The sequence below is a fragment of the Canis lupus genome, chromosome 32 (assembly GCF_048164855.1).
Source record: "Canis lupus baileyi chromosome 32, mCanLup2.hap1, whole genome shotgun sequence".
Lineage (NCBI taxonomy): Eukaryota > Metazoa > Chordata > Mammalia > Carnivora > Canidae > Canis > Canis lupus.
In genome coordinates, this window is record NC_132869.1 from 16,611,977 (window position 1) to 16,756,155 (window position 144,179).

At 35.6% G+C, this 144,179-nt stretch overlaps 1 long non-coding RNA gene and 1 pseudogene across 1 annotated transcript; one reads left to right on the plus strand and one right to left on the minus strand.

Annotated features, from left to right (window-relative positions):
* The first annotated feature begins 44,657 nt into the window (after nucleotides 1-44,657).
* On the plus strand, nucleotides 44,658-92,580 carry LOC140622641 (uncharacterized). Its single transcript, XR_012022337.1, has 3 exons — nucleotides 44,658-44,744; nucleotides 87,970-88,090; nucleotides 92,486-92,580. It is a non-coding gene; the product is annotated as an uncharacterized lncRNA (long non-coding RNA).
* Nucleotides 78,209-78,893, minus strand: LOC140622551 (sperm-associated antigen 7 pseudogene; annotated as a pseudogene).
* Nucleotides 92,581-144,179: the final 51,599 nt, after the last annotated feature.

Genomic DNA, 144,179 nt, shown 5'->3' on the forward strand with positions numbered 1-144,179 from the left:
CTACTTTAACATTTAAAAATTCCTTTAGAAATTTCCTTTATCTCTAAACTCCTCAAGATACATGTTGGCAATCATCCCCTAGGCATATAACCCAATATACATCTGAAAGGGTCTCATGACTCAGGTTTTATTAGTCAGTAATAAATGATCTTTTCCCAACAATAACAAGCCCCCTCAAGGTCCTAGAAACCTTGCTTCCACAGTCCTTAGAGACTTATGCTCTCCCTAACCCCCTGCCAACTGGGAAGTATGTGATGGGCCACTCCTCGTGACCCCAGTGCAGCTCTTCCTGCCCATAGGTCCTGTCCCCATGCTTTAATAAAATCATCTTTTACACCATAACGTCTCAAGAATTCTTTCTTGGCCTTTGGCTTTGAACTGTAACATCTTTTCCTCCATCACTTATTCTTAAGAGGTGGCTTTTCTACAGTCTCATCTGAAAGCCAAGGATGTTTATGAAGGCTTCTCTACCATTGAATTGCTTCAATTCCAACCCCTGTCTCCTTAGCATAACACAGATGCTAAAACCTTTATTCAGCTTTTCAACCTTCTGGATGTCATGTTTTATTGGATTTTTTGGTGATTTTCTGGGAACTACACAGTCTAAGCAACTGGCCAAAAACTCATGGGATTATATAGGCAGATTCTGAAGCTCCTTCATTGGATTGTCCTGCTCAAGATTTAGCCTCTAAAGTACCAGGAGACTGTATTCACAGCCAGTTAGTTCTACCAAATTCCTTTCCTCAAACACAGTTTGAAAGCACCCTCAGAAGAAAGAACTGGGATAAATATAAAGATCACCTACTAACACTTCTCTCAAGTGTCCTAAGACCTTGAAGCCCTGCTTGCATCGGTTGCTCTCCACTGCCTTTCCAATAGTTTTGTTTGTTTGTTTTTTTAACCTATTATTTTTAGCTTTTGTACTTCCTACTACTATCCTATACCCACTACTATCCCTCCTGTTCCCTCAGTGGGAAAGTTAATTTGATACAAACCATTCTGTTACAGCTAGAATTTGAAGTCCATTTATTTTCTTTACATATGAAGCATAAGAACCTTAGAGGTGAGGAAATATATTGCATACTTCTAAAATTCTTAGATTACCTAATTTATTTTTTTCTCATGTCACAGTTTCTGCTCTAAACATTTTTTGATAGCTTCATTTGGATTTGAATTAAGGGGAAGAAAAACTGCACACAGCAGTTGAGGGCAAAGCACTGTATGATAGAGAACCCCAGTTAAATCCAATGTTAAGGTAGTGACTAATCCAGGATCCCCTTCAGGTAGTTGGATCTGTGGAAATCATCCTGCAATGAATTAAGATTTCCTTATGCTTTACTATACACTTTTCATTGGGTAATATGGGGCAGAAATGACAATTCCTTTTTCTTAAATATTTTATTTATTTATTTGTAGAGAGAGAGCACAAGCAGGGAGAACAGCAGAGGAAGAGGGAGAAGCAGGCTCTCTGCTGAGCAGCGTGCCCAATGCGGGGCTTTATCCCAGGACCCTGGGATCCTGATTTGAACTGAAGGCAAACACTGACTGAGCCACCCAAGCACCCCAGGAATGACAATTTCTTTTGACACTGCATTTTTGACTCAAATAGAAATATGATTTACTTTCCTGAGGGGCTTCCGAAAACTTTATTTATAAGAGATGAGGAAACTAAGAATCATAAAAGATAGAAAAGTGGAGTAGGGAGCTGTCATTTAGTCAATACTGAGAATCATTGTGCACATTTCTTACACACAATGTATGTTTTAATTCTCACAGTAATTTTCAGAGAGAGTTTATTTTTTTCTATTTCTGTTTCTTAGGTAATAATGAAATTGTGCTGGGACTTGAATGTATCTTTTAGTTTATGCTCCAGTGCAGGTTCAGATACAGTACTAATTATTACATATTAACCATAGAACTAGACACTCAAAAGCCTCCTGCATATTAAGTTTGAAAGAACTAGAAAGAAAATATACAGGAATCACAAAACTGCTGATTGAAAACAAATTTAAGAAGCTCTTTGTGATACAAAAGAATTGAATACCAATGTGTGTTTTGGAACAACTTTCTTTTTTTCCTACAGGTATAAATAAGCCTTTTCAAATGATTCTATACTGCATATAGAGCTTGAAGATTTCTTGGAAAATGATACCATAAATCTAGAAAATATAAATCTGATACCACATGCTATCCAATATTTTTCTCTTATGTTTTATGCTATTTAAAGGTAAATTATTCCCATTTGACCTACATCAGCACAGTGAACGGCAGCAGATACTTTAATTAAAACAACAGAAATAAAAAATGTATTTTAAAAATATAGGCAATCTAAAACCATGTTCACTGAAGTCACATGGTCAAAAGATTTATTGCATCACATCCCTAAGAATTTGGCCTTTCAAAAAAACCATAACCAATATGAAAATGGGAAAATTTTTTAGAGTGCATAAAAATAGTTCTACTAATTCAAGAAATGAAATCAGTACAGATTGTATCTTTGATTATGAAGCAATATAAGGACCTTTGAATTTCCCATGTTTGCTTCAACTGCGCAATTAGATCCTGATTAGGTGTGCATGTGACAGAACCTGGGGAGAGCTAGAGAGAAGGATGGAAAAGTTTGTCACATTCTGGCCCTCAAGGCTGATCTGCTCCTCCATGTACTAAGGAAACATTATGATGGGAGAATTGTCTTTTCCAGGGAAACTTTAACACAATTAAGTCTGTAATTTCACCAGGTCAGGCAAGGAACCTTAACTTTTAGTAGAGAAGGCTTGACCTTGCAGCCATTTTTTTCTCCTAAGGTTTCAAGCCTTCCTGCTAAGGTATAGCACTCCAAAATCATAAAGTTGTTGACTGTGAACTCCTTCCTGGAGTTGACTATACTTGTAAAGGACTAAGGTGATCACAGCTGTTCCAAATGAATGCCACATAGGCCTAATTTAGCAAACAAAACCTAAGATTTTTTTTAATTAAAGATTTTATTTATTTATTCATTAGAGAGAGAGAGAGAGGTGGAGACACAGGCAGAGGGAGAAGCAGGCTCCATGTAGGGAGCCTGACGTGGGACTCAATCCCGGGATTCCAGGATCACACCCTGGACAAAGGTAGGCGCTAAACCGCTAAGCCACCCAAAACCTAAAATTTAAATAGGGAAGTCCAACTAAACTAACGTATTACTTCATTTATCAAAACACACAAAAAAAGTTTTCTAAGAAAGAAAACAAATGGGGTGCCTGAGTGGTACAGTCAGTTAAGCATCTGCTTCTGTTCAGGTCATAATCCCAGGGTCCTGGGATCCACCCTAACATTGTGTCTCTGCTCAGCAGGGAGTCTGCTTCTCTCTCACCCCGCACTCCTCCACTTGCATTTTCTTTCTCATAAATAAATAAATCTTTTTTAAAAAGAAAGAAAGCAGGGTGCCTGGTGGCTCAGTCAGCTAAGCATCTGCCTTGGGCTCAGATGATGATCTCAGGGCCTTGGAATGGAGCCCCAGATCAGGCTCCCTGCTCAGCAGGGTAGGGGGGCTGCTTCTCCCTCTCCCTCTGCCTGCTGCTCCACCTACCCGTGCTCTCTCACTCTCTCTCTCTTTGTCTCTGTCAAATAAACAAAATCTTTTAAAAAAACAAATACAAAAACATTCCATTCTTGCCAACACACTAAGCATTTATGTAAGTTCTAACCTACACATTTTCTCTAATTTCTCTCTTAAGTATCAATAATCATTAGTGAAATATAAAGAAATAACTGGTTATATCATTCTAGTATTATCTTACTATTTTCAGATAACTGGCTTTTTGGCTATTGTATTTCATATTTTATGGTAAAATTTAAGGAACTAATTTCATTTTAAAATTTTCATGAGGTGTAAACATATCAAATATTTAGCCTTTCTCACTGGTACTTGTTTTAGAAAAATTAACTCTTTGAAATTTCAACCTTTGTGTCTCTGGAACACACAAATTTTCTTCACAATGATCCTCCAAACCCTTGATTTTTGAATCATCCACGTGTTGGTGTCTTAGTATATTTTCTTTATTCTATATGGACCTCTCTTCTCTAAAACACTATGCCACCTACGTCATGAAATCTCTATTTCTTCTTTTTTTTCTCCTTTCTTGCCAAACTTATTGAAAGTGTGGTTTATGTTCTTTTTTTTCAATTTTAGTAAGGATAATTTTGTTTATATTTGCTTTGTTTTTGTTGAGATCAGCAATCACCTCTTCATTGTCAAAAACTACCCTGTTATTAGTCCTATCATATTGACCATCTTCTTATCACTCTGCTCCCTTAGCTTTTGCCACACTCCCCTCTCCTGGCTCTTCTCTTCACTTTTATAACCATTCCTTCTTCATGTTGTTAGTGTATTCCTTATACTGCTACCTTTTAAGGTTTATGTTCTAGAAGGCACTATATTTGGAAGTCTCTTTGCAACAAGTGCCTTTTTCAAACTCTTTTTTTTGGTAGATATCTTGCAAAAACATATTTACCAAACAAACTTCTCTTTTGTGCTCCAATTGTCTACTGAATATCTCCACCAAAGCATTCTCTAGACACCTGTAGACATTGTGATTTCCCCCAAAGGCATGTGATTCCATAGTCTTTATATTTCCCCTGTACTTCTCAAACATCTCATATGTTACACAAATCAAGACATTCCATTTCACTAGTACACCATTCCACTTCACTGGTGGAAGTTCTGACAATTACACACTATCTCAATTCCAGGAACTATCCATGCTTTATCTACCACCAGTGATGTGACATTCAGCTACACTGCTAGACATTCAGCTCAAAATCCCATTTCAGAGTCTGCTTTTTCAGACTATGCCAACTGTTACATACCCAGTTGCCTGAGAACAGATTCTGAGACAAAATTTATATAAAAGAACTTTAATGAAAAGACTCTCTGAAACAGCTTTTGTCAAGAGAGTTAAGCAAGCAGGAATGGGCACAGAAAGAAGCTGAACTGATACATTCCCATCGTAGGCTCTAGCCCATTCTATATGGTTCTCGAGAACTTCCCAGCTCTCGAAAACCATATAGAATGGACTAGAGCCTTCGATGGGAATGTATCACTTCCTTCAAAATGTTCTTGATATGGAATAAAGGGTATGAAGCCTCTTGCACTGACCATATCACTAGAAATGGGCTGCCCCCAAGAATATGGTGTGACTTTGTGTAAGCCCCAGAGAGGGATTCAGCTGAGGTTTGTCAGATGACAATGTTCCCAGAAGCTAAGGAATAAGTACTTTTGTCCTGGACAAAATTCTCCTACCAGTTTTCCACTTCTCTCAAATTACATCCACCATCCTTGTCTCAAGATCTACTTCTGAGGGAGCTCTAAGATAGTTTTATTGTAAAATAGGAAACACTCTCAGAATGTCTACCATTAATCTAACAAACATTACAAAAATACAGAGTTATGCAGTGAAGTGTGCAGATGCCTGGAGTCAAAAGAGCTGGGTTAAAGTTGTCTCCATGGCTTAATAAAGTACTTGATCTTGAGTAGGGCTCCTAATCTATTGGAGTATCAATTTTCTTTCCTATCAAACTAAAAAGAATAATAATTCTTTTCAGTGTATCTCATAGGGGTATTAAGCTATTAAATGAGATAAAATTTTGGAGTGCTTCTTACATTACAGTGCTTACACATATTATCTAAACATAAAAAGCCATTACAGAAAATTCTATGACAAAAACTAAGTAGTTTTAAAAATAGTTTTGTTAGATTACTACCTGCAGATTTTTATTGCCAGCCTGCAAAATATGAACATATAAGGAAAGGCCTGACATCTCTGTAGAAAATTCTGTGGGAACTAAAATAAGAGAAGTTATGTTTCAATCTTAGTTTCACCATTTTAAGTACACTTTTTGATAAATCATTTAATCCCTCAATATCTCAGTTTCCTCACTGGTAAAATAATGAAAATAATATTAAATTGCTCATATAAGATCTGCTTCCTCTGGCATGTATGAAATATCCAATTATTAGTCATTCACTCAATAAATATTTATTGAGTACCCACTATGTTCTGGGTGTTAATAGCTATTTTTGGTTTTGTTATATTTTTATTATTAGTCATTATTTTGCCATAAGAATCTAGGAAAGAAAAAGGAAAATGTCACATATACTTATTTATTCCTGGTCTGCCTTAAACTTTTGGGTTCTTAGCAGAATAATTTTTCAGGAAGTTCTCAAATTTTATTCCACCTGAAGCATGATATTCCATGAAATTGGGCCAAGTTTCCTGCTTGTACAGTGAATAACTAACTAGTTATTAAAATTGGAAAATGCTACATTTATTTTGTTTATTGCTTGTTTGGCTTCCTTAAGTATCTGGCAATAGAGAACAGAGATATAATGAGCAGGCCTGGAGCCTTGAGCATAGTCATTTGGTTTTAAATCCTCTGCTGGGTGACCTTGGAAAGTTTATTTTATCTCTTCTGCTTCAGTTTATTTATCTACAAAATGAAAAGAATGCTAGTAACCACTTTTTAAAGTCGTCGTGGGAATGAATTAGTATATACAATGTGCTTAGAATGGAGCATGGCCCATAATCAGCACTCACCAAATGATTCCTGTTCTTATCATGGTACTAAATGTAATAGATGATGATTATATTTAATACATACCCATGTGAATATTCTTATTTTGTTTATTCAATGAGACAGTATTCCATTGAGTCCCATGAAGATTACCTATGATCACCAGATATTCCATCATGAATTCTTTAGTTATCAATTAGATGAGAGTTCAGACTTCCTTTCTTCACTAGCAATGCCAACAACATAAAATTATGTGTCTTCACATCTTAGAGTGTGAAGGCTACATGGACGATAACCAACAAAAACATTTATTCAATATTCTTCACTGTTTTTCTTTTTACTTTTTAAGATTTTATTTATTTATTCATGAGAGACACAGAGAGAGAGGCAGAGACATAGACAGAGGGAGAAGCAGGCTCCCCACAAGGAGCCTGATGTGGGACTTGATCCAGCATCCTTAGATCACACTCTGGGCCAAAGGCAGATGCTCAACTGCTGAGCCACCCAAGTGTCCCTGTTTTTCCTTTTAATCAGAACAATATTTCTATAAGACATGGACTGAAAAAGCACATAATTTTGGTTGTAGATCTCCTTCCAGAGGGATGTTTGCTGTAATGACAGTAAAGGTGTAAAAAAGAGGAGCTGAAAACCATCTGATAAAACATCCCAGTTGAACATGATATATATTTCAGTAGTATTAGATCTCACTATCTCTGTTTTGTTTTCGTTTCTTTTCCTTGCTAACACTATTTCTACCTTAATAGGTTAATAAAATATTTTATACTTGGTTATTCTATTGCTTTGTCTTTACCTAACCATTCTGCATATGCTTTTATTGACCTCAGAACTAATTGCTGCTATGCTTTTCTCAGTATACGCTACTGTAGTAAATGTTGAAAGCTACAATTAATACAGTATCTCAATCTTTTTTATTATTATTTGCATACTTCTTTAGTCTCATTATATCAATCAGTTGTTAAAGTTAATGATTGCTAACTTTTGTTGAATTCAAATTATGTGCTGAGCATTGTACAATGCACCTTACACGTTATTTATTATTCACAAAATCCTTTGAGGTCAGTACTACATCTCTCATTTGCAGTTAATGAAACTTATGCTCAGAGAATTTAAATAACTTCTCTCGTGTTCCTATAGCTGTTAAGTATCAACAGGACTATTCAAATCAAATTATGTTTTTCACCAAAGCTGAGCATTTGATGGTCTTTTGAGATTTCAATATTTTATGGGAAAACAAAACAAAACAACACCCCTCAGATTAGATCATCTCCTCTTGCTATAGTCTTTCTTCTTATTTCCCCATAATAATAATAAAACACATTGGATGAAAGGATTCAGTCTGTTTTACTCATCCTTTTTTTTTCTAGCACACAGCACAGTATCTGGCATGTAGGAGACACTCAATAAATATGTACTGAATAAATAAATAGATACTGATAAATTTTTGAAAGATTCATTTTTGCCTGATAATTGAGATCTGAAGGAAGAATGCTTTGCTTCTTTCATTTGTCTAAAGGAATGGTCATAGTCTACTGTAACAACACATGGGGAATAAATAACAGCTGAGAATAAGTATAAAGTAAATAAATACAATATTTACTTTAAAATAAGACAAAATTTTCTATTCTGAAATAATTATACACTCTCAGGAAACTGCAAAAATAGTACACAAAGTCCCATGAAATTATTTTTAATAACATATAATATGTAGTCATTGTAGAGAATTTAAGAAAAAAAAAAGGTACAAGACCAAAATAATGATTTTCTCCATGACAGCAGGCAGTAAGCACTGCTGATATTTTTGTGCATTGCCTTCCATAACTGTCTATGTGTAAGCATTTCTACAAACTTGGAATCAAATTGTATATAATTAGTATCCTGATATTTTCAATCCATATGACGACATGAGCTTTTTCTTATTACATAACGTAGCTCTGAGAAATAACACTATAATGCCTAACCAGGATCACCTCAAATGAATTTATCACAAATAATTTAGTCATTCTACCATTTAGGATATTTAATTTGTTCTTACTTTTATTACTATAAATAATAATACAATAAACAGTTTGAAAAATCACCTATGACAGAGTTAGTTTCTCTAGGATAGATTCCTTGATAGGGAAATATTTGATAAATAATATGATTATCTTAAATATTCTTTATTTATACTGATAAATTTATTTCCATAAAACTTTAGTCAGTTTATTTTTATATAAGAAGTTTATGAGGATAGTTATGTCAAATTATTCTTATAAAAATATTAAAACTTTATAAAAGTTTGACTAATTTAGTAATCAAAAAGTCATATTTTAATCATTGTTAACTGAAAACCACAGTATCAATGATGAGGCTTGCTTTGTTTTGGAGCCAGAAAAACAATTTTCCTGGGGCTAGAAAGCCAAGCTGACCCTGAAACTACAATGTGGGCAGCTAGAGGTCTCAGGATCCCCTTCAGGGACTACTTCATCACATTTCTCTACACATTCAGATCTTTGAAGGACAGCACTAAAGAACATCCTGGAAATTTCAGACACCAGAGAGTCATGTTATGGCATTGACAGGGTCAGGTCACTGAGCAGAACAAAGATAGAAAAGCAATCTTGTATAACCAGGTCTTTGTGAAGAACAGTTCTTAGCAAAGACAGGCACAGCTGCATCTTAGGAACAGAGACTCCAGGAAAAGGTGCCCTAAGTCAACCAGCTTTCCAAGAGAATCCATAAATCTCTAGCTGCTCTAGGCTCTTCGGTTGGGGATCTTCCACTGCATGGGGAACCCATTCTGACTCCTTAGACTTTCATGTGGGGCTATTTTGGAGGCTATCTCTCGATGATACCTCTACTGCAGCTCCCTTTAATCTCATGTGGAGACCCTTTCATCATTGTGCTAGGGCAACATACCAGTATCCTGCCAAATGGACGTCTAGGGCTTCAACTAGGAATTATGTCAGAGTAGATTTACACATGGAGGAACAATGTTTCTCTATCAAAATTGGCCTTCCAGTTCAGTATTTGCATACCCAAACTTTCCTCCAATACTAAACTGTGCCCATCACCAAAACTGGCCACCTACCTCTAGCCCATCATCAATTCCCCAATTACACCCAACCACAGTAAAGTTTGCTGCCACAGTTTTGGGCACTGATTAGTTCTCCTCGGAAACCACTCCTTACAGTCTAGCCAGTGTTTACCATGAGTTCTGCCTGTATACATCTATGTTTTAAATTTGACTTTGCTTATGTAACTCAGATATAATTTATAAACTTCAGTAATATACACTTTCTAGTTCATGGATTCTTACGATTAATTCAGAGAAGGCCTCTCCTTTACTTTTTAACTCATTAACCCCCAAAATAATGGTACCAGTCATCTACCAAATTACATTTTATAAAGATACATAACAATATACATATATAGGAGAACTTATGTTTTTGCTGTGAGAAATAACTGCCTTCTTGGACTTCATACCATAAACAACTATAAAAAGACATAAATGCATGCTAAATAACTCTTTTTAGATTTTTGACTAATACAGAATTGGGACTGCTGAAAAAAGAAAATAAAGTGAGCTCTACAGTCGTCCTTGTTTCCTACACCATTCCAGTCTGTGGAAAAAAGGGAACCCAAGCAGAAAATGTCATTCACACTGAGTTGAGATCAGGGATGGGGAGAAATACTAAGGTGGCTGGAATTTATGGGGAAAATATAAGAGAAAAGGCAGATCAACAGAGGTAACTCCAGAAATTGGTAAAATTATCCCCTTGAGTCTGTCCCAGACAGTGAATTGCAATGCATATGATGAGATTCCAAGCAGCTAGGCAGAAACAAGGAATTATAAACTGAACAATTCCTAGAGGTCACACTACCCTAAGACATAGTCAAATTTTGAAAAACCAGAGTGAAGAGACCTATGGAATACCCAGGAAATTCATGTCAGAGCCCCACAAGAGTCATGCCTTAAGAGCAAAGCTAAATTAGTCTTACAGTAAATGCTAATCTAGACTTGCCATAACTGTTCTTTAAATAAAGACCTAAAACAATCAATTGATCCACAAGTTACACACCTGCAAACTGCAACAAAATTTAATTATTTTTTTAAAAGACAGTGAAATACAGACACACAAAAAGTAATATTTACAAAGATAAGAATCCAATAAAATATTTTTCACATGTGAAATAGCAGGAGGAAAATCCATAACATGGAGAAAAATTAGTCAATAGAAACAAATAAAAAATGACAGCATGATTGGATTACCTGAGAAGAAATTTTAAATAGTTCTTATAAATATATTCAGGAACTTATGAACATAATGAGTGAAGAAACAAAAGCTATGACATAGAACTAAATGAAATTTTGGGGGTAAAAAATTAGCATACATGAAAAAGTCATTGAAAACACTGATTGGGCTAAACAGAAGATAGGACAGCACAAAGGAAATTATCACCAAAACCAAAACCAAAAATAAAAGCTATTCATAGTGAACCACACAAACAAAATACTGAAAAAATGAATAGAGCCACAGTAACTTCGATGATAATATTAACAAATCTAACATTTGTGTAATGAGAATGACAGATGAGAAAGAGGGGAGAAAAATACATTAAAATAGCCAAAATGTTTAAAAATTTGATGAGAATTGTAACCCCCACAGATTGAAGAAGGTAAATGAAATCAAAGCAAGAAAACCACAAAGAAAAACACACTATGGCACACTGTGATCACAAATAATGCAGTCTAGAAGACAAAGCAATGAGAGCACTAAAATGCTGAAAGGAAAAAAAGAAAAAACCCAAAATTTGTCAACCTAGAATTCAATATATAGTAAAAATATATTTCAAATACAAGTGGCAGAAAAATAAAGACTAAGAGAATTTCGTGCCTGCAACACATACCTGCAGTACTAAAAGATTTAAATAAGCATCTTCAGAATAAAGGAAAATGATATCAAATGAAAGCTTATGCAAAGAAATGTAGATTACTAGAAATGATAAATACCTGGATAATTTAAAAATGGTTTTTACTGATTTTTATATTTCTTTAAAAGGAAATTGATTAAAGTCAAAATAACATGCATATAATAAACAAAATATATAAGTTTATATGCTGTGGGTTTGGGTTTCAAAATATATACAGAAGCAAAATATATCACAATTAATGGAAATACATTGTTACAAGGATACTGAATGTAATGTTATTACAAAAAAAGATTGTGGTATGTTAAGTATGTATGTTATATACTCTAAAGTAACCACTAAAAAAAAAAAAAACAAAAAAACAAAAAAACAAAAAAAAAACAAAAAAAACAAAACAACCAAATAGGTTATATAAACTATAGGAGGTGGATTATGCCTATAAATAGTCATTGGCTCATCTTGCTTTTAGTGTTAGATCTGTCTTCGTTGAGTTCTTGATCTTAGGAATTTGTGTTCTCTGTAAAATGTAAGCTGGTATTCTTTAACTTTTCATAGCTTTACTCTTGTATGTCTGATACCTGTTTGGATTGTTCTTGTCTAACAATGACTTGATTGTTTTCATACTACTTTTGAACAAGAGAGCTAAGCTCATTTTTTGTTTGTTCAATTTAAAGTTTAGGTAGTTAGCATACAGTGCAATATTGGTTTCTGGAGAATTCGCTGACTCATCACTTATATACAGCACCCAGTGCTCATCATAACAAGTGCCATCTTGAATACCCATCACCCATCTAGCCCATCCTTTACCCTCTCCTTCCATCGACTCTCAGTTTGTTCTCTATCATTAAGAGTCTCTTATGGCTTGTTTCCCTCTCTCCTTTCCCCCCACCTCCTCATATGCTCATCTGTATTCTTTTTTAAATTCCACATATGAGTGATGGACTTTTTATTTCTGACTAACTTACTTCACATAGCATAATACATTTAGCTCTATGCGTGTGATTGCAAATGGCAAGATTTTATTAATTTTGATGGCTGAGTAATACTCCATAGCCTATTTGATACCAAGGGCTTTTAAAATGTCATTAAAAAAAAAAAAAAAGACCTAAAACTCCCAACTAAACCAGATTTTTCACTTAGGATTTATTGCAATTCTAGTATTGTTCTTCCCTCCTCCCCCAAACTTCATTACCCTAAAGCCTAGAACATTATTCTGCTTTATTTATATGGCTTTCATTTTTATTTTGTAGCATGAGTTTGCAGTGACTTTTTTACTAGAGAATTTTACTAGATCTTTGTCACTCAAGTTTTCACCTGTTTTATAATTGATACATCCCGAGGATCACTTTTCTAATACTTTTACTATAATGTAGTATCACCTCAGCCCTATTTAAAAATATTTGTACCTACTGTCAAAAGCCTTTTTCCAACTAACTAAAAGTAAAACTTATGTACAAAAGGATTGCTTGTAAATATGCATGTAAATAGTTTTGTTAATAACCCACTGTTTTACATTTGGTACATCTGTGTCTGCTAATACAGTTAGCTTTCTCACTTTTCTGCTTGTTTGTTCAGTCTGGATTAAAATTAGACTTTGAAAATAAATAAATAAATAAATATATATATGGATGGATATATATATATATATCTCCATACCAAATCTTCTTTATCCATTCATCAGTTGATGGACATTTGGGCCCTCTCCATAGTTTAGCTATTATTGATAATACATAATATTATAAACATCTATAAACATCAGGGTGCATGTATCCCTTCAAATCAGTATTTTTGTATCCTCTGGGTAAGTACTGAGTAGCACAATTGCTGGATCATAGGGCAGTTCTATTTTTAACGTTTTAAGGAACCTCCAAACTGTTCTCCAGAGTGGCTGCGCCAGTTTGCATTCCCACCAACAGTACAAGAGGGTTTCACTTTCTCAGAGTTTATTGTGTTGTTTTAGCCATCCTGACAGGTGTGAGATGATCTCTCAACATGGTTTTGATTTGTATTTCCCTGATGATGAGTAATGTTGAGCATCTTTTCATGTGTCTGTTAGTTATCTGGTGTCTTTTTTGGAAAGGTGTCTATTCATGTCTCCTGCTCATTTCTTTACTGGCTTGTTTTTGGGCATTCAGTTTGATAAGTTCTTTGTAGATTTTGGATATCATACCTTTATCAGATATGTTGTTTGCAAATAGCTTCTCCCATTCCATAGGCTGCCTTTTAGTTTTGTTGATTGTTTCTTTACTATGTGGGAGCTTTTTATCTTGATGAAGTCCTAATAGTTCATTTTTGCTGTTGTTTCCCTTGCTTGTGGTGACACATCTAATAAGAAGTTGCAACAGCTAAGGTCAGAGTTTCTGCCTGGGTTCTCCTGTAGGATTTTGATGATTTCCTGTATCACATTTAGGTCTTCCATGCATATTGCATTTATTTTTCTGTATGGTGTAAGAAAGTGATCCAGTTACATTCTTCTGCATGTTGCTGTCCAGGTTTCCCAATACCATTTGTTGAAGAAACGGTTTTCTGCTGGATATTCTTTCCTGTTTTGTCAAAGATTAGTTGATCATGTAGTTGTGGGTCCATTTCTGGGTTCTCTATTTTGTTCCATTGATCTATGTGTTTGCTTTTGTGTTAGTACCATACTGTCTTGATCACTACAGCTTTGTAATATAGCTTGAAATCGGGATGCCTCCTGCTTTGTTTTTCTTTTTCAGAACTGCTTTGCCTATCCAGGGTCTTTTGTCGTTCCATACAAATTTTCTGATTATTTACTCCAGCTCTGTGAAAAATACTAGTAGTATTTTGATAGAGATGGCATTAAATGTGTAGATTGCTTTGGCTAGTGTAGACTTTTAACAATGTTTGTCTTCCAATCCATAAGCATGAAATGCTTTTCCATTTCTTTGTGTCTCCTTCAATTTCTCTCCATAGTTTTCAGCTTATAGATTTTATTTCTTTAGTTAGATTTATTGCTAGGTATCTTATTATTTTTGGTGCAATTGCAAATGGGATTGATTCTTTTTTTTCTGTTGCTTTGTTATTAGTGTATAGAAATGCAACAGATTTTTGCACGTTAATTTCATTTCCTGCCACTGCTAAATTCATGTATGAGTTCTAGCAATTTTGTGGTGGAGTCTTTCAGGTTTTCTACAAAGAGTATCATTTCAACTGCAAATACTGAACATTTTAATTCTTCCTTGTATACTTGGATGCATTTTATTTCTTTTAGTTTTCTGGCTACTGAGGCTAAGGCTTCCAGTATATGCTAAGGTGCGAGTGGACATCCTTGACTTTTTCCTGACCATAGGGGAAACGTTCTCAATTATATTTACAACCTAACCTTACACCTAAAGGACATAGAAAAGGAACAACAAACAAAGCCCAAACCCAGTAGAAAAAAGGAAATAATAAAGATTAGAGCAGAGATAAATAATATAGAAATAAATTTTAAAAAACAGTAGTGCAGATCAACAAAACTAAGATTCTTATAAATTGTTCAAATTAATAAAATTACTAAACCCCTAGCCAGACTTATCCAAAAGAAGTGAGAAAGGACCCAAATAGATAAAATAATGAATGACAGGGAAGATGTCACCGCCAACACTACAGAAATACAAACAATTATAAGAACATATTATGGGCAACCATATGCTAACAAACTGAGCAACCTGCAAGAAATGGACAAATTCCTAAACACTTATAAACTACCAAAACTGAAACAGGAAGGATAGAAAATTTGAAAAGACCCATAAACAGCAAAGAAATTGAGTCAGTCATCAAAAATCTCCCAACAAACAAAGTCCTGGGCTGGATGGCTTCCCAGGGAAATTCTACCAGACATTTAAAGAAATGTTAATATCTATTCTTTTCAAACTGTTCCAAAAAATAGAAATAGATGGAAAACTTCCAAACTCATTCCAAAGCCAGAAAAAGACCCTACTAAAGAGGAGACATACTGGCCAATATCCCTGATAAACCTGGATGCAAAAATTCTCAATAAAATATTGTTAAATCAAATTCAATGTTATATTATTTTTTAATAATAAATATATTTTTATTGGTGTTCAATTTGCCAACATACAAAATAACACCCAGTGCTCATCCGGTCAAGTGCCTCCCTCACTGCCCGCCACCCAGTCACCCCCACCCCCCGCCCTCCTCCCCTTCCACCACCCCTAGTTCATTTCCCAGAGTTAGGAGTCTTCATGTTCTGTCTCCCTTTCTGATATTTCCTACCCATTTCTTCTCCCTTCCCTTCTATTCCCTTTCACTATTATTTATATTCCCCAAATGAATGAGAACATATAATGTTTGTCCTTCTCCGACTGACTTACTTCACTCAGCATAATACCCTCCAGTTCCATCCACGGTAAAGCAAATAGTGGGTATTCGTCGTTTCTAATGGCTGAGGAATATTCCATTGTATACATAGACCACAGCTTCTTTATCCATTCATCTTTCGATGGACACCGAGGCTCCTTCCACAGCTTGGCTATTGTGGACATTGCTGCTATAAACATCGGGGTGCAGGTGTCCTGGCATTTCATTGCATCTGCATCTTTGGGGTAAATCCCCAGCAGTGCAATTGCTGGGTCGTACAGCAGATCTATTTTTAACTCTTTGAGGAACCTCCACACAGTTTTCCAGAGTGGCTGCACCAGTTCACATTCCCACCAGCAGTGTAAGAGGGTTCCCTTTTCTCCGCATTCTCTCCAACATTTGTGGTTTCCTGCCTTGTTAATTTGCCCCATTCTCACTGGTGTGAGGTGGTATCTCATTGTGGTTCTGATTTGTATTTCCCCGATGGCAAGTGATGCGGAGCATTTTCTCATGTGCATGTTGGCCATGTCTATGTCTTCCTCTGTGAGATTTCTCTTCATGTCTTTTGCCCATTTCATGATTGGATTGTTTGTTTCTTTGGTGTTGAGATTAATAAGTTCTTTATAGATCTTGGAAACTAGCCCTTTATCTGATACGTCATTTGCAAATATCTTCTCCCATTCTGTAGGTTGTCTTTTAATTTTGTTGACTGTATCCTTTGCTGTGCAAAAGCTTCTTATCTTGATGAAGTCCCAATAGTTCATTTTTGCTTTTGTTTCATTTACCTTCGTGGATGTATCTTGCAAGAAGTTACTGTGGCCGAGTTCAAAAAGGGTGTTGCCTGTGTTCTTCTCTAGGATTTTGATGGAATCTTGTCTCACATTTAGATCTTTCATCCATTTTGAGTTTATCTTTGTGTATGGTGAAAGAGAGCGGTCTAGTTTCATTCTTCTGCATGTGGATGTCCAATTTTCCCAGCACCATTTACTGAATAGACTGTCTTTCTTCCAATGGATAGTCGTTCCTCCTTTATCGAATATTAGTTGACCATAAAGTTGAGGGTCCACTCCTAGATTCTCTATTCTGTTCCATTGATCTATGTGTCTGTTTTTGTGCCAGTACCACACTGTTTTGATGACCACAGCTTTGTAGTACAACCTGAAATCCGGCATTGTGATGCCCCCAGCTATGCTTTTCTTTTTTAAAATTCCCCTGGCTATTCGGGGTCTTTTCTGATTCCACACAAATCTTAAAATAATTTGTTCCAACTCTCTGAAGAAAGTCCATGATATCTTGATAGGGATTGCATTAAACGTGTAAATTGCCCTGGGTAACATTGATATTTTCACCATATTAATTCTGCCAACCCATGAGCATGGAATATTTTTCCATCTCTTTGTGTCTTCCTCAATTTCTATCAGAAGTGTTCTAGGGATCCCTGGGTGGTGCAGCGGTTTGGTGCCTGCCTTTGGCCCGGGGCGCGATCCTGGAGCCCCGGGATCGAATCCCACATTGGGCTCCCAGTGCATGGAGCCTGCTTCTCCCTCTGCCTGTGTCTCTGCCTCTCTCTCTCTCTCTCTGTGACTATCATAAATAAATAAAAATTAAAAAAAAAGTGTTCTATAGTTTTTAGGGTAGAGATCCTTTACCTCTTTGGTTAGGTTTATTCCTAGGTATCTTATGCTTTTGGGGGCAATTGTAAATGGGATTGACTCCTTAATTTCTCTTTCTTCAGTCTCATTGTTAGTGTATAGAAATGCCACTGATTTTGGGCATTGATTTTGTATCCTGCCACACTGCCAAATTGCTGTATGAGTTCTAGCAATCTTGGGGTGGAGTCTTTTGGGTTTTCTATGTAGAGTATCATGTCATTGGCGAAGAGAGAGAGAGTTTGACTTCTTCTTTGCCAATTTGAATGCCTTTAATGTCTTTTTGTTGTCTGATTGCTGAGGCTAGGACTTCCAGTACTATGTTGAATAGCAGTGGTGAGAGTGGACATTCCTGTCTTGTTCCTGATCTTAGGGGAAAGGCTCCCAGTGCTTCCCCATTGAGAATGATATTTGCTGTGGGTTTTAAGAAGATGGCTTTTAAGATGTTGAGGAATGTTCCCTCTATCCCTACACTCTGAAGAGTTTTGATCAGAAATGGATGCTGTATTTTGTAAAATGCTTTCTCTGCATCTAATGAGAAGATCATATCGTTCTTGGTTTTTCTCTTGCTGATATGATGAATCACATTGATTGTTTTACGGGTGTTGAACCAGCCTTGTGTCCTGGGAATAAATCCTACTTGGTCATGGTGAATAATTTTCTTAATGTGCTGTTGGATCCTATTGGCTAGTATCTTGTTGAGAATTTTTCATCCATGTTCTTCAGGGATATTGGTCTATAATTCTCCTTTTTCGTGGGATCTTTGTCTGGTTTTGGAATTAAGGTGATGCTGGCCTCATAGAACGAATTTGGAAGTACTCCATCTCTTTCTATCTTTCCAAACAGCTTTAGGAGAATAGGTATGGTTTCTTCTTTGAAAGTTTGATAGAATTCCCCTGGGAAGCCATCTGGCCCTGGACTTTTGTGTCTTGGGAGGTTTTTGATGACTGCTTCAATTTCCTTCCTGGTTATTGGCCTGTTCAGGTTTTCTATTTCTTCCTGTTCCAGTTTTGGTAATTTGTGGCTTTCCAGGAATGCATCCATTTCTCCTAGATTGCCTAATTTATTGGCGTAGAGCTGTTCATAATATGTTTTTAAAATCGTTTCCATTTCCTTGGTGTTGGTAGTGATCTCTCCTTTCTCATTCATGATTTTATTAATTTGAGTCTTCTCTCTCTTCTTTTTAATAAGGCTGGCTAATGGTTTATCTATCTTATTAATTCTTCCAAAGAACCAACTCCTGGTTCTGTTGATCTGTTCCACAGTTCTTCTGGTCTCGATTTTGTTGAGTTCTGCTCGAATCTTATTAACTCTCTTCTTTTGTTGGGTGTAGGATCTATTTGCTGTTTTTTCTCTAGTTCCTTTTGGTGTAAGGTTAGCTTTTGTATTTGAGTTCTTTCCAGTTTTTGGATGGATGCTTGTATTGTGATGTATTTCCCCCTTAGGACTGCTTTTGCTGCATCCCAAAGATTTTGAACGATTGTATCTACATTCTCATTAGTTTCCATGAATCTTTTTAATTCTTCCTTAATTTCCTGGTTGACCCTTTCATCTTTTAGCAAGATGGTCCTTAACCTCCTCGTGTTTGAGGTCCTTCCAAACTTCTTGTTGTGATTTAGTTCTAATTTCAAGGCATTATGGTCTGAAAATATGCAGGGAACAATCCCAATTTTTGGTATCGGTTCAGACCCGATTTGTGACCCAGTATGTGGTCTATTCTGGAGAAAGTTCCATGTGCACTTGAGAAGAATGTGTATTCAGTTGAGTTGGGATGTAAGTTCTGTAGATATCTGTGAAATCCATCTGGTCCAGTGTATCATTTAAAGCTCTCGTTTCTTTGGAGATGTTGTGTTTAGAAAACCTATCAAGTGTAGAAAGTGCTAGATTGAAGTCACCAAGTATAAGTGTATTTTATCTAAATATGTCTTCACTTTGGTTATTAATTGATTTAAATATTTGGGAGCTCCCACATTCGGGGCATATATATTGAGGACTGTTAAGTCCTCTTGTTGGATAGATCCTTTAAGTATGAGATAGTGTCCCTCTTCATTTCTCACTACAGTCTTCGGGGTAAATTTTAGTTTATCTGATATAAGGATGGCTACCCCTGCTTTTTTTTGAGGACCATTTGAATGGTAAATGGTTCTCCAACCTTTTATTTTCAGGCTGTAGGTGTCCTTCTGTCTAAAATGAGTCTCTTGTAGACAGCAAATAGATGGGTCCTGCTTTTTTATCCATGACACCCTGCGCCTTTTGATGGAGTCATTAAGCCCATTCACGTTCAGAATTACTATTGAGAGATATGAGTTTAGTGTCATCATGATATCTATTCAGTCCCTGTTTTTGTGGATTGTTCCATTGGACTTCTTCTTAAAGGGGAATTTTGAGAGTCCCCCTTAAAATTTCTTGCAGAGCTCGTTTGGAGGTCACATATTCTTTCAGTTCCTGCCTGTCTTGGAAGCTCTTTATCTCTCCTTCTATTCTGAATGAGAGCCTTGCTGGATAAAGTATTCTTGGTTGCATGTTTTTCTCATTTAGGACCCTGAATATATCCTGCCAGCCCTTTCTGGCCTGCCAGGTCTCTGTGGAGAGGTGTGCTGTTACCCTAATACTTCTCCCCATAAAAGTCAGGGATTTCTTGTCTCTTTCTGCTTTAGGGATCTCTTCTTTGTCTTTGGAATTTGCAAGCTTAACTATTAAATGTGGAGGTGTTGAATGGTTTTGATTGTTTTTATGGGGGGATCTCTCTATTTCCTGGGTCTGAATTCCTGTTTCCCTTCCCAGATTAGTAAAGTTTTCAGCTATGATTTGTTCAAGTACATATTCTGGACCTCTGTCCCTTTCGGCGCCCTCAGGAACCCCAATTAAACATAGTTTTTTCTTCCTCAGGCTGTCGTTTATTTCCCTTAATCTATCCTCATGGTCTTTTAATTGTTTGTCTCTTTTTTCCTCAGTTTCCCTCTTTGCCATCAACTTGTCTTCTATGTCACTCACTCGTTCTTCCACCTCGTTAACCCTCGTCGTTAGGACTTCTAGTTTGGATTGCATCTCATTCAATTGATTTTTAATTTCTGCCTGATTAGCTCTAAATTCTGCAGTCATGAAGTCTCTTGAGTCCTTTATGCTTTTCTAGAGCCACCAGTAGCTGTATAATAGTGCTTCTGAATTGGCTTTCTGACATTGAGTTGTAATCCAGATTTTGTAACTCTGTGGGAGAGAGGACTGTTTCTGATTCTTTCTTTTGAGGTGAGGTTTTCCTTCTAGTCATTTTGCTCAGTGCAGAGTGGCCAAAAGCAAGTTGTATTGGGAAAAGGAGAAAAAGGAGAGAAAGAAAGGAGAAAAAGAAGAAAGAAAAAAGGAAGAAAAAAAAGAGAGAAGAAAAAGAGAAAAAGAACGGGAAAAAAGGGGTGGGGGAAGCAAACAGAAATCAAAAAGAAGAAAAAAAGAACGCACACAGGGGGGAGTATCCTCTGATTCTGTACACTGTAAGTCCCTCGACTTCCCCTGGAACTTTCCAGTGCTGGTTGGTCAATAATTTGTTTTTCCCCTGTCCGTCTAGCTGTCTTCTGGGGGAGGGGCCTGTTGTGCTGATTTTCAGGTGTTAGCAGTTGGGGGAGCTGCTCTGCCCCCTCCTGGTGCTGGGTTCAGTGGGGGTTGTTTACCCCGTGAGGCCCCTGGAGGAACAACCACGGTGGCGGGGCCAGCTCTGGAGCCCTGGAGTCAGCCCCCGCAGTAGCTCCGGAGCTCTCAGTCTGCAGGGCCTGGAGGCTCCGGGGCGGGGCCGCTGCTCTGCTCAGCTGGGGCAGGAGCGTCCTTGCTGTCCTGGGCCCTCCCGGCCTCTGCCTGTCCCGGGGGAGGCCAGATCCTGGGCTGTGTCCCGGCGCCCTGTGCTCCGGCGCCTGCACTGTTGGATTCGCGCTCCAGGGCCGCAGCCCCCTCCGCGGAGCCGCCCCCGAGCCCCCCGAGCTGCTCCCGCCCCGCAGCCCCCTCCGCGGAGCCGCCCCCGAGCCCCCCGAGCCCCCCGAGCTGCTCCCGCCCCGCAGCCCCCTCCGCGGATCCGCCCCCGAGCCCCCCCGAGCTGCTCCGGGTCCCCCCGTGCGCGCTGCAGCCCTTAGGGAGCTCGGCGCACTCTCCCGGGGCGCAGGTGCCTGTTAGTGTCCCCGGGAGCCCGAGGGCATCCCCGCCCTCCTGGGTCCTGCTCCACCTCCCTGCGAGCCCCTTTCCGCCCGGGAAGGTCGGTGCAGCTCCTGCTCCTCCGGGTCGGGGCTCTCCTGTCCTGGGGACACTCGCCCCGGCCTCAGCCCGGCTCCTCGCGGGGCCCCTCCCCCTTGGAGGCCTTTTGTGTCTTTATTTCTTTTTCCCCATCTTCCTACCTTGATAGAAGCGCGAACTCTTCTCACTGTAGCATTCCAGCTGGTCTCTCTTTAAATCTCAGGCCGAATTCCTAGATTTTCAGGATGATTCGAAGGTTATCTAGGTAATTTGGTGGGGACAGGTGACCTGGGGACCCTCCTCTTCCGCCATCTTGCCCCTCCTCCCCCTCAACATTATATTAAAAGACTTATTCACCATGATCAAGTAGGATTTATTCTTGGGATGCAGTAGTGGTTCAATATTTGCAAATCATACAACATGGTATACCATATTAATAGAAGAAAGGATAAGAACTATCTGATCCTGTCAACAGATGCAGAAAAAGCATTTGACAAAATACAGCATCCTTTCTTGATAATAACCGTCAATGAAGTAGGGATAAGATAGGACATACCCCAACATCATGAAGGCCATACACAAAAGTCCCACAGCTAATATCATCCTCAATAGGGAAAAACTAAGCTTGTTTTCACAGACTTTAATTTATCTTAAATTGGCTCAGCAAGTTTTGGAGGAATCTGTTTTTTTCCTTTATATTAAATAATCTTTCAGCTGACTGAAAAAGTTTGAAAAAACTAAAAGCCATGCAAATACTAAGTCCAGCTGCACTTCACACTGACTCCCACAGGAAAGTAAGTCTGAGCCTGATCTCATGCAGTACCATCCTGTGTGGCTTTCCAAGGATAAGATGGAAGTCACGCTGCTGTCTTTCATAGTCTCTCCTTAGTGCTGCAGTTTACCACAAAGCCCCCTGTAGCAGCTCTGTTTCCATAAACCACAACAAATTAGAGAATACCTCAAATTTTTCCTGGAACCTGACCTGCATGGATTCATAACACATCCTCTATGGAACTAGACAAGTAGAAGAATTCACCAGTAAAAAATGTGCACATGCCTAATACTATTCAACATTTTTTTCTTTTCTATTCTTTGCCTTAAAATTTTTTGCTAAAGACATTTTATTTTTATTTGAAAATATAAATATAGCTGTTTATAATAATTATAAAATAGTATCTGTTATATTAAAATTTATGAATATTATAAAATATATTATAAAACTTCCTTATTAGAAAAAAAATTTTAAACATAAGGAAATAGAATATTATCATCAGATCTCATATTCAGCAATTGTTAACATTGCATCATATATATCTCACTCTTGCTCATTATATTTGGATACAGATAAATATATAGGTATAAATATAAATATACATACATGTTTCTTAAGCCATTTTTTTCTAGGAAAAAAAGCAATTTTAAAGTAAATTACAGACACTTGACACTTCAATGTACATCTATATCCTCCTGTATTATAATATACTCATATATTGTAAAAGCATATTTTCCTAAAAGGACCTAATATTCAATCTATACTCAAACTTTCACAATATATTCCTACCTTTTAAATAAAATCTAAACAAGTATGAGCATTACATTTAGATGTTCCATCTCTTGACTCTCCCTTTCTTTGCACATTTTTATTGATTCCTACAAACTACATTCATATATACACCTCGAGTCTCTTACTTTAAACAGAACCCTTATCCTTTTACATTTCTTACTACTGTTAAGACATATATACAGAAAGGTGTATATATCACTATAAATGTTCCTCTAATAACTGATCTAACTGCATCCAACAAATTTTGATATCTTACTTTCTCATTATTATTTAGATTGACATACTTTATATTTTTTCCAGTTATGTTTTTCTTTAACTTATGAGGTTTTTTTTTAATATTTTATTTATTTATTCATGAGAGACACAGAGAGAGGCAGAGACATAGGCTAAGGGAGAAGCAGGCTCCTCGCAGGGAGCCCGATGCAGGACTCGATTCCAGGACCCCAGGATCACACCCTGCACCAAAGGCAGATGCTCAAGCACTGAGCCACCCAGGTGTCCCAAGTCACGAGTTATTTAGATGTGTATTGTTTAATTTCATCTGCTTCATTTTTCTGTTTAAACATTGCTATCATAAATGTTTTATTATAAATGACAAGTACATTATTGATTCAGATTACATTATGTTTTATTAGATAGTACTGTTCTATACTCTTACTAATTTTTAAACTGATTCACAGTTATAAGATTTATATTTAGCTTGTATTGAATTAAAGATTATTGCCTATATTACCAGTTTCCTACATCTTTATATCACAAATATTATTGAACTTAATGAAATTATTTCCCTGCACCTATTAACATAATCACATTTTTCTCCTGTAATCTAAAAGAGTGGTAAATTATATAGGAAAAAAGTAAGATCTCACTGCTGATCTGTATTGGGCTTTTATTCAACAGTGAAATTAAAAGTTAAAGACAAAGAATAGCAATTCAGAGTGAGAAAAAACTTGGCCAGTATGGAGTCCATGAAATCAAGGTCAGAGGTGTTTCTACTTCATCTCAAAAAGAGGAACAGTCAATTGAAAAGACTACTAAAAAAGTGTTCAGGAGTGCCTGGGACGCTCATTCAGGTAAGTAAGTGTCTGTCTTTGGCTCAGGTCATGATCTCCAGGTCCTGAGATTGAGCCCTACATCAGGCTTTCTGCTCAGCAAGGAGTCTGCTTCTCTTTTTCTCTCCCTCTGTTCCTTCTCATTGCTTGTTCTTTTTCTCTCTCAAGTAAATAAATAAAATCTTTTTTTTTTCTAAGTGTTCAGTAAATTATGGAACCCAAAAGGCAAATCTAGAAATATTAATTTTGCTGTGATTTTTGTGGACTAATCTAAAATAAAGTGGTTTGAAGATATAGTAGGAGGTGTCAAAACAAGAGCTAAGCTTCATTGGCTTCAATTATATACCTGTAATCTAGAGGTTTTTTTCATAAGAGAGAAGAAAATCTCTACCATGATAGTTTTACCTTCTTCATCCTAAGTACCATCCACCCATTTTCTCATACACACATTCCCCCGAAATTTTTGTACCTTCATATCTCATAAAAATAATATATACTAAAGAATTAATTATTGCAATCATAATTGAGTATCATCCTAATGTGGCATCTTAATTCTCAGACATTGTCTTTGATTTCAAAAAGCTATTACCATTAAATATAAGCATAAAATTCTGAAGAAAAAAGTTTGTTGTTTTTATATCTTAATATTATTTTATTTATTTATTTATTTTAAAAAATGTATTGGAGTTCAATTTGCCAACATATTGCATAACATCCAGTGCTCATCCCACCAAGTGCACCCTTAGTGCCCATCACCCAGTCACCCCAACACCCCGCCCACCTCCCCTTCTACTACCCGTTGTTCATTTCCCAGAGTTAGGTGTCTCTCATGTTTTGTCACCCTCACTGATATTTTCACTTCTTTACCTTTATTCCCTTTCACTAATTTTTATACTCCCCAAATGAATGAGACCATATAATGTTTGTCCTTTTCCGATTGACTTATTTCACTCAGCATATTATTTTATAAAGGAAAGCCTCATGTGACCTTCAGGCAGAGAAAAAAATTGCATCTAGTAATTGAAGCCATTTTTCCATTTCTCGTAAACAGTTAGCTATTCTATTACTTCCCTGTAACAATCTAATTCTCATTGATATTTTACTAAGCTCTCTCCAAAACTGAGATGTTAATCAAGACATGGATGGGAAAACGATGTATATCCTTATGTTCAACATCATGAATATATGGTTTATTCCTGCATAATGACTTAAAAGATCTTACCCACAGGCTTTCGACCAGAATTAGTGTAATCATGCATTTCCAGGTCTAATAGATAGCAACCCCACCTTCATTTAGCAATAATGTTATTGGTATAAAACAGCACATTTAAAAGCATGTTTAGGATTGATAACTTGATGAACAAATTCTCTATTCAACTGCACTTCCATGGTTATGATGGAGTTCTTGCTTTTACATTTATTTTCCCAAACCTAATGATTAATTTGAATTTTGAAATATTAGATAGTGGGATGCCTGGATGGCTCAGCGGTTAAGCAGCTGCCTTTGGCTCAGGGTGTGATCCTGGAGTCCCTGGATGGAGTCCCACATCGGGCTTCCTGCATGGAGCCTGCTTCTCCCTCTGCCTGTGTCTCTGCTTCTCTCTCTCTGTCTCCCTCATGAGTAAATGAATAAAATATTTATTTATTTTGAATAAAATATTAAAAAAAAAGAAATAGAAGATGGCGAAAGAGTAGGGTCTCCAAATCACCTGTCTCCACCAAATTACCTAGAAAACCTTCAAATTATCCTGAAAATCTATCAATTCGGCCTGAGATTTAAAGAGAGACCAGCTGGAATGCTACAGTGAGAAGAGTTCGCGCATCTATCAAGGTAGGAAGACGGGGAAAAGAAGTAAAGAAACAAAGGCTTCCAAGGGGGAGGGGCCCCGCGAGGAGCCGGGCTGGGGCCGGGGCGAGTGTCCCCAGGACAGGAGAGCCCCGTCCCGGAGGAGCAGGAGCTGCACCGACCTTCCCGGGCGGAAAGGGGCTCGCGGGGAGGTGGAGCAGGACCCAGGAGGGCGGGGATGCCCTCGGGCTCCCGGGACACTAACAGACACCTGCGCCCCGGGAGATGCGCCGAGCTCCCTAAGGGCTGCAGCGCGCACGGGGGACCCGGAGCAGCTCGGGGGGGCTCGGGGGCGGCTCCGCGGAGGGGGCTGCGGGGCGGGAGCAGCTCGGAGGGACTCGGGCAGAGGAAGAGGCTCCGTGCGGAGGGGCCTGCGCGGTTCCAGGAGCAGCTCGGAGGGGCTCGGGCGGCGGCTCCGCGGAGGGGGCTGCGCGGCCCGGGAGCGCGAATCCACCAGCGCAGGCTCCGGAGCACAGGGCGGCGGGACACACCCAGGATCCGGCCTCCCCCGGGACAGGCAGAGGCCGGGAGGGCCCAGGACAGCAAGGACGCTCCTGCCCCGAGCTGAGCAGATCAGCGGCCCCGCCCCGGAGCCCCCAGGCCCTGCAGACGGAGTTCCTGCCGGAGCTGAATCCAGGTTTCCAGAGCTGCCCCGCCACTGGGGCTGTTCCTCCTGCGGCCTCACGGGGTAAACAACCCCCACTGAGCCCTGCACCAGGCAGGGGCACAGCAGCTCCCCCAACTGCTAACACCTGAAAATCAGCACAACAGGCCCCTCCCCCAGAACACCAGCTAGACGGACAACTTCCAGGAGAAGCCAAGGGACTTAAAGTACACAGAATCAGAAAATACTCCCCCGTGGTTCTTTTTTTTTTTTTTTTTTTTTTGCTTTTTGATTTGTTTCCTTCCCCCACCCCCCTTTTTTTCTCCTTTCTTTTTCTTTCTCTTTTTCTTCTTTTTTTTTTTTCGTTTTTTTTTCTTCCCTTTATTTTCTCTTTCTCTTTTCTTTCCTTCTTTCTCTCCTCTCTTTTTCTCTTTTTCCCAATACAACTTGCTTTTGGCCACTCTGCACTGAGCAAAATGACTAGAAGGAAAACCTCACCTCAAAAGAAAGAATCAGAAACAGTCCTCTCTCCCACAGAGTTACAAAATCTGGATTACAATTCAATGTCAGAAAGCCAATTCAGAAGCACTATTATACAGCTACTGGTGGCTCTAGAAAAGCATAAAGGACTCAAGAGACTTCATGACTGCAGAATTTAGAGCTAATCAGGCAGAAATTAAAAATCAATTGAATGAGATGCAATCCAAACTAGAAGTCCTAACGACGAGGGTTAACGAGGTGGAAGAACGAGTGAGTGACATAGAAGACAAGTTGATAGCAAAGAGGGAAACTGAGGAAAAAAGAGACAAACAATTAAAAGACCATGAAGATAGATTAAGGGAAATAAACGACAGCCTGAGGAAGAAAAACCTACGTTTAATTGGTGTTCCCGAGGGCGCCGAAAGGGACAGAGGTCCAGAATATGTATTTGAACAAATCCTAGCTGAAAACTTTCCTAATCTGGGAAGGGAAACAGGCATTCAGATCCAGGAAATAGAGAGATCCCCCCTAAAATCAATAAAAACCGTTCAACACCTCGACATTTAATAGTGAAGCTTGCAAATTCCAAAGAAAAGGAGAAGATCCTTAAAGCAGCAAGAGACAAGAAATCCCTGACTTTTATGGGGAGGAGTATTAGGGTAACAGCAGACCTCTCCACAGAGACCTGGCAGGCCAGAAAGGGCTGGCAGGATATATTCAGGGTCCTAAATGAGAAGAACATGCAACCAAGAATACTTTATCCAGCAAGGCTCTCATTCAAAATGGAAGGAGAGATAAAGAGCTTCCAAGACAGGCAGCAACTAAAAGAATATGTGACCTCCAAACCAGCTCTGCAAGAAATTTTAAGGGGGACTCTTAAAATTCCCCTTTAAGAAGAAGTTCAGTGGAACAGTCCACAAAAACAAGGACTGAATAGATATCATGATGACACTAAACTCATATCTCTCAATAGTAACTCTGAATGTGAATGGGCTTAATGACCCCATCAAAAGGCGCAGGGTTTCAGACTGGATAAAAAAGCAGTACCCATCTATTTGCTGTCTACAAGAGACTCATTTTAGACAGAAGGACACCTACAGCCTGAAAATAAAAGGTTGGAGAACCATTTACCTTTCGAATGGTCCTCAAAAGAAAGCAGGGGTAGCCATCCTTATATCAGATAAACTAAAATTTACCCCAAAGACTGTAGTGAGAGATGAAGAGGGACACTATATCATACTTAAAGGATCTATTCAACAAGAGGACTTAACAATCCTCAATATATATGCTCCGAATGTGGGAGCTGCCAAATATATAAATCAATTATTAACCAAAGTGAAGAAATACTTAGATAATAATACACTTATACTTGGTGACTTCAATCTAGCTCTTTCTATACTCGATAGGTCTTCTAAGCACAACATCTCCAAAGAAACGAGAGCTTTAAATGATAAACTGGACCAGATGGATTTCACAGATATCTACAGAACTTTACATCCAAACTCAACTGAATACACATTCTTCTCAAGTGCACATGGAACTTTCTCCAGAATAGACCACATATTGGGTCACAAATCGGGTCTGAACCGATACCAAAAGATTGGGATTGTCCCCTGCATATTCTCAGACCATAATGCCTTGAAGTTAGAACTAAATCACAACAAGAAGTTTGGAAGGACCTCAAACACGTGGAGGTTAAGGACCATCCTGCTAAAAGATAAAAGGGTCAACCAGGAAATTAAGGAAGAATTAAAAAGATTCATGGAAACTAATGAGAATGAAGATACAACCGTTCAAAATCTTTGGGATGCAGCAAAAGCAGTCCTAAGGGGGAAATACATCGCAATACAAGCATCCATTCAAAAACTGGAAAGAACTCAAATACAAAAGCTAACCTTACACATAAAGGAGCTAGAGAAAAAACAGCAAATAGATCCTACACCCAAGAGAAGAAGGGAGTTAATAAAGATTCGAGCAGAACTCAACGAAATCGAGACCAGAAGAACTGTGGAACAGATCAACAGAACCAGGAGTTGGTTCTTTGAAAGAATTAATAAGATAGATAAACCATTAGCCAGCCTTATTAAAAAGAAGAGAGAGAAGACTCAAATTAATAAAATCATGAATGAGAAAGGAGAGATCACTACCAACACCAAGGAAATACAAACGATTTTAAAAACATATTATGAACAGCTATATGCCAATAAATTAGGCAATCTAGGAGAAATGGACGCATTCCTGGAAAGCCACAAACTACCAAAACTGGAACAGGAAGAAATAGAAAACCTGAACAGGCCAATAACCAGGGCGGAAATTGAAGCAGTCATCAAAAGCCTCCCAAGACACAAGAGTCCAGGGCCAGATGGCTTCCCAGGGGAATTTTATCAAACGTTTAAAGAAGAAACCATACCTATTCTCCTAAAGCTGTTTGGAAAGATAGAAAGAGATGGAGTACTTCCAAATTCGTTCTATGAAGCCAGCATCACCTTAATTCCAAAGCCAGACAAAGACCCCACCAAAAAGGAGAATTACAGACCAATATCCCTGATGAACATGGATGCAAAAATTCTCAACAAGATACTGGCCAATAGGATCCAACAGTACATTAAGAAAATTATTCACCATGACCAAGTAGGATTTATCCCTGGGACACAAGGCTGGTTCAACACCCGTAAAACAATCAGTGTGATTCATCATATCAGCAAGAGAAAAACCAAGAACCATATGATCCTCTCATTGGATGCAGAGAAAGCATTTGACAAAATACAGCATCCATTCCTGATCAAAACTCTTCAGAGTGTAGGGATAGAGGGAACATTCCTCAGCATCTTAAAAGCCATCTATGAAAAGCCCACAGCAAATATCATTCTCAATGGGGAAGCACTGGGAGCCTTTCCCCTAAGATCAGGAACAAGACAGGGATGTCCACTCTCACCACTGCTGTTCAACATAGTACTGGAAGTCCTAGCCTCAGCAACCAGACAACAAAAAGACATTAAAGGCATTCAAATTGGCAAAGAAGAAGTCAAACTCTCTCCCTCTTCGCCGATGACATGATACTCTATATAGAAAACCCAAAAGTCTCCACCCCAAGATTGCTAGAACTCATACAGCAATACGGTAGTGTGGCAGGATACAAAATCAATGCCCAGAAGTCAGTGGCATTTCTATACACTAACAATGAGACTGAAGAAAGAGAAATTAAGGAGTCAATCCCATTTACAATTGCACCCAAAAGCATAAGATACCTAGGAATAAACCTAACCAAAGATGTAAAGGATCTATACCCTCAAAACTATAGAGCACTTCTGAAAGAAATTGAGGAAGACACAAAGAGATGGAAAAATATTCCATGCTCATGGATTGGCAGAATTAATATTGTGAAAATGTCAATGTTACCCAGGGCAATTTACACGTTTAATGCAATCCCTATCAAAATACCATGGACTTTCTTCAGAGAGTTAGAACAAATTATTTTAAGATTTGTGTGGAATCAGAAAAGACCCCGAATAGCCAGGGGAATTTTAAAAAAGAAAAGCATATCTGGGGGCATCACAATGCCAGATTTCAGGTTGTACTACAAAGCTGTGGTCATCAAGACAGTGTGGTACTGGCACAAAAACAGACCCATAGATCAGTGGAACAGAATAGAGAATCCAGAAGTGGACCCTGAACTTTATGGGCAACTAATATTCGATAAAGGAGGAAAGACTATCCATTGGAAGAAAGACAGTCTCTTCAATAAATGGTGCTGGGAAAATTGGACATCCACATGCAGAAGAATGAAACTACACCACTCTCTTTCACCATACACAAAGATAAACTCAAAATGGATGAAAGATCTAAATGTGAGACAAGATTCCATCAAAATCCTAGAGAAGAACACAGGCAACACCCTTTTTGAACTCGGCCATAGTAACTTCTTGCAAGATACATCCACGAAAGCAAAAGAAACAAAAGCAAAAATGAACTATTGGGACTTCATCAAGATAAGAAGCTTTTGCACAGCAAAGGATACAGTCAACAAAACTCAAAGACAACCTACAGAATGGGAGAAGATATTTGCAAATGACATATCAGATAAAGGGCTAGTTTCCAAGATCTATAAAGAACTTATTAAACTCAACACCAAAGAAACAAACAATCCAATCATGAAATGGGCAAAAGACATGAACAGAAATCTCACAGAGGAAGACATAGACATGGCCAACATGCACATGAGAAAATGCTCTGCATCACTTGCCATCAGGGAAATACAAATCAAAACCACAATGAGATACCACCTCACACCAGTGAGAATGGGGAAAATTAACAAGGCAGGAAACCACAAATGTTGGAGAGGATGCGGAGAAAAGGGAACCCTCCTGCACTGTTGGTGGGAATGTGAACTGGTGCAGCCACTCTGGAAAACTGTGTGGAGGTTCCTCAAAGAGTTCAAAATAGACCTGCCCTACGACCCAGCAATTGCACTGTTGGGGATTTACCCCAAAGATACAAATGCAATGAAACGCCGGGACACCTGCACCCCGATGTTTATAGCAGCAATGGCCACGATAGCCAAACTCTGGAAGGAGCCTCGGTGTCCAACGAAAGATGAATGGATAAAGAAGCTGTGGTTTATGTATACAATGGAATATTACTCAGCTATTAGAAATGACAAATACCCACCATTTGCTTCAACGTGGATGGAACTGGAGGGTATTATGCTGAGTGAAGTAAGTCAGTCGGAGAAGGACAAACATTATATGTTCTCATTCATTTGGGGAATATAAATAATAGTGAAAGGGAATATAAGGGAAGGGAGAAGAAATGTGTGGGAAATATCAGAAAGGGTGACAGAACGTAAAGACTGCTAACTCTGGGAAACGATCTAGGGGTTGTAGAAGGGGCGGAGGGCGGGGGGTGGGAGTGAATGGGTGACGGGCACTGGGGGTTATTCTGTATGTTAGTAAATTGAACACCAATAAAAAATAAAAAAAAAGAAATATTAGATAGTGATTCACAAGTAGTTTCAAATGTATCATAGTCTGTCTTTTCAAATTTCTTGCAAACTTCCTGTTTAACTTTCTTTAAGACTGTTTCTTCATGTGTTTGAAACTGCATAATCAAATAAGTAGGAAAAAACAGGACCACAAATATTACACACAAAATACATCTATCAATTTCTTTAGAGATCTAAATGATTATTCTTACATCCAAAAAAAAATTCAAACTGTCATAGCATTCTTTTTTTCTAATCTTTGTTTTGGGTAATGGAAAAAATTGATTTTTCCAATCACTATTTATATTAGAATATAATTGTGCTTGTAGAATATAATTGATCTAGAAATATGACATTTTACATTTCACTACTTCCATATTTACATGCAAATAGAAAGTTTTTCCTCAATATACATTTGTCTATCTTTATAAATTTTAGACCTATAATATAATAGATTAAATTAACTTAAAAATTATGTTATGTGACCTATATTACTGAAATTACAACTGCTTAAATTAAAGAGATACAGAAATGCCAATTCCTCACAAAAATTCCCTTTGAACTAAATCAGAATAAGCTGGCTACACATATATACTAAATATATAGGAATGTCACATAAAATATGAAAAAATATTATATTATAGAGTTAAGCCTGAAACCAACAAGAAAAATATCTAGGTACCTAAGGTGGTTTACCTATGATTTAGAAGTGAATTCCAGGACTTAGCTAGAGTTACATCCTCCACACCCTTTATATTAAGAATGTTTTAAATGTTTCAAATGTAATTTTTAAAATGAAATGGAAACCATATAAAAATTAGTGAAAGGGAATAAAGGGAAAGGAGAGAAAATGAGTGAAAATGTTTTAAATGTTTCAAATGTAATTTTTAAAATGAAATGGAAACCATATAAAAATTAGTGAAAGGGAATAAAGGGAAAGGAGAGAAAATGAGTGAAAATATCAGTGAGGGTGACAAAACATGAGAGACACCTAACTCTGGGAAATGAACAAGGGGTAGTGGAAGGGGAGGTGGGCGGGGGGTTGGGGTGACTGGGTGATGGGCACTGAGGGGGGCACTTGGCGGGATGAGCACTGGGTGTTACACTGTATGTTGGCAAATTGAACTCCAATAAAAATTTTTTTAAAAAAGAAGAGAAATGGAAACCATAAGGCAAAAGCAGGAGAGAATGAGATAATTCCCTCTGTACTTTGTGTTGAGGGACACAGAACACTGGAAAAGACTAACATGTGGCCCTAACATTTGGGATTAGTTTCTGAATCTAGTCTGGAAAATCATAAAGGGGGGATGGAGATTAGTGCATGGACCTGCTAATTTAGAGGTGGAACTGAAAGGTGAAGTACTACTCCATATTGATATGCATTCTCAGCATCTTTGAAAGAGAAGAATTCATGAGGGATTCCCTGTGGGCCACGTGGAAGACAGAACATCTCTGGAAGAATAAACATATTCAGTATTGGAAAGCTGACATATTGCCTGATAATTCCTAAGCATTTAAGAGACAGCAACAAAGTGTAAATAGGAATACATTCTCTCTAATCTGAGAAATGTATATGGGAGCTCCCCACTAATTAGACAGGAATAAAGGAAAGAAAAGGAAAAATATCTGAAGCCCCATTAAAGCACCCACCATGGCGCCTGGGTGGCTCAGTCAGTTAAATGTCTGCCTTCTGCTCAGGTCATGATCCTGGGGTCCTGGGATCAAGTTCCATGTTGGGCTCCCCGCTTAGCAGGGTATCTGCTGCTCCCTCCCCTTCGTTAGCTCCCACATTTTGTACTCTCTCTGTAACATAAATAGATAAAATTTTTAAAAATATACACAAATAAAGCACCCACAAGAGAAAGATGTAGCCTTATGGATCTGATTCTGCCCTATATTCTTGAAGGCTAACCCATACGGATTGCACCAGGCTTCACTCTGGCTGTTGGTTGATTTCAGCCAGTAGAAATTACCCATAGGATACTGGGAAGGAGGACAATAAAAGAGAATTTGGTTTATTTATTCCCTTGGTTCCTCCCAGCCCTGGTGTGAGTTGGCAGTGTTTATATTCTTCCACCTAAGGCCTCAAGTATGGTAGTGGTTTTTTACTCCTATTAGCCATGGCATGTTTCACCTTTCCTTTGATTTTTTGTGTTCTTTTTATTTTTGTTTTTGCTTTTTTACCTTTCCTTTGGAAAACACTTTCTTCATTAAACTCTTGGAAGTTATCCCTTTTGGATGTGCCATCTATTTCCTACCACCTTGACTTACAGAGACCTTTATCCATTAAGCCAGAATTTTTTTCATCCCTTTCTATCTCCTTCCTACCCAGCCTCCTACAATTCTGAAGGCCTCAGAAACAGGGTTAAGAGGCCAAGGAATGCCTTCCAGAAATTCAATGCAGAGAGAAAAGAAGGAGGCCATACTTGCTCCATCTCACCTCAGACTTTTACTCATGCACTTGACTCAAGTCAAAGGTGGGGAAGAAAAAAAAAAAAAAAAAAAAAAGGTGGGGAAGAGTTCCAACACCAAATGAAGTTTAGTGTTTTGACTATTACATGAGACTCTAATGATCCCATAGAACCTGAAAATTATATTACCAAATTGAGACAATATTTGGTGTCTCTAAATAACCATATCATTCTTTATTAGCTAAGGACAGCCAGAAATGTCATCAACTACTAGAATATTCACCTATCACTTCAGAAGACTAAACATACAGAGGATCAGTATAAAGGAACAGGGTAGACACATCAAGTTACTTTATGATTAAATCCCACAAAGTCATGCCTCTTCAATTTACCAGTTATATAGAGAAGTGAAATATAAGTAGGAAGGATATGCACCAAAATATTGATGGCTGTGGACCTTGGGTAGATGATAACCAAAGTTAGTTTGACGTTATATGTTTATCCACTTTATACCTTTTATCAAAACTCTATAAAGCAGCAATGTTAATCTCTGTTTAAATTTGTGGATGTATGGGCAAATGAATGTTTATTATATTATTCTTGATATTTTCTTCTGTATTTTACAACTGGGCCTTTCAGGAGCCCCTAGGTGGCTCAGTAGTTGAGCATCTGGCTTTGGCTCAGGTCACAATCCCAAGGATCAAATCTCACATCAGGCTCCCTTCAGGGAGCCTGATTTCCCTCTGCCTATGTCTCTGTCTCTCTCTGTGTGTTTCTCATGAATAAATAAAATCTTTAAAAAATAAAACTGGGCCTTTTATTGTTAAATCAATATATTCTTAGTCTTCACAAATACTATTTTGTTTAATACACACAGACATGTTGATTTATACTACTGGCCTGAAAAATGGCTCTGCTATTGGTCATTCCTTAGTTTATAATCTGTGTTGAAACTTCAAGAGTCCTTAGAAAGGCAGGAATTCAAAAATCTACTGCAAAGATATAAATGCTAATGGGGAACTAAATGACATTGTTAGATATAGCTCATTTTGCAGTTATAATTACGGGCAGTCAGACATAGGGCTGTAACTCAAGAACTTATTAATGGGAATCCCTGAAGCAGAACTATTGAACTGACAAGTATGTCTGTAAGAACTAGACATAACACACCCCCAACAAGAATCTTTCACTGAAATGACTTCCTAAATTTAGAAATTGACACTTGTCTGTTTTATAGCTCCTATTAGAAAGAGATTTTTCCTTACTTTACAAACTACTCCAAACCCTTCAGTCAATATTAAATTGTTGTTTTCCAATTTTATTGAAAGCTGCTGGAAGCATTTTTGGCCTTTGACAAGATAGTCCCCATGCTCTGAGAATGATCAATCTGCATTGTACTTTGATGTAACCTAAATTAAATTGGGCCATTAGCTGTCTGATTCCAGGCTCAATGTCAAAACTTAAAAAAACGGAACCCAACATCTGACCTTCACACCAAAAAATAAATACACACATACATACACGAAATTTTTTTTAAACTAGCAATATATTTCCTGAAGCCTATTGATGAGACATCAAAAGAAAATATATTGTATAACAAAGAGCAAAACTTTCTAAAAAGCGCCATTGCCTAATTCTATTCTAAACCCCTCATAATTTGGCACCTATTCCTCAAACTCTCTTCTATCTCTCAACGCTTCAACCTACCATTACATTCTATCTCTACCCCAATCTCATATTCTTATTCCAATCCCCACTTGTCAGATCTACTTTTTCTTCAAAAAAAATACTCACGTTCTTTCTACTTTAAATAAATGTATTCTCTTTTACTAATTATTTAGCCTCTTTTAATGCAATACCCCAGTCAAAAGAGTAAAATCCCATAGGCTCAATATATCACAAAAAATAATTTTCCTAGGAAAACCTGGACATAGAGTTGCTAGGTTTTGCAAATAAAAATACAGAAAACGCGGTTAAATATGAATTTTGGATTAAAAAACAATCTTTTGGGATTCCTGGGTGGTGCAACGGTTTGGCACCTGCCTTTGGCCCAGGGCGCGATCCTGGAGACCTGGGATCGAATCCCACGTCAGGCTCCCGGTGCATGGAGCCTGCTTCTCCCTCTGCCTATGTCTCTGCCTCTCTCTCTCTCTCTCTCTCTCTCTCTCTGTGTGACTATCATAAATAAATAAAAAATAAAAATAAAAATAAACAATCTTTTTTTTTACTATAAGAGCATCCAAAAGAAATATTTTGGATATATTTATACTGAAAATATATTTGTTGTTCACCTGGAATTAAAGTTTAACTGGTGTCCTGATTTCTATCTGCGACCCTTAAAGGGAAGATTTATAAATATTTTGTTATGATTTTTGTCCTTGTGACAACTATAAAACATAGGATCTGAGTAACACCCATGGTCCTTCACCTCAGAATGTTGTTAAATTAAGTATTTGTGATAGAATAAGAATAATTCATATACCTTCTGTGGGTTGTTTCCTAAACTTTTCACTGGCATTTCTTTATATGTTTGATGCCTGTGGTAAGGTCCTGCAAATCAGTTAAGGAAAATATTCTTTTTAAATGCTCATTATCAACAAAGGGACATTTACAGAAAAGTGTAAGATTTTCATTCAGGTCATCCTACTATTGAAAAAAAGGGGGGGGGGGCTCTCATTGTCTTGGAAGCCAAAACTTATATTATTAACACTAAGATTTCCTCTCACTCTAAAATAAAAAAATAAAGGAAGATAGAAGAACTCAATTTCTAGAATGCCCTAAATCTGAACACAAGGATCATTGATGTGCTCTAGAACATTCAGATTCAATTCTTGTGCTGAATTAGATGAATGATGTAATTTTTCTCATTAATCTTTTCTAGAAAAAGAAGAAGGAGGAGGAAGAAGAAGAAGAGAAGGAGAAGGGGAAGTGGGGGGAGAGAAAGAAGGAAGGAAGGAAGGAAGGAAGGAAGGAAGGAAGGAAGGAAGGAAGGAAGGAAGGAAGGAGAAGGGAGGAAGGGAGGGAGGGAGAAGGGGGATAAAGGAAGGGAAAGGAAAGAAAAGACAAAGGAACATACTTAACAACTAAGGACTTTTAAAGCAATTGATCTAAAGTTTTCTACCTTTGTGGCTTTCCTGCTAATGTACTCAGGTAAAACTACTCAAGCTGTAAAGCAACATATTTAAGACAAATTTGCTATTGTTACATGTCATTTCTGATTACACAGGCCATGTGTACTATTAATTAAACTGGTAAAAACACATTTAGGGCAAATGGCACATTTAATTCCAGAAGGTGTACATACAAAGATTGAGTGAAACTGGATATGCTTTGACTTCTCTAGTTAATACTCTATGAATGAATATTAAGAAAAAGGAAGAAGCAATGGCCTCATGTTTATAGAATTTAGTGTTCTTAAAGCACATCCCATTGTCCCTTTAGCTTGATAAAAGGGAATGTACTACTAAAAGTTCACCTATGGAGCTGGCATATAACTAACCATATGGGTTCAGGGTATAATTTTATAGGACACAGCATACATTTTAACACAGGAGCCAAAACAGTTCTTTCTCCATACATGCCTAGGTTCCAAAAAAAAAAAAAAAAAAAAAGGCAGAACTGACTTTTCTCCCTAATACTCCAACTAACCCAGTTGAAGAAACTGATTCCCATATCTCTGACCTTGAGTTTAATGAATTTAGAGATCCTAAGGCCCAGGGAAGAATATTCTTATTACCGAACACCATCATGATTCAAGTGATTTGGATTCTGTTACTATTACTGGCCATCTTCATTTTTTTAAAGGTTTTATTTATTCATTCATGACAGACAGAGAGAGACAGAGAGGCAGAGACACAGGCAAAGGGAGAAGCAGGCTCCAAACAGGGAGCCCGATGCAGGACTCGATCCCTGGTCTCCAGGATCACACCCCCGGCTGAAGGCTGCACTAAACCGCTGAGCCACCAGGGCTGTCCCATCTTCATTTTCATATAATGGTAAAAAATATTCAAAGAAGAGGATCATTTTAATGGTCAAAGTGACTGATCATGATTAGCAGGGCCAATTGTATTGGTGTTAGGGAACGGACACAAAGAATATTGTGGATCCCAGAGAATTCATTATTTAGTACTTCCTTTGTTCAGTAATTATAATAAATTGGAAACTGCAGCAACCCAAATAAAGACTACCAAGGACTCAGATCCTATATGAATGAAGTGCTGTGTCACCTAAAGGTTAAGAATCACCATTAAGTTGATATGTTGGCAGATAGTACAGGCAATATAGCATCAGTGTTGTATAGATATGACTGCTGAGGAGGAGTACCTCATCACCAGCTACAGAAATGGTAGTAATGGTTTATGTAGCAGCAGCTATGATTTATATTAATTTATTGCTTTATGTTCCTTCCTTTATCCCATTATATAGCAACTAACATTTTCAGTTTTAGATGAAAGGATGAGTAAATTGTTATCATTCCATGATGATATAGTAATTAATGTGACTTTGCATGCCCCGTCTATTATAGGACATGTAAACTTTTACCAGAACTAATCAAGGATGAGAGGATACTTAAGAGAACAGGGCGTGATGTGCTAAATAATTTTCATTTGCCCTCCATATCCATATTCTACTTTTTTTCATCTTGCTAGGGCTACATACTAGCTTGGAAATCTTGGAGAGGATACTAGACTTTTTAAATGATAAATTATTTTTTTAAAGATTTTATTTATTTATTCATGAGAGACACAGACAGAGAGAGGCAGAGACATAGGAAGAGGGAGGAGAAGCAGGCTCCATGCAGAGAGCCTGATGCAGGACTCAATCCCGGGACTCCAGGATCATGCCCTGAGCCAAAGGCAGAAGCTCAACCACTGAGCCACCCAGGTGTCTCAAGTTCTATATGCTATTTTATACATATAAAAAAATACACACATAATATTTACACACTTAATATAAAAAGAAAAATAAAATATACGAAGTATAAAAAGCCACACAATACTGATACAATTTTAAAGCATAATTTTAAATGAGCATTTCTGAAATCTCTACCCAAATAAAGAACTAGAATATTACCAATGTTCCTAATAGTGTACTTTTCATTATTTTGCTTCTGGTTATTTAACTTTTATAAGCATTTGTTTTCTCGTATGTAAAAAAGATAAGAACGTATACATCCTCAAATTTCATTGGTTCAGTCTTAAATCAAAAATCTAATCATTCCTTCTCTACCACTAAAACCTTAGATCCCCTAGACCAAGTCACTGTAATCTCTTGTTTGAACTACTACTTTAATTTCCTAACTTTTGTCTCCTTGCCTTCTATTCTTCCCATAGAATGCAACATGATTCTTTTATTTATTTTTTTTAAAGATTTTATTTATTCATGATAGACACAGAAAGAGAGAGAGAGAGAGGCAGAGACACAGACAGAGGGAGAAGCAGGCTCCATGCACCGGGAGCCCGACGTGGGACTCGATCCCGGTTCTCCAGGATACCGCCCTGCACCAAAGGCAGGCGCTAAACCGCTGAGCCACCCAGGGAATCCCAACATGATTCTTTTAAAACATTAGTCAAATCATTTAATTCCTCTGCTCAATCATTTCCCAGAATAAAATTCTAACTTCTTACCATGGCTTAGCAGGTGCCACATGGTCTTCTCATTGCCTCCATCTCTAACCCCATTTTTTCCTATTCTCACCTCATCTATTCCACTTCAGCAACCTGGGATATCTCTCCAGGATTTCTCAAGCATCTCATTTAACACTCTAACTTTTATACTTAACTGTTCCCTCTGACTGGAATGTTCTCTCACATTTCCCTAAAGCCCATTCTCTCACTCAGTTTACTTCTTGGTTTTTCCAAAAACCACAAATAATCTTTTCAGATGATGCTTCTACTTAAAATGGCACTTATTTATTGGCCCATCACTCTTTATCTCTTTTCCTTATTTATGTTCTATAGTCATATTATGTATTTGTTCATAGTAAATTATCCATTCTTATAATGTAAACAAAACAAAGAGAGGAACTTTGCCTATATTTTTCAATGCTATGTTGCCAGCATGCAAAATAATACCAAGATATTGATCCTCAACATCTTAGTCTTTGGATGGCTGAAGCCCCCAGACTGTTTGTTGGAAGCAAACAGTATGTTTACTCCTAGCGTACTAACATAATAATTGCCTAAGTGTACTACGTTGTGTTAATGCAAAATGTTGGAAGGACTTCATTACAAAGAATAAAATAAATATTATATACAAATTCAACTATTACACAAAACTTTTAAGACAGTCATGCAAAACCTATAAAAACATGGAAGATGAGTAAATACAATATTCAAAACACTGTGCCTGCAAATGTTTAATTCATAAGTGAATATCTCTGGAAGACCAATGCTGTTATAGGTATTTAATGTGATGATAATGCACCATGGGATGATGTCACAAAGATTTCTGAATGAGAGAAATTGACACACAGGTATCAAGAGCAAGATTAAAATAATCTACGAGATAATAAACAATTATGTGATCACCAATATGTAAGTGAGAAAGATCTGAAAAAAATGGAAGAGGTTCCTGAAGATATTTTCTTCATGTGTTATTGACCTCAAAATACCAGACCTTTACAGAAAGGTAATGAAGACAAACTGGAAATAAACATGCTACTTTGGTTTATTTGAAAGTATAGGTTTACAATCAGTGGAAACTTACCTTAGAAAACTCAGCCCTGGGGGTACCTGGGTGACTCAGTGGCTGAGCATCTGCCTTTGGCTCAGGTTGTGATCCCAGAGTCCTGGGATGGAGTCCCACATCAGACTCCCTACAGGGAGGCTGCTACTCCCTCTACCTGTGTCTCTGCCTCTCTCTCTGTGTCTCTCATGAATAAATAAATAAAATCTTAAAAAAAAAGGCAAGCCCAAATCTGGGCAGGGAGTGACAGGGGGAGCCAGATAAACATGTCTAAAATAACTGAAGGTACTGTGAGAACAGATTCCATATAAGAATTCTTTAGGATGTGTCTATGTATAAATAGTTCATAAGAGAACCAATTCTGCATAGTTACAGATAATTAAAGATGTGTGTCCTTTTTATAAAAACCATCTAATAGTGTTCAAGTGATATACCAAAACAATCCTTTTATATCTGTACAGCAATTTTCCTATTTTTAAGTCTCCACAGAGAAAAATAAGAATGGTGATGTCAGCTACTACCATCAGCACTTACTTTCACTTTGTGAAGTCTAACAAGAAAAACAAAATATAATAAAAATTAGAATTAAAAAAGGATGAAGAACACAGTGAAAAGCAGGTTGGCCTCAGAAGCAGCTGCACAATGTACATAAGGTTCTCCAAGACGATAATTCTTACATGATCCTTTGCATAACTTCAAATATGTGATCTTCATTTGCATACTTTCAAATATGAAGATTCTGTGGTCTCCACTAAGCAAGACAGAGCTCAGTCACTTGGTCACAAATTAGGACCAAGGAGCAACATATTTGCATATTAGGTATGCAATATCCTGAACTTCTTAAACCATTCAAAAAGTTGCACAAATTCAATTATAACTTTTTTAATGTAAAGGCAGCATAATTATTTTTTACTTCCCTCATAACATTTTTAGTAATGTCCTATCAGTTTTAGCATCTTTGTCAGAGACTCTTCATGAATTTTCAGCATAAAATGGAGCATAGAAGTTACAAAGTAGTCATTAATCTAACAACTAAATAGTACACAGTGTTAATTTTGTCCATATATACTGTCACATCACAGTCCATAAAAATTACCAAGAAATCCTAGACACCAGGCCAACTAAATTCTGATAAAATGTTTACCATGTCACAACGAAAAGAATATGTATTTATATATATATATATATATATATATTCAGAAGACTTTCCCAAGAGACCATTGTTGGTATATTTATGGTGAATATTACATAGTGAGAACTCTTGTAAAATTATTTGTATTCAAAATTCATGTGGCAGCCTCTCAATAATAGATTTTTTATTACATATTGTTTACACTTCAAATAGAAGAATCTGAGTTGAATTATTCATTTTGTCTAGGAATTATTTGTTTTCCTTTCAAGATACATTTAATATTTAACACAATTTTTCCTATCTCCTATAATTTCAAACATGTTAATAGTTCTCATCAGAAAAATATACCTAAGTCATAAAATTCAACACATTAAAACAGGGAAGAAGATACTTGTTTTGAGAAGAAAATAAGCAGAATTAGGTATACTCAGATGCCTCCTCCCTTTCTTTCTGAGATTCAGAACATTTATTTCTATGTATTAATCTCTTTGCTGTAGAGGGTTGAGAATCATCAACATTTGATTTTTAGAATCTCAAGACAATCATTTGGAATTGTTTCTTTATAATTGGATTCTGTCAATGTTTAATAACTTCATTCCTGTTACTGTATGTATTAATGTTGAGTTCCTCTTTATTACTAAATGGTACTTAGTGCATGAATGTGCCATGATTTGTGTGTACATTTTCCTGTTATTGGGCATTTTATTGTTTATAGTTCTCAACTATTATGAATAATGCTCATGTAAAATTCTTACACAGCTATTTTTGTGGACAAATGCTTTAAGTTCCCTCAGATGTATAGCTAGGAGTAGATTTCCTGGATCTTAGGGAATTTCTAAAGGGCAGCAATGCTCTGTATCTTGATTGGGTGTTAATGAAGGGTGTATATTTGTCAACATTCACTTAACTACACATTTAAGATCTATACATATTACTGTATATAATTTTATCTTTAAAAAAATACTTGGAATGTATTTCTCATTATTTTACTCAACCATTAATAGTTTTTTCGCAATATCAAAATTCAAGTACAAATTATCAAACCCATTTAGAGTGTAATTTAGGTTATTTAAAGAATTTTTATGTACATCATTATAATCTTGAATTTTTTAGCAATTCTATTTGCTAGCTGAAGAAAATGTTATCACTGATTTATAGACAAGGATAGTGAGGCATCCAGAGATTAAATGGCCTGACAGAGTCACATAATAAGAGATATTAGAAGAGTTCAGCATCCTTGGTCCAGTGGAGCCAACAACAATATCAAGGAGCTGTTTTTATGGAAATCTTTCTGCATCATGTTTAAAAAATTTCTCCAGTGAATAAGTTTCAAAAAAAAAAAAAAAAGCCTCCAGTTATAACCCAATGCACTGCTACTTCAAATTAGGTACAATGGTAAGAGACACTGACCTTTGGAGACTTCCTAAAATTATTTCAAATTAACACCTACATCATTTTCTATTATTTGTTTATTGGGGTAATGCTGAAACAGAAAACATTTTGCATTTGCACAACCACTGTTGGATCCATTCCATGAAACTTTTAGAAGGCTGATATAGAATGGGTAGAAATTATTGAATTTACTAGACCAATGAGAATAACAGCATTCCAGTAATAAAGCTGTACTCTGAGCAGATGCTCATCTTTAATGCAAACAGCTCTTCTTGATATATCATTATGAATCCATATCTTATTGTACAGCTGCCATTTTTATGTCATGTGAATCTGAGTATTATTTATGTATCTTTCTTTCCCATTTCTTTACACTTCTCCCCTACTCTCTGTTTTATGACATGCAGGCAATGTGGTTGACTATTACTTTCATATCCACACTATGACTCAAGGCCATAATTACAGTTTCTTTCATATTTATATGTATATATTGGGTTTTACAGGAAATATATGAAACAGTGACTGCTTACCTCTTTTCATAGGTAATTTCTGTTGGGGTAATTATATAGAGATAGGCTTGGACGTTCCCTTCGATGTGCGCTAATTGGGAGTAAACATAGTGAGAGGTGGAAAATTTGCAGAACAGAGGATGGTTCCAAGATTGGGAGAAGGAGTTAGTAGGAAATTACACTATTATTGAGGCATAAAACTATTATTAGCATAGCCATACTAGTAACTGTCAGACATATCATTAGTTCAGAACCATTTATCTAAAACAGAGTGTCTCTTCCCCTCCTAGCAATTAACAACACTTCCCTATTTTTGTGTGTTTATATAAACCAGGGATGGGAGCCAGACAGACCCTAAACATGAGAAAAATTAGTTGGTTGGGGATCATGGAAAACTGGAGAAAGACAGTGCACAATATTCGTAAGTATAATAGCATCTACTTAACTCTAGCTACTTACTTATTTGCTAGATGGAGAAATTCAAGTGTGGTACTCCTACAAAGGAATCTGAAAGTTCTTGGATGTTAGAAATTAAATTGATTTATTTTAAACACTATTCATGACAAACAAGTCCATCAAAGCCATGATGTTCAGTTCAAAGCCACCATCTTGTGACATCTACTTTAACAATGGTTTAACCTTCTATTAACCTCTTCTCCTAATATTGGAGCCATCCTCTCTTCTGCAGATTCTTCTCTCCTTTCCATGTTTCTTCTCAATTAGAGGATACCACAGGGAACTTCCAACCCTATCTTCACATTATTACTCCAATATTAATTACATATCCAATTATTAATGCTAATAATTCTCCCACTCTTCATGGGTCTTTTGACTTTTTATAAACCTTGACTCTCTCCCTTTTTGGGGGATAAGGTGGCTGAATTTACCATTTTTAATTTTTCCCAACTTGACTAATCCATTGATTTTAAACACTCTCTGACATAACTCTTGATTACTCTCAATCTCTATGAATAGTGGATTTATTCTTAGTTGCAGTTGTCTCTCCAGTTTTCCATAGACACACACTGTGGTACCTATGTTAAAGACTGTCTGAGCTAAGTATGCATTTTCCCATAAAACAGAAGCAGAAAGTGAGAACAGCTAATAAATGTTTGGAAACCAATGAACTACAAATAAAATGCCATATCTTTAATATATTCAAATACTTAAGAGAATATCAGAGTGTTGTTAAACATCAGATAGTACACATTCCCCAAAATGTGCCCGACCACTAACTTTTTACTCTAGCATATCTATTTGCAGTTTTTAAAGTCAAGGTGGGTGAAGTAATTAACATAGTTTACAGGATAATTTCAATATTCCATTTTCCTCATTTCTACCATTTTCATTTCTCCAGTCCAACTTTTGGTTACCCAAGTTCCCTACCTTTTTTTCTCCCAGGTCATTGGGAAGGATCCCACCCCATATTTCAAAACAATGATTGTCTTCTTTCCATGAAAGTGTCCCTTTCTAATGATGTATTCCCTGAGATCCTTCATGATGCTTTCTCTTTTCTCAAATATGCAATATTCTTTCCCTAACTGTTCTACATTAACTTCATTTCTTTTACCATATAAAATATGGAATCAACCACAACTAAATAACCTCAGCTTCCCACTGACAAATCTAGTTCTCTACCTAAATTTGTAGCTGTATACCCTTTCTCCCTGCTTTAATAGATAACCCACTCCTGACTTTATTGAATGCCAACCTCTCTCTTTATGTACTGTATACAATTCTTTCCGTTTCTATTGATTACTTAAGTTCATTGCTCCTTCAATTGCCCCTCGATTTTCTGGATCAACACAGTTTAAGGACATAATAGATTTTTTTTAAATCAAAATAAAAACAGCAGGCAGAGTTAAGATGGCAGAGGAGTAAAGAAACCCTGCATCTGTCTCATCCCTTGAATATAACTAGATAGTTATCAAATCATTCTGAATAGCTGAGAAATCAATTGGAGGTCTGAGGAAACAAATGTTGCAAGTCTACAAGTAGAAAAGTGGCCAACATTTGGAAGGTAGGAGGTGCAGAGACTTGAATCTCATGTGATACAGCTGCAGATACGGCAGAGGGTAGGGGGCTGGCTTATGGAGGCTAATGCAAAGTATTAGAAGCAATGGGTGCCAAACTGTGACTTTTAGAAGTCTGCTACAGGGGGTATGTGCGCAGTTTAAAGGTGCTCAAGCAGTGAAGTAGGGCAGAATCCCAGATGTGACAGTATGGGCTAAGGATCCCCAGGGTCCCAGGAAGAACGGCTGGTGCCTAAGTACAGCAGAGCTCCCAAGCATAGGAGTGCAGAAGCTGGCAGAGAACAGTGAGTCCAGGTGCAGGCTTTCTGCTCTGTGTTGCCATAAACTGAAAATTGCTGCACCATCGTGTTATAACATTTCTCAGTGGGTGCAACAAAAAGCAGAAGCCAGGTGAGGCACCCCTCAGCACTCCCCTGCCCCCCACCCCCTAGGAACAGAACAGTGTGGGTCTGAGCTGCAGAAGTCCCTAAAACTTGTAGTTTTGAAAACTCAGTTGTGTGGCTGCGATAAAAACACTTGGACACGGGATAGATGAACATAGAGCTCTAATGGCAACCACGGAGAGGAGTGATTGCTCCTCTATGAAGGGGGCACAAATTTTCAGCTCTGGAGCTAGAGAGAGGAGGCTACCACACCATATTATTCATCCCACCCATCAGTGCTGAAGTCTTCAGGGAGCAAAACAGTACCATCTAGTGGAGCCAAGAGCCATTTACACCAAGCCCAAGCTCCCTGGGCCCTGGAAGCACATTTCCACTAGGGCAAGTAGACCTGAGAACCAGCACAACAGGCTCCTCCCCCAGAAGACCTGCACAAACAACTCACTCACACTCACTAAGTTTATTGATTATGGAGGGCTGTAAATCTTCAGTTTTTGGGGAAAGTGGTATATAGCATTCTTTCTATTTTTATTCTTTAGTCTTTTATTAGTATTTTTTCAGTTATTTTCTTATTTTTTTACTTCTTTATTCTTTATTTTTTCTTTTACATATACATTATGTATCTTTTATTCTTTGTTTCCTTTCACTGTATTTATTGTGTGTGTGTATGTGTGTGTGTGTGTATATATATATATATAACACAATTAGAACCCAATGTTCTAATTTGGGATCAAACAAGCAGACCAAAACACACTCAGGATCTAGATTTGTTTGTTTTGTTGTTCTTGTTGCTTTTGTTTTTTTTTCATTTTCTTTCTTCTATTCTTTCCTGGAAAAAAAAATGACAGGGCAGAGAAATTCACCCCAAAAGAAGAACAGGACTTAATATTCAGAGCCAGGGATTTAATTATACAAATATAAGTAAGATGTCTGAACTAGAATTTAACAGAATGATTATCAAGATACAAGCTGAGCTTGAAAAAAGCATAGAAGGCACTAAACAATAACTTATTGTTGTGTTTGAAGAACTAAAATCTAGTCAAGCCAAAATTTAAAATGCTATTATTCAATACAGTCCAAGTGGAATCAATAAAAACAAGGATGAATAAAGCAGAGAGTGAATCAGTGGTACAGAAGATAAAATTATGGAAAATAAGGGAGATGAACAGAAGGAAAGAAAACTATTAGATTCTAAAGGTAGCCTTAGGAAAACCAGTGATTCCATAGAATTAAATAATATCCATATTATAAGAGTATCAGAAGATGAAGAGCAGGATGTTTATTCAAACAAATTATAGCTGAGAACTTCCCAAATATTGAGAAGGAAATAGATATTCAAATCCATGAGGCAGAGAGAACTCCCCTCAAAATCAACAAAAATAGGTCAGCACCTCAACATATTATAGTGAAACTTGAAAATTACAAAGATAAAGAGAAAATCTTGAAAGTATCCCAGGACAAGAGGTCCTTAACCTGCAAGGGTAGACACATAAGGCTGGCAACCAACTTAACCACAGAGTCCTAGCAGCCCAGAGAGGACTGGCATGATATATTCAGGGTAAGAAATGACAAAAACATGCAACCAAGAATACTTTATCCAGCAAGGCTATCATTAAAAACAGAAGGAGAGATAAAGAGTTTCCAAGACAAAAACTAAACAAATTTGTGAACCCTAAATAAGCACTGCAAGAACTATTAAAGGGGATCCTTTGGGTAGAAAGAGAGATCAAAATAAAAAAGACCAGGGCAGCCTGAGTGGCTCAGCAGTTTAGTGCTGCCTTCAGCCCAGGGCCTGATCCTGGGGACCCAGGATCGAGTCCCACATTGGGCTTGCTGCATGGAGCCTGCTTCTCCCTCTGCCTCTCTCCCTCTCTCTTTCTCTCTCTGTGTCTCTTATGAATAAATAAATAAAATCTTTAAATAAACAAACAAACAAATTAAAAAGACCAAAAAGGAACAGAGACAATCAACAGGAAATATTTTACAAGTAATACAATGGCACAATATTAATATTTTTCAAGAATTACTCTCAATGAAAATGGACTAAATGTTCCAACCAAAAGACATAAAATATCAGAACACAAAAAAAAAGACCCATTAATATGCTTCGTAAAAGAGACATGTATTAGACACAAAGATTGAAAGTGAGAGGATGAAGAACCATTTATCATGCTAATGGACACAAAAAGAAACCTGGAATACCCATCCGTATATCAGAAAAACCGCATTTTAAATCAAAGATTGTAATAAGAAATGACGAAGGATATGATATAACAATTAAAGGGTCTATTGAATAAGATGATCTAACAATTGTAAATATTTATGCCCTTAACTTGGGAGAAGCCATATGTAAATCAGTGGATAACAAGCTTAAAGATACTCATAGATAATAATAAAATAATAATAGGGGACTTTAACACCACACTCACAGCAATAAATAGGTCTTCTAAGCAGAAGATCAACAAGGAAACAAGGACTTTGAATGACACACTGAACCAGATGGACTTAACAAATATATTCAGGATATTCCATCCTAAACTAGCAGAATTCACATTTTTTTCAACTGCACATGGAACATTCTTCAGATTAGATCACATACTGGGTCACAAATCACATTTCAACCAGTACAAAAAGATTAATATTATGCCATGCATAGTTTCTGACCACAATGTTTTTTTTTTTTTTTTAATTTACTTATTTATGATAGTCACACACAGAGAGAGAGAGAGAGAGAGAGAGGCAGAGACACAGGCAGAGGGAGAAGCAGGCTCCATGCACTGGGAGCCCAACGTGGGATTCGATCCTGAGTCTCCAGGATCGCGCCCTGGGCCAAAGGCAGGCGCTAAATCGCTGCGCCACCCAGGGGTCCCCTGACCACAATGTTTTTAAACTTGAAGTCAAATACAAGACAAAATTTGGAAGGATCACAAATAAATGGTTAAAGAATATCCTATTAAAGAATGAATGGGTCAACCAGGAAATTAATAAAAATTTTTAAAGATATATGGAAACAAATGAAAATGAAAACACAACAGTTCAAAAACTTTGGGATGCAGCAAAGGCAATTAAGAGCAAAGTATATAGCAATACAGATCCTCCTCAAGAAGCAAAAAATGTCTCAAATACACAACCTAACCTTAAATCTAAAGAAGTTAGAAAAGGAGAAGCAAATAATGCCTAAATCCAGCAAGAGAAGAGAAATAATAAAGATTAGAACAGAAAACAATGACATAGAATTCAGAAGACCAGAAGAAAAGATTGACCAAACTAGGAGCTGTTTCTTTGAAAGAATTAATAAGATTGATAAACCTCAAACCAGACTTGCTAAAAGGATCAAAGGAAGGACCCAAACTAATAAAATCATGAATGAAAGAGGAGAGATCACAACCAACACAAAAAAAATGAAAACAATTATAAGAACATATTATGATCAATTATATGCCAACAAATTAGGCAATCTGGAAGTTTGGATAAATTCCTAGAAACATATAAACTACCAAAACTGAAACAGGAAGAAATAAAAAACTTGAACAGACTCATAACCAACAAAGAAATTGAATTAGTAATAAAAAAATCTACCAAAAAACAAGACTCCAGGGCTGGATGGCTTCCCAGGGGAATTCTACCAAACATTTAAAAAAAGAATTAATACCTATTCTTCTAAAACTGTTCCAAAAAATAGAAATGGAAGGAAAGCTTCCAAATTCATTCTATGAGACCAGCATTACCTTGATCTCAAAATCAGACAAAGACCCCACTAAAGAGGAGAATTACAGACCAATATCCCTGACAAACATGAATGCAAAAATTCTCAACAAGGTACTAGCTAATTGGATCCAACAGTACACTAAAAGGATTATTCGCCATGACCAAGTGAGATTTATTCCTGGGCTGCAGGGGTAGTCCAACATCCACAAGTCAATCAGCATGATATAGCACATTAATAAGAGTAAAGAAACATATGATCCTATCAATAGATAGAGAAAAAGCATTTGACAAAAGCAGCATCCTTTCTTAATAAAAACCCTCCACAATATACAGAGGGAACATAACTCAGTATCATAAAAGCCATATAAGAAAAACCAGAAGTAAATATCATCCTCAACAGGGAAAAACTGAGACCTTTCCCCTAAGGTCAGGAATGTGACTGGGATGTCCACTGTCACCACTGTTGTTCAAAATAGTACTGGAAGTCATAGCCTTCACAGACAACAAAAAGAAATAAAAGGCATCCAAATGAGCAATGAAGTGAAACATCCACTCTTCACAGACAACATGATAACCACTTAGAAAACTCAAAAGACTTCACTCCAAAATTGCTAGAACTCATTGAGGAATTCAACAAAATCACAGGATATAAAATTAATATGAAGAAGTCTTTCGCATTTCTACACATTAACAATGAAGCAGAAGAAAGAAAAATCAGAGAATCAATCCTGTTTCTAACTGCACCAAAAACCATAAGATACCTGGTAATAAACCTAAACAAAGAGATAAAAGTTTTCTGTACTCAGAAAACTATAGAACATTTTTGAAAGAAATTGAAGACACAAGAAATGGAAAAACATTCCATGTTCAAGGGTTGGAAGAACAAATATTGTTAAAATGTCTATACTATCCAAAGCAATCTATATATTCTTTGTAATCTCCAGCAAAATACCACCAGCTTTTTTCACAGAGCTGGAAAAGTACTGTTGAAAAAGAAAACCAAACCTGTACACATCAAAATTCTGGACTCTAAGCTGTATTACAAAGTTGTAATCATCAAGACAACATGGTGCTGAAACAAAAACAGACACACAGATCAATGGAATAGAATAGAGAATTCAGAAGTGGACCCTTAAGTATTTGATTAAATAATCTTTGACAAAGTAGAAAGAATTTCCAATGGAAAAAAGACAGTCTTTTCAACAAATGATGTCGGGAAAATGGGACACCACATACAGAAGAATGAAACTTGACCACTTTCTTATACATAATACATAATCTTCTTCCCATACATAAAAATAAACTCAAAATGGCTGAAAGACCTAAATGTGGAACAAGAACCCATCAAAATCCTAGAAGAGAATACAGGCAGGACCTCTTCGACCTCAACCACAGCAACTTCTTGCTAGACTTGTCCCCAAAGGCAAGGGAAACAAAACCAAAAATAAATTGTTGGGACTTCATCAGGATAAAAGGCTTTTTCTTTTCTTTTTTTTTTTTTTTTTTTTTTTCACAGCAAAGGAAACGATCAACAAAACTAAAGGTAACCTACCAAATGGGAGAAGATATTTGCGAATATGACATATCAGATAAAGGTCTAGTATTCAAAACCTATCGAGAACTTATCAAAATCAGCACTGAAAAAAACAAAAAATCTAGTCAAGATATGGGTGGAAGACATGAACAGACATTTCTCCAAGAAAGACAAACAAATGGCTAACAAACACATGAAAAAAAATGCTCATCATTGCTCATCATCAGGGAAATAAAATCAAAATCACAATAAGATAGCACCTTAGACACCTATCAGAATGGTCAAAATTAATACTTGAGGAAACAACAGATGTTGGTGAGAATGTAGATAAAGGGGAACCTTACACTCCTGGTGGGAATGTAAAGTGGTATAGAAAATACCACTCTGGAAAATAGTGTGATGGCTCCTCAAAAAGTTAAAATAGAACTATCCAAAACTTTGCAATTGCACTACTAGATATTTATTCAAAGGATACAAAAATAGTGCCTCAAAGGGGCACATGCACCCCAATATTTATAGCAGGAATGTCCACAAAAGCAAAAATACAGAAAGAGCCCAGATGTCTATCAACAGCTAAATGGATAAAGAATATGTGAGATATATATATATATATATAGTAGATTATTACTCAGCCATCAAAAGAAAGAAATCTTGCCATTTTTGCAGTGACATAGATGGAACTGGAGGGTATTATGCTAAGCATAATAAATCAGTCAGAGAATGTAAATACTAGATGATTTCACTCACATGTGGAATTTAAGAAAGAAAACATGAACATAAGGAAAGAGAAGGTAAAATAAAATAAGATAAAACCAGATAAGGAGACAAACCATAAGAGACTCTTAACTATAGGAAATAAACTGAGGGCTGCTGGAGGGGAGGAGGCTGAGGATGGGGTAATTGGGTGATGGAAATTAAGGAGGGCACTTGACATAATGAGCACTAGGTGTTACATGTAACTGATGAATCACTAAATTCTATCCCTGAAACTAATAATATACACTATATTTTAAATAAATTGAATTTAAAGAAAAAAATTTAAAAACCTCAAAATAAAGCATACAAAATATCTTTATCAAAAAATCAGTAATTTTTAAGGAAGATGGCAAAATAGTATAGGATCCTAAGCTCACCTCGCCCCACTGATACAACTAGATAACATTCATATCAGCATAAATAGCCCAGAAAACAAGAAGTCTGGCAGAAGAAACTCCACAACTGAAGATTGGGAAGAGGCCACATTGAAGAAGGTAGGGAGGGTGAAAAGGTGGTAAGGGAGCAAAATGGACATTGGCCATGCATGATGGGGAGAAGGGCAGAAAACAGACATTCACACCAGGAAGCCCACAAACTGTACAGATAAATGCCTGTAATATATGCCTTTGAAAGTGAGAAGGGCCAAATTTCCTGAGTTCTTACAACCAACAGCACTTAAAGCCTGAAATTTTAAAAACTGGCAGTCTTGACTCTGGGAGAGACACAGGAGCATTAGGAAGCAGAGTCTTTGCCCTTAAAGAGATAACATGACAAACAACTCGGTGCAGATATAGCTGACTATCAGCAGGTTGACAAGTCCCTGAAGCAGACTGGAGGGAGAGTGATTTGCTCATCTCAGAACAAGTCTCAGACAAGGAGCATTGGGCAACCTCTCCAGGAATGAAGGAGCTGGCAGGTCCCATTTCCCTCCCCCATGCCCCACCATAAACAATAGTCACCTATAAGAACCAGCACATCCAGCATCCATACTGGCTACCTACCATGCTTGTGTCAAGACCCCTTCAGCAGGTCCACCCTTCCTAGCCATTTTGGCCTTAGTCCCAGTGCTGCAGACCCCTTACCTGAAATACCAGCACAAATTCTGCCAACACCACATCTCCAGGCCTGCCCAAAGTGGGCAGCTCTCATTTCATAGCACACCACTGAACACCTTGTTAAAATATGCCCCAATCCTGTTGGGGACCAAACACTGCCCAAAATAGGCAAATAGAGCCTCTACAGACAGCCACACTGAAAGACTCAACAGCAAGGCACATGCAACATACATAAGTGACACTCCCTGAAGTGCCAGGCCCTGGGGAATAGGGGACAATGCACTTCAAGGTACAACAAGACCACTTCTTCATAAGGCTATTATTCATTAAGAGCAAGAGAAGTAGCTAACTCTTCTAACACAGAGAAACAACACAGAATTTCAGACAAAATGAGAGAGAAATAGCTCCCAAATGAAAGAAGAGGATCAAACCATTCAAGAGACCAAAGCAAAACAGATATAAATTATATGCCTGATAGAAAATTTAAAGTAGGGGCACCTGGGTGGCTCAGTCAGTTAAGTGTCTGCCTTCAGCCCTGGTCATGATCTTAGGGTCAGGATCGAGCCCCACATGGAGCTCCTTGCTCAGCAGGAGTCTGCTTCTCCCTCTCCCTTTGCCCCTCCCCACTGCTCATGCTTTCTCTCTCTCTCTCTCTCTCTCTCTCTCTCTCCCTCAAATAAATATTTAAAAAAAGAAAGAAAGAAAGAAAATTTGGGATCCCTGGGTGGTGCAGCAGTTTAGCGCCTGCCTTTGGCCCAGGGTGCGATCCTGGAGACCCGGGATCGAATCCCACGTCGGGCTCCCGGTGCATGGAGCCTGCTTCTCCCTCTGCCTATGTCTCTGCCTCTCTCTCTCTCTCTCTGACTATCATAAATAAATAAAAATAAAAAAAAACAATAAAAAAAGAAAATTTGAAGTAATGATCCTAAGATACTCACTGGACTCGAAAAAAGAGTGTAGATCATCAGTGAGACTATTAATACAGAGATTTAAAAAAAACAATCAGAAATCAAGGACATGATAAATGAAATTAAAAGTACATTTGATGGAATAAATAGCAGGTAGATGAAGCAGAGGGACAAATTAATGATCTGGAAGATAGAGAAATGGAAAATAACCAAGCTGAGTAAAGGACAGGAAAGGAAATTAGGCAAATTAAGAATAGTCTTAAGAAAATCAGTGAAAAAAAAAATAAAATAAAAAGAAAATCAGTGACCTCCATCAAGTAGAATAACATCTGCCTTGTAGGGATCTCAGAAGAAAAATAGAAAGATAAGAGGGCAAAAAAAAAAATATTTGAAGAAATAATAGCTGAAAACTTACCAAATCTGGGGAAGGAAACAGACATCTAGATCCAGGAGGCACAGAAATTCTCCCCAAAAAATCCAACTCAAGGAGGTCCACATGAAAATACACCCCAGGGATACCTGAGTGACTCAATGGTTAAGCGTCTGCCTTCAGCTAAGGACCCTGGGATCAAGTCTCACATAAGGCTTTCCCACAGGGAGCCTGCTTCTCCCTCTGTCTATGTTTCTGCCTTTCTCTTCCTGTGTCTCTCATGAATAAATAAACTCTTTAAAAAAAAAAGAAGAAAAGAAAACACACCCCAGTGTATATAGCAGCAGCATCTACAATAGCCAAATTATGGAATCAGCCCAAGCATCCACTGAGATGAATGGTAAAGAACGTGTGATACACACACACACACACACACACACACACACACACACACACACTGAAATATTATTCAGCCATAAAAAGAGTATCTTGCTCTTTGTAACAACATGGATACAAGTAAAGAGTATAATGATAACTAAAATAAGTCACAAAAAGACAAACACCATATGATTTCACTCGTGGAATTTGCAAAACAAAACAAATAAGTAAAGGGGAAAAAAGAGAGAGAGACAAATAAAAAAAAAAGACTCAACTACAGAGAACCAACTGCTGGTTAGCAGAGGGGAGGTGGGTGGGAGTATGGATGAAATAGGTAATGGAAATTAAAGAATACATTTACTATGGTAAAAAAATGAAATGAAAAAAAAAGCACCAAGAATATCACAAATATTTGAAAAACTGTAACTTTACAGAGGCATTAATTCTCCCATATTTGCCATCTTCAGAATGAACAAAGATTTTAATTCATTTCTAAATTGAGTGTAACTTGAGGCACCTGGATGGCTCAGTCAGTAGTGTCCAACTCTTGATTTGGGCTCAGGTCATGATTTCAGGGTCATGGGAAGAACACCGAGTTGGGCTCCACACTCAGCACATAGTCTGCTTGAAATAGATCCTCTCTCTCCCTTTCCCTCTTCCTTCCCCTGTGTGTCCTCTTTCTCTCTAAATTAATTAATTAATTTTAGAAAATACTGTGTCACTTTGGATGCCACATTTATGTCCTAATTCTGGTTTTACCAGCTGTAAGACCTTGGTAAGTTCTATACACTTTCTTGTTGATTCTAATTCTACATACATAGGAAGGTAAATTAAGCCACATCTAGGCCACAGGAGATACCCAACAAATGGTTATATGTATACACATATACAAAAATAAAAATAAAATTAAGTTGCTTTAGGTCAGAACCTTGTCCAATCAAGGCTTCATTTTTCTGTTCCAATTTATTTTAAAAAGTCCCCAAGTGGGTCATATAAACCTATTATCTTCACTCAATTCATACTCCATTTAGCCTTTCTTTGACACTACTCCACTGAAATAACTCTTATCATACTCATAATGACTCCATCTTGCCATATATATCAATGGTCAACTTTTAGGCTTCAATCTATTTATTCCATCAAAATCATTGAAATGTTTAATCACTCCTTTCTCCTTGAAATAATGTTTTTACTTGGTTTTCAGGACTCAATATTCCAGTTTTTCCCACACCTCGCTGCTTGTTTTTTTTTTTAATTCTTCTTTTCCTAGGACTCTGAACATTAATGGTGGCAAAATAGTAGCAGAATCATCTTAGATCTCATTTTCTCTGTCTATAATCACAAACTAAAATTTCTTTGAGTTCTTTGGATTCAAATACAATCCATGTACTGGTATTTACTGGGCAGCCCGAGTGGCTCAGCGGTTTAGTGCTGCTTTCAGCCCAGGGCATGATCCTGGAGACTCCAGATCGAGTCCCACATCCGCTCCCTGCATGGAAACTGCATCTCCCTCTGTCTGTGTCTCTGCCTTTCTCTCTATATATGTCTCTCATAAATAAATAAAAATCTTAAAAAATATATACTGATATTTACCAAATTTATACTTTTAGCTCCAACCATTTTTCTAAATTCCAAAATCACACCACAACTATTTATTAGACATCCTATGTGAGATATTTTCTACTTACACCTCCAGATTCACTTTTCAACCATTTCTACTCTGGTTTCTATCCTGAAAAGCTGATATTTTTGGAATATATCAACAGAGCTCCCAACTCATGATTTCGTGTTCCCTTCATTAATCATTAGAGAAATGCTAGTTAGAATCACATTGTGATATACATACATAGGTGCCAAATTGAGAGAGACACACTCATAAAATTGAGCAAAAATAATATAGACATGTGAGTATATAATGTATGGTTCCATGTATATAAAGCACTGAAAAATGCAAAATTAAATATGCTGTTAGAAGCCACATGGTAGTTGCCATAATTACTGGAAGAGAATATTAATCGGTCCTCTGGAGTAACATTCTATTTTATGATTTGGGACTTTATATACAGATGTGCTCAGTTTGTAAAAATGTTACAGGTTAAAAACTGAATATGAACAAAAGATCAGAAAATACATTAGAAAGAATTATAAAACTTTTTCATAAAATTTTTTGAAAGATATTAGAGACAGACAAATGGATTTCAATGCCATGCTTAGAGATCAAAACTCTATTTACAAAATTATCCTTTTTTCCCTAAATTGAACTTTAAGTAGATGCAATCCCAGTAGGCTCTTTTAAAAATTAAGCTTAAAATATTTTAAAATTTATATTGATAAGAATCAATTACAGACAATTACACCTAAAGAAAAGAGTGGGACATATTCCAAGTAGTTTTTATGCAGTGACATATTAATCCATGATAGAAAAATTGACCAGAGAAACATAATAGATATCTCAGAAATAGACTCATATTTGTAAAATCACAATATGCTGCTAGGAAAATTCAGTATCCTTGCAGAAAAAAAAAAATTAGATCCCTACTTCAAGCCACAAATAAAAGCAATTCCAGCTAGTTGAAATAATAATAGAAGGGAAACTATAAAGCCTCTGGAAACCATTAAATCTTCAAGTTTTAGGGTAAAGATTTCTTTGAAATATTATGAAATGAAACAAATTGCTAAATTTGACTTTATTAAAGTTAAAAATTCCTTTTCACCAAAGTAAATCATAGTCAGTATAAAGTGGTAAACTACAATTTGAGAGAACATTTTTATAAATCATATAATTTACAGTGGATTAGCTGGCAAAATATATATTTAAGAAGTTTACACAGAAGAGCAAAAAGAGAAAAATATTAAAATGTACTTTAAAGAAGAAGCGTTAATGGTAGAAATATATATGTGTATATAGATGTGTATATACATATCTATATACATATATACATATCTATATACATATATATATGTATATATAATTATATAATTTTATGTATATATATACACATATACTCATGAAAACAAGGTTCAACCTCACTGTCCAGGTAAATATGAATTAAAATCACAATTACCTGATATATTAGCAATAATACACTTGGATAAGAATACAGGTTGGTCAAGTTTTAGGGCAATTGGAACTCTTGTATACTATTTATAGTAATATAAATTGGTATAATCTCCTTAGGAAATTATTTGGAATTACCTTACAAATATGAAGATAAGCCTAATCTTTATTTAACAATTCCATACTTATGTACATTCTTTGGACAAAAACATTTTATGCTACAAGAAGACAGGCTCATATCTTCACTATTCAGAAGAGTTAAAACTGGAAGCAATCCAGTACCTATCAAGAATAGAATAGATACATTGTTGTGCATTCAAACAAAGAAATACAATGCAGCATGGGACACCTGGGTGGCTCAGTGGTTGAGTTTGCCTTTGGCTCAGGGCGTGATGTTGGGGTCCAGGATTGAGTCCCGTATCAGGCTCCTTGTGGGGAGACTGCTTCTCCCTCTGCCTATGTCTCTGCCTCTCTCTGTGTGTGTCTCTCATGAATAAATAAATACAGTCTTTTTATTAAAAAAAAAGAAATGCAATGCAGCAATAAAAAAGAATGGCCTACAGATGCACATGTCATCATAGGTGATTCTCAAAGATATAACAAAGCATTTAAAAATATAAGTTACAAAAGTGTATGTTTTATATATTTATACAAAGTGAAAAAAACAGGTAAAACTTCAAAAATATTGTCTTGGAACATAATATATATGATAAACCTACAAAGAAAAGCAATGAAAAAATGGAAAGTGATTTATTCAATGGAGAAACCACACTAGGAGTTATGTATTAGCCACTTTCTTGTTTTTCTTAAGCTTATGTTTAATAGTGTCAATTTTATTATATTTTAAAATTATTCATCTACTTTACACTTTTGTCCACACTTTTTATATCTTTGATATAATCACAAAATAAAAACAAATAAAAACAAATATGAAACATGACAAGTTTCTATGGAGATTTCCATTTGAAGATAATGATAATATGATAATCTCTACTTCTCTTTTTGAAAGTATCCAAAGGCAACAAGAATATTTTTTTATAACTACATACTCCATTAGCTATGTAATAAGGACACAGATAAAAACCTCCCACCTCATATAAGAGAAAGTGGAAACAAGCAGGCATTTTCCTGATAGGATGAGCAGAGCAAACACTGAGGCTGCTAATGTCAACAAACTAGTGACCTATGCTCTTCACAGATAAAAGACATATCCGAAGCCATAAATCCTAAAATCTTTCTTTGTATGAGCAGAAATAGGGTATATATGCTAATTATCTGAAATTATCCTAGATGAGTTTAGAGTCTGAGATACACAGGAAATAGGGCTAAATAAAAATGAGACAAACTAGCCATGTTTTCATTAAAGAGTCTGCCTTAGTGGCTTCAAGAGAAAAGGAAGCCATCCCATTGAGAAATATCCCAGAACTACATATCTATCACCAATAGATGGCAAGAAGCAATGACCACATGATCTCACATGCAAAACCCTTGAAAGTAAAGGAAATTCCAGGAAGCCACCCATCCTTTAAATTAAACATTTAGGAAATAGCTGTTACTTGAGGAGGGTGGGGGTTCAGGGGAGAGGAGAAAATTTCACTTTGTGACTTCAATGATTAATAAAAAAGAAAATAGCAGAAAATCTGCACAACTATACTACAAGAAAAGAAAGAAAGTCTAGACATAGAAAATTATGGTCAAATTTCACTATGAGTTAAAAAAAAAAAAAGTTCACCAAGCCAAAGCTTCTCTGAAACAAAGCACAAAAACACAGAATGTAGAAATCCAGCCAAGTGACTGCCAACATCAAGAAGAGCTTAACAGTGAGTAGGCGGTATGCAGGAATGGAAGTGCAAGACAAATATGAGATAAAACCTTACAGAAATTAAGATAAATTTGAAAGGACTGCAAGAAGAAAGAGACAGTGCCCCAAACACAGAAATGATCATGAATTACAAAATGAAAAACTTAAAGTGAACAAAATGAAACAATGATGTTGAAAAAAGAAATGCTTAAAAGATTTAAATAGAAAATACTGGAGATAGAGAAAAGGATACTATACATTTATAAAACTTATAAAACTGAGTACTCACATTTTTAAAATTTTGATATAATAATTTTAATTGCTGTGTAGCAAACAACCCTAGAATTTGGTGACCCAAAATAAGAACCGTTTTACTTGCTTAGATTCTGAGGATGAGGAAAAGTTGTGCTGGACAGTTCTTTTGCTCTCTGTCCTGTCAACTGCAGTCAACTAGTGACTGAGCTGGATTTCAAGTACCAAATATAGTTAGTTCTTACACAAAGACTTACATTCCTACAGGCTAACCTCCGCTTCACCCCACGGTAGTTTGACTTATTTATGGTGGCTGGCTTCCAAGAGGGGTGAAAGCAGAAGTTTCCCATTGTACAGTATCACTTCTATCACATTCTTCTAGACAAAAACAGACACAGAGCCAGCCCAGATTCAAAGGGTAGGGTAATATTCCTACCACTCAGTTTTGATGAGAGATGGCACAGAATTTATAGTCATCTTTAATGTACTACTTGGTAAGTACATAATTTAAAAAATACCGGAAATAAAAGAAAATGTTAAGTAGCATGCTGAAAGTACATACTGTGTTCCAAGAAAAACTGAACATAAATAATTGCTATCAAAACACAGGGTTTTTGACAGACTCCAAATTATACAAATAGTTAACACTAAGGGTGTTACTCAGTAGCGTATATGCCAGATAGCAGGTTGCCAAACTGAGTAATAAGAACATCTCATGCAATATTTGGGACATACTTATACTACAAAAAGTTCACTATTTACCTGAAGTTCAAAACTTAATTAGATGTCTTTTATTTTATCTGGCAACCCTTCTAAGAAGTAACTTAAATGTATCAGAAGTGGATCTCCAGTCAACCAATGAGAATTATAAAACTAAAGTAAAAGAGATGACAGTAGGCATTAAATTTAAATAGAACAGCGATATGATACAACATAGTGGGTACTTTAGTAGAATAGTATATAAACTGAAGCTCTGACCACATAGAAAACATAACTAACGTTTGGAGAGTGTGTGTGTGTGTGTGTGGCGGGGGGGGGGGGTTGCAATGTAAGTGCTAGCATAAATGTGCAGAGTTCTTAATTTTTAATACCAAGAATTCAGAGTTTATAAGATAGAGGTGACTTTCAAGTAATAGAGCTGTAAGCATAGGTAATGGCACAATGGTAGACATCCACAAAAATGATAATCAGTTAAAATCTGTCAGTGGGATAAATGGAAGGAGAGAAAAGATGGAATTGTGCTTATTTTATCATTGCTTATAATAGTTATAGCAGTCAGGGGTCCAGTAGGAAAGAGATGACATACTGAAAGTAGGAAAATTTGAGGTAGGCTTATTTTCAAAGTAATAATTTATAGTGCATGGGTTTAGAGAAATAACAAGAAATAGAGCAAGAGCCAGAATTACTACCCCATCCCAGAAAGAATGAGAGAGAAGCAGTAGAGAGGGTTGTGTACTATCAATCACCATAAGAAAGACAGTGATTGTAGGTCAAAGGACTAAGACTTTCTCTCCTCTCCCATACTAGTTCTTGCCAAATTTCATCATTGACTGAGCCCAACCAGAAGCTAGAGATTATGGAAATTTATTGATATGATCCATAACAGTCAGACTTCTAGACCTAGAAGAGGGATTAAGAATATGGAAAGTAGATCAAGAGGCACAAACAAGATACATGGTATGACCGATTTAAAAAAATAATCCTGAAGAAAGATCATGTAGGTTATTATATGACATAATGGTTATAAATATAGCCACTATGGCAAAAATGCATATATATCATGAGAAATATATGTTAAAAAACGAAACAAAGAAAGAGCCAGATTAAACATTTTTACAAGTTATCAAAACACACAAAAAAATAATAGATTAAAAAACTTGAGATAACTCAAATATATATGCCATATCAACAAATGTGAATGGCTTATACTCACTTAGTAAAAGTAAAAAACATTCATATTACCTTACAAATAAAAAAATTACATTATTTATAAGACACAATCCAAAGCAAATGAGTTGGAAAATAAATTAAAAAGATTGCAAAGAAATGTTTGTAAATGCAAATTAAGGGCAGCCCGGGTGGCTTAGTGGTTTAGCACAACCCAGGGCCTGATCCTGGAGACCCAGAATCAATTCCCACCTCGGGCTTGCTGGGTGGAGCCTGCTTCTTCCTCTGCCTGTATCTCTGCCTCTCTGCTTCTGTGTCTCTCTTGAATAAAAAAATAAAATCTAAGAAAAAAAGCAAATTAAACAAACAAAAAAGAACAATGGGCATGATCTTTATATCAGATGAAGATAAAAATTCACTTAAAAGACATGAAGCAGGGGATCCCTGTGTGGTTCAGTGGTTTAGCGCCTGCCTTCAGCCCAGGGCATGATCCTGGACTCCAGAATCGAGTCCCACATCAGGCTCCCTGCATGGAGCCTGCTTCTCCCTCTGCCTGTGTCACTGCCTCTCTCTGTCACTCATGAATAAATAAATAAAATCTTAAAAAATTAATAAATAAAAAGACACGAAGCACATTATAGTAGGGTACTTTCAGCAATTAAGGGTGAAATTTATGATAAAGTAACAGACATGATTACCAAATAACACAAGCATCAACAATCATAAAGCAAAGATTATTGGAGTTAAAAACATATAAAAACCAAAGAGAAATCAATTAGCAAAATACTTTAAATTACTAATCTCAATCTATGACAGAGCAAATGGATATTTTTTAAAAACCAAAAAATACAGATGCCTAACTAACACAACTAATAAATTACATCTCTATATAAAATGAATTTGGAAGTGTTCCTACCATCCCTATTTTCTGAGTTGTAATATTAGTAATATTCTTATCATTAAATATTTCATAGAATTTATATGCAAAACCATCTGACCCTACAGAAATATTTATATTTATGGAAGAATTACTGTAAAGAAACAGAAAATCAGAAAAGATAACCATAAAAAAGAAAAAGGTGTCAAAGAGCTACTCCCTGAAAAGCACTGGGCTAAGACAGTTTTCAGAAGAGATCTACATCTCTCAAGACCAGACAAGTTAATGCTATTTAAATTTTTCCAAAGCACAGAAAGAGAAAGCTTCTAAATTCTTTATGTGAAGTGAGGATAATAATTTAAAAATAATAGCAGCAGCAACAAATATTTCAAGAAAAAAAGATGTGGGCAATCTCACCGTGACAATTGATAATAAATTCTAAGTAAAATATTAACAAACAGAAAGAAGCAGAACATTAAAAAGAATCAAGTGGGATTTTTTTTCTAGAAATGCAACAATGGATAAAAACAAAGGGAAATACATAATTAAGCATATAGTTCATTAGGAAAAATAGGTAATTCCCATAGATCATTAACAGGAATTGGTAATATTAATTACCCATGCTTGATTCCAAAAATCTTAATGAAATAGGACATAAATAACATGATTATATAACCAACTCAAAAGCCAACATCACAAATAATGAGAAAACACTGACTACATTCCCAAAAAATGTATAAGCAAGGTAAGATGTTTATCGTTACTGCTATTATTTAGCATTGTTCTTAAGGTACTATCATTGCAATTTAAAGCAGGGAAAAGAAACAGTATGGAATTATCTCTACTTTCAGACACTAAAATTTTACATCAAAAGAAGATAACTAATACTGAAAACCAGTAACAAACAGAATTCCACAGGGTGAGCTGATAGTAACGTGTTGCACACAAATCTGTAATTATCATGTATTAAAATAGCAACATTTTAAAAGATAAATAAAATAAACATTAATTTTCAATAGAACAATGTTGAAATATATTAGAAGTAAAGATAATAAGAAATATGTAAGATGTTATATCTATAAAACTTGAAAATTTTCCTGAGACTCAAAGTAAAACTATTAGAAACTTAAATCAGATTTTTTTTTAGTAAGAGTCAACATTGTATTAGTTAATGCTTTGCATAAAATAATCTTTAATGTAACAAGATTGCAATGAAAACACCAAAAGCATATGGAAGGTGATGCCAAGGTCCTAAAAAACAAGGAAGAATAGTCAGAGATAAGTCAGAATAGGGAAGAAAAGGGAAGAATATGGAGAAATAATCAGCTCAAGCATATATTAAAACATTTTATAAATATTAAGTAATTAAAATATGACAGTTTTGTTCATATAAAGTATAGATACATCAAAGGAATGGAATAGGAAAATGTAGGAACTTAATATATGACAAAATAGGCATCTAAATTAAAAGGGAAAGTTGGATTATTTAATAAACTATGTTGAGAATTTACATGGAAACAATAATCTTATCCAGATTGTTTCAAGGAAGCATGTACATGTAAATTAAATAAGTAAAATAATTAAATAAAACCATAGTACTATTTGAAGAAACCATAAGAAAATCTACAACTATGTATGCATGTTTTTGATTATATATGCATAAAATATTTTTACAAAAATACTTAAGGAACAGAAAATGTTGTTTGTTATAAAATAGAAAGAACTATATGGCTGGTATCAGAGGTAGATTGAAGATTGTTTCCCAAGTTTTATATAATGTTTGAATTTTTCACTGTGTATATGAACTACCTATCAAAAATCAAATATACATAATTTAGACAAAAATAAAAATTCACGGTGTAGGAATAATTCTTAAAGAAAATTAACCAAGGCATTAACATAGATATTTCATGCATATTATGGAGGAACTTCCAATCCCTAAAATGATTTTCTTGATTCTGTTTCCTCTGACTACAGATATCATCTAGGAAAAACCCTGGCTTGCAATGCCCTATTCAGGCCCTACATCTTAAGGACACCTGGAATTTATTTTTTTTTAAGTTTCCAAGTATTTGTTTTTAATCTTCTCTGAATTACTGCAATTAAAAATTAAAAGATACCAATATAAATTAATGTATTTTGTGGGTTATATTAAACTTTCCATGAACATAGAGATTTTGGTGTTGAGAATTTTATTTCAGGAACCTGGGTCTCAATGGGAACCAAATACCCACCAGCAGATGTATCTGAGGCCCTATTAGAATTATCTGAGAGTCCTTTATGGATGTTTGCCTCTGATACAAAGCAGTCTAAAGTCAGGATAGATTTATGTGCATTGGCAGAGCCAAGTAACAAATGGAACATGTTCTCACAGTATGTTTGGCCTGAGCCTATGTGATTAAATCCTCACTTTGATGAATCCCAGACCTCCAGGGAGAAGAAAATAAAGTCCAAAGACAGTTGGTTAATAAGAAATTACTGAATCTGCCCGGGTCTAAGATGTTGTAGCAAAAGAGCAAACTTTAGTAAGTACACAGAAAAACAGAAAATAAATAGAAAATAAAGATTTTTTTTCCCCAAAAATGATAGTCCACGTTTTGCTTCCACAATATTTTGGATATGATAGATAGGTAGAATAGTTTTCATCCAAGGTGGATTTTTTATTAAATTTGGAGAAGATTCAGTTAATTTTATTAGGACAACACATATAATCCTAGAAGTGCTCTGGGCAAACCAATTCACGTGGTCACCCAAAGCACAGCACTTATTACAAGATTGTGTTTATGTACCTGCCTCCTCACCAGTCTTGGATTCCTTAAAGAAAAAGACAATGTGTGTTATTCTTCCTTATAACATCACTGATCCATTTAATATTTAGTATATGGTCAAAATTGAATATTTTAGGGGGAGAAAGAAATAATTAATGACAGGATTTCTAAATGGATAGATATATACCAGGGACACACAATCTTATTAATATACTTATACTAGTATATTTTGAAATGATATTAAATTTTTAGGTAAAACTAATTTTAGGCATATATGTATCAAAATGATGATATTGCAGTAATTGAAAGGGCTGTGGCTGGAATTTGGAATGTTCAGATCTAAAAAGACACATTCAACATGAAGAACTGCTCAGTATTTTTAAGTATTCTTAGTGGCCTGGCCATAGGTACTGGTGAGCTTAATGTATATGGGTACAATAATCATTTTGGATCTCAGTAAAAATGTTGATGAAGTGAAATGCTTGAGATCAAATCAGCTGAAAAATATTTATGTGAATATCTAATAAAAATTATTCTAAAAGATTTAGTTGTTATAGAACTAAAGGTCATTGTTTAAAACCTCCATTTTAATTGTACAAATTGTAGGCAAGACTACAGACTGTATGCATATCAACACCAGGACAATGGCTAAATTTAAATTATTATTTGGTTACTCTCTTCAATTAAAATTAGAAAACCAAGATACCAATACCAGATAAGAACAGAGTAAGAACAGTATCAAAAAAATTCTAAATGAAGTATTTCAAAGCTTAAATGCAGCAATACATATAGACTACACATTGAACTTAGTCCAGGAATTCAGGGATGGCATAATATTAAGAATTTATTAGTAGTGACATCAGTTAAAATTGTGGGGTAAGGACCTCAAAAAATTCCCTCCTCCACAAAAGCAAGGAGAACATTGGCAAAAACTTCAGAATAAACTTTTGCAGAACTCAAGGAATTAACCAAAGACTTGTAGAAAACTAGAGAGCATTTATCATCAATAAAAGCAATAGATTCTCTGTAAGCATGTTTGTGATATTTTAACTTGCTCTACCTCCTGAGCTTTGCAATAGCCTTGAAAGCCAAAAGCATGCAACCACAGTGAAAATGAAGCATACTAGTCACTAGAAGGGACTAGTAAAGGGTTGAGTCTTTTTTACAGCTCTATTCACAGAGAATTTTTTATTATTTGATCTACTGGTGTTTCCTTGGAAGGTCTCTCTTGCAATGCTATCTTTATTTAAAGTGACTTAGAGTAACGACATAGTGTGCATAGCCTTTTCCCGTGAGTAAAATGTAAAGGGAGTATTTGTCAAAAACAACTAGAGACAAGTGTTGAACATCATGATGGATGCTGAGATGTGGCTTGAGGTGATAGATAAAACAAAGTACACAATAGGCTCACCAAAAAGCTTAAAGGGAAAAAAAAAAAAACAACTAAGACATCAATAGAAGATTTGGAAAAAATTCTGATGTAATTCTGGGAATCTAAAATACCATGTACACAGCGCTCTGAATTCCCAGGGCACTGTACTACCACAGGAAAGAGTGCCAAAGGCCCTATACCCTAACTTCTAGCTAATCATGATGCTCTGCACAAGTAGGTAGTGAAGGCCAAGGCAGAGTTGCAAACTCCCTGGCTGAATATTAAAATGTGCATTCACTAACATGCCTATAGAGCCCCTTTGCAAACATTGGAATAATTACTGGTTCCAGGTATCCATGAAATCTCTGTGCAGTCTTCTGCTGACCACTAAGATAACTGAGCTGAAGCCTCCATAACCTCATATAACAAAGAATAAAAACTTTACAGAATTAGTTCAGAAAAAGTCACTAAACAAACACACTACAACAAACAGCAAAAACGAAAACCTCAATAAGAGGAAGAATATGATTTTCAGAGTTTACAGAGATTACTATTTTCAATTTAAATATATATATATTCATATATATATATATATATATATATGAAATGTAAAGAAACAAGAAAATATGGTCCATAACCAAGCGGAAAAAGGCAATCAGAATTTGTCCCTGAGGAAGCACAGATTTTGGACTTATCTGACAAAGGCTTTATTTATTTATTTATTTTTTGACAAAGGCTTTAAATCAGCTTTTCAAAATATGTCCAAAAAACTAAAGGAGACTATACCAAAAAAAACAAAGGGAATATATGAAAAGTAATGTCTCACCAAATAGAGAATAGTAATAAAGACGTGAAATGCAAATTATAAAACAAAACCAGAATACACATAATGAAAGCTCCAAAAGTAGAGTAAAAGATCAAATGAATATTGAAGAAATAATAAGCAAAAATGTTCAAAATTTGATGGAAACATTAATCTACATATTCAAAAGTCTGAATTAACTCAAAGTGGGGTAAATTCAAAAAAAAATCTGAACCTAGACACATCATGATTATGCAATTTAAAGCCAACAAGTGAGAATCTTGACAACAGCTATAGAGAAGTGCCTTGTCATATACAAGTGTTCATAAATAAGATATAAACTGATTTCTCATCAGAATCCATGGGAGTCAAAAGGCAATGGCACAGTATATTTAAGGTGCTGAAAGAAAAAGACTGTCAACCAAGAATTGTATATCAGGCAAAATTATCCTTTACAAATGAAGGAGAAATTAAAATAATTCCCAGAAAAAACAAAAACTGAGAGTTCATTGTTAGCATACGTCCCTACAACAAATACAAAAGAGAATCCTTCAGGGTGAAACAATAATAAATAAATAGGCACCAGTAAATATAACTATATAGGTAAACTTTTTTAAAGTATAAATGTTTGTTTGTAACTCTTTCCTCTTATCTAGTTTAAAAGACAACTATATAAAGCAATAATTATAAGTCTGTGTTGGTAAGCATACAACAGATAAGGATTTAATTTATATGACAACAACAGCACAAAGGATTTGGAAGGGAATGGAGCCCAAAGAGCAAAGGTATAAAGAAAATGTACACTACTCCTCCATTGTGTTTCTCCTTTACTTACATTGTCACACTGAAAACACTTCTGACACCAGATATGTGTTTTCATTTTTATTTTTTTCCCCACATCAAGCATCTGCAACACCAGCTAGGCATTCTACAATTTAACTCAATTCTGACACTATCTCCTATATATAGTATCAAATCCCATGAATTAAAAGCTCAGACCCACAAGAATGCACCCCACCCACTTCACAAGCCAACTGTAAATCCATGTTGTCACCCATGCTTCTGAACAATCAGCTATAAGAGATTCCAATCACCTCCTTCTCAGGTTTAATTAATTTGCTAGAGTGACTCACAGAACTCAGGAAAGCAGCTTGCTTGCTCTTTATTGGTTTATTATAAAGAGATGTAATAATGGACACAGATGAACATCCATATGGAAGAGATGTGTAGAGCAAGATATGTGATAAAATACATGGAGCTTCCATGCATTCCCTGTATACACACACACCACTTCCCTAGTACCTTTATGTGTTTAGCAAACTGGAAGCTCTCTGAATCCCATATCTGAGGATTTTTATAGAAATTTCATAATGGAGGCATGATTGATCATTAACTTCATTTCTAGTCCTTTGCCCTCTCTGAAGAATGGGATGTGAGACTAAAACTTCCAAGCTACTAACCATGCTTTTGACTTTCTAGTGATAGCTCCTATCAGGAGAAAACCCAAAAATCACCTTATTAAACTAAAGTCATTCCTATCACTCAGGAAATTCCAAGGGACTTAGAAACTCAGTATCAGGAACCAGAGTCAAAGACAAAATACTAGAACAGAAAATGTTCCTAGTATTTTTATCACATAGGATCTTTATCAGTTTACTATTCATTTTTTTCCTTTCCCTTAGTTTTAGGGCAGACAGGAGTGCCTGAGGATGTCACATTTATCCCCTTGGGGATGGGTTGCAGGGTCAGCTTGGGGCTTTTTAAAAATATTTTTTTTATTATTTATTGGACACAGAGAGAAAGAGCACACAAAGAGGGGGAGCTGCAGAGGGAGAGGGAGAAGCAGGCTCCCCACTGAGCAGGGAGCCCAACATGGGGCTTGATCCCAGGACTCTGAGATCATGACCCAAGCTTAAGTCAGACTTGTAGCCAACCAACTGAACCACCCAGGCATCCCCAAGCTTGTGTTTTGTCCTCAGCTTGCCTTCTGCTCCCTCATCAGTTGACCAAAATTAAAAAGAATCAAATTACTAAAATCAGAAATGAAAGAATAGGCATTACTAGAAATAAAAAGTATCATAAAAGAATGCTAATCCTTCACAAACTTTTATAGGCAAAAGAGGGAATACTCCCTCAACTCATTCTATATAACCAATAATACCCTAATAAAAAGTCCAAAGACATCCACAAACCAAAACTAAAGAAACAAAAAAACTGCAGATCAATATCCCTTATGAATATAAATATAATTCCCAACAAAAATTAACATTTCAAATCTAGCTATATGTATATATATAGATGCCATGAATAATTGGAATTTATCCCAGAAATTCAAGTTTGGTTCAATATACAAAAATCAATCAATGTAATACACCACAATAATAGAATAAAGGTCAAAAAACATATGGTCATCACTGATACTTTAAATACAGGTGAGGTGTGTTGGGGTAAGATCGAGAGCCCATGGACAAGAAAGAATTCTTGAGACTTTGGTGCAAAAAGGTGATTTTATTAAAGCACTAGGACAGGACCCATGGGCAGAAAGAGCTGCACTGGGGTTGTGAGGAGAAACTGATTATATACTAACAGGTTGGGGGAGGTAATGAAAAAGGGAAGTTTCCAAAAGGACTTCCATATGCTAAAGAACTACCTCAGGATACTGGAGGCATTGCTATTTTGAGTTATTTCTATATTTGTTCTACAAACAAGCTAAGTTTGTTTTTCCCTTTAGCAAAGCATAACATTAAGATAGCTGGAAGTTTCCTGGAGGAATGTCACACATACCCTACCCAGAAGTGGGGAGACAGGGATGCAGGACGTCCATTTGTGCTTTGTCCTCAGCTAGCCTTATGATCCCTCATCAATCACAATAGATAATAGATAGACAGATAATAGATAATGGAAAGAAGCCCACATCTCAGGAGATGTAGAAAAAGCATTTGACAAGATCAAACATCAAACACCGTTTTATGATTGAAAGAAAAAAAATACCATTCAAGAAACTAAAACCAGAAGGATTTCCTTAATAACATCTATAAAAACAAAACAAAACAAAAAAAACACCATGCTTAGTGATAAATGACCAAGTACTTTCCCTTATGATCAACAGAATATAAGGATATCCACTCTCACCACTTCTACTCAACATTGTACTAGAGGTTCTATGTAAGAAAATTATGCAAAAAAACATACTTAAAAAGCATCCAGATTGGAAGACATGAATTAAAAACTGTCTATAATTGCAGATGATATAATCTGGACCCCTCTCATTTCTGAGAGCTTTCTCTATCTTTGCTTAAAAACTTCTATAGCTTTACTCTTCTTTGTCCGCAAGATTTATTCTTCAACTCTGTGAGACAAGAAGAACCAAGCCTTCCAGCTTCAATATGTCATTAAACATTTGTCTAAACCTATGGGATGTACAACATCAAGAGTGAATCCTACAGTAAACTTAAACTATGTACTTTGAGTTATTAAAATGTATCAGCATAGTTTCATCCTCAGTAAAAATGTATCATTTTGGTGTGTGATGTTGATAATGGGGAGGCTACATATATATGAAGGCAAGGGGTATATGGAAAATAAATGTATCTTCTACTCAATCTTGTTGTAAACATAAAACTCTAAAGAATTGTCTTAAAAATTTTTAACTTATATATGAATATTTATAGCTACATTATTAAAAATAGCCAAAATGTAGAAATAACTCAAATGTCCTTAAAATGATGGACAGATAAATAAAACATGGCAAGTCCATAGAATGAATTTTATTCACTCATCTAAAAAATATTGACACATTCTAAACATAGGTGAATCTTGAAAATTTATGTTAAATGAAGGAAGCCATTCACAAAAGGCAAGTCACATGATTCCATTTATTTGAAATGTCCAAGATAAGCAAACTCATGAAGATGAAAAGTAGTTTAGTATCGTTGAAGGAGTGAGAGGGGATTTCATGGAAGAATTATGAGTATATGTCTCTTTGAAGTGATGAAAATGTTCTTGATTTCAATAATGATGATGATCACACATCTTTGTGAGTATATGAAAAAGCACTAAATTGTATATAGTTTAAAAGGCTAAGTTTTATAGTATGTTATCTACGCTCCATGAAATATAAAAATTCATTAATGTGACTCACAAATTATCTCAACTAATTATGAATAAACACTTGATAAACTCTAATACATTCCATAATTCTTTATTGTTTTTACTTTAATCCCAATATAGTTAAAATACCATGTTATATTAATTTTAGGAGAACAATACAGTGATTCAACAATTTGATACATTACTCAATGTTCATCAAGATAAGTACTCTTACTCCCCTTCACCTATTTCATCCGCCTCCTCTCTGTTAACCATCAGTTTGTTCTCTATAGTTAAGAGTTTATATTTTGGGTTCTTTTTTTTTCCTTTGTTCATTTGTTTTGTTTCTTAAACTTTACATATGAATGAAATCATATGGTATCTGTCTTTCTCAGACTGTCTTATTTCACTTAGTATAATACTCTCTAGCTCCATCTGTGCTGTTGCAAATGGAAACATTTCATTCTTTTTTATGGCTGAGTAGTATTCCATTGTGCATATATACCACTTCTTCTTTACATCTATACATCTATCAACAGACACTTGGACTGCCTCCATAACTTGGCTATTGTAAATAATGCGACTATAAATATAGGGGTACATATGTTCCTTTGAATTTGTTTTTTGTTTTTTGGTGGGTTTCTTTTTTGGCAAGGGGGATTCTTTGGGTACTCAGTAGTGCAATTACTGGATCATTGAGTAGTTCCATTTTTAACTTTTTGAGGAACTTTAATAGTGTCTTCCACAGTGGCTGCAAAAGTTTGCATTTCTACCAACAGTAAAAGGGTTCCCTTTTTTCCAATCCTCACTAACACTTCTTGTTCCTTGTGTTTTTTACTTTAGCCATTTTGACAGGTGCGAGTTGATATAGTATTAGTTTTGATTTGCATTTCCTTGATGACTCATGATATTGAGCATCTTCACATGTGTCTTGGCTATCTGGATGTCTTTGGAGAAATGTCTATTCATGTCTTCTACCCATTTAATTTGTTTTGTGTATGTGTATATGTGTTGAGTTTTCCAAATTATTTATATATTTTGGATACTAATCCTGTATCAGATATGTCATTTGCAAACATCTTCCCCATTCCATCGGTCACCTTTTACTTTTGTTGTTTCCTTCATTGTGCAAAAGCTTTTATTTTGATGTAGTCCCAAGAGTTTTTTTTTTTTTTTTCCCCTTCCCTTAGGAGATATATCTAGAAAAATGTTGCTATGTCTGATGTTAGAGAAATTAACTGTCTGTGCTCTCTTCCAAAATTTTTATATTTTCAGCCTCACATTTAGGTCTTTAACCCATTTTGAATTTATCTTTCTGTATGGTGTAAGCCAGTTCCAGTATCATTATTTTGCATGTAGCTATCTACTTCTCCCAACAACATTTGTTAAAGAGACTTTTTCCCATTGCATGCTCTTTCCTCCTTTGTCAAAGATGTATTGCCCATATAAATGTGTGTTTATTTCTGTGTCTTTAGTCTACCCCTTGATCTATAAGCCTATTTTTGTGCCAGTACCATACGATTATGATTACTGACAATTTGTTTTATAATTTGAAATGTGGAATTGTGATGCCTCCAGCTTTTCCTCATCCAAGATTATGTTGGTTACTCTGTGATTTCTGTGGTTCTGCTCAAATTTTAGGATATTTTGTTCTATTTCTGTGAAAAAACGTTATTGACATTTTGAAAGGGATTGCATTAAATGTATAGATTGCTTTGAGTAGTATGGACATTTTAACAATATTGTTATTTCCAATCCATGAGCATGGGATGTCTTTCCACTTGTTTGTGCTGTTTTCAATATCTTTTATGAATGTTTTACAATTTTCAGAGTACCAATCTTTCACCTCCTTGGTTAAGTTTATTCCTAGGTATGTTATTATCTTTCATGCAATTGTAAATGGAATTCCTTCCTCAATTTCTTTATGTTGCTTCAATATTAGTGTATAAAAACGCCATGGAGTTCCATATGTAGATTTTATATCCTGCAACTTCAACAAATTATTTATCACTTTTCATGGTGTACTAGTGGAATCTTTAGGGTTTTCAACATAGTATCATGGCATCTCCAAATACTGAAAGTTTGAAAGTTTTACTTCTTCCTTGCCAATTTGGATGGTTTTTATTCCTTCCTTTTTATCTGCTTTCTGACTTCTAGCACTATGTTTAATAACAATGGTTAGATTGGATACTGGATACTCCTGTCTTATTCCTGACCTTAGGGGAAACAATTTCAGTTTTTCCCCACTCAGTCTGCTGTTAGCTGTGAGTTTTTCATATATGGCCTGTATTATGCTGAAGTATGTTCCCTCTAACCCTATTTTGTTGAGGGCGTTTATCATGCATCGTATGGTACTGTGTTAAATGTTTTCTCTACATCAATTGAAATGATCATATGGTATTCATTCCTTCTTTTATTAACGTGATGTTTTGTTTTTTGTTTTTTGTTTTTTTTAACGTGATGTTTAACATTGTGAATATTGAACTTCCTTTGCATCCCAGGGATAAATCTCATTTTATCATAGTGAAAGATTCTTTTCATGTATCATTGGATTTGGTATTTTGTTGAGGAATTTTATATTTATGTTCATAAGAAATGTTGGCCTGTAGTTCTCCCTTTTTTTGTAGTGTCTTTATCTGGTTTTGGTATGAGGGTAATGCTGGCTTCATAGAATGAATTAGGAACTTTTCTTTCCTCTTCTAGTTTTTGGAATAGTTTGAGATAGTTTCAACTTCTCTTTAAATGTTTGATTGAATTCATCTCTGAAGCCATCTGGTCTGGCACTTTTATTTGCTGAGAGTTTTTTTTATTACTGATTCAATTTTATTGCTGGTTGTCAGTCTGCTTAAATTTTTTTACTTCTCCCTGATTCAACCTTGGGAGGTCATATGTTCTTAAAAATGTATGTTTCTTTTAAATTGTCGAATTTGTGGGCATATAATTTTTCAAAATGTTCTCTCACATTCTTTTGTATTTCTGTGGTTTCACTAGTTATTTCTCCCCTTTTATTTCTGATATTTGAGTTCTCTCTCTCTTTCTCTCTCTCTCTCCTCCCTTTATCCTTCTTTTTAATGAATCTAGGAAAAGGTTTATTTTATTGGTTTTTTAATGAATTTAGGAAAAGGTTTATTGGTTTCGGTGATCTTTTCAAAGAATCAGATACTGGTTTCATTGATCTGTTATATTGATGGGGTTTTGTTTGTTTTTTGTTTTGTTGTTTTGTTTTGTTTTGATTCTAGTTTATTTCTGCTCTCAACTTTACTATTTTCTTACTTGTATTGGTTTGGAGTTTTGTTTGTTTATAGCTCCTTTAGATGTAACGTTAGGCTGATTATTTGGGATCTTTCTTGCTTCCTGGGGGTAGGCCTGTATTGCTATAAACTACCCCCTTAAAACACGTTTTTGCTGTGTCCCAAAGATTTTGAATCATAGTATTTAAATTTTCATTTGTCTCTATGTATTTTTTGCTTTTGTCTTTGATTTCTTTTGGATCTTTTCATTGTTTAATAGCATGCCATATAATATCAATATATTTGTGTGCTTTCCAGACTTTTCTTCTTGTGGATGATTTCTACTTTCATAATGTGGTCAAAAGAGGGGCATGGTAATATTACAATCTTTTTGAGTTTTTTAAGACTTGCTTGTGGCCTAATATGTGATCTATTCTGAAGAATAGCATATGCACACATGAAAATTAAAAGTTGATTTTGCTGTTTTAAAATGAAACATTCTGAATACATCTGTAAGATCCATCTGATGCAAGCTGTCACTCAAAACCACTGTTTTCCTTGTTGATTTTCTGTTTGGATGATCTATAGATGTAAGTCAATGTTAAAGTCCACTATTATTATTGTTATCAATTAGTTCTTTTATGTTTGTTATTAACTGACTTATGTACTTGGGTATTCTCATGTTGGAAGTATTAATATTTATCATTTTTTAAATATTTTATTTATTTATTCATGAGAGATACAGAGAGAGAAAGGTAGGGACACAGGCAGAGGGAGAAGCAGGCTCCATGCAGGGAGCCCGACATGGGACTCAATCCCAGGTCTCCAGGATCACACCCTGGGCTGAAAGTGGCACTAAACCACTAAGCCACTGGGACTGCCCTATTTATCATTGCTGTATCTTCTTGTTGGATTATAACATTTATGATTATATAGTCCTTTTTTGTTCACTTTTATAGCCTTTGTTTTAAACTCTATTTTGTCTGATGTAAGTATTGCTACTCTAGCTTTCTTTGCACTTCTATTTGCATAATAAATGTTTCTCCATTCCTTTCAAATCTGAAATGAGTCTCTCATAGTCAGCATATAAATTGGTCTTATATTTTTATTCATTCCAACATCTTATATCTTTTGATTGGAGATTTGTCTATTTACATTGAAAATACGTATTGGTATGTATTTATTGCCATTTTCTTACTTGTTTTATGGTTGTTTTCTATTTTTTTTTTTTGGTTGTTTTCTATATCCTCTCTGTTCCTTTCTTCTCCTACTCTCTCTTGTCATAATTAGTTGACTTTGTTTAGCAAAATACTTGCATTCCTTAATCTTTATTTTTGCATATCTATTACTGTTTTTGGATTTCTGCTTACCATTCAGTTTATATATAACATCTTCTGCATATAACAATCTATATTAAACTGATAGTTGCTTAATTTTGAACCCATTCTTTACCCCTCTCCCCTCCACATTTCAGATATTTGGTATCATATTTTAATTATTTCATATTGTGCTTCTCTTGACTGATTTTTACAGATATATTTTTTTAGTTTTTGTGTTTCCTTTTTTTTTTTTTTTAATTCTTATGTATGGTGTTTTCTTTCCACTGAAAGAGTTCCAGTGTTTCCTGGTTTAGTGGTCATAATGCCTTCAACTTTTGTCTGGGAAACTCTGTATCTCTCTATTCTAAATGATAGCCTTATTGGTGAATAGATAGGCTACAGATTTTTCCTTTTCAGTGCTTTGAATATATCATGCCACCCTCTTCTGGCCTGCAAAATTTCTGCTGAAAAATAAGCTGATAGCCCTATGTAGTTTCCTTTGTACATAACTGTCTTCTTTTCCCTTGCACCTTTAAAATTCTTTATGACTTTTTTTTTTTTTTTTTGCCTTTTTAATTACTATGTGTCTTGGTGTTGACCTCCATTGGTTGAATTTGTTGGGGGAATCTATACCTCCTAAATCTGAATTTCTTGTTTCCTCACCAGATTTGGGAAGTTTTCAGCTATTATTTCTTCAAATATATTTTCTGCCCCCTTTTTACTCATGCCCTCCTGGGAGGCTTGCTATATAAATGTTATTATGCTTGATGGAGTCATTGAGTTCTCCAAGTCCATTCTTATTATGAAATATTTCTCTCTTCCCTCTTCATCTTGTTTTCCATTATTCTATCCTCCAGGCCACTTTTATGTTTCTCAGCTTCCTATAACCTATTTATTCCATTTATTGTATTTTTACTTTTATGGAGTTCTTTATCTATATTATTTTTTTATTTTTATTGTTTTTTTTTTTTTTTCAGGTCCAACCAACAGTGTTTATTGAATGTGAAGTCATCCCAGCCCCCTTTCACGGGGAAGACAGTCCAAGGAGAAAGAAGAATAATACACGTTAAATACCCACCTGCACACTCACACACTCTCACACACTTGCGCACACGCATGCCGCACACTCGTCCAAGCTCCTGCAGTGACACGTCGCACACCCTCCCCCCCCCCACCCCCCAAGCCAGAGGCACGGCTGTCAGGGTCAGTGCGGAGCTGGGGCTCCAGGATAGGTTCTAGCAGCAGCAGCCGGTCCCCCTGCCCCCTGCCCTCCACCCTGCCCCGCGCCTGCCCCCGGGGCCGCGGTGCCTAGCACGCGAGTGACAACTCTTCCCCGCTCTGCCGCAGGCGCTTCTTGGCCCGGATCTCGTTCATGGCCTCTTCAATGGAGCGCGTGTCCCTCTTGTTGGCCACGGGCTAGCCATAGGTCTTGTTGCCTGCAACATGTGGGCGGCGTCCTTGGCTGCCCCCAGTGGATGAAGTGGTGTTCTTGTCTTTGTAGTTACTAGCAGGGCTCACCACCACCGGGCCCTGCTGTGCCACCTCCTCCTCTTGCCGCTGGGCCAGCTCCTTCGGCTTCCGTTTTTCCTCAGCCTTCTGGGGGTCCCATTCCTCGCCCCGGCGGTAGGAGTCCAGCTCCTCGTCTGACGGCGCAAACTCCTTTTTGAAGATTATGTAAGTGACTCTTGTCATCTTCCTGGAAAGAGAAGGACGTTAGGCCAGCCACTTCCACGACATCGTGTAGGATGCTCCTATCTTGTTCATTGGCTGAAACTTTTTCTTGATCTGCGCTCTGTCTTGCATGAAATCCGATACTTCTTTCTCCTTCCCTTTATGAAACTCCACTTTCTGCTGTTTCTCTTGCTCCTGTAGTTTCTTCAGGTGCGCAGCCTGCTCTTGGGCCTTGCCCTGAAGACTCCTGGTCCCCGAGGCTGGGTGGCTTCTCCATGGAGCTCAGGATGGAGCCCAGTAGGTCCGCCCTCTTGGGAGTCATTTTTTATTTTTTTGATAAATGTCTCAGTGATGTCCTCCACCCTTTACTGAAATCCAATGAGTATCTTTATCATCATTACTTTAAATTCTCTATCAGGCATACTACATATTTCTGTTTTGCTTAATCTCTTGCTGTGATTTTGTGCTGTTCTTTTACTTGGAACACATTTCTTTGTCTTATCACTTTGTCTACCTCTCTGTTTCTCTGTGTTAGAAAAGTCAGCTATATCTGCTCTTGAAAGCAGTAGCTTTATGAAGAAGAGGTCGTACAAATACCATGCAGTGCAGTGTCCCCGTTAACCAGAACCTGGCACTTCAGAACAGTTGTCTATGTGTGTTGTTAGTATCCTGCTACTGTGTCTGAGTCTACCTTTTATTTCAGGCCAGACATCTGAATCTACTCTCCGCTTGCTGTGGGCTGTGCTTGCTCTCCGTGGAGTTAGTGAGACCCAGGTAGGCAGGTTCTAGGGTATTGGAGCATAGAAAGGCTCAGAGGTAAGGCAGCAGTGAAAGCAAAATCTGTGCTGAGTCCAGGGCCTAGACTAGAAGGCTTTGAGTGCAAGAGTCCTCAGGAGAATGTGTGGTTTGAGTGCGCTGCTAACAGGTTAGATAGTAATTTTCTGTAAAGTGCTGCTTTCTGCAGATAGCCCTGTGTTTATGCAGAGGGATAAAGGAGGAAAATGGCATCCGTCAGCTCCTCTATTCCTGAGGAAGTCTCCCAAATGCTCTGAAGTCTGTATAAAGAGATCTCTCTCCTATTTGCCCTAGGAATTGTGCAAATTGTGGCTTAATCAGTGCTGAGTTAGATGACTTGTAAAGCTTCAAGCTCCAAGTCCCACTGGTTATACAACCACATGGAATTCAGCCTTTCTGAGTTTCAAAGCCAGACTTTGTGTGGTTTGTCTTGCCCATGTGAGCTCCCTGGTGCAAGGGACCGTTTCTTTCCCCATTTCTTGGGCACAGCTCCTTCTTCCTGTGGGCAACTCCCAACCACTTCTTCTGCCCTTCTTAACCTCTCAGATGTGACTTTTTCTCTGCATTTAGTTGTAGAGTTTGTTCTGCCAGCCTTTAGATTGCTCTCCAGCTTGTTTACATGGATGTGAGTAATTTCAAGTTATAAACATGGGACTGGGTGAGCTTAAGGTCCTCCTTTCTGCCATCTTCCCAAGCTCAATCACATTTCATAATTTTTAAATCAGTAGAAAACTAATAATAGAATATTTCACTTAAATTGATAAATAGTATTCAAAAACATGCAACAAGTAACATACAAATAATATCCAGAGCTTACTAAAATTTCTGCAAACAATGTCTGAAACATAGTATCACACAAAGCATTTTTTAGGCTCACCTGATCAAATATCACAGGAGAGAGGGGTGGTTGGGACATCACAGAAATAAACTTCAAGTAATATAAATAGCATTAGGGTTTTAAACTTCAGCTTTAAAATAATTATACTTATTATGTTAATGAAGTAAATTATAAGATAGGAAATTAAACCAGAGAACCCAGGTCATATAAAAATATTAATTGCAAAAATTAGGACTTAAATTACCAAAAGTAATGATGGGAATGTAGTATTTAGGTTTAAAAACAGATGAAATGTAGCAGATGAAAGGATTAATTAAATGATGATAATTCAATAGAATATATCCACACTAAGAATAGAGTTAGAAAGGTAAGACCAACTGAAAAAGAAGATAAGAGACTTCTGGGCTATAATGAGAAGGTCTAAAATATCTGTAAAAAGAGTTTCAAAAGGAGGAAAAAGAAAGGATGGGGTAAAAACAATAGTTGAAATAATATTAGCCAAAAATTTTCCAAAACTGAAAAAAAACAACTAGTTAGAGTTTTCAAGTAGCTCAAGAATTGTAGAAGGAAAAATACAAATCAAACAAACCCAACACCACCAAGAAAAACTTAGGCAAACTACTAAAAACTAAAGAAAGAAAAGAAAGCAAGCAACCAAAGACAGAACAAGCATACTGCATACTACCTATAAAGAAGAACAATAAATTTGTGGCTTACTTTCCAATAAAAGTTATGGAAGTCAGAAAAATATGAAACAGTTTAAAGTGGTAAAAGAAAACAAATGTCAAATTAGATTTGTTTTTTAATAATAAATTTATTTTTTATTGGTGTTCAATTTGCCAACATACAGAATAACACCTAGTGCTCATCCATCCCATCAAGTGCCCACCTTAGTGACCGCCACCCAGTCACCCCACCCCCAGTCCACCTCCCCTATCACCACCTCTAGTAGTGATAATGTTCTTCAATAATATAGTCACATGAAAGTGCTATTCAGAAAAAAAAAAAAAAATGAAAGGACCCATCACTGGCTAAATCTTACTAAAAGTCTCCCTAAAGGTACAAAGCAAATTCTTCTGGCAAGGAGAAAAATCATGCTAAATGGAAGTGGAAAAAAATAAAAAAGGAATGTAGAACAAATAAAATGGTATATTAGTATATACCTATTACATATAGGTAAATATGTAATACATACAAGTAAATATTGACTGTATTTGAAGGAAAAGTTAATTTTATGGTTAAAAATTTATGTAAAATTAGAATATATGCCTTCAAAGCATATAATTTTGTAGGAATACAGATGGACTTAAGCATTCTAAGATTCTTGCTTTGTCAGCTAAGTTATAAACTCCTCAATTCATTTTGAGGTTTTTTTTTAAAGATTTTATTTATTCACTCATGAGAGACACACACACACACAGAGAGAGAGAGAGGCAGAGACATAGGCAGAGGGAGAAGCAGGCTCCATGCAAGGAGCCTGATGTGGGACTCAATCCCAGAACTCCAGGATCATACCCTGGGCCAAAGGCAGGCACTAAACCACTGAGCCACCCAGGGATCCCCTATTTTGAGTTTGAATAAGTCAAGAATGCATGTTATTAATAAAAGAATTATAAAAGTAAAGTTGTATAATTTTAAAAATAAATTACTAACCCTGAAAGTGGAAGGGGGAAAAAATCAATATGGAGCAAAGAGAACAGATTTAAATTCAATTATCTCCGGGGTGCCTGACTGGCTCAGTCAGTAGAGCAGGAGACTCTTGATCTCAGGATTGTAAAAGTTTGAGCCCCATATTGGATGGACAGATTATCTGAAAATAAAATCATAAAATAAAATAAATTCAGTTATCTCTACAATAATATGTAAATGGACTAAACGATCAAATTGGATTTCAAAACATTATACTGCACATAAGAGGCAGAGTATATAAATTTAAGAATACATAAAAGTAGAATTTGATCCAAAAGTGTATGATATGAAATAGTAACCAAATGAATACCAGTTCAGCTGTACTAATATTAGACACAGGACACATGGAGACAAAAACATATTTAAATATAAAAGTGAATGCCAAAATAATAAAAGCTCACTCTTTCAGACAGACATTCTAAATCTATATGCATCTAATAACCCAAAGTCAGAAGTTATGAAATAGAGAAACTCATTCATTTCATGGTAAATTAATAAAATAGAAAAAAAGTGTATACATGACTAGAAAATGTGAACAACCCAATTAAAAGATTCACTTCAATATACACCTCAAAATACATATATAGAAAGAATATCAGGATCAACAAAAGCCAGAATGCACATTCTTGTCACATGCACACAAACTACCAAACATAATAATGTCTTTTTATTTTTTTTATTTTTTTTATTTTTTTATTTTTTATTTTATTTTTTATTTATTTATGATAGTCACGCAGAGAGAGAGAGAGAGAGGCAGAGACACAGGCAGAGGGAGAAGCAGGCTCCATGCACCGGGAGCCCGACGTGGGATTCGATCCCGGGTCTCCAGGATCGCGCCCTGGGCCAAAGGCAGGCGCCAAACCGCTGCGCCACCCAGGGATCCCAATAATGTCTTGAACATAAAGAAATCCTCAAAAATGTTTATTGATCAAAGTAGAATAAACAAGAAATCTGTAACAAAAACGATGTCTAGGAAACCCTAAGATGTTTGGAATGTAAGAATTGACTTCTAAATAACACAATGGCTAAAGTAGATAAGACAATGAGCATTAAGAAATATTTTAATTGAATGATAAATGAAATTTTACATGGAAAAATCCTTGAGATATACAACTAACTCAGTTCTTAGGAAAAAAATTAGGGACTAAAATTCAAATGAAAGAAATAAAGCTTGGAAATTGATACAAGAATCCATTTTCAGCACACCAGGTAACTCAATTCATTAAGTGTCAGACTCTTGATTTTGTCTCACATCATGATTTCAGGGTAGTGGGGTAGAGCTCACACTAGCCTCCACACTCAATAGTAAATCTGTTTGAGATTCTCTCTCTTTACCTCCCTCGACTTCTCCCCACATTTGCATGTGCTCTGTAGAATAAATAAGTAAATATTTTTTAAAAAGAAGAATCCATTTCAAACAGCTTTTGAATATTTGAACATCAAATTCAAACAAGATTGATGAATGGAAATAATAAAACAACAGCAGATATTAATGAAAAAGAAAAAACGTGTACAATAGAGAAAATAGACACTTGTAAATACTGGATAATTGAGAAGACAAATATACTCAATAAGCCTCCAGCAAGACTAATGGAGAAAAAAAATAACAAATCATGAATATGAAGAATGAAAAAAGAGACATTACAGCAATTCTACAAACATTAAAAAAAAATAAATAAAAGTAGACTCTAAAGAAATTTAGCCAAAAAGTGAAAAATTCCTTAAAATACACCACATACCAAAATTGGCATATGCACAGTCTATTTTATTAAAGAAATCAAGATAGAGTTTAATATATTCCTGTAATGAAGTATAAGGCCATGAAAGTTTCTTTTTAAGTTTCTTCAAAAATTTTAACATGATATAACATTAATCTTCTCAAAACTCAAGACAATAAAAAAGAGAGAGAGAGAGGATATTCCTCGTTTCATTTTTTATGGCCATAATGAAATTGACATTAAAATCTGTAAAGCTGGAGGCATCACAACTCCAGGTTTCAAATTCTATTTCAAAGTTCTAGTGATAAAGACAGTTTATTACTGGCACAATAAAACCCACACAGATCAGTGGAAAAGAACAGAAAACCCAGAAAGAAAGCCACAACTATGCAGTAAATTAATCTTTCGCAGAGTACGAAAACAACTGCTCAAAACTTTTGGGATTCAGCAAAGGTGATCCTAAGAGGGAAGTATATAGCAATACAAGCCTTTCTCAGGAAATAAGAAAAGTCTCAAATATATAACCTAATATTACACCTAAATGAGCAACAGAAAGAATAGCAAATAAAACCTAAACAAAGTAGAAGACAAGAATTAATAAAGATTAGAGCATAAATCAATGAATCAGAAACCAAAAGAACAATAGAACAGATCAACTAAACTAGGAGCTGGTTCTTCGAATGAATTAATAGGATTGATAAACTAGACTTATAAAGAGGGAGAGAGAGAGAGAGAAAAGGACCCAAATTAATAACATCATGATAAAAGAGGAGAGATACAACCAACATCAAAAAAAAATACAAACAATTATAAGAACATACTATGAACAACTATATGCCAACAAATTAGGCAATCTGGAAAAAATGGATGCATTCCTAGAGACATATAAACCACCAAACTGAAACAGGAAGACATAGGAAACCTGCACAGATCCATAACCAGCAAGAAAATTGAAGCAGTAATTAAAAAAAAAAAATCACCCAACAAACAATAGTCTACGGTCAGATGGTTTCCCAGGAGAATTCTACCAAATTTTAAAGAAGAACTAATATTTATTCTCCTGAAGCTATTTCAAAAAATAAAAAATGGAAGGAAGACCCCCAAACTAGTTCTATGAGACCAGCATCATCTTGATCCCAAAACCAGACAAAGACCACACCAAAAAGGAGAACTATAGACCAATACCCCTGATGAACATGGATGCCAAAATGCTCACCAAGATTCTAGCCAACAGGATCCAACAGTAAACTCAAAGGCTTATTCACCACAACCAAGTGGGATTTATTCCTGGGCCGCAAGAATGGTTCAACATCAGCAACTCAATCCACGTGATACAACACATGAATAAAAGGGACAAGAACCATATGATCCTCTCAACTGATGCAGAAGAAGCATCCTTTCTTGATTAAAACTTTCCACAGTGTAGGGATAGAGGGAACATAATATCATAAAAACTGTATACAAAAAGCCCACAATAAATATTTTCAAGGGGGAAAATTGAGAGCTTTTCCCTGAAGGTCAGGAACACAACAGAGATGTCCACTCTAACCACCATTGTTCAACACAGTACTACAAGTCCTAGCCTCAGCAATCAGACAACAAAAAAGAAAAAAAAAAAAACACATCCAAATCATCAAAGAAGAAGTCAAATTTTCACTCTTCCCAGATGACCTGATACATATGTGGAAAACCCAAAAGACTCCAACCCAAAATTGCTAGAACTCATATAGGAATTCAGCAAAGTGGCAGGATATGGAATATACAGAAATCAGTTGCATTTCTATACACTAACAAAGAAGAAAGATAAATTAAGGAGTCAATCCCATTTACCACTGCATCAAAAACCATAAGATACCTAGGAATAAAACTAATCAAAGGGGTCAAGGATCTGTCCTCTGAAAACTATAGAACACTTATGAAATAAATTGATGAAGACACAAAGAAATGGAAATCATTCCACACTCATGTATTAGAAACACATATTGTTACAATGTCTATGCTACCAGAACAAATATTGTTATAATGTCTATGCTACCCAAAGCAATTGATACATTCAGTGCAATCCCTATTAAAATACCATCAACATATTTTTTCACAGGGTCAAAAAAAAAATCCTAAAATTTGTATGGAACCAGAAAAGACCCCCCAAATAAGCAAAGGAAGGTTGAAAAAGAAAACCAAAGCTGGTGGCATCACAATTCTGGGCTTCAAGCTATATTACAAAGCTGTGATCATCAAGACAATATGGTACTAACAAAAAAAAAAATAAAACAGATACATACATCTGTAGAACAGAATACAGAACCAAAAATGGACCCTCAACTCTATGGTCAACTAATCTTCGATAAACTACCAAAGAATATCCAATGGAAAAAAAGACAGTGTCTTCAACAAATGGTGCTGGGAAAATTGGACACCACATGCAGAAGAATGAAACTGGACCATCATATACAAAGATAAACTCAAAATGGATGAAAGACCTAAATGTGAAACAGGAGTCCATCAAAATCCTAGAGGAGAACACAACCTCTTTGATCTCAGCCACAGCAACAACTTGCTAGACACATCTCCAAAGGCAAGGGAAACAAAAGCAAAAATGAACTATTGGGACTTCATCGAGATAAGGCACTTTTGCACAGCAAAGGAAACAGTCAACAAAACCAAGAGACAACTGAATGAATGGGAGAAGATATCTGCAAATTGACATATCAGATAAAGGGCTAGTATCTCAAATCCCCAGACATTTCTCCAAAGAAGACATTCAAATGAACAATAGACACATGAAAAAGTGTTCAAAATCATCTGGCATCAAGAAAACACAAATCAAAACCACAGGAGATACCACCTCACACCAGTCAGAATGGCTAAAATCGACAATTCAGGAAACAACAGATGTTGGTGAAGATGTGGAGAAAGGCGAATCCTCTTACACTGTAGGTGGGAATGCAAGCTGGTGCAGCCACTCTGGAAAACAGTATAGAGTTTCCTCAAGAAGTTAAAAATATAGCTACCCTACTACCCATCAATTGCACTACTAGGTATTTACCCCAAAGATACTGATGCAGTGAAACGGCGGGACACCTGTACCCCAATGTTTATAGCAATAATGTCCACAATAGCCAAACTATGGAAAGAGCCCAGATGTCCATCGACAGATGGATAAAGCAGATGTGATGTGTATGTGTATATATATGACACATATATGTGTGTGTGTGTGTGTGTGTATATATATATATATATATGGTCAATATATATATAGTTGTCAATATATATATAGTTATATATATATATATATATATAACTATATATATATATATATAACTCATCCATCAAAGAGAAAGAAATCTTGCCATTTGCAATGACATGGATGGAACTACAGGGTATTATGCTAGACAAAATAACTCCATCAGAGAAAAACAATTATATGATTTCATTCATATGTGGAATTTAACAAACACAACAGAGAAGCAGGGAAAAAGGAGAGAAAAATAAAACAAGATAAAATCCAAGAGGGAGACAAATGATAAAATATGAACAATTTGTGTTATCCCATGAGGACTAGTTCAGGTCAACATTTAAAGATAGTAAGAATGCAATTCACTATAGTAACAGAAACAAAGTTATGAAATCATTTCAACATACCATAAAGCTTTCTTTTGTTTTTGTATATTTTTTATTGGAGTTTGATTTGCCAACATATAGTATAACACCGAGTGCTCATCCCGTCAAATGCCCCCCTCAGTGCCCGTCACCCAGTCACCACAACCCCCACCCACCTCCCTTTTCACTACCCCTTGTTCATTTCCCAGCATTAGGAGTCTCTCATGTTTTTCACCCTCTCTGATTTTTCCACTCATTTTCTCTCCTTTCCCCTATAATCCCTTTCACTATTTTTTATATTCCCCATATGTGTGAAACCATATGATTGTGCTTCTCCAATTGACTTACTTCACTCAGCATAATACCCTCCAGTTCCATCCACATTGAAGCAAATGGTGGGTATTCATTTAATTTCAGGATCTATTTGTGATAAAATCTCTTAGCAAACATTATAATAATTCAATGAACTATATACTATTTTGCACCATTTGATTCAACCTTACTAGAAAGAACATCTGAACAACCACCTTCTACCTACTTTGTTTCTTGTTTCTTTAGTTATTTTTTTTCCAATTAGTCACTTCCTTTCCATATTTGATTTATGAATTTCATGAATTTTTAAAGTACCTCCAAATATTGTGGGTGCAGTTTATTGCCCAGTCCTATTCATGTTTAGTGACCATATGGCTGCTTTGATCACTGCACTGTTAAAGAGCTCAATTCAAACAGAGGCTTTACATATGCTTGTGTTAATTTAGGTCCTTATGCTTCTGCCATGAGTCATGGGAAGAACACATCCTGGGTATTACTGGACCAAAGAGAATGAAAACACATATGGAGCAACATTGAACCCAAATTTCAGCCAAGAGCTAACCTCAGGTAATCCCAACCTAGGTCACCAGAAATACACAACTAAGAGAAAGAAAGAAATATTTATATGCTTCTTATGGTGAACTACTGAGTTTTGGATTATTTTCATGCAATCTTATTTCAGCTGAAACCTCACCAGTATACCTTTTAAAGATTTAATGAACCCATGGGTAATTCTTAGTTTGCATCTGTAAATTCAAGAGAACTTTGATATATTAAATTAGAGGTCAAAAAAGACTGGAAAGTCAAATAACACTGGACAGTTAAAGTAAAATAATCTTATTTAAAAGAATTAATATTTATTCAATGTTAATAAATACTGAATGACCTTGTATTATATTATCAACAATATCCTGGTGCTTTAATACATGAAAATATATGTGTGATTATGCTACAGGAGTAGGGGGATACATTTTCCCTCAATAGAGTAATCCAACACTGCCTTTCTCCCCATAGTGAATGCTAAAACATTGGTAGGGTTCTTATTACTTCTCATGACATTTGTGACTTTATTCCTCTTGTACCTAAATATGGATGGAGATTGTCAGCAAGTGCACAGAGTGCCCAAAACAGATATAAAAACTGAATTCTATGCTTTTCTTTGGAAAAGTTTGGAATATCCCAACATACATTTTTGGCTTGCACACATATTTGTGACTCTGTCATAGCCCTCAGTCTAATTGCATGATTTTTCCCATTATGTTTCTTTCACACATAGCATAAGATGCCATATGCCAGTTTCTCCCAGCTGGGAGATCCCCATATTCACCAGAGTTGCTATGCAGTTATATTTTTATTGCCACCTCCTCCTCTCAGTGCTGCCAGTGCTGCAAATGACGTATTAAATCCATTCTAGGCTTTCACACCAAAGTCTCTTAGCATTCTGCAAGGCAGAAACACAGATGAACACTATTTTTAATTTAAAAGCACAGTCAGATATTAAAAAGAAAAGACTAGCCCTGTATTAGGATAAAATTAATATATTCTTCAAAAAACTATTCATCATTTTTCTTTGTCCCAACTTACAACAACCAGTCTTATTTTTATGTATCTTAATTGTGATTGTCTATAGTCTTATTTTATGCACACTATTACAGTATAAAATACTTACTGTGTTATATAAATGTGGGCATAACCACACACATCAGCTATAGAAACTCTTAAGATGTCACTTGAAGGAAGGAAACATAGACTTTTATTGCTAATATTTATTTTAGATGCCTAAGGAGTCTATAGAAATGAAATACCCTCTTATAATGCTTAATACATAAAAGTATATAAATGCTTTTCACATCCTTAACCATTGAAAATCTGGAAAATCAAACTTCCTGTAGTTTTGAATAATTATGGCATTCATTCATCCAATTAAAGCACTCAATCACAGTATACCCTTTGTATTATTTTGCCTCTATATTTTTTCTCTATTCAGAAGTGAAATTAGTGTAATTTGAGAGGTTATTTAATTACAAAATCCAATCAGACTTAACTAAGACATACTTTTTAATTGAGACTTTATCTCAAATACTTATAGATACACATGCAATTGTAAAAAATAATACAGAGAATCCAGGTATGCTTTACATAGTTCCAAAAAAAAAAAAGTGTCTTGTAACATCATAGAACATTATCACAACCAGATTACTGACATGGGTAGAGTCGAGACACAGGATATTCCCATATCCACAAAGATCTCACTTGTTGTCTTTTATAGGCACATTCACCTTCCTGCCATCTCCACCACACCTTCTTAATCCAGGCAAACATTGTGTCCTCCTTTTCTACAATTTTGTCATTTAAAGAACATTAGGGAAATGGAATAATGCAGTACATAACTCTTTGTGATTAGTTTTTTTCATTCAATACATAGTTCTTGGGAGATTCAAACAGGTTGTTGAATGTACCAATAATCTGTTCCTTTCTCCTGCAGAGTAGTATTTCATAGTATGGATATATTATATCATAGGTTGTTTAAGCATTGACCCATTGAAATACATCTGGATTTTTTTCCAGTTTTGACTATTGTAAATAAAGCTGCTAAAAGCACTCAAGTACAGGTTTGTTTGTAAACATAAATCTTTATTTCTTGAGAGTAAATGCCTGAAAAGATTAGTGCTAGGTCATATAGCAATTACATTTCTTGTTCTTAAAAAGCCTGACAAGTATTTTCCAGAGTGAAATCAATCTCTAATCTCTGGAATAAACACAGTATATTGATAATGTACAATCTTTACTATTATTGTATTCTATTTGCTAGTATTTTCTTAAGACATTATGTATATTTATGAGGAATATTAGTCTGTAGTTTTTTTTGTATACTTTGTATGGTTTTTGATATCAAGGTAATACTAGTTTCTAAAAGAGTTGAGAAGTCTCTCCTCTTCTATTTTTTAGAAGACATTATGTAGAATTTGTTTCACTTATTTTAAAACATTTGGTGGATTTTTCTAGTGAAACCATCTGGCTTGAAAGAATTTTTGGTAGTCTTCAAATTACAAATTCAATTTCTTAACAGTCATAAGGCAATTAAAATGATCTTTTCCATAATGATGAATTATGGTGTTTGTTTTAGAGGACTTGGCAATCTAGGTTGTCATTTTTATGTACATAAAGTTGTTTGTGGTATTTACTCTTTTTATCCTTTTGCTATCTACAGTCTATCCCCTCTTTCATTTCTGATACTGGCAATTTGTGTCTTCTTTTTCTTTGTGTGTCTTCTTAGAGACTTGTTAATTTTATTATTGTTTTCAAAGTCCCAGTTATTGGTTTTATCTATTATTTTTATGTGTTTAATTATTTATTTCTCTTCCTTTGTTTATTATTTAGTTCCTTCTGCTAGCTTTGGATTTTAGTTTGCTCTTTAATTTTTATGTTCTTAAATTAGGATCTTAAACTACTGATTTAGGCCTTCTCCTCTTTTCTAATATATGCATTTAGTGCTTTAAAATTTCCTTTCAGCACAGCTTTATCTTGGTCTTACAAATTTTGGTATGTTGTATATCCATTTTCAGAGTCCATAATTTATTTTATTTCTCTTAAGACTTCCTCTTTGACCCACAGACTATTTAGAAGTATGTTGTTTTCGTTCCAAATGTTTTGAAATTTCATGGTATCTTTCTGACAATGATTTCTAGTTCAATTCCTTTGTGGTCAGTGTATCACTGTGTGGTACCAACTCTTAAATTTGTTGAAGTTTGTTTTATGGTCCTATACATGATCTTGGTATATGTTCTGTAAGTACTTGAGAAGAATGCATATTCTGCTGTTTTAGGGTGAAGAGTTCTACAAATATCATTAGATCATGTTACTTGATGGTGTGGTTGAATCACTCTATATCCTTAATTTCAGTCTAGTTCTATCAAATTTTAAAAGAGAAGTGTTGAAGTCTCTGATGACAATTGTTAATTTATCCATTTCTTCTTTTAATCATATCATTTTTAGTCTCACATATTTTGCAGGTCTGTTGTTTGATGCATATACATTCAGAATTGTTAGGCCTTCTTTGTGGACTGCTCCTTTTATCATTATATAATGATGAATTCTCTGATAGTTTTTTCTGGGGTTTATCTTATATTAATATAGTCACTGATGCTTTCCTCCAATTAATATTTACATGATATGTATTTTTTTCTATTATTTATTTTCAACCTACCTATATCATCATATCTGAAGCAGGTTTCTTGTAAAAGGCATTATCGTTGGGTCACATTTTTAATCCACTATGCCAATATTTGTCCTTCAATTAGTATATTTTGATGATTCATGTTTAATCTAATTATTGATATGTTAATGCAATCTGCCATTTATTTGTTTTCTGTTAGTTATCTGTTTTCACTTTTTTCTACCACTCTGTAGGTAATTTCAACATATTTTTTAGAATTTCATTTTGCTTTATATATTATTTTTGAGTGTATCTATTCATATAAATTTTTTAGTGACTGCTCTAGGTATTACATCATGCATGCATAATTTCTCACAAGCTACTTGTGTTTTCATTGAGTGAAATATAGAAATCTTATCACTTTTGGCATCCCTTTTTTTTAACCTCATTTTTAATATAATTGGTATAAATATTTCTTCTACATACATTTAGAATAAGAGAATGTAATTTTTGCTTCAATCATCAAACATAATGTAAAAAAATCAACAAAGGAAAAGTCTATTACATTCACCCACGTTTTTGCTGACCATGTTCTTTCTTCCTTTCTGATATTCCAAAATTCCTTCCTTTTCATTTTAAGTTTAGAGAATATCTGTTAGCCATTATTTTAGAGTAGATCTCTTGGCAACAAATTCTCTTAAGTTTTCCTTTATCTGAAAATGTCTAGACTTAGCCTTTGTTCCTAAAAAATACATTTAGTGGGCTTATGATCAGTATGTTGGCAGTTATTTTTTTTTTCCTTTCAGCTCCTTAAAGTATTGTGAGACTTCTTCGTGGCTTCCTTGATTTCTCAAGAGAAATCTACTGTGATTTGAAATGCTTTCCCCCAGAGCTAAGGTACCAATTTTCTCTGAACTTATTAATATATTTTTTTTCTTTGTCTATAGTTTTCAGAAGTGTGATTATGATGTGTTTTTGCATAAATCTCTTTGGGCTAAGAGTTTGCTCAGCTTCTTGAATCATCTTGTGTCTCTTGCCAAATTTGAAAAGTTTTCAGCCATTAGCTCCTCAAGTACTTTGTTTTAGCCCTTTAGCCCTGTGCTCTTTCTCTTCCCTTTCCAGAACTCAAAGATACAAATGTTAGACCTTTTGTTATAGTTCCACACTTTCAAACTTTTTTCATTTTTCATCTTTTTTTATTTTTTTAATTTATTTTAATTAATTTATTTATTTTATGATAGACACAGAGAAAGAGAGAGGAAGAGACACAGGCAGAGGGAGAAGCAGGCTCCATGCTGGGAGCCGGATGCGGGACTCGATCCGGGGACTCCAGGATCGTGTCCTGGGCCAAAGGCAGGCGCCAAACCACTGAGCCACCCAGGGATCCCCTCATCTTTTATTTAATTTAGTAATTTATTCTATGTTGTTTATTTATTTATTTTAATTAATTAATTTATTTATTTATGATAGGCACACAGTGAGAGAGAGAGAGGCAGAGACACAGGCAGAGGGAGAAGCAGGCTCCATGCACCGGGAGCCCGACGTGGGACTCAATCCTGGGTCCCCAGGATCACACCCTGGGCCAAAGGCAGGCGCTAAACTGCTGCGCCACCCAGGGATCCCCTATTCTATGTTGTTTAGATTGGCAACTTTTTTCTCTCAGTTCATGGATTCTTTTTACTGCCCCAATCATTCTCCTGTTGAGACAATCCACTTAACTTTTTATTTCAGTTACTAGATGTTGCATTTCTAAATTTCCCATTTAATTCTTCATAGTGTCAGTTTCTTTGTTGAAGTATTCTATTTCTTTGTTGAGGCTTTTTATATTTTTATTGTTTCAAATGTGTTCATTTTTGAAGCATTTTTATCATGCAGCATTAAAATCTTTGTCATTTCTAAAATCTCTGTCTTTAAACTGTTAACAACTATCGCTTATCTTTTCTCATGTAGATCAATACCTCCCTGGTTCTTGGAATAACAAATGATTTTTTAAATTGAAATCTAGATATTTTTATAGTATGTAATGAGACTTTAGGTCTTATTAAGTTCTTGTGTTTTAATTAGCTTTTTCTGACATAGCTGTTGCCAAAGTGAGGAGACCATTTCTCTACTTGAAGGTGGAGGCAAAAGGCCAAGTTTTCCACTTGGCCTCTGTTAACACCAGAGGTGAGGAACTCCTTGTCTCTAATGAGCAGAAAGGTGAGTTCTAGCCACCCAGATGGTCTCCAGTGATAACATGGTAACATGGTATCACATGTGGGACGTGGCCTCATTACCAATGGACAATAGTGAAAGTCCCAATTCTCCACTAGGCTTCCTCTGACACCACCCCAGCAGGGATATTGAGGAGCGTCATGCTTCTTTTTTTTCCACAATAAACATGCTACCAAAGTATTGACAGTTCCTCACACATCCTTGAAATCACTGACACCGATAATACAAATACTGCACATTTAGCTGCATGTTATTGTTATCTACCTAAACATAACCTGAGAGAGTATAAATACTATATTAAGTATTAATGCCACTGGTATTACTCTTGTAGACAATTTTCTTGAATGTTTCAAATATTACTATGACATTTAACTTGTGCTAACTTAATGTTCTTTGTTATTTTTGGTACATCTTTCCAATTCATCTTATGAGTCTAGATGTTTTAGACACTGTAATGGGAAAATGTGCATTACCAGCATAGCAACCATTTCACTTATAACCTAATAAAAATGTTAATCAATAAATATATTACAAAAATACCTGAAAGTGATTTTTAAATAAAAGCAGATGTTGCAATGTAAAAAAATAACTATTCTTCCCATATTGTATTCCCTCTATAATGAATACATAATTTTTCCTAAGACTTTTATTAAGATTATGAATTCACTAGGACGAATAGTCTTTCAGTTACATTTAAAATTACAAGGCAACCATTTTTCAAGGTGAAACCTTGGCATTTTTTTCTATTTGAATGATTTATAATTTGCATTTGGGAAAATTAAATACACATACTATTAACTTATTGTTTTATAAAATGTTTGATGGTAACCAAGCAAAATATATTAATACTAAGATAAGTTCCTTATATGAGCATTTTTATTATGTGAATTGTACTCCAGATTTTTTTTTAAAAAAATTTTTTTATTTTTTATTTATTTTAAAAAAATAAATTTTTTATTTATTTATTTTATTTTATTTATTTTTTATTTATTTTATTTTAAAATAAAAGCCAAGACAGATGCTCAACCGCTGAGCCACCCAGGCGTCCCTGTACTCCAGATTTTAAGATGCTTCAGCAGAGGATATGGCTGCATCATTGACAGGCTGTTCTTAGTTCATTTATTCAGAGAAAAGCACCATAATGGGCACTGGAAAACAATGGCTCAGATACTAAGCCAAAGGCAAGCACAGAAATTCATAGATCCAGTGGATGTATAGGCTAAACTGAAGGCCAGCTAGTTTGCCTGATAGAGGGGGATAGGAGAGAGAGGACCAAGGAGGATGAGATAAATTGACCTAGGATCAGAAAAAATTTCAAAATTTCAAATGCTGACCTCAGCTCCTGTTAAAGGAGCTGAAATTTGATTGGTTAGGTGTAGGGAGCAACTTATACTCCAGGGCATTGCTGAAAACAATAAACAAATCAGCTGTCAATTATACAATTTGGCAGCTTGGTTTTATCAGGTAAATCACTATTATCTGAGAAACTGTGGACACACCCAAGGCTGCACCATTTGAGGAACAACATCAGGGGCTTCAAAATAAATCATCCAGCGAGTCATAAATATATAAGCAAATAATAGTAACAGGTTCTAGAAGTGGAGGAGAGAATGGTAATCTCCAGAGTTGCCACAATTATTATCCAAAATCTATAGTTTCTAACATAAAATTATGAGACATACAAAGAAACAAGAAGGTATGACTCAGGCATCAGGAATAAAAACAAGAAAGTATGACTCAGACATCAGGGAAAAAAAATTCTGTGAAAGAATCCAGATGTCCGATTTAACAGAGAAAGTGTTCAAAGCATCCATTATAAATATGTTCAAAGAAAATCATAATTAAAAAGTAAAGTATGATGTCACATCAAATAGACAGTATTAGCAAAAAGGAACTATAAAAAAAGAACCACATACATATTCTGTAATTGAAATAAAAATATAGTCAACTGATTTTTGACCAAAATGCCAATGCCATTCGATGGGAATAGGATCATCTTTTCAACAAATTGTGCCAGGACAGCAAGAAAGTCCCATGCCCAGGAATGAAGTGGAACCCCTACCTTTCACCATTTACAAAAATTTACACAAAATGGATCAAAAAGACCAAAATGTAAGGGATGAAATCATAAAAATCTTAAAAGAAAGGTTATGGGTAAATCTTTATGAATTTGGATTTGACAATGAATTCTTAGATACAATACCAAAGGCACAAGCAACCAAAGAAAACATAAATAAACTGGACTTCATCAAAATTAAAAACTTTGCTATTTAAAGGGCATATCAAGAAAGAGAAACAACCCACAGAATTGAAGAAAACATTTGCAAATTATATATACATATATATGAGGCTTTTGTTGAAAATATAAAAAGAATTCTTAGCAAATTAAAAAATGGGCAAGGGATCTTGATAGACATTTCTCAAGGAATATATACACATAACCAATAAGCACTTAAAAGATATTCAATATCATCAGTCATCCAGAAATGCAAATCAAAATTACAGTGAGATACCACATAACGTGGTGATACTATTAGGAACCTAAAATTTTAAAAGTCAGATAATAACTAGTATTTGCAAGAATGTGAAGCAATTGAAATTTCATACATTGATGGTGGAAAATATAAAGTGGTAGAGCCATTATTCATAATAGTAAAAATATGGAAACATTCCACCTGTTCATCAACAAATGAATGAATAAATAAAACGAGGTATGTTCATACAATGCAGTATTATTCAGCAATAAAAATGAATTAAATACAGATATGTGCTATAGCATGGTAGAACCTTGAAAATGTGCTACATAAAAAATCCATCCACGAAAGACCACACATTCTATGATTCTACTACATGAAATGTCCAGAATAAAAAAATCTAGAGTCATAAAGCAGAGTCATAAAATAGATTAGTATTTCCTTGGGGCAAGGGAAGAGATGGGGATTAGGAAATCAAATACCCAACGTAAATAGAATTTCCTTCTGAGTTGTCGAAAATCTAAAATTGACTGTGGCAGGTTTCCCAAAACCATGAATATACTGAAAACACTAAATTGTACACTTCAAACGTGTGAATAGTATAATATATGAATTACACCTCAATAAAACTTTTTTTTAAAACTAAATCAATATTAGAATGAAGATTCTGAGGAAAACATTTTCTAAAATGTGAATGAGTTATTATTCATACACATTCTAGAGTCGTGGAACTTCCAAGTAAAAGGGAATCAAATGTGGAAAGGAGTGGCAATATCTAAGAAGTTATGTAATTTTCCTAATTTCTGTGCATTTATAAAGTTGGAATTAAGGTAACCCATAATATTTATACATAATAATTAGTGTATTATAATCAATGAGATGTTCCCCATTCAGGTCAGGATGAAACATAAATATATCTACTTTAGAACCAAAAAATAAAAATTAAAGATATCAATAATTTACACATGAAAACTGGATAATTAGTATTTTGTGGCAAAAACTTTATCAATACTTAGTCCACCATAACAATAAAGAAACTATAAAGACATCTTTTAATGTAGTTGTTCCTTTAAAAATGGCAGAAACAAATTAAACTTTGTGTTTAAAAGCTTTGCTATTTTTTGTTTTAAAACATTTGTCTATTTATTTATATAAGGTTTATTGCATTTTGTAAATTCATGGAATGTATATTGACTATTAAGAGTAGTAAAACTCATTTCCTCTTTTCTTTTCCCAATCACCAACATTTAGTATATATACTTCAAAATTTGTTTTTACTTTACCATGAATATAAATATAAATGCAAATAAACAGAATCTTACATATATATTCCCATCAACTGAATCAGTCCACCAATATTCAGATATACACATTGCATAAAGCTTTATTTTCAGAGAGAGACCGAGAAGATGGCAGAGTAGAAGAACCCTAAACTCACTTTGTCCCACTAATATACTAGATAAAACTCACATCAATGTAAATAACTCAGAAAACAGAGCAAAGACTAGCAGAACAAACTCCGCAAGTAAAGGAAGAAAAGAGGCCATATCAAAGAAAAGAGGAAGGTGAAAACATGGTTTGAGAGTAAAACAGACCTTGGCTGAGCTCCAGAGGGAGTCAGTGGCCTGGATACGGACAAAAAACAGACTATAACACTGGGAGCCTGCACAGTGAAGACGAATCCCCATAACATTTGGCATCTCGTGAGTTCTTACAACCAGGGTGACTTAAGCCTGGAATTTTAAAAATTGAAGGCTCATTCTGGGAGAGCCTGGAAGGTCTTAGGAAGTGGAGTCCCTGCTCTTAAAAATACAGCATAACAAAGAGCCAGCAGAGATAAAGCATAAAATCAGCAGTTTGAAAAATGCAGGGAGCAAATGGGAGGGAAAGTTATTTATTCATCTCAGAGTGTGGCCTGGAGAGGCAGGATCATGGGGTGACCCCTCCAGGAACTAAATAGCTGGCAGGTACCACTTCCTTCTCCACTCCAGAGCATAAACACACAGCCACCTGCAGGAATCAGCATGGCAATGGCACTCGCTCCCTAACTTGCTTACAATAAGCCCCAGCCCACTGTGCTTCCTAGATCCTCTTTTTCCAGTCACAATTGCCATAATCCTGGTGATGCCAGCCCCACAAGAACACCTAGGCAAACCCCACCAACACCTCTCTCCTATCCTGCATCTTTTGCAGGACTTCAATTCCAATGGCAATGGCAGCAGATCTCATTTTGCAAGCACACCAGTGTAGAACTTGTAAAAACACACCCCAACCATCCAAAGACAAAACACTGCCCACAAAAAGCAAGGAGAGTCTCTGCAGAAAACTAGAATGAGAGGAAAAGTGGAAAAGGCAGCCAGGACTAAATAGCAGAGCATATCTAACACACAGAGAAGGTATTCCCTGAAGCACCAGGTCCTGAGGAAAAGGAGAAACTGAGTTTCAGGGCACTATAGCACCTCTTCTTCTCCTCAAAGCCATTACCTTCAAGAACAGGAGACAGAATTGACTTTCCTAACAGAGAAACAGACACAGAAAGTTAGACAAAATGAGGAGACAGAGGAATATATCCAAAATGAGACAACAGGACAAAAACCACAGCAAGAGAACTAAGTGAAATGGATATAAATAACATTCCAGACAGAGAATTTTTATATAATAATCATAAAGATACTCATTGGACTTTAGTAAAGAGTGGAGCACATCAGTGAGACCCTTAACAAAGAGATAAAAATGAACAAATCAGAGATGAAGAACACAATAAAAATATTTAAAATACATTAATGGAATAAATAGGAGGCTGGAGGAATCAGAGAGATGAATTAATGACCTAGAACACAGAGTAATAGAAAGTAATCAAGCTGATTGCAAGAAATGAGAGGAAAGAAAGTTATGCAACTTGAGAAAAGTCTTAGGAAACCCAGTGACTCTCTCAAGCACAATAATATTCACATTACAGGGATCCCAAGAGAGAGAGAAAAAGGGGGCAGATAATTTATTTGAAGAAATAATAGCTGAAAACTTCCCAAATCTGGGGAATGAAACAGATATCCAGATCCAGGAGACAGAAACTCCCCCTAAAAACCAACCCAAGGAGGTCCACACCAAGACACATGGTGATTAAAATGGCAAACAGCAGTGATAAAGAAAAAAAATGTGAAAGTAGCAAGCAAAAAGAAGATAGTAATACAAAAGGGAACCATCATAAGGTTATGAGTTGATTATTCAGCAGAAACTTTGCAGGCCAGAAAAAAGTGGCATGATTTATTCAACATACTGAAAGGGAAAAATCTGTAGCTTAGAATACACTACACATCAAAGCTATCATTCAAAATAGAAAAAGGAATAAAAAGTTTTCAGACAAGCAAAAACTAATAAAATTCATGACCTCTAAGCCAGCCCTATAAAGAAACACTAAAGGGGATCTTTAATGTGGGAAAGGAAAGACCATTAATATGATAATTTAAAAAACACAAAAGCAGTAAATATAAGTATTTTTATAAAATCACTTAAGGGACCATAAAATAAAAGGATGTAAAATATGACAACATATGCCTAAAACGTGGTGGGAGGAGTAAAGAATGGTTTCAAACATAAGTGACCATCAACTTAACATAGAATATAACATGCATGGGATGTTATATACAAACCAAATGGCAACTACAAATCAAAAAACAATAATGGATATTCAAAGAATAAAGACCCAGTATATCACTAAAGAAATTCAATGAACCATGAAAAAGGACAAGAGAAGAAACGATAAGAGAAAGCTATAATAACAACCACAAAACAAGTAACAACATGGCAAAAAATAAATTATCTATCAATAATTACTTTGAATGTAAATGGACTAAACACGCCAATAAAAACAAAGAGTGACAAAGTGGATCAAAAAACAAGATTCAACTAACTTGAATTTAAATAAAAATTCAGAAGAAAAAAAAATCCTGCCTCTGCTACTTAAGAAAGAAAAAATGTATCTAAATGCTGCCAATAAATAAATAAATAAATAAATGCTGCCTATAAGAGCCTCATTTCAGACCAAACCACACATGCAGATTGAAAGAGATGGAGAAACATTTCTCATGTACGTGGATGTCAAAAGAATGCCAGAGTAGCAATACTTATATTGGGCAAAATAGTCTTTAAAACAAAGACGATAACCAGAGACAAAGAAGAGCACTATAAATAATAAAGGAAACAATCCAAGAAGAAGATATGCAACTCTAAACATTTATGCGCCCAGAATGGGAGCATAACAAATACATAAAACAATTAATAAGAAACATAAAGGAACTAATTGAAAATAATACAATAATAACAGTGGACTTTAACTCCCCACTTATCTTAATGGCTAAATCATACAAACAGAAAATCAACAAGGAAACACTGGCTTTGAGTGACATACTAGACCATATGATTTTAACATTTTATTGTAAAAACACACCTCAACAATTTTAACATTCAGAACATTCCATCCTAAAACAGCAAAATACATACTATTTTCAAATGCACATAAAATACATCACATATAAGGCTACAAAACAAATCTCAAAAATGACTGAAGGCACACCATGTGTCTTTTCTCACCATACTTCTTTGAAACTAAAAATCAACCACAAGAAAAAATCTGGAAAGAAGACAAATACAAGGATGTCAAATAGCATGTTACTAAACAGTAAGTGGGTCAACCAAGAAATCAAAGAAAAATTAAAAGTTACATGGAAACATGAAAATGGGAACATAATGATCAAAAACTTTGGGGATGCAGCAAAAGCAGTTCTAAGAGGGAAGTTTACAGCAATACCAACCCACCTTAAGAAGTAAGAAAAATCTCAAATAAACAACCTAATCTTACACTTAAATGAGCTAGAAAGAGAACAACAAACAAATCCCAAAACTGGCAGAAGAAAGGAAATAATAAATCTTAAAACTGAAATAAATGATATAAATTAAAAAAAAGAACAATAGGACAGATCAGTGAAACCAAGAGCTGATTCTTTTTAAAAATGAAAAAAATGATAAACTTCATAAAAAAAAAAAACAGAGAGAGAGAAAAAGAGAACTCAAACAAAATCAGAAAGGAAAGAAATAACAACCAACATCACAGACGTACAAAGGATTACAAGAGAATATTATGAAAAATTATATGCCAACCATTTGGACAACCTAAAGAAATTAGTTGTTTGTATCTAGGTTGGAAATATCCTAGATACATATAACCTTCCAAAACTGAAGCAGGAAGAAATAGAAAATTTAAATAGACCAATTACTGTCAATGAAACTGAACTGATAATCCAAAACCTCCCAACAAAGGTAAAACAGAGAACCAGATGACTTCACAGGTGAATCCTACCAAACATTTAAATAAGAGTTAATATCTATTCTTCTCGATTATTCCGAAAAATATAAAAGGAAGGAAAACTTTCATTATTCCATGAGGCCAGCATTATCCTGGTATCAAAGCCAGAAAAAGACCACAAAAAAAGGAGAACAGGCCAATATCTCTGATGAACAGAGATGCAAAAATCCTCAACAAAACTTAGCAAGCCAAATCTAAAGTTACATTAAAAAAATCATTCACGATGACCAGGTGGGATTTATTCCTGGGATATAAGCATGGTTCAATATTCACAAAACAATCAATGTGTTGTATCACATCAATAAGTGAAAGGATAAGAACCATGTGATAATTTCAATAGATGCAAATAAAACATTTAAGAAAGTACAATATCCATTCTTGATTAAAAACTGTCAACAAAGGAGGTCTAGAGGAAACATACCTCAACATAATAAAGGGCCTTGTATGAAAATCCCACAGCCAACATCATAATAAATGGGGAAAAGTGAAGAGATTTTCCCCCTAAGATTAAGAACAGGACAAGAACATCGACTCTCACATTTTTATTCAACACAGTACTGGAAGTCCTAGCCACAGCAGTCAAAGAAAAGAAGAAGGCATCCAAGTCGTAAAGGAAGAAGTAAAACTTGCACTATTTGCAGATTACATGGTACTATACATAGAAAACCCTGAAGAGGGACGCTTGGGTGGCTCAGTGGTGAGCCATCTGCCTTTAGCTTAGGGTGTGATCCCAGGGTCAGAGATCAAGTCCTGCATTGGGCTCCCTGTGAGTAGCCTCCTTCTCCCTCTGCCTATGTTTCTGCCTCTTTTCTGTGTCTCTCATAAATAAATAAGCAAAATCTTGAAAGAAAGAAAGGAGAAAGAAGAAAGAAAGAAAGAAGAAAGAAAGAAAGAAAGAAAGAAAGAAAGAAAGAAAGAAAGAAAGAAAGAAGAAAGAAAAAAGAAAAGAAAAGAAAATCCTGAAGACTCCACCAAAAAACTACCAGGACTAATAAATAAATTCAGTAAAATTGCAGGATACAAAATCATTGTACAGAAATCTGTTGCATTCCCATACACTTATAATGAAAATGCAGAAAGAGAAATCTAAAAAACAGTCCCATTTACAGTTACATAAAAAGTAATAAAATACCTAGGAATATACTTAAGCAAAGAGGTGAAAGATCTATACTCTGAAACCTATGAAACACTGACAAAAAAAACTGAAGATGATACAAAGAAATGGAAAGATACTCCATGTTCATATGTTGGAAGAACAAATATTTTTAAAATGTCTCTACTACCTTAAGCAATCTAGAAATTTAAAGCAACCCCTATCAAAATACTAACAGCATTTTTCACAGTAGAACAAACTATCCTAAAATTTATATGATACCACAAAAACCCTCCAAAAGCCAATGCAGTCTTGCAAAACAAAAACTAAACTGGAAGTATCACTATTCCAGACTTCAAGTTATATTACAAAGATATAGTAATCAAAACAGTATATACAAAAGTGTGGTACTGGCACAAAAATAGGCACATAGATCAATGGAACAGAAGTGTAAGTCAAGAAATAAACTCACAAGTCTATAGTCAATTAATCTTTGACAAAGGAAGAAAGAATGTACAACATGAAAAAGTCTCTTCAACAAATGGTGCTGGAAAAGCTGGACAACAACAAGCAAAAGAATGAAATTAGACTGCTTCCTTACACCATACACAAAAAATAAACTCAAAATGGATTAAAGACCTAAATATGAGACCTGAAGCCATAAAAGTTTTAGAAGAGAGCACACTTAGTAATTCATCTTACACAAGCCATAGCAACATTTTTCTATATATTCCTCCTGAGGCAAGGGAAACAAAAGCAAAAATAAACTATTGAGACTACATCAAAATCAAAAGCTTCTGTCAGCAAAAGAAATAACAAAACAAAAGGCCACCTACTGAATGGGAGAATATATTTGCTAATGACATATCTGATAAATAGTATCCAAAATATATAAAGAACTTATACAACTCAACATTCAAAAACAAATAATCTAATTTAAAAGTGGGTAGAAGATATGAAGAGACATTTCTCCAAAGAAGACATTTAGGTGGCCAACAGACACATGAAAAGATGCTCAACATCACTCACCATCAGAGAAATGCAAATCAAAACTACAATGAGATATCAACTCACATCTGTCAGATGACTAGAATCAACAACACAAGAAACAATAAGTGTTGGTGAGGATTTGGAGAAAGGGGGAATCCTCGTGTATTGTTGGGTAGGAATGCCAACAGTTGGTGAAGCTTCTGTGGAAAGTGTGGATGTTCCTCAAAAATTTAAAAATGAAACTATCCTACAACTCCATAATCGTGCCACTAGGTATTTACCCAAAGGATACAAAAAACACAAATTTGAAGGGATATATGTATCCCTATATTTATTACAGCATAATTTAAAATTGCCAAATTATGGAAGCAGCCCAAGTGCTCACTGATAGATGAACAGATAAAAAATATGTGGTATATATATACAATGGAATATTTTTCAGCCATAAAACCAAATGCAATCTTGCCATTTGCAATAACATGCATGGAGCTAGAGAGTATAATGCTAAGCAAAGTCAGTCAGTCAGAGAAAGACATACCATATGATTTCACTTATATATGGAATTTAAGAAACAAAACAAGCAAGCAAAGAGAATAAAGAGAGCCAAATCAAGAAACAGACTCTTCACTCTAAAGAACTGATGGTTATCAGAAGGAAGGTAGGTTGGGGATGGGTGAAATAGATGATGGAGATGAAAAAGCATACTTATCATGATGAGCACTGAATAATCATGAGTTGTTGAATCACTATATTGTATACCTGAAACTAATATTACACTGTTATGTTAACTATACTGGAATTAAAATTTTAAAAATTTTAAAAACCTTATTTCAATCATATATTTAAATATTATCAGAGACTTTCCTTGATTATTCTTCTATTGTTCTATATACACCTCCTGATTTATATATTACTTACCACTATTTGAAGTAAAGGGCTAGGGAATTTGTTTATTTTGCCCACAGCTGTATTCCCAATGCCTATAACAGTGCCTAATATAGATGTTCAATAAATATTTATAGCATAAATAATGAATGTGTATGTCCTTTTATGGATACTTTTCAAATTAATAAATAAAGATCTACTTTGATTTTTCTAATATCTTCATAGTTTTCCTCCGTGCTGATGTCTAGTACTATACATTTAATCTCATTCCTATTGATGTGATCCCCTATCCCTTTACATATGTTTTCTTAATGTGTATGTCTGTATGTATGTGTGTATAAAACCAGTATGTTAGGTCGACCTCATGTTTAACCGTAAAACAAGTACAAAATGCTCAGAACAATAAAACAATAAATATGAAAGGTGTATGTGTGTGTGTGTGTGTACATGAATATGTGTATTTTTGAGGCCTAATTAAATTTTGGCAAAAGAGGGTAAGATTCCCAGGTTTAGAACTTAAAAATATAAGATGCCTATAAATTTGTATTTCAGGTAAACAAAGAATTAAAAAAAAAAGAAATCAATAACCAGAAAATAATAAAGAGCTCTTAGAAGTGTAAAGCATTGCTGAGATGCAATTTTAAATTAAAATTTGAAGAATTTCTCAAGAAGTAGGGAATAGGAGAAAATTCACACAATAGGCTAAATATTTTTAATTCAGTAGATTAAAAAAAAAGGCCATTATCTAATTGATAAAAATTCCAGAGAGTAAGGATAAAATAAATAAGATATTTTAATACATGTTAATTGAATGGATATATCAAGTCCTCAGCAAAATGAATAAAAACAGATGTGCATTATATAATCAGAAAATTCCTGAAAATTAGAGTTAAGAGATGCTCCAAAATTCCAAAAAGGAATCAAGAGATGAGATACTAAAAGACAAAATAAGAAGGGTATGAGACTACACAACAGAAGTATTGGCTATTTTTTTTAAATGAATATTGCTTTAGGAACTATCTTTCAAACTAGAGTTCTCTACTCAGTTCTTAGGTATATAATTAAAAATAAAAAAGAAAGTGTACAGAAAAGGCATTTCCAAGCACATAATGGCACAGTAATTTTACTTCTATAAACCTTTCTAAGAAAGATAAATGATTGATGTAATAATAGAATAAAGATGTAAACATAGAAACTGAAAAAACTGAGATTCCAGTAACAATCCATCCTTATTAGATTGATACAATCCAGTGAGTCTTAAAATAAGCAGCACCTATTGGAACACAATGGTAGATAGGTCTTACCAACCCTTAACAAATGAAAACAGAACAAAAAATTGATATGCTGGAACAACTGAAATATTTTGAAAGATAAAGAGACAAATGGAAATTGAAGAGGAAAAAAGTCTATTAAAGTAAGTATGATTAGAATGTACAGGCCAGTTTAGCATCAAAACATTTGGATAAATATATTAATATAGACACTATTTAACTGTTTGGATAATAAATAGTGTTTTAACAATTTGGGGAAGATACAGTAAAAAAATTCAAGGACAGTAAGAGAGCTACACATTCATGCAGCATTTATAGCATATCTCTATTCTAAATTGAGTCTGGGTCTCATTTCCTCATGATATTTTATTTTCATTTTCTGTAAGTTACTGAAATTTGCTTTTTATTTTTAGAATTCAGCAACATTAGAAGAGTATGCCAAGGTGTAGAATCTTTCTTCATTCATCATATTCATCCTTTGATGGGCCCTTTCAACTTGAATATTCTATTCACCCAAAGGAAATTTCCTTCTATTGTCTTTCAGATTATTCTTCCCTTATCTATCTCTTACTCCTTTTATTGGTCATCCTATGAGACAGATACGGGATATAGTAATGATTCTCCATGTTTCTTAACTTTTATCTCTTATTTCCTGACTCTTGATTTCTTTTCTCGCCATTTATGCAAATTTCCTCATTTTTGCAAATTTTCTTGACCTTATCTTACTTATATTACCAGACCTTTTTTTTTTTTCAGTCACTCCATAGTTGCATAGAGGCATTTCATTGTGGTTGTAGTGCACATTTCCCTAACTGCTAATGATATTGAGCCTCTTTTCATGTGTATTTGTAATCTGCATATCTTCTTTGGTAATGTATATGTTTAGAACTTTTGCCCTCTTTTATTAAGCTTTTATTATTTGGGTTTTGAGACTTTTTAAATATATTCTCAATACAAATTCTTAGAAAGATTACAGGAAAATATTTTCTCCTTGTCCGTGTCATGTCTTTTTATTTTCTTCTCAGTGTCTTTCATTGAACAAGATCTTATTTATTTTTATTTATTTATTTTTAGACAGAGAGAGAGAGGGTGCACATGAGGGAGGTGGGACAGAGGGAGGGAATCTCAAATGTAGTCCCTACTAAGTGTGGAGAATGATGTGGGGCTCCATCTCATGACCCATGAATTCATGACCTGAGCTGAAACCAAGAGTCAGACGCTTAACAAATTGAGCAACCCAGGTTCCCCTCATTGACCTCATTGAACAAGATTTTAATGTTGATAAAGTTCAATCTACCATTTTTCAATCATGCTTCTTGTATTCATATAAAAGTCCTTTCCTACCTCAAGATCCATATACAAAATTATTTTGATTATTCTACTTCTTTTATTTTTCCATATTAATTTTAAAATCAGCTTGTCAATATCTATTTTTTAAAGTAGATGAGGAATTTGATGGGGATTGCATTAAATCTATAGAGGAAAATGGTGAGAACTGACACCTTAACATGAAGACAACATCTTACCTTATGGAGAAATTATTTGGCATGTCTTCAATATTATTACTAAACAGTTTTGATAGTATATTGGAGATTTGGAGGCAGCAAAAGTTATTGACATATAATTCTGCTAAATAATGTGAATAGTCAAGCTACATAATTGGATAAAGGTAAGTTATAAAAAAATAAATACATAGGAAGTGACATCTGCAAGATGACAAGTAGGAAACCTTCCATCATCCCTCTGCCAACACACACACACAAAATCAACAATAACACACAGATAAACTTACTTTGTGAAAATCTAGAAACTAATTAAAAGGTTCCTGCACCCAAGATGAATGCAAACCCAGACTAACTGATGCCTGAATGGAGATCAGGACACCTTTTCTATAGTCTGTGGCTCTGACACAGCACCATACAATCAGAAGACCTCTTAGCACCCCATTTCTTCCAGGGGAGGAAAGGGCTTAGTTCATGCATCTTGTGTCCCAACTTTTCTAAGAGGAGTCCCCAGAGAACTTTCCAATCTTAGAGTTCTGATAGGTCCAGCAAAGTACAACAAAGACACTTGAAGACAAATACCTGGGCTCATAGCCACCATCCACAGAGTAAATGTACGAAAATTCTCAATTCTTAGCTTCCCTCTAAGGAGGAAAAGAATCAATCTGTGTGTCCAATGTCCCAGCTTCTTCAAGGGTGAACAAAGAACTAGTATCTGACTTAAAAATTTTGGACTTACAGGGAGATATGGTGGAAGAGTAGTGGACCCTCGTTTCCTCTGGTCCCTTGAATTCAGCCAGCTAGCTATCAAACCATTCTCGAACACCTGTGGACCCAACCTGAGATAAAAGAAAAGAATTACTGCAATTCCACAAATAGAAAAGCAACCAATTTTCTGCAAGGTAGTAGGTGTGGTGAAGTGAATCTGAGGGGATTTTTGGAAGATAAACTACGGCAAGGGGAGGAACCCTCTGAAAGCCAGCTACCAGATAGTGATATAGCACGAAATCAGAACTTTTTAGGAGTCTGCTCCAGTGAGGGACATCCCTGCAGGAAAGGTGTTCAAGTGGCAAAGTGGGGCAGAATCCTAGGTGGGACAGTGTAGTCTCAGAATCTCTGGGGTTACAGAAAGAACAAGGATGCCTGAGTGCTACAGAGTTCCCAAACATTGGAGCTGGGAAGCCAGCTGTAAACAGTGAGCCAAGAGGTACAATTTCAGCTTGGTGTTACCATAACCCATGAACCACGACTTGATCAAGCAACTGCTTTCTGAGGAGGGGCTCAGCAAGCAGTATAACCAAGGTGAGACCCTCCTCCTTTCCCCAGAGAGGATCTTTGCAGGTGTACACTGCAGGAGTCTGCAGAGTTTGGCACCCACAAAAGTGATTGACTGCTTTTCCCTGAGGGTGCACTTTCAGCTCTGGGGCTGGAGATGCGGTGCCATTTTTGTTTTCATCCTCTAAAGTGTCATGGAAAGCCTTCAGGAAACAAAGGCACATAGGGCAACTCTGAGCTGCTACAGAGCCCAAACCTGAGCAAAAGAAATACAACTCTGCCCAGGCAAAGATACCTGAGAATCAGTGAAACAGGCCCCTCCTCCAGAAGATCAGCAGGAACATGTAGCTAATACAATTTTACCCATCACACAAAACTGAAAAACACCAATGATGGGGGAAAATAAATAGAATTCAAGGTTTTTTCTCATGATTCTTTAGTCTTTCAGTTTAAAATTTCCCTTTTTCTTTTTTTACCCTTTCAACTAGTTTCTTATTTGAACAACCCTTTTTTAAGACTTTAAATTTTCATTTTTACATTTATGTTTCTTATATACATTCTTCATTTTTAGCTTCCTTTTATTATGTTCAATTTTATTTTTGCATATATATATATATATATATATATATATATATAGTCTTTCTTTCTTTATAATTTTAGGATCTAGTGTCTTCTAACAAACAACCAAAGTATACTCAGGACTTATTCTGGGTGAATCACTCTGTTCTGTCTACCTGTTTAATTATATTTTCTCTTTTTCACCTTGTCTTTTTCTTTTTTTGGTTTCTAATATCTTTTGATTTGTCTAGTGTATATTTCATGGTGGTCATGATTGATATTTTGTATTTTGTTCTCATGTTTGTCCTTCTCTGGACAAAAAGGACAGAAAAATTCCCCCCAAAAAAGAAAAAGAGGCAGTACTAATTGCCAGAGATTTAATAAATATGGATATTAGTCAAATATGGGAGCTAAAATTCAAAATAATGATTATAAAGATACTAGATAGGCTTGAAAAAAAAGGTATTATATACTAGAGAATCTCTTGCTGGAGAAATAAAAGACCTAAAATCAAATCAGGTCAAAATCAAAAGGGCTATTAATGAGATGCAATAAAAAATAGCTCTTACTGCTATATAAATGAGGCAGAAGAGAGAAACAGTAATATAGAAGGCAGAATTATGGAGAATAAAGAAATTGAAGAGAGATAAACAACTACTAGATCATGAGGGGAAGATTTGAGACATCAGTGATATCATAAAGCAAAACAATATTAGAATAATTGGGATCCCAGAGGAAGAGGAAAGGGGCTGCTGAAGGTATATTTGAGCAAATTATAACTGAGAACTTCCCTATTTTGGGGAAGGAAACAAGCATTCAACTCCAGGAAGCAGGGAAAACCCCTCTCAAAATCAATAAAAATAGATCAACATCCCAACATATAACAGTGAAGCTTGCATATTTCAGGGATACAGAGAAAATCCTAAAAGCAGCTTGGGACAAGAGATACTTAACTTACAGAGGTAGAAACATAAGGATGGAAACAGAACTATCCACAGAGACCTGGCAGCCAAGAAGAGGACTGGCAAGATATATTCAGAGTGTGAAATGACAAAAATAGTCATCCAAGAATATTTTATCCAGCAAGTCTGTAATTCAGAGTAGAAGGAGAGATAAAGAGCTTTCAGGATAAACAGAAACTAAAAGAATCTGTGATCACTAAATAAGCCATGCAAGAAATATTTAAAGGGGATCCTTTAAGCAAAGAAAGAGCCCAAAATAACAAAGAACAAGAACAACAACAACAACAACAAAAAAAAAAAAAAAACAAAAAAAACAGACAATATACAGAAACAGTGCCTTTACAGGTAATACAACCACACTAAATTCCTATCTTTCAATAGTTACTCTGAATGTGAATGGGCTAAATGTTCCAATAAAAAAACAGAGGGTATCAAATTGGATTTAAAAAGTCAGACCCAGGCAGCCTGGGTGGCTCAGTGGTTTAGCGCTGCCTTCCGCCCAGGGCATGATCCTGGAGACCCAGGATCGAGCCCCACATCAGGCTCCCTGCATGGAGCCTGCTTCTCCCTCTGCCTGTGTCTCTGCCTGTGTCTCTGCCTTTCTCTCTCTCTCTCTCTCTCTCTCTCTCTCTCTTTCTGACTCTCATGAATAAATAAAATCTTAAAAAATAAATAAAATAAATAAAAAGTCAGACCCATCAATATACTATATACAAGAGACACATTTTAGACCCAAAGACATCTCCAGATTGAAAGTGAGGGAGTGGAGAACCATTTTTCATACTAATGGACATCAAAAGAAAGCTGGGATAGCAATCATTATATCAGACAAATTAGATTTCAACCAGACTATAATAAGAGACAAGGAAGGACACTATATCATACTTTAATGTTTCTATCCAACAAGAAGATCTAACAATTGTAAATATTTATGCCTCTTACTTGGGGGCAGCCTATTATATAAATCAATTAATAATGAAATTAAATAAACGCATTAAGAATAATACAATAATAGTAGAGGAGTTTAACACTCCACTCACAGCAATGGAGAGATCATTGATCTGTTGATCATCTAGGCAGAAGATCAACAAGGAAACAAGGTCTTTGAATGACACTGGACCAGATGAACTTCAAAGATATATAGAGAGCATTCCATCCTAAAGCAACGGAATACACATTCTTCTCGTGTGCACATGGAATATTTTCCAGAATAGATCACATACTGGGTCACAAATCAGGTTTCCACCTGATTATCCCTGCATATTTTCAGACCACTTTGCTTTGAAACTTGAACTCAATCACAAGAAGACATTTGGAAAGAACCCAAACACTTGGAGGTTAAAGAGCATCCTACTAAAGAAGGAATGGGTCACTCAGTGAAATTAAAGAAGAATTTTAAAAATTCATGGAAACAAATGAAAATGAAAAAAAGAACTGTTCAAAATCTTTGGGATGCAGCAAAGGTGGTCCTAAAGATGGAAATACATACCAATAAAAGCCTTTCTCAAGAAATAAGTCTTAAATATACAACCTAATATTACACCTAAATGAGCAACAGGTAGAACAGCAAATAAAGCCTAAACAAAGTAGAAGACAAGAATTGATCAAGATTAGAGCAGAAATCAATGAAATAGAAACTAAAAGAACAGTAGAACAGACCAACTAAAGCTGGTTCTTTGAATGAATTAATAGGATTGATAAACCCTTAGCTAGACTTATCAAAAAGAAAAAAGGACCCAAGTTAATAATATCATGATTAAAATAGGAGAGATCACAACCAACACCAAAAAAATACAAACAATTATAAGAACATACTATGAACAACTATATGCCAACAAATTAGGCAATCTGGAAAAAAATGGATGCATTCCTAGAGACGTATAAACCACCAAACTGAAACAGGAAGAAATAGAAAACCTGAACAGATCCATAACCAGCAAGAAAATTGAAGCAGTAATTTAAAAAATCTCCCAACAAACAACAGTCTAGGGCCAGATAGTTTCCCAGGGGAATTCTACCAAATATTTAAAGAAGAACTATTCTATTCTTCTGAAGTTATTTCAAAAAATAGAAATGGAAGGAAAACCTCCAACTAGTTCCATGAGACCAGCATTATCTTGATCCCAAAACCAGACAAAGACTCCACCAAAAAGGAGAACTATAGACCAATATCCCTGATGAACATGGATGCCAAAATTCTCACCAAGATTCTAGCCAACAGTATCCAACAGTAAATTCAAAGGAATATTCACCACAACCAAGTAGGATTTATTCCTGGGCTGCAAGAGTGGTTCAACATCAGCAACTCAATCCATGTGATATAACACATTAATAAAAGAAGGGAGAAAAACCATATGATCCTCTCAATTGATGCAGAAGAAGCATTTGACAAAGTACAGCATCCTTTCTTGATTAAAACCTTCCATAGTGTAGGGATAGAGGGAGCATATCTCTATCACAAAAGCCATAAACAAAAAGCTCACAGCAAATATCATTCTCACAACACAAGAGAGATGTCCACTTTCACCACTATTTTTCGACACAGTACTAGAAGTCCTAGCCTCAGCAATCAGACAAAAAGGGGAAATAAGTCATCCAAATCATCAAATAAGGAGTCAAACTCTCACTCTTCCCAGATGACCTGATACATATGTGGAAAACCCAAAAGACTCCAACCCAAAATTGCTAGAACTCATACAGGAATCATCAAAGTAGCAAGAAATGGATTCAATCTACAGAAATCAGTTGCATTTCTATATACTAACAAAGAAGAAAGAGAAATTAGGAATTGATCCCATTTACCACTGCACCAAAAACCATAAGATACCTAGGAATTAACCTAATCAAAGGGGTCAAGGATCTGTCCTGTAAAACTACAGAACAAAAATAAATAAATAAATAAATAAATAAATAAATAAATAAATACATACTACAGAACACTTATGAAATAAATTGACCAAGCACAAAGAAATGGAAATCACTCCACACTCATGGATTGGAAGAACAAATATTGTTACAATGTCTATGCTACCAGAACACATATTGTTACAATGTCTATGCGTCTATGCTACCCAGAGCAATCATACATTTGATGCTATCCCTATCAAAATACCATAAAGGTATTTTTCACAGGGCTCAAAAAAAGAATCCTAAAATTTGTATGGAACCAGAAAAGACCCCTAAATAGGCAAAGGAGGGATGAAAAAGAAAACCAAAGCTGGTGGCATCAAAAGTCCAGGCTTCAAGCTATACTACAAAGCTGTGATCATCAAGACAGTATGGTACTGACACAAAAACATAGATCAATGAAACAGAATAGAGAACCCAACAATGGACCTTCAACTCTATGGTCAACTAATCTTCGATAAACCACCAAAGAATATCCAATGGAAAAAAGACAGTGTCTTCAGCAAATGATGCTGGGAAAATTGGACACCACATGCAGAAGAATGAAACTGGACCATTTTCTTACACCATACACAAAGATAAACTCAAAATGGATGAAAGACCTAAATGTGAAACAGGAGTCCTTCAAAATCCTAGAGGAGAACACGGGCAGCAACCTCTTTGATCTTGTCCACAGCAACAACTTGCTAGACACATCTCCAAAGGCAAGGGAAACAAAAGCAAAAATGAACTATTGGGACTTCATCCAGATAAGGCACTTTTGCATAGCAAAGGAAACAGTTGACAAAACCAAAAGACAACCTACAGAATGGGAGAAGATTACTGCAAACTGATATATCAGATACAGGACTAGTATCCCAAATCTCCAAAGAACTTATCAAACTTAACACCCAAAGAACAAAAAATCTAGTCAAGAAATGAGCAAAAGACATGAACAGACATTCTCCAAAGAGAACATACAAATGGGTCAGATGCATGAAAAAATGCTCAACATCACTCGTCATCAGGGAAATACAAATGAAAACCAAAATAGATACAACCTGGCTAAAATTAGGGACACCTGGGTGACTCAGTGGTTGAGCATCTGCCTTCAGCTCAAGGTGTGATCCCAGGTCTGGGGATGGAGTCCCACATCGGGCTCCCTGCAGGGAGCCTGTTTCTCCCTCTACCTATATATTTGCCTCTCTGTGTGTCTCTCATGAATACATAAATAAAATATTTAAAAAATGGCTAATAATAAAAACTCAAGAAGCAAACAGATGTTGGTGAGGATGTGGGAAAAAGGGAACACTTTTACACTGTTGGTGGGAATACAAGCTGGTGCAGCCATTCTGGAAACCAGTATGGAGCTTCCTCAAATCATTAAAAATAGAGCTATGCTACCACCTATCAATTGCACTACTAGGTATTTACCCCCAAAGATACAAAGGTAGTGATCCAAAGGGGCACTTACACCCCAATGTTTGTAGCAACCTTGTCCAAAGTAGCCAATCTATGGAAAGAATCCAGATGCCCATCAACAGATAGATAAAGAAGATGTGGCATATATGTGGCATATATGTGTGTGTGTGTGTGTGTGTGTGTGTGAGACACACAATGGGATGTTACTCAGCCATCAGAAAGGATGAAATCTTACCATTTATATTAATATGCATACAACTGGAGGGTATTATGTTGAGTGAAATAAGTCAATCAAAGAAAGACAATTATCATGCGGTTTCATTCATATGTGGAAATATAAGAAACAGCACAGAGGATTATAAGGTAAGGAAGTGAAACCCGAATGTGACAAAATCAGAGAGAGATACACTTCTAACTACAGGAAACAACCTGAAAGTTGCTTGACAGGAGGTGGGTAAGGACTTGCAGTAATTGGGTGATGGGCATTAAAGAGGGCACGTGATGTAATGAGCAATGGGTGTTATGTGCAACTGACGAATTATTGAACACTATAGTATTTGAAACTTATGATGTAATATATGATCATTAATTGAACTTGAATTTTATTTTGTTTTTTTTTTAAGATTTTATTTATTTATGAGAGACACAGAGAGAGAGAGGCAGAGACACAGGCAGAGGGAGAAGCAGGCTCCATGCAGGGAGCCCAACATGGGACTCGATTCCGGGTCTCCAGGATCACGCCCTGGGCTGAAGGCGGCGCTAAACCGCTGAGCCACCCTGGCTGCCCGAACTTGAATTTTAAATAATTTGAACACTATAGTATCTGAAACTAATGATGTAATATATGATCATTAATTGAACTTGACTTTTTTAAGAATAAAAAAATAAAAAATAAAATTTCAAAAGCCCTTGAAAAACTAAAATGGAAATTCAAAAAAAATTTTTGTACTTAAAATAGTCAAAACCACATTAAGGTGTCATCTCACATCTTGTAGGTTAGCTATTATCAATAGGCAAATAACAACAGTGTTAGTGGGATGTGAAGAAATTAGAATACTTGCATACCCTTGGTGGGGTAAATGGGTGCAGCCACTACAGAAAATAGCATGGAATTTCCTTAAAAATAAAAAAATAGAACTTCCTTATCATCCAGCAATCCTACATCTGATAAATAACATCTGGTTATTTATCCGATAAAACTGAAATTAGGATCTTCAAGAGGTGCCCTGGGTGGCTCAGTCAGTTATGAATCTGACTCTTGGTTTTGGCTCAGGTCATGATCTCAGGGTCAAGTGATCAAGCCCTGCATTGGGCTCTGGGCTAGTGGGGAGTCTGCTTCTCCCTCCACCCCTCACCCCACTTGTGCTCTCTGTCTCTCTTTCTCTAAAATAAGTAAATAAAATCTTTTTTAAAAATAGGATCTTCAAGAGATATAGTATTCTATGTTCATTGCAGCATTACTTGCATAAGACAAGATATGGAAATAACCTAAATATCCACCCATGAACAAATAAATAGATAAGGAAAATGTGATAAAATATACAATGGAATTCTATTCAACTTTTAAAAAAGAGGCAAATTCTGTAATCTGCCACAATATGGATAAACCTTGAAGGCATTATGCTAAGTGAAATAAGCCAGTCACAGAAAGACAAATGCTACATATTCCACTTACATGAAATACCTAAAATAGTCAATCAAATTCATTCAAAGTATGAAATGGTGGTTACAAGGGACCCTTGGGAGAGGGATATGGGTAGATACAAATCAATAGGAATAAAATTTCAGTTAAGTAAGATGAATAAGTTCTAAAGATCTTTACAACATTGTGGTATAGTCAACAATAATGCACTGTGCATTCAATTTGTTAAAAAGATAGAACTCATATTATGTTCTTAACATAATAAAATAAGCTTTTAAATAGTTATTAAACAGTCCTCACAAAGCTTATAAGGTTTCCAATATAATTTTTGAAATGGAAACATTATGATAAAAGCTTCCCGAGGTGACTATACTAATTTGTATGTTTAAAAATAGTATTATCTGCTCAGAGATTGCATTTTTGTATTTTCTATTCACATGAACATTAACCATTTTCTGCTTTTCTATTAAACTGCAAATATATCAAGAGTGGAGATCTTATATTATTGTCATCTCTTCTGTGCCCCCATCACAAAAAATGTTCAGTTAGTAGATAGTCAACACTTTTGCTGAGGAAGTAAATTCATAACAGAAGTTGGAAAAGATTAAATGACTCCAAGTCAAAATACTAAAATGTAACTTTCATTCCTTAATCCTTCTAGACTATTCAGTCACCTTTTACGGGTTTAGTGACCATAGTGACAGCACATAATACAGAATAGTTGTCCCTGAGTTTCATAGATACAAGAATACATACCTAATTTGCAAAATCCTCAAATCCATTTTGAAGTTATGAAAGCCTACTGTAATAAACAAGTATCCTAAAAGGAGAAAGGGGTGGTGCTTTGCCCATTCATCCCCACAACATTATGCAGGATGGATTATGAAGATCAGAAGCAACAAAAGACAGGAAATATTAGTATCACGTCTCATACATTATTTGCTTTGTTTTTATGAATTAATTAATAATAGAAAGATAAATATAAGAAAATATCTTAGTGTATTTTATAGAGATTCATTGTGAAAATTTGTCCTATTGGAAGAGATTCCATTTTTTGTATGGTACTTATGTATCCATACGTGTGTATGTGTGTTTTATGTATGTGTGCTATTTCTCTTGTTTTCCTTATGGTGATGAGCTGCTTTCCCTCCCAACACCCCTACCCCCAATGGAATCATTTAAAGGATTTTTTTTTTCAGGGGAATAATTTAAAGGATTCTTTTTAGGGTCACCTAAAAAGAGGGTAGCTCAGTTGGTTAAGCATTCTGGCTCTTGATTTTGGCTCAGGTCATGATCTCAGGATTGTGAGATCAAGCTCTGTGTGGAGCTCCAAGCTGGGTGTGGAGCCTGCTTAACATTCTCTCCCTTTCCCTCTGCCTCTCCTCCTTGTTCTAAAAGAAAAAAAAAAAAGGATTCTTTTTAGTGTGATAAGTATATGATGAGTGTGTAAAAAACATTCACAATCTTTATTTATTAGAAATGTTTGACGATTTGAATTTGTAGGGATAAGATTTTTTTTTTACTTCTTTCCTGATAAGAGGAGAGAAAGGAGTAGTGCTCATGATCTCTTCTTCACAAGATTACTGCTAAAAATATAATCATCTGCTTGTATATTTAACAAAATGTGATTTTATTTTACTCATGTATTTAAGAGAGATAACTGTTAATAATTGGAAGCTGAGTAAGACAGATGAGGGAAACTGACATTTGTGGGATGTCCCTGACTGCTAAGTCCTGTGTTAGACACCTTAAACAGCTGATCACTTTTTCACCACTTTCTTATCTTCACTTTAGAACTGAGCAAACTAAAGATGAAGTAAACCAACTGGCCTAATATATATATGTAATTAATGAGACTCATCTGCAAAACTTATGATCGTCTTTTTAATTCACAATGATCTTTGTCATTGACCAGAAAAAGTATCGTGGGATATGTTAGCAATCTTAAACCATTTCCTAAATCAATAAAAATGGTATCAAAATTCAAATTGGTGAATTTTAAAAGATAAACTTATCTATAAAACAATATCTAAAAACAACAACAACAACAACAAAAACGATGTCTCTATGGATCACTGTGTGGTTGAAGAAACCTCCTTGATTTTTAATATCCTTAAACTTAACAAACAATTGAAAAACAAAGAACACTCTCACTCCACTGGGCCCAGAGGCACAAGGTTATAAGTCCCAGTATAGGAGCAACCATGAAAATTGAGAGACAAGATGAGTGGTTAGAACTCAATTTGATCTTCTAAAGGAACAACAACAATAACAACAACAACAATAACAAAAACAGCTGGGGAGGAGGGGAGCAGGGATGTTCAGCTGACTGCCTCAGAGAACAAGTACTAATTTTATCTATCTGTGCTATCTTTGGGGTATAACAGAGGAAAGGGATGATAAACTTGTCACTGATGGAGAGATACTGACAGGTCATTATTTATCAGAAAAGCTGCCTAAACTATAGTCAGTAATTCCCCGTTACACAGAGGGATGAAAGAATCTAGGACAGACAATGTAGCATTTTTCTAATACATCTAATGCAAGAGGTTTGGATAAGGACATCTTTATTGCACTACGCGAAGCTTAGGCCAATGAAGACCTAAACAGTGCTGTTTCTCAAAAACTGGAAAGAGAAAGGTAAAACCTCAGTAAGTAAAAGGAGACTGACTACAAGGGAAGCTGCTATGGAGGTCTTCGAGAGTCAGAGCAAGCTGCCCTCATACTTCCATACTTCCACTCAAATAAATTTTAGGGGCCCTTACTTATTTGTAAGCTTGACTCTGAGTATGGCATTTTACTAACATGAAACAAAGACAAATCTTTAGAAGCACCAAATTTCTAAACTCAAGTTACTGTAATCTAAGAAGATGATAGCAATGAGAATAAATGCAATGAAATATGACATAAAATTACTAGTCTTCCTTTACATGTTCTTTTCCAATCATATTCATTATAATGAAATGTATCATCTACTTAATTTGAAATATTTCTTGTATCTCATTAAGAAAATAAAAAATAAAAATAAAATATTTCCTATCTTTGCAACTACATACTCTCCAGCCAGCTAAACAACAAACACACAAGATACCTCCCAGTATAAATTCCTTTGTTCTGAATGACAGTTTGCATTTTTTGGTAACACATTCCTAAATAATACAGCATTATCTGTTCTAGGAGAATCTTCCTCATGGTTGTCTTCTATTCTGTGTGAGAAAATTTGCAAGCTGAATGCTATATTAACATATTCATTTAATAAGGCCATGAGATGACATGTAAGGCACTGGCTGCCCCTTTCCTTCCAAATATTTAAATTTTAAAAACCTATTCAAATTACAACCTTCAGGTTTTCTGGCAAGTAACATCATGCAGAAATTTAAGGGTAGACATGGGGAAGCCACAATTCTGCTTTGTCACCTCACCTCTCTAAGCAGAAGCAAGCCTCTGCAGCTCAAACTACAGAATGACTAAGAGTCCAAATTTTTTTTTCAATAAAGAAAATAGCAGTAGGATGATAATGATTTAGAGCCACAAAGCAAATAATGCCAATCTTGTAGAGTCCTGTTATCTACCACTTGACTTTCAGAAACAACCATTTCATAAAAGTCCTATTTACTTTTGCTTGAATTTACAATTATTGAAATTTTAATAAGGGTTTGCAGCAACACCAGGCATCACATACTTCCAGGGAGGAATTATAACTTTACTGCAGCCCACATTGACAGCCAACTCATAAAAATGAATGACATTCTATATCATAACATCTCATAGGCCGTTCAGAATGTTAATAGCTTACTTCATCTTTCTTTAGCATAATGAGGCAGACAGTGTAACAATATTCAACGTGAAAATGAAGATTAAGAAAATTTGAATTGAGGCAGGAAAGTAACATTTAACAGGATTCAGACAACATTCAGATTAAAAGTTTCAATTAAAACACTGTTAGCAAGCTTTTTATCACAGAAGCAAAGCTTTGTCACCCAAGACCAATCACTATTTTGAAGGATGTTTATCTGTAGACACACTTAGCTCTTCAGCCTCTATTTCTACAATGTTCCAAAATCTCTTACCCAGTTCAGCATTGCAAGATTCACTGGATCAGATGGAAATATAACAGGTAATTGAGTTAAAAAAATTGTAAAATATGTCTTTTATACACTTAAGTGAAATAACACTTATCTCTATGAAAACCGTTTTTTAATCCAGGAAGTCTTGAGCTTCAACACTTTTTTAAAAATTTTAAATTTAAAATTTTTTAAATATCTTTGATTGGTTGGTATTAAGAAACAGTTGAGAGCAGGTGAAATTCTAAAAATGTAAATATAACAAATGATAAATATAAATATTACATAAATTTAAAAATACATATCACATAGTATATGTATATATTTTGCATTTCAATATCTATGGGATAGAAAATGCAGTAATCATTAAGAATAAATGAGGCAAAGTTATATACTCATAGTAGCATATAAAACTTGAAGTTCAGTATCCAGCTTTGTAAAGTAATGAAACCTTCAAATTGAAGGTATTGATACCTTCTGTATCTCTAGAAAATTAAGAAATTCACTTTGTACCCTTCTGTGCATTTGGGTATCAATACAGAAAGTTCTTAGTTGGTTTGCTGGAACTATGCAAATGAAGCAGGGAAACTGGTCGAACCTAGCCACAGATGGAGGTAAATGTGGTTTCACATTCTGAAGCTGAATATAAATTGAGGGACGTATAAGTGATCAGTGGCAAATTAACTGTGCCTAATAGATTTCTACTACCAATGAGATAATAAGAGATATATATGAGTGCTGTCACATCTCCTCTATAGCTTATGTATATTGGAGAAAGCCAAAATATTAGAATATAAAACTATGTTATTTTACATTTTAAAGTAACCAAGATTATTGTCATCTAATTAAATTGGCTTCTCACTGCTATGGATGTCAAGGACACTGGCAATATCCTTTTTTTTTTTTTTTTTTTTTTTTTAATTTTTATTTATTTATGATAGTCACACAGAGAGAGAGAGGCAGAGACACAGGCAGAGGGAGAAGCAGGCTCCATGCACCGGGAGCCCGATGTGGGATTCGATCCTGGGTCTCCAGGATCGCGCCCTGGGCCAAAGGCAGGCGCCAAACCGCTGCGCCACCCAGGGATCCCTGGCAATATCCTTTTAATAAATGTTACATAATCATCAGTAATTTGAGATTTTTCCAAAAATTATTTATATAGTTACATTACCAAAACTTCTCTCCATTCTTTATTCGGGTGGCATTTTTTTTTTCCTATCCAGATGAGTGCAGGGTTTCTTGACCATATTAAACGTTTTTTTTTTTCCTGATTTATGCTAATTGCACTTTGTTTTCATGTATTATCCAATTGTCAGAGATCTTAGCATTATAGCTAACATTTTCATTCAGTGCTTCAATTACTATGAACTCTTACGGGTAATTAAAAATTTTATGATGGTACAATTACACAGCTACTTTTAAATAGATTTAACAAATTGTTGAATTCTTTGAATTTATCACATTATGTTAATTTTTTCTTATAAAATCTCTCTATACCCATCCATTGTATTTAACATTTGTTACATTAATGCATTTTAATTTCTTTTACCTGTAACTCTGGTTTTTATTAAAGGAATAATTGCTTCCATTTTCTTTCCCTTTCATGATTATCCTAGCTTTATATACTATGATCCATATTGTATTGTGGATCCTAATCTTAGGAAATCAAAGTTTATCCTTTTTAGAGATGTCAACCTCTCAACTATCCTTTTCTACAGTTAAGTTTTAAGTGAGATATGCTGTCACTTGAATAACATATCTTTGAGATCATGCAATTAGTGTTCACTCTCACAAAAACAGAGAAAACATATATTTTCCAAAAAATTAAAATGCAAAGAAGAGACAGCAGCTTCTTTACTGGCCTTAGTCATCTTTGTTGATACCTCTGTAAGTCATTTAATATTTCCGCACATTAACTTTCTCAAACATAAAATAGGTATGTCCTCCTTGTTTTACCTATTTTTTCCTCTTTCTTGTCAAATTGGAGCAGCTTTAAAAATGGCTAAATTTCAAAACAGTAAAATTACCTTCAGGAGCAGAGTAGGTCAAATCAAGGAGGGGAAACACAAAGAAGGGACACTGCAATTATTTCAATAAAACAATCCAGAAACAATAAGGAATTAGATTTCAAGCATGGCCCAGAAAAGCATACTTGTGCTTTTATCCACATGGTGGATACAGTATGGTCTTTAGAATCATAATAATATATATTAGAATCACATTTACAGTGTGGCTTTTGACACATTACCTCTTATCTCCCTGCATACAGTTTTGTTTTTATAAATAAAATAGGTATAAAAAACCTGACTATGAATATGGGAATGAGAACTAATAAAATTTTGGAGGCAAAGTGATCAGGATGATACCTAGCAAATAATAAGAATTTTTAGTAATCAGGTATTTGTATGTATTAGCCTTCATTCATTTGAGATTTAATGACATGATGGTATGAAACAAAGAAAACCTACTGTGGCAGTAAAACCAAAATGTAACCTTTCTGTTTCAGAATGTTTTAGTGGAGGGCACTTATGTAAAGTCCAAACAGCTCACCTAAGAAATAGCTCAAACTAACAACCCTTGTGAAAAATGTTCCTTTTCTGGAAGAAAATATTTGAAGGTGATGAATGTAAAACTGTTTAGATGTGCAAAATCTAGATGTGCAGTTTTCTGATGCAACTGTAGAATTAATCTGATAAAATAACATTATAAATCATTGCAAATGCACACTGTGTAAATTCTAAAAATTAAATTGACATTCTTGTCTGAGTTCTGAAAATTATGAATTATGGTTTAGGTTATGTCAAGTAGTAATGCTTCTCATGAAATAGGGGAAGGAAAGACATAAATCAAATCTTTCTAACTAATGATTTAAGTAAAGGTATAATTCGATTTAATTTAATCTCATTGATCCTAACTCTAGTCAATTTCTGATTACTCATGAATAGAGATGCATAAAACAAAAATTCGAGCAGTTTAAAAATTAATATAACAAGTAATGTTATGTCAGTTAAAGAGCCTCTAGCCTTCTGCTCGCTGGGGAAAAAAAAGAGACTGGCTACCTGTCGGTAATCACGGACTAACTTTACTTTGGAGTATTCCAGAAGTATAACCATATGTAGTAACAAATCAGACCTATCATTTTGATGAGTCACAGATATTACTATGGAAAAAAGATGGCTTGGTTACTTTAAGAAATGAAAAGGAAATGAAAAGTTAAAACAAACAAACAAAAAGGACCAAAGAACTCACAGATAAAATACAATCTAGACAAAAATTGTGTCTGGCAGTACCCTGGCTCGCAGAACTCAATGACTGAATCACAGACAAGATTCAAGAAGCAAGTCACTTCTTGACTGTGCTATGGTTAGCAAATCACTTAACATCTCTGAGCCTCAGCTTGGTCATCAGGAATTATAACACTTTATTCACATTATTGTAAAAAAGGATTAGAGATAACATATGCAAAGCATATTGGCAAAGAGTAAGTGCTCTATAAACTGTAGCAATTATTATAAATTGATGATGATGACTATCTCTTGCCTACAAATTGCCCAATCTTGGGAGCACTTTTAATTTTTTTCTCCTGGGAAGCTTTCCTTTATGTTTGTTTTAACTTGATTTCACTTATGTATAAATGAATGGAAATATAAAATAAAGTATGTTGAATTTCTAGAACCCTGTATTTTCACCCCTATCCTTCAGTCTCCACTCTGTTTAGTACTGTGAAAAGAACTAGGCAGATTGGCAGGAGCAGTCTCCTTTTTCCTAATCAATGCTGCTCTCCAGTACATTTTAACTTTCAGTATTAAAGCCATCCAAGAATGGAGAAATAAACCTTATTGGCTATATCCAAAAAATTATAGAATTAAAGGAAAATAGTATATGTGACAAGGTTTTGCCACATTATAATCACAAAACAAGATCTTATTACTAGTTTGTCCTAAAATTGTAATAATTCTTGATCCCATCCCACTATTCTGCAGTAAATACATACTTAATTATTTAATTTTTTTTGTGTTGTTGATTTGTTCATTAGCTTTATTTCCCCAAATACTTTCTGTATTTCCCACAAGTAGGCATATATATTCTGTATATTATAACCCCCTTACAGCTCAAGTATATAATTGGCTGGCTACACTGCTGACCTCCTTCCCTGTTCCTGAAGTACTTACATTTGTGCTAGAATATCTGGAATTAGTTTGTTCCATATGTAGGAACAAACACTTGCTTTAATTCTTAACAGTAATAGCTGAGGGGATGGTACACCACCTGAACAAGATTTACAAAAGTTCAAGTGTAAAAGAATATAAGTATAACAGAAATAGTAAAGTGCTGCCAGACGTGACTAGCCTACCAGCACAAAATTTAGACTCAGACCCATTCTTAGAAGTTTCAAGTAGAATGTCATTTGCCTGGTTTCCTGGATGCTGCCCTGAAGCAGAAGGTGAATTAATTGTATACAGTGATGTATTCTTTCTTAACTACCCTTATTCCAAGGGCAATAACCACAGAGTTCAGAAAGTGGGGGTTGAGGGGTGGGGGGATGGACAACAACTCATGGCCAGAGCCCACAGTTTCCAGTCCTCATTTCTTGTCCCGTCTTTTAAGAATGATACGTGGTTGGCATTTTCAAAGTTCTCATAAGATACTCATTTCCACTTCCTGGAGTGAAACTGCTGGATGAATATCAAGGAATAATTCCAGCATTTTACAACTACACAATATCTTTCCTAAGACTGGGTACGTAGTCACATCTGGGACACTAGCCAACTGGTCCATATTGAGCTTTGGTTGCCCATTCCAACTGCCTCTTTACCATTTTTTCACTGCTAGAGGGTAAATATCAGGCTTGTATGTCTTTTTTTTCTTTCCAACCTCTGTGGCACCTGTTGCCAACTTAATAAAATAACTTGTCAAAAAAACAAATTCCCTCTGAGATTACGTGCTAATTTCCAGGGACAATAAAATCTAAATCCCTACATTTAAAAAGAAACCACAAACTCACTACAAAGCAGAATATCTGCATAGACAGATTCCGATTCACATGTAATAACCAGATTAGTGTCTTCCTTGTATTAAACTTTCTTTTCATTGCTCTATCAAGCTCAATTTCTCATTTTTATCACTGATTTTTAGGAGGAAAATTTCGTTTTCTTCTGAAATCCAGGGAAAATTTATCAACATTTTTAAATACTCTATATTAAAATTTTGACACTTAGTGACACCAAGAAAAAATGTGTTTAAAAATAAAAGAATTATTTTTAATAATTAACTCAAGCTTTTCCAAGGAATAATCGACAGATTATTTTTTCACATTTGTATAATTAAATTCCAAATTTTTGTAATTTTTTCACCAAAAAAGTTAAACCTCAAAGATAAATTCATGTCACAACCTCTTTAAAGCAGAAAATTTTCCAAAATTTTGAAATTACTGTCTTCCATTAAAGTTCAAGAATTTTAAAAATAGTAACAGAGTTACAATGCCATATGTAAATATGCTTTTACGATGCTTTATGAAAATATGATATTCATTATAAGCATTTCCTTTTGAAATGATAGAACCTTTGAAACAGCATGTGGCTATCCCAAATAGCTTTTTGAATGGACTGAATAAAGACAGAATCCACAGGTAGATGAACTTCTCAATTTCATGGCCTACCCCACTTAAGTATTCTTCACAAAATTGGAGACAAGGTATTTTATTTGCTGCATACTGAGGGGTAGAGTCTCAGTCCAGGGATGAGGGCTTGAGAGCAGAGCCTGAGCATGATCATGCCACTTTCCCCTATCTGCTGGCCAACCGTGTAAAGGGCACAACTTGCAAAACTTTATGCAATGGCTTTGCATCAAAAAAGCAGACATGGTGTCATGTATATTTTTGGAGATAAGTTTAACCACTTATTTCCCCAATGATAGAGATTACTCTTCTGGGCTCTTAGTGTAATGACATCTAGTGTGCCAATTTATAATTGTTCTGCTAAGTAGTTTATCAATATTCAATTAATTTTTTGTTGTTTGGGATCAATAATTCCTTTATTTAAAAGTCAAATTCAAAGTCCACTTAGACATTAGCCTGGAGTTCAAGGCTAGTAGTAGATGATACGAAAGGAATAATGAGAGATAGAGCCCAATTTTTCAGTGAATTGCCATCAACTTTCATCATCACAAAAAAAGAAATCTGAAGGGCAAGAGGAGAAGCATAACTAAAAATAACCAGCTGTCCATCAAAGAATAAGCAAATTGTAGTATATTCACAAAATGGAATAGTATTCAGCAATGAAAAAGAACAAACTATCAAGACACAGAAATAAAGTGAATTTCAAAACACCCTAGGCTGTGAAAGAAGTCAGACACAAAAAAAATTACATATGCTATGGTTCCATTCATATTATATTCAGGAACTGGCAGAAGTAATCTAAGGTTATAGAAATCAAATCACTGCTTGCCTTAGACTGGGGGATTATTTATTGGAACATGGCTTGAGTGAATCTTATGAGATGATAGAAATGTTGTATGTCCTGATTAAGACATGAGTTACATAAAATATAACTATATTTTAGATGTCTGGATTTCATTCTACAAATGTAATAAATAAAATAAAACTGAAGACAGCTAAATGGGAGAAAAAAAATTTCATGCTAATCTAAAAAGGTTTGCTTCTAAAAGAGAAGCCTGGGAGAGGTTGCTTTAGCTAGAACAAAAATAAGAGCTCTGAAGGAAAAAAAAAAAAAAAAAAAGAACAAAAAGTAGCTTCTCTGAGAATCAAAAAAAAAAAAAAGGCAGAAATAGATAAAAATCATTATGGTTCTTATGACTTTAGTGAATAGCAAAGTAATAGGAATATATTTACAGACCTCAGCATGATGTGCTTTTCCAATCTGGCATAAAGATTTTCAGTCCTGAATCTCTTAGGTCCTAACTACTGAATCTGCTGTAATTTTTAAATCAAATGCAAAAAAAAAAAAAGAAAAAAGAAAAAAGAAAAATACAATAAGAAGAAAGAAGAAAGTCCTATTGGAATATTCGACAAAGCCTTAATTTGCAAACTATACTAGTCAGGGTACTAAGAAGAAATATAAGATATACTTAAAAGGGTAATTTGAATAGAGTATCATAAAATGAGAGATTTCAAAATTGTGGGTGGCATACAGATAAACCAAAAGGGATAATTCTGTATGTACCTTGCAGCTGGTACCATCTCTAGACCAGAAAGGGTGGAGAATAACAGAAGTTATTAAAACCTGGAGACAAAAAGGCTGTATGGGATAGTCACTTTTAAGAGCAGTGACTTTCGAGTAACACCTATTCTGTGATCATCCTTAAAGGAAAAAGATCATTTAACCTCCTCTTTCCTCACTACTGATAACATCCACTGGGAGCCAGAAGTCAAGGAAGCACACTGAGGTGTTCCATAACAGCAGATACTTAAAGCTACTGAGTACATGAACAAGGATAAAAAGAAACTCTCAAAGGGCCAATGGGAAGATATCTAACACTAGAAAAACACTGGATTTTTCCTGGCTGGGGGACCCAAATACCTGCCCCAAAATCAAGTACCTGCCATTGCCCACTTTACAATTTTCCATAACTGCAGAGAAACCACTAACCTAGTATTCCAGCATGTTCATGCACTTCATTAGCTTCATTTCGACCCACTCAAAACATGATTTTAAGTGCAAGTGGGCTACAGATAATTTATAAGGTGGTCCTTTTAGTATCACAGTGCTGTCTTCCTTGTATATAATTCATACAAACATGTAGAGTTTCTCTACTATAATTTTATTTTTTGAAAGAGTGAGCACACACAGATACATGAGAGCAGCAGAGAGGGACAGAGGGAGAGAGAGAGAAAGAATCTTAAGCAGGCTCTATACCCAGCAGGAAACCCAGTGTGGGACTTGACCTCATGACCCTGAGATCAAGATCTGAGATGAAATCAAGAGTTGGACACTTAACTGGCTGAGCCACCCAGGCAGCCCTCTCTACTATAATGATAAAAACAGAATTAGAATACCCAAGGGTGAAGTTGGCTGGTAATTCAGTTATATAACTATATAACTAACTATATAACTATATAACTAACTATATAACTAACTATATAACTATATATATATATAACTAGCTTTAGAGGTAACCACCAAAAAAGTAGAGTACATTTTAACTTTTATATATTACAATTCCTCCAGTAATACTTTAATACAAAAAATGTCAAACACTACTATCTTTCAACCACTGTTAGACTACTCATTATCCAAACCTCACATTAACATCTGTTAAAAGAATAAAGCTGGGGCCCCCCAAATTGTGATGGGAGGAAAACTCTAGTATAGAATGAGTCATTGTTATTTTTCTCATGCACTACTACACCTGTGCATACACCTCACAGATAACCCCAAAGACAATAAATACACCACATTATTTTGAGGAAAAAAACATTCTAATACTCTTTGTCGTAGAAATAAAACATGCTCTTTTATATACCAGATATTCTAGTATTTGAGTTTTATGGGTCTGTACCACTTTGTTATGGAAATATATATGTATGTACGTATATGAATACACACACACACACACACACATACATATTTATGGAAAGAGGGGCAGCGCACCAGAGTCTAAGTCTATTGGACAGCTCTAGTCATTTGGACCATCCATGAGTTAGCTCCATAGAACAAAGATAGTAAACAAGATTAGCTTAAACAAGGTACTTCTTATTTCCTTCACATTAAGTCCACTCTGGATGGCAGCCTGCTTCAGAAAAGCATTAGAAATGGGATACCACTACTGCAAAGACTCAACTTTTTATTCCATGCTGCCCAAGGATGTTGTACCACCATATCCTCATTATAGCCAAAAGAAAGAGAAATGAAAGGAGAAAAAACACTCTCATTCCCTTCAAAGGCACAAACTTGAATTGCCCATGTTTCTTTTGCTCTCACGCTTTTAGCCAAAACTTATCCACACTTTTTGCAATGAAGCACGGGGAAAAAAAAGTCCTTAATTTGAGTGACCACAAGGTCAACTATGGAAGACGAAAACATGGATGGTCACCGAAAACAACTAGCCAGCCATCTCTGGAAAAAGACATTCATTTGGAGTGACTCAGAAAGTATTTATCATGAAGACTTTGTTCCTTTGCATTAGAAAGGAATGACACGAGGGATTCATGCCTCTATTCACAAATTGTTGACACAGCACCAGCTTACTCAGGGCTCACATCACCGTCAAACTTGAAAATTAAGGGTAAACATTAAATGCATGCAAGATAAAGTAATATGGACCAAGGAAGAAAATCAGAAAGAAAAATCCTTATTGGAGGGACAAGCAAAGACATTAAAAAAAACAAAATTACTGAAGACGGAAGCAAAGAACAGAGAAGGGGGCCTAGGGGCAAGTGGCAGAGGAATAGGAGTCCTCAACTCACCTGACCTGCAGAGCCTTCAAAGCATCCTGAACACCTACGAATTCGACCTGAGATTTGAAGAGAGAACGGCCACAACGCTACAGAGAGAAAAAATCTTTTGCTTCCAACAAGGTAGGAAGGTGGAAATAAATAAATAAATAAATAAATAAATAAATAAATAAAATCCAGTGGGGGAGGGGTGCGAGGAGCCGAGCCACAGCGGAGGGCGGAGCGGAGAGCCCCGGACAGGAAAGTCCAGCCTCGGAGAAGCGGGAACTTGAAAAACCCGCGCTGGATCCTTCCGGACGGAAAGGCGCCTCGCGGGGAGCTGGGGCAGAAGCGCAGGAGGGGCAGTGGAGCCTCCGGCCTCCCGGGCCCGGGAGGGAAGTGCGCCCGGGGGAGAGCGCGCCGCACCCCGGGGCCGAGCTGGGCCAAGGGCTGGAGCGCGCCGGTCGGGCCTCGGGGAGCAGCTCGGCGGCGGCTCCCGACGGAGGGGGCTGCCCCTGCTGCTTTCCGCAGCCCCGGCCCGGAGCGGGAGCGCGATTGCAGCAGCGCAGGCCCCGGAGCCCAGGGCGCTGGCGGACAGAGCCGGGGTCCTGCGCTCCCCCTGGGACAGACGAGGCGGGGACGGCCCAGGACCGCGAGGACGCTCCAGCAGCTGGGGCGGCCCCAAGCTGCGCAGGTCGGCGCCCCCGCCGCGGAGCATCCCGGCCAGTGCGGCCCCGGAGACCGCGGTAGTTACTGCGAGGGCTGCTCCGAGCTGCTCCGGGGCTGGGGAGCCGGCCGCCGCCAGTGGGGCTGCTTCTCCTGGGGTCACCGCGTGCCTGGGACCGAGCGGGCCGCCAGGAACAGGGCCTCACGGGGTCAAGGGCTCCCACTGGGCCGCGCACCTGGTAGGGGCGGGGCACCTCCCCCAGGTGCACACACCTGAGAATCAGCACAGCAGCCCCTCCCCCCGAAGACCAGCTGGGAGGACGGGGGAAGAGCAACTTCTTGACCCGGCAGCACTGGAGAGCTCCAGGGGAAGTCGAGGATTTACAGCCTATAGAACCAGAGGGTACCCCTCCTATTTTTTTTCTTCCATTTTCCAGTACAACTCGGTTTTATATCAGACTGTAAATTTCCAATTTTTTTCTTTTCCCACCTTAACTACAATATTTTACCACCTCTTCATTTTTAAGATTCTTCCTTTTTGACTTTCATATTTCTACAAGTCTTAGATATACTTTCCACTTCTGGATTCCCTTCAACATACTCAATTTTGGGAGATATACAAGATATGTTTTTTTGTGTTTTGTTTTCTCTGCCTCATTTTGTTCTACAATGGCATAAGTTAATACCTTCTAAAACATGGCCAGTATACACCCAGAACCAAGTGGTATACCGTGCTGGTTTTCTGTGAGATTCCTCATTCCTATTCTGCCCCCCTCTTTTATCTCCTTTGTTTTGGAGGTCAATGTTGGGGCTCTCTACAAGTATTTCTGGTTTATATAAATTTGGGACTGAGCATCTTCTAACATACAGAACAAAATACACTCAGAACCAAGAGGATCACCCTCTAGGACCCTGCAGAATCACATAGGATGGAATTTACTTAGGTCATGGTTGATATTCTTGACTCAGTCCACTCATACAGCCACTCTGCACTGAACAAAATGACTAGAAGAAAGAATTGGCCACGAAAGAAAGAATCAGAAACAGTACTCTCTGCCACAGAGTTACAAAATATGGATTTCAATTTGATGTCAGAAAGTCAATTCAGAAGCACAATTATAAAGCTACTGGTGGCTCTGGAAAAAGCATAAAGGAATCAAGAGACTTCGTTACTGCAGAATTGAGATCTAATCAGGCTGAAATTTAAAATAAATTAAATGAGATTTAGATAAATTAAATGAGAGTTAGGACATCCAAACTGGATGTCCTAACTGCTAGGGTTAATGAGATTGAAGAAAAAGAGAGTGACATAGAAAACAAGTTGATGGTAAGGAAGGAAGCTGAGAAAAAAAAAAAAAAAAGAGAAAAACAATTAAGAGACCATGAGGAAAGGCAAAGGGAAATAAATGATAGGCTCAGAAGGAAGAATCTACATATAACTGGGGTTCCAGAAGACTCCAAGAGGGAGAGAGGGGCAAAAAGTATATTTGAACAAATCATAGCTGAGAACTTCCATAATTTGGGGTGGGAAACAGACATTCAGATCCAGGAGATATAGAGGTTCCCCCCAAAAAAACAATAAAAACCATTCAACACCTCGACATTTAATAGTGAAACTAGCAAATTCCAAAGATAAAGAGAAAATCCTCAAAGCAGTAAGAGATAGAGATTCTTAATTTATATGGGGAGAAATATCAGATTAACAGCAGACCTTTCTACAGAGACCTGGCAGGCCAGAAAGGGCTGGCAGGATATATTCAGGGTCCTAAATGAGAAGAACATGCGGGCAAGAATACTTTATCCAGCAAGGCTCTCATTCAGAATAGAAGGAGAGTTAAAGAGCTTCCAAGATAGGTAGAAACTGAAAGAATATGTGACCATCAAATCAGCTCTGCAAGAAATATTGAGGGGGACTCTATAAAAGAAAGAGGACATGCAAAGAAATAATCCACAAAAACAGGGACTGAGTAGGTATCATGATGACACTTAATTCATATCTTTCAATAGTAACTCTGAATGTGAACAGGCTTAATGATCCCAAAAAGAAGCAGGGTTTCAGACTGGATAAAAAAACAAGACCCATTGATTTGCTGTCTACAAGAGACTCATTTTAGACCTAAGGACACCTACAGCCTGGAAATGAAAGGGTGGAGAACCATTTATCATTCAAATGGTCCTCAAAAGAAAGTAGGGGTAGCAGTCCTCATATCAGATAAATTAAAGTTTCTCCCAAAGACTGTAGTAAGAAATGAAGAAGGGCACTATATCATGCTTAAAGGATCTATCCAACAAAAGGACCTAACAATCATAAATATTTATGCCTCTAATGTGGGAGCTGCCAAGTATATCAATCAATTAATAACCAAAGTAAAGACATACTTAGATAATAATACACTAATACTGGGAGACTTCAACACGACGCTTTCTGCAAATGATACATATTCTAAGCACATCTCCAAAGAAACAAGAGCTTTAAATGATACACTGAAGCAGATGGATTTCACAGATATTTACAGAACTTTATATCCAAACGCAACTGAATACACATTCTTCTCAAGTGCACATGGAACTTTCTCCAGAATAGACCACATACTGGGTCACAAATCAGGTCTGAACCGATACCAAAAGATTGGGATCGTCCCCTGCATATTCTCAGACCATAATGCCTTGAAATTAGAACTAAATCACAAGAACAAGTTTGGAAGAAACTCAAACACATGGAGGTTAAAGAGCATCCTACTAAAACACGAATGGTCAATCAGGAAATTAGAGAAGAATTTAAAAGATTTGTGGAAACTAATGAAAATGATGATACAACCGTTCAAAATCTTTGGGATACAGCAAAAGTCATCCTAAAGAGAAATACATTGCAATACAAGCCTCCCTCAAAATATTGGAAAAAACTGAAATATACAAACTAACCTTGCACCTAAAGGAATTGGAGAAAGAACACCAAGTAAAACCTACACGCAGCAGAAGAAGAGAGTTAATAAAGATCCAAGTAGAACTAAATGAACTAGAGACCAGAAGAATTGTAGAACAGATCAACAAAACCAGGAGTTCTTTGAAAGAATGAATAAGATAGATAAACCATTAGCCAGCCTTATTAAAAAGAAAAGGCTAAATAAAATCATGAATGAAAGAGGAGAGGTCACAACCAATACCAAGGAAATACAAACGAGCTTAAAAACATATTATGAGCAGCTATATGCCAATAAATTAGGCAATCTAGAAAAAATGGATGCATTTCTGGAAAATCACAAATTACCAAAACTGGAACAGGAAGAAATAGAAAACCTGAACAAGCCAATAACCAGTGAGGAATTGAAGCAGTCATCAAAAACCTCCCAAGACACAAATGTCCAGGGCCAGATGGTTTCTCAGAGGAATTCTATCAAACGTTTAAAAAAGAAATAATACCTATTCTACTAAAGCTGTTTCAAAGGATAGAAAGGGAGAGAATACTTCCAAACTTGTTTTATGAGGCCAGAATCACCTTGATTCCAAAACCAAAGACCCCACCAAAAAGGAGAATTATAAACCAATATCCCTGATGAACACAGATGCGGAAATTCTCAAAAAGATACTAGCTAATAGGATCCAACAGTACATTAAGAAGATTATTCACCATGACCAAGTGGGATTTATCCCCAGGATACAAGGCTGATTCAACACTCATAAAGCAATCAACATGATAGATCACATCAACAAGAGAAAAACAAGAACCATATGATGCTCTCAATAGCTGCAGAGAAAGCATTTAACAAAATACAGCATCCATTCCTGATCAAAACTCTTCAGAGTGTACAGATAGAACATTCCTCAGCATCTTAAAAGCCATCTATGGAAAGGCCAAAGCATATATATTTTCAATGAGGAAAAACTGAGAGCCTTTCCCTTATGATGAGGAACACAACAGGGATGTCCACTCTCACCACTGCTATTCAACACAGTACTAGAAGTCCTAGCCTCAGCAATCAGACAACAAAAAGAAATAAAAGGCGCTCAAATTGGAAAAGTCAAACTCTCCCTCTTCGCAAATGACATGATACTGTCCCTAGAAAACCCAAAGACTCCACCCCAAGATTGCTAGAACTCATACAGCAATTTGGCAGTGTGGCAGGATACAAAATCAATGCCCAGAAATCAGTGGCATTTCTATACACTAACAATGAGACTTCAGAAAGAGAAATTAAAGAGTGAATCCTATTTACAATTGCACCCAAAAGCATAAGATACCCAGGAATAAACCAAACCAAAGAGGTAAGGGATCTATACCCTAAAAACTACAGAACACTTCTGAAAGAAATTGAGGAAGACACAAAGAGATGGAAAAATATTCCATGCTCATGGATTGAAAGAATTAATATTGTGAAAATATCAATGCTTCCCAGGGCAATTTACACATTTAATGCAATCCCTATCAAACTACTGTGGACTTTCTTCAGAGAGTTGGAACAGATAATCTTAAGATTTTGTGGAATCAAAAAAGACCCCGAATAGCCAGGGGAATATTGAAAAAGAAAACCAGAGCTGGGGGCATCACAATGCCGGATTTCAGGTTGTACTACAAAGCTATGATCATCAAGACAGTTTGGTACTGGCACAAAAACAGACACATAGATCAATGGAACAGAATAGAGAACCCAGAAATGGGCCCTCAACTCTATGGTCAACTAATATTTGACAAAGCAGGAAAGACTATCCACTGGAAAAAGGACAGTCTCTTCAATAAACGGTGCTGGGAAAATTGGACATCCACATGCAGAAGAATGAAACTAGACCATTCTCTTACACCATACGCAAAGATAAACTCAAAATGGATGAGAGATCTAAAGTGAGACAAGATTCCATCAAAATCCTAGAGGAGAACACAGGCAACACCCTTTTTGAACTCGGACACAGTAACTTCTTGCAAGATACATCCACGAAGGCAAAAGAAACAAAAGCAAAAATGAACTATTGGGACTTAATCAGGATAAAGAGCTTCTGCACAGCAAAGGAAACAGTCATCAAAACTAAAAGACAACCTGCAGAATGGGAGAAGATATTTGCAAATGACGTATCAGATAAAGGGCTAGTTTCCAAGATCTATAAAGAACTTATTAAACTCAACACCCAAGAAACCAACAATCCAGTCATGAAATGGGCAGATATAAACAGACATTCCTCCAAAGAAGACATACACATGGTCAACAAGCATATGAGAAAATGCTCCGCATCACTTGACATCAGGGAAATACAAATCAAAACCTCAATGAGATACCACCTCACACCAGTGAGGATGGGAACAATTAACAAGACAGGAAACAAATGTTGGAGAAGATGTGGAGAAAGGGGAACCCTCTTGCACTGTTGGTGGGAATGCAAACGGGTACAGCCACTTTGGAAAACTGTGTGGAGGTTCCTCAAAGAGTTAAAAATAGAGCTACCCTACAACCTAGCAACTGCACTGCTAGGTATTTACCCCAAAGATACTGATGCAGTAAACGGCAGGACACCTGTACCCCAATGTTTAGAGCAGCAATGTCCACAATAGCCCAGCTGTGGAAGGAGCCTTGGTGTCCTTCAACAGATGAATGGATAAAGAAGATGTGGTATAGGTATACAATGGAATATTACATAGCCATTAGAAATGACAAATACCCACTATTTACTTCATCGTGGGTGGAACTGGAGGGTACTATGCTGAGTCAACTAAGTCAGTTGAAGAAGTACAAACATTGTATGGTTCACTCATATGGGGGATATAAGAAATAGTGAAAGGGATTATAAGGGAAAGGAGAGAAAATGAGTGGGAAAAATTAGAGAGGGTGACAAAACATAAGCGACTCCTAACTCTGGGAAATGAACAAAGGTAGTGGAAGGGGAGGCAGGTGCGGTGATGGGCACTGAGGAGGGCACCTGATGCGATGAGCATTGCGTGTTATAGTATATGTTGCCAATCAAACTTCAATAAAAAATTAATTAATTAATTAATTAATTAGAACAGAGAAGAGGACAGTACAATGGATTGTGAATCCAATCAAGTACTGGGGAAATCAGGGATCCCTGGGTGGCTCAGCAGTTTAGCACCTGCCTTCAGCCCAAGGTGTGATCCTGAAGTCTCGGGATGGAGTCCCACATCAGGCTCCCGGCATGGAGCCTGCTTCTCCCTCTGCTGTGTCTCTGCCTCTGTGTGTGTGTGTGTGTGTATCATGAATAAATAAATAAAATATTAAGAAAAAAAGTACTGTGGAAATGAAAATAGGTATGATTTTTAAAATACTTTTTCTTTTATTTAATAACTACCAGTAAGATGGAAAAACGAATGCTAATCACTGAAAGAGAATGCACATGAATAAGCCAGTTACTTCTGTGTGCAATGAGGATTCAGTTACACGGAGAATCTCTGAAAGATGTAAAACATGTCATAATTTTGACCTTATAAACTGTCTATCTGAGGAGTGAAGGAAATGTGTACTTACTGATTTCCTCATTTTATTTGCTGACTGAGGGTTATATCTTGGAGGCATTAACTTTCTGGCATTTCTTACCTACCAGGAAGAATGCCCAGAAAATGCCTTCAGGGAGGGAAGTGTTGAGGTAGGAAGCTCTTTAGGATATATAGACACTGGTAACTAAAGGAGCTTAAATTTCCAGGGTGGCCTTAAGGGGTATGAGTGGAGAATGAAGAGCATCTGTCACAAGCAGTGAACAAGATATAGAATATCTCTGCTCTTATGAATCTGATCCTGCATAGGAATTGATATACAATACACAAATAAATACATGGATGAGGTCACTTCCAAGGGCTAAAGACTCATGCATTACAAATAAAACATAATCACGTGATGAAGAATGACTGGAGGATCGGATGAGATAGAAATGGGAGAAGGAGGAGAAGCCAGGTTAGGTTCAGTTATGAAATAAACTCTAAGGAAGAAGAATTTCAAATAAGTTCTGTAAAAATCTGGGCATAGAACAAAGCAGAGCAAAATATAAGAACCAAGACTGTGGGAGAGCAAAACCTCAGTAGGTAACAAAAAAAAAAAAAAAAAAAAAAACAATAAGAGCAGGGACATGTATTAATGGTAACAGCTTTATGTGTGTGGCAAATGCCAGTTATTCCCACCATCAGTTGATACTGAAAACAGTCCACGCTGCAAATAGCAATGATGGTGGAGAGACAGCCAGGCCTGCAGAGGTCAGGGGTCCCATCCCTGCTGCCCCTAGTTAGTGTTCCTCTGAGACCCATGTGGTCACATACACAGTTCCCTGCTGCCCCTCACACGATTGGCTTCTTGAGTTGTTTCCACATACTTTACATACTTTACATTCTACGATAATAAAACGTTGAGTTGTTTCCACATACTCTCATTCTATGATGAGAGGCAACCCAGACTTGGGGCTTTACCTGGGCAACTGCACTTCTTGGAGGTGCCTGACCATGTAGCCCCTTTGGGCCTCTCTTTATTCCAAGATATTGGACTCTGAGTAATCATTTTGCCTCTCATCAGAATGTGTCATGTGTCACAAGACTCTGAAGCAGAATCTTGACACACCCAACATACAGAAAAAATGGTAGTAGAGTAAGGAGAAGCTAGAGATGAAATTGGAGGGGGTCAGGTTAAGGGATCCATATTCACTTAAGCATGAAAATGCTATGATCTCACATTTTTTTGAAAATCATTTGAGTTACTCCGTACAATATGTAGTTCACTGGGGCTAAAAGGAAATGAGTTATCACAAAAGGTAGTCCAGATGTGACATGATGTTTGCTTAAACTGAGTTGGTAGCAATGAAGGTAGAAAGAGGCAAGCACATCAGGATATATTTTGGATCCTTATTTCACTGAATATGTTCATAGATGGAAGCATAAAACATGAATGATATTCTACTCTGGATCACTGAAAGAGAAATATAGAGGGGAAATGGAGTGTTGGTAGGTCAGGAGACTTAGTTCTTGACTTTAAATCTATCTAGCCAGATGATCTTAGGTCAGCCAAAGGGCCATTTTAAGGCTTCCACTTCTTCATTTCTGAAATGGTATCAATGATAACATCCCTGTGGCAGAGGTGTTCAAGTTAGAAACTGTAGAAGTAAAAGAGTCTTGACAATTTCAATGTGGCATATAAATTTAAAGTATTATTAGGGGATGCCCTAAGTTGCTTTTAAAAAATTCTATGCTATTACTTGCTGCTCTTTTATAACCTTTTATTTATGATAATTAATGTGATTAGTGTGCTAATTTTCTACAGTTGCACCCTGGGGCAATCGTGCAACAGTTGTAATTTTAAAAATTGGGCAAATAAGTAAATGTCAACCTGTAATAAAATCCAAATGAGTCCTTGATGAATGTTGATGGTGACTGGTAATTTACTCGATAAAATATTGTAACTGCCCAGTTACCTTGGAATAGCTGATTTCTCAAAGTAATTACCATGTTCTGCATTGTGAAGTGTCATCAGAGGGAATTTTAACACATAGTGGTGATTTTTAATTTGCTGATTTAAATATCATATTTATTAATGAAATAGTACCATTTTAATTCAGATTGTTATGTCCAAAAAAAGAAAGGCATAATACATACTATAGAGTGCACTGATGAGGCCCTTCCTTGGTCTTCCAGATGATTAGCAGTGATATGACTTACAATGGAGTTATAAGTAATTGTTGCAGTACAAGAGGCCTGCTCTTCTTACTTGCTTTTAACTACTGTATACATATTTAGATATATATTATGCATTTATTTTATATATATATACATATATAACTTTATATATGTATATATATATAAAACTTTCGTCCTGATAAAGATAAAATCTTACTGGAGAAAGAGCTAAAAAGCAAGTGTATACAGCTTCTTACGTGGAGGCTGACCAAATCTTAAGTCTGAGACATTTTCCACAAGTCAGTCTCTAATCTTCTGTTGTCTGAGACTCATATGTTTGATTTCATTAAATCTGCAAAGCCTACCACAGAAGCATACTGACAGTATGGTGTTCTAACATTTGCCACGAAAATGTTCATTGGTTATCAAGCTTTTGACTTTTGGTTTGTGTTTTGCTTTTCAAAGAATGGTTCTCACAGATACCATCAGTTCAAGAAATCCATGGAACTGAAAGAAGCTTAAGATCCTGACTCAAAAATGAACTAGAGAAACACAAAGTAATTGCTTGGAATAAGTGTATAGAAAGTAGGGACAAATGTAAAGGTACAGAAGTAGACTAGAAATAAATGCAATATTTTTTTGGTACATTTGGAATTACCTTCTGACAATGTTGTTCTTTGAGCATAATCATAAACATGTAATCAATTTTGGTTTGTAAATCTAGTCCAGGAAAATGAATGATTTTCTCTAATGGCTCAAAAATGCTTGTTTCTTATTCTTTCTCAGATTTTTAATCAGTAATCACAACTCTGCACCAGTTATTGTAAATACATAAGTTATAAGACACAACAGATTCTACCAGTTTGTTGGAATTAACCCCTTCAGTGTTTAACAAACTAAAGATGCAAAACACTGGCAAAACCTGAAATAATTTGTTTTTGACTTAAGAATTTTTTTAAGAGTTTATTTATTTATTCATGAGAGACACAGAGAGAGGAGAGACACAGGCAGAGGGAGAAGCAGGCTCCATGCAGGGAGCCCGATGGGGGACTCGATCCCAGGACTCCAGGATCACACCTTGGGCTGAAGGCAGGTGCTCCACCGCTGAGCCACCCGGGCATTCTTTGACTTAAGAATTTAAAACTAAGAAAATATTTGAACAAATACTTCACTAAGAAAGATATACAAATGACCCATAAACACATGAAAAAATAATAGCATTATTCATTTAGAGAAATATAATTAAAATTACAATAAGATGCCACTATACATATACTAAATTGGCTAAAACCTAAAAATTAAATAAAACTGAAAACATCAAGTGCTAATGAGAATTTGGAACAACAGAAATATTCTACTTTTCTGGTGGGGATTAAAAATGGTGTATTCATTTTGGAAAACTACTTGGCAGTTTCTTGTAACTTTAAACATATATTTATATACAACCTAGAAACTGCTCTCCTAAAAATTTGCCCCAAAAAGGGAGATGGGAAGGAGCCCATCTAAACACCAATATGCAAATATTTATAGCATCATTATTCACAATGCCCTAAAACAGGTAACAACCTAAAATGTACATCAGCTAGTATATACAAAACTAAAATTAGCAATTTTAAAAGGACAAATTTCAAATCTATGCAAGAACATAAATTAACCTCCCAAAAGACACAAAGAATAACTGTTTCATTCCATAATATGATATTATGGAAAAGGCATAACTATAGAGACAAATCACACCAGTGGTTGTCAGGGCCTATGAGAGGGACTAGAGATTTAGTTCAAAGGAACATGAAGGAATTCATTGGGATGATGGAAATATTCTATATCTTAATTTTGATGGTGGTTACATATGATATATATATTTGTCAATAATCACAGAAACAATATACCTAAAAACAGTGAATTTTAAAGAATATAGATAATGCATCAATAAATGTGATTTTTGAAAATTTATGATGATGGACTTATGAACTACTTTATGGCAATTATTTGAAAATGTAAAATAGATACATCTAAGAAAAATAGTACTAAAATAGATACAATAAAAATAAAAAATCTAAGTAATCTAATATATATTAGTAAAATTAAATATTAATTATATTCAATTTTGGAATACTACAAGTTAGAATTCATCTGCAACTTAAAAAATCTTTTAAGAAAGTAATAATAATTCCAGACTAACATTTACAGAGAACAGAAACTGTAGAAAGCCTTTCCAACACATTTTATGAAGCCAACATTATCTGGAAAGACTATCTGATGGGATACCATATGAAAGAAAAGCACAATCTAATCTTAGAAAAATTGAGGCAAAACTCCTACACAGATATCTACAAAACAAATCCAGCAACATATAAAGATTTTAATATAGCCTGAAAGATTTATCTTTATTCTAGAAATGCAAGGACATTTTAACAATAAATATCAACAAATAAAGTTGGGTTTTTGTCATTGTACTGTGGTTATGGGTAGATGTCCCAGTTTTCAGGAAATCAAGCTGATTAATTTAGGGATGAAGGGGCAAATCTGACAAATTACTTTTAAATGATTCAGAAAGAAAGGGGGTAAGAGAATCATAAACAAATGGGCAAAACCTAAACATCTGACAAATCTGAATGTATAGTAGTCTTTTATACTTTTTAAAAAGTTTTATTTAAATTATAGTTGGCTAACATACAGTGTAGTATTAGTTTCAAATGTACAATATAGTGATTCAACACTCCCATACAAAACCTGGTGCTCATCACAAGTGTACTCCCTAATCCCCATCACTTACTTAGCACCTCCCCCGCCAAACCTTCCCTTCTGGTAAGTATCAGTTTGTTCTCCATAGTTAAAAGTCTGTTTCTTGGTTTGCCCCTCTCTCTTTTTTGTCCCTTTGTTCATTTGTTTTCTTTCTCAAATTCCACATATGAGTAAAATCATATGGTATTTGTTTTTCTCTGATTGACTTACATTTGCTTAGCACTATACTCTCTAGCTCCATCCATGTCATTGCAAATAAGCAAGATTTCATTACTTTTTATGGCTGAGTAATATTCCACGATATATATATGTGTATATATTGTGCATATATACACATACACACACACACATATATATGTATATGTTTATCATGGAGTTTTATATAAATATATAAATATATAAATATATATATTCATTGGGTCCCCATGAAGCCCTACTATACCCAAGCTTACCAGGAGATTTGGTTAGGAATGGGGTTGATGAGTCTCATCACTTATAAAATCAGGAGTGCTGATAAAAGAAGTAAAGCTTTGAAAGCCTCGAGTCCTGCCCCTGCTCATGGCCATCATTAACCAGCTCGGGGAACACATGAGATGGAATGTCAGTCTGGCTGTAAATCTCCGCTCGCTCGGTTAGCCAGGAACATGGAGCCCCGATATACGCATGTACATGTGTCGTGTCCACTGCGGCATGAATAAACTTATGTAACTGTGAGTTGAAAAAAAATATATATATATATATAAATCTCACATCTTCTTTATCCATTCATCAATGGACACTTGGGTTGTTTCCATAATGACTATTATAGATAATGCTGCTATATATATTGAGTTACATATATGCCTTTGAGTTAGTGTTATTTTTCTTGCAACTTTCCTGTTAGTTTGAAATGTTTTCCACTGCCCTCTAAATTTGCCAAAAATACATTTTAAAAACAATCAGAATAATCTACCAGTAAAAAAGAAATAATAATAAATAATAAACCAGTGAATGAAAAGACAAATCAGATGATTTTCTAAAATCTATGAAGAATGGTATAGACTAGAAATCAAAACCAATTTAGGTAAAACCTCTGCAATTGTAGAAGGCAACTCTTTAATTTGATAAAATCATCTTCAAAAAATGAGAAAAAAAATTGTAGTAAAAATCCTTCTTAATGTGACATGTTAAGATTTTTCCCTCCAAGGTAAAATTGAGGGCAAAAAATTTTCCTTCCTAGATTACTTTCATAATTTCCGGTAAATTTCATCCGATTTTATTCATGGCCAGGATAATAAAGAAAAGAGAAAAGAGTAATGGTAAAAAGAAAGTGAAAAATGATACTCTCATTCTCAGACTATATGTCTGTATCCAAGTAAAACCCAAGAGAATTTTCTACTAAATTATTAGAAATAACACAGTTTAGTGTGGTTTCTGATATAAAACCAAAATTTAAAACTTTAATTATTTATACAATAAATAAAAGATTAAAATACAAAAATGATACTACTTAGATTATCAAAACATCAAATACCTTGAAATAAATATAATGAAATATATGTAAAATCTCTACAAAACCGTATAGCATTATTGAGTAAAATTGAATCAAACCTAAATAAATGGAGATAAAATACATTCATAGATTTAAAATTCAAATTTATAAATATATTCATTCTTCTAATCTATTGATTACAATAGCAATCACAGCTCAGTAGTCTTATTTATTTTCAAAAACTGACACACCAATTCTAAAATTCAGATGTAAAGGCTAAGAATAGCTCACATCTTTACAAAGAATAAAGTACTTCAGGTAACAGATATCAAGGCCTATTATATAAACTATCATAATAAAGACAGTGAAGGATTATTGTAAGATTAGATAGACCAATATAACAGAACAGAGCCCTAAAAAGAACAACCTGATTTATGACTAAGGGGACAAAGCAGTGTAGGAGGGATGATCTTTTCAATAAATGGCACTTAGCAACTGAGTATTCATAAGGAAAAGCAAATCCAGACTCTTACCTCACACCATTCCCCAAAGTCATTTTCATTTTATCATAGATCTAAATGAGAAAGGTAAAGCAATAATAATTTTAGAAGGTAACATAGAAGAGTATTTTCAGGGCCTAGGCAGGCAAAGATGTTTTTTAAAAGACATAAAAAAATTAATAATTTGAACTACACTTAAATTAAGTATTACAGATCTTAAAAAGGGCCAGGAAGAGCTCAAAAGCTAGCTAAAAGTCTAAGAAAAAAATTATTTATAACTAATATAACTGAAAAATGGCTTACATGCAGAATAAACAAAAAAATACAACAACAGAGGCAACACAATAGAAAAATGGCTAAGAGTTTTGAAAAAAGCAGTTTACAAAACAGGCTATATAAAATACCCAATAAACATTTGAAAAGGTGTTCAACTTCATTAGTCCTCAACTATATTAATGATAGCTAAATCCACCATGAAAAACCACTATCCATCCACCAGAACAGCTAAAATTTTTTTAAAAATAAAAATTGCTG